General features: G+C 38.7%; 5 protein-coding genes and 1 pseudogene across 9 annotated transcripts; 3 read left to right on the forward strand and 3 right to left on the reverse strand.

Annotated features, from left to right (window-relative positions):
- Nucleotides 1–51910: 51910 nt before the first annotated feature.
- On the reverse strand, nt 51911–62538 carry LOC121757802 (annotated as a pseudogene).
- Nucleotides 62539–65011: 2473 nt separating this feature from the next.
- On the forward strand, nt 65012–69242 carry LOC121759526 (RNA pseudouridine synthase 1-like). Of its 4 annotated transcripts, none has more exons than XM_042155138.1 (4): nt 65012–65366; nt 65733–66338; nt 66941–67104; nt 69032–69242. In XM_042155138.1, exons 1-4 carry the CDS (start codon nt 65012–65014, stop codon nt 69047–69049), a joined length of 1143 nt encoding a protein of 380 aa, XP_042011072.1. In that variant the 3' UTR covers nt 69050–69242. The 4 variants fall into 4 exon arrangements, with proteins under 4 accessions (XP_042011072.1, XP_042011073.1, XP_042011075.1 ...); XM_042155139.1 differs by lacking the exon at nt 69032–69242 and adding an exon at nt 67546–67864; XM_042155141.1 differs by lacking the exon at nt 69032–69242 and adding an exon at nt 67546–67863 and having other exon boundaries at nt 66941–66996.
- A 15947-nt stretch (nt 69243–85189) lies between these two features.
- On the forward strand, nt 85190–89039 carry LOC121759534 (calreticulin-like). Its single transcript, XM_042155152.1, has 14 exons — nt 85190–85321; nt 86516–86623; nt 86703–86895; nt 86975–87233; nt 87324–87380; nt 87494–87541; nt 87629–87715; nt 87795–87852; nt 87942–88009; nt 88115–88210; nt 88329–88376; nt 88506–88538; nt 88621–88728; nt 88814–89039. Exons 1-14 carry the CDS (start codon nt 85207–85209, stop codon nt 88823–88825), a joined length of 1290 nt encoding a protein of 429 aa, XP_042011086.1. The 5' UTR covers nt 85190–85206; the 3' UTR covers nt 88826–89039.
- A 584-nt stretch (nt 89040–89623) lies between these two features.
- On the reverse strand, nt 89624–91827 carry LOC121757803 (histidine kinase CKI1-like). Its single transcript, XM_042153285.1, has 4 exons — nt 91806–91827; nt 90607–90837; nt 90221–90519; nt 89624–90136 (listed from the first exon to the last, which is right to left on the reverse strand). The coding sequence occupies exons 1-4, from the start codon at nt 91825–91827 to the stop codon at nt 90059–90061; spliced, it is 630 nt and encodes a 209-aa protein (XP_042009219.1). The 3' UTR covers nt 89624–90058.
- A 7083-nt stretch (nt 91828–98910) lies between these two features.
- On the forward strand, nt 98911–100138 carry LOC121758965 (nicotianamine synthase-like). The gene has a single exon (XM_042154432.1). It carries the CDS (start codon nt 99018–99020, stop codon nt 99951–99953), a length of 936 nt encoding a protein of 311 aa, XP_042010366.1. The 5' UTR covers nt 98911–99017; the 3' UTR covers nt 99954–100138.
- Nucleotides 100139–103182: 3044 nt separating this feature from the next.
- LOC121758966 lies at nt 103183–108599 on the reverse strand. 2 transcript variants are annotated; one of them, XM_042154434.1, is made up of 3 exons: nt 108286–108599; nt 104944–105771; nt 103183–103525 (listed from the first exon to the last, which is right to left on the reverse strand). In XM_042154434.1, exons 1-2 carry the CDS (start codon nt 108356–108358, stop codon nt 104948–104950), a joined length of 897 nt encoding a protein of 298 aa, XP_042010368.1. In that variant the 5' UTR covers nt 108359–108599; the 3' UTR covers nt 103183–103525; nt 104944–104947. The 2 variants fall into 2 exon arrangements, with proteins under 2 accessions (XP_042010368.1, XP_042010367.1); XM_042154433.1 differs by lacking the exon at nt 103183–103525 and having other exon boundaries at nt 104796–105771.
- Nucleotides 108600–110000: the final 1401 nt, after the last annotated feature.

Here is a 110000-nt window from a genome sequence, read left to right on the forward strand (position 1 = left end):
TTCCTGTTCCCGATACCCTCTTTCCCAATTGTTTCCATCTGGGCTTGTTTTTCCACAGGAGCCTCCTGCGGAAAATGACATCTTCCACCAACCAAGAAAATGGCATAATTATAATTGGATTCGAACTCCTTTCATACAATTTGTTTATTAATAATTTTTCTTTGGCAACGATATTTGCATACCATAGTTTACCATTCAAGAAATGAGAATCAAATCAACCATCTCTTTCACAATCATATAAAAGTAATGATTGGTCATTCTCTCATTACAATCATCAGTCATAGTCAAAGAATGTGACTCTTTCTCTTAATTTCTTTCTTTGGATAAAACTACTATAATTCAACACTACAATTATCACTTTCAATTCCTATTGCGCATGCAATTGGAAACTCTTTCTAACAAAGTCTGCACGTGCTTCATTTTTATATTATGATTTATTTATTCCCACAATCCAATTAAAATTACGTTATGTTCTTATATTTCCTACCTAATCAGTGAAGATCTTTGTTCTTAATTCTATTTGATATATATAATATTAGTGCACAAAATATAACTCTTTATTAGCCACAAAATATTAGCCACCTTAACTTTATGAACTTGTTAGTAACTGGCGGTTGGGCGAATTTTTGATAGTAGTAAATGTAGGTAATGAATATAGATCACGACACAAGGAATTACGTGGTTCGATTTACTGAGGTAAATCTACGTCCACGGGAAGAAAGGAGGGCAAGATTGTATTGCTTGATCTGGTTTTCCAGCTTACAAATACAGACTTGCTATATGATATTTGATGTCTCGACCCCTCCTCTATCTGATCTAAGTTCTATTTATACATTGAACTAAGATCGTGGCTTGCATCACCACTAACTAGGTCGTGGCTTGCATCACCACTAACTAGGTAGTGGATGTCGTGGAGGTCATGAGATCCTGCATGGGTCCACTATCTCTTTGTTTGGTCCGCTATCCTGCATGAGTTGACACCACTAAATAGATCGTGTAGTGGAGGTCGTGGAGGTTCTGCATGAGTCCACTATCTCCCAGTTCGGTCGAATACTGAGACCGAACTTCTGAACTATTGCCGAGCAGCTTTTGCCGATCTGAGAGTAGAGCTTGATTGGTTGGCTTTTACCGAGCTGTAGGCTGGGGCCGAACTCTTTGGTAATGCCGAACTGATTGGTTGGCTTTTACCGAGCTGCAGGCTGGGGCCGAACTCTTTGGTAATGCCGAACTGATACTCTTCCTTGGGCTTTGGGCTGATGGGCCGTCACTGCTATTGGGCTTGTTTAGTACGTACCCCATCACTACCCCCCCCGAAAAGCGAAGTGAATCACTTCGGCGAAGCGAGTCACTTCGGCATTCTGGATAAAGGTACGGGGGAGGCTGACGTCAGGGGACGTGCCTTGCGCGTGACTGCATTAAATGCGACAGTAAAATCCGGCCGTTGAATCCTGAAAAGGTGGGATTCGAAACGGTGCGATGATTTTGAAATCTTCTCCGAATCTGATAAATACGTCCTTTCTTCATCAGTTGAACACTTTTGCTATTGCTTCTTCTGCATTCTCTCTCTTTCGCGTAAAAAATTTCCTTCCGCTTTCAAGAATTTCTTCAGAATTTCTTCAGACTTTCAAAGAGTAAGAACTATGTCTTCTTCTTCTTCTTCTGAGTCAGGTAGCGGTAGGAAAGGGGATAAGGGGTCTTCTAGCCGGAAAGAATCCGGGGAGAAGACCGTAGAGTATTTTCACAGCATCTTGAGTAAGGATACTGTGATATCCCTACACGAAAAATATTTTTTTCCTGGGGGGAAGGTTGCGATTCCCGACGACCTTCATAGGGCTGACTCGCCGCCGGAGGGTTACGCCACCGTTTATGAAGCCGGCTTGGAATGCGGGCTTCGTTTCCCTCTTCCCCCTGCCTTTGTAGAGCTGCTTGATTTTTTTCAACTCCCTTTAGGTCAGGTGACTCCGAACTCTTGGAGGCACTTATCGGCCTTTGCTGCCGAACTGCGTAGGTTAGATAAGGATCTGTCTCTGAGGGCAATCCTTAATTTCTTCCAGTTTAAGAGAAAAGGATCTTGGTTTTACTTGATCCCTTTACAGCCTTTTAGGGCCTTCTGCAAAACCAAGTGGCCAAAGTGGCAACATCGCTTCTTTTTTTATAATAGGACAGCGGCTCCGGGCTTTCCCTGGAGAGGGCCGAAGTCCGTGATTCCTCATCCTCGGTTAGAACCGTTGGACGAGCTCGAGGGCGAGCTCAATAAGATTCCTATGATTAGGAAGCAGTACCTGGAGTCTGAGCTCGTCAAGGGCGACTTCGTGTTCGACTCCTCGTCTTCGGACGAAGAGGCTGAGGGTGAGGATTTCTTTTTTATGCATTACTGCCTTGACGACGAAAACTAACCTTGTTTTCTTGCTTTTTGGCAGTGAACTTGCTAAACAAGTTCGGTCGCAAATCCTCCGAATCTAAGGAACCGGAGAGGCCGAAAACCAGCAGCTCGGCGTCTGATGCCGAGAAGAATCCGAAGAGGCAAAAGACCTCTTCGGATCCAAAGAAGCCGGAGTCGACTTCGGCAAGTAGGAAAGGGAAGACCCAGAAGCCCCCAAGAGCGCCGGAGAAAGACGTGGTCTTGGCGCCTCCTTCGGAACATATCTGTGAGCCCTTTTTATGGCCCACGGACTTCGCCGAGGTGAATTCTCTTCTTGATTTTCTGGCCTTGCTTTTTTCCTGTATTTTTTGTGGCCCCTCGGTTGACTTTTTCCTTTTTCCATTTTCAGAGGAACGATATGCTCTCCAAGCTCGTCGCCGTTGAACTCTCCAAAGCGTCCAACGATTATGCTGAGATGCAGAGGAAGTTGGCGGCTGCTCGTCACCAGGCCGAACAGGCTAAGGCAGACTTTGAGAAGGCCAGAGCTGCTAGGATCTCGGCCCAGGATGAAGCCCAGTTTGCCAAAAACCAGCTCGTCATCCAGCGAGAGCAGACGAAACGGAGGGATGCTGCCGCCGTGGTTGCCCAAGGGGAGGTTCTCCGTGCTTTCGCGGAGAAACTCTTTCTGAGCAATCAATTTTCGGCCTTTGTCGGTGATCTGCTGAAACTGATGACCGATAATGCCGAGCAGGGGCCCGAAGTCATCCTGCCGCTGTACGGTCGAGAGATAGCAGCTCGTCTCCAGAGTCTGCCGCTCCTTGAGGAGCTTGCTTCGTCCTCGGTCTTGCTTTCTGCTGACCGAGTTCGTAGTTGCCGAGCTGACTGGGACGAGAATATGGAGGCTATCTTTGCCTCCTTAGGGCCAGTTTCACCCGCTCCAATTTTCCACGGAGAGGGTGAGACCGAGCAGCTTGATCAGCAGACCGGAGACAGGCAGGCCGAGCAAGAGGTGCTGCTGATCGGTGATGGGGGCACCGAGCAGGCTGGGGGGAGCAGGGAGGCCGAGGCTGAAGCTGAGGCAGACAGGGAGAAGGAAGCTGATCCTAACCGAGGAGCCGGAGACGAAGCTGGCGGAGTATGATTTCGTCTCCCTTTTCTTAGTTTAGTTTCTTCCTTGTTGTAAAATGGCCTTGAGGCCCTCCTTGTGTAAAAATTTTTTTCTTATGAATGAAAAAATTCTTCTTTCTGCACTTGTGTCTTCGTATAGCTTTTCGTACTCTCTTTTACTCCTGTTGTGGTTTACTACCTGCTCAGTAAACTGAAATGCCGAACTGACATAGCTGCTTTGTATTCTTAACTCTTAAGGAGCTGGAGGTACTTCACTGGAAGCGGCTGTACTCTTCCGCTTTAGACGAAGCTGAGAAAAAAGCCATGGCTGACCAGATGAAGAATGACGAACTCTTGGCTTGTTTAGTAAAGCTGGAGGCCGACAATAAGGACTTAGAGTCCGAAAAGAAAGATCTGGAGGCCGAGCTGAACACTGCCGTCGCTGAGAGGACTGCGTATGAGGATTTCATCTGCAGGCGCGGGGGAATGACCATCTCTGAAGTTCAGGAACGAGTTGACGAACTGTGGGAGGAATATCATGTACTCCGGAGGAACAATGCGCTGGAGAGCTCGGCTTGCCAACAAGTTGTGAAATCATTGCGGCGCTGGGCTTCTCGGTACGACATCGTTCTTTCCCGGCGTCCTTCAATCGAGAGATTCCTTAGGCATTTCCCGCCAACAGATGCTCATACTCCAGCTCAAACCTCTGATCCACTTGCTCAAAATCCTACTCCAAATCAGCAACGAACTCAGGAGCAACCGGAAACGTCAAGACGAGAACGGACTCAGGAGCAACCGGAAACGTCAAGACAAGGACGGACTGAAGTTCGTAGAGGAGCTGTGATTATGAGTGAGGAAGATCAACAAATGCTTCGTGAAGAGACTCTTCGCCGCCGAGGTGCCAGAACTTCCCGGACTCAAGGAAGAGGCGGTAGGTCGATCAGAGCATCTCGTCGACCTGCTTATTCTTCAGCTGCCCGGAACGCCCGAACTCGGCTTCACGAGGATTTTGTGAATAGATGGCTCAACTTTAGCAACCAAGGACAGTAGATTAGTCCTTTGTAATGGCGTAACGCCTTCTCGTAGGGCAGCGGAGTTGTATGCCGAACAAGTTTTAATAAATGAAATCTTCATTTCGCTTCTATCACTGCGTATTTACAGCTCAGCGAAAAAATTTCATCGTGCTCGTCCTCGGTCTTATGAAGTAAACTTCTTTGACCGGACTCGTCCTCGGTCTTATGAAGTAAGCTTCTTTGACCGGACTCGTCTTTGGTCTTATGAAGTAAACTTCTTTGACTGGACTTGGTCCTCGGTCTTATGAAATAAACTTCTTTGACCGGACTCGTCTTTGGTCTTATGAAGGAAACTTCTTTGACCGGACTCGTCTTTGGTCTTATGAAGTAAATTTCTTTGACCGGACTAAGCTTGTGTCCTAATTTGGCGAGTTTTATCGCTCGGATCGGACTTTCCCTTGTCCTAATTTGGGGATCGGACTTTCCCTTGTCCTAATTCGGCGAGTTTTATCGCGTGGATCGGACTTTCCCTTTGTTGCAGTTCGTTTCAGACGGACTGCTTGTTTCTTAAGCTGAATTGTGGTCTTGTATCCTCCTTAGAAGCTTGGACTCACAATCGTTGGCTTATATATGTTCTAAAAAGGGGATCAGCCTTCGAAGAACAAGATACCTCAGTAACATTTGTAAGAGACGACACGCACATAGACAAAACGCACATAGACAAACATGAAAAACAAGTAAAAAACAAAGAAAGCACATACCCCTAGGACCGAACTAGACACAAGACTGACTGACCGGACTGTCTCTTACAAATGGAACTTCTTGAGGTTGGAAATGTACCATGTTCGGGGTGCTTGTTCTCCTGACATGTGAGTCAATTTATAAGACCCTTTGCCGAGGACTTCTGACACCCGATATGGACCTTCCCATGTGGGTTCGAGTTTGCCCAGCTTTTCTGCTCGGCTTACTTCGTTGTTTCTCAAGACGAGATCTCCCACTTGAAATTGCAGCTTTTTCACCCTTTGGTTATAATACCTGGCTACTTGCTCCTTGTACTTGGCTGCTTTTATGCAGGCCAATTCTCTTCTTTCTTCGGCCAGATCTAGTTCGGCTCTCAGTCCGTCCTCATTCAGTTCTGCTGAGAAATTAAGAGTTCGGGGACTGGGTATGCCGATCTCAACCGGAATCACGGCTTCAGTGCCGTACACCATCGAGTTCGGCTCCGGTGTGACTTCGGTCATTTCGCCTGCCTCTGACTCCGGCTGCTGTGATTGCTATGCTTGATGGTGCCGATCTGATTGCTCGGCACTTTTAAGCGCAATCTGCACACTCTTGCTCTTTTTTGACCACCTCGGATGACCGCTATCCCTCCTTTAGTGGGGAAGGAGTTCGGCGAGGAAGCCTCTGATCGCTATGATCGGACTTCTTTTTGTCTTCTCTAGATGAGCTGTCTAAAGACCGTTTGCGACGGTCTGCCTCATCGGCACGGGAGAACTGGTCCGCAATGTCCCACATCTCTTGAGCTGTTTGCGGACTGCATTCCACGAGCTTTCTGTAGAGAGCTCCGGGCAGGATTCCATTTTGGAATGCCGAAATGACAAGTAGATCATTGAGATCATCTACTTGTAGGCATTCCTTGTGGAACCTCGTCATAAAGTCGCTGATCTTTTCGTCGCGACCTTGACGTGTAGAAAGCAGCTGAGCCGAAGTGATTCGGGCTTCCGCTTTCTGAAAGAACCTCCTGTGGAAAGCATCCATTAGATCTCGGTAAGATCTAATGCTGCCTTGGGGGAGGCTATCGAACCACCTTCTTGCGTTCCCGATAAGCAGCTCGGGAAACAGCTTGCACATATGGACCTCATTGAGACCCTGGTTCACCATGTTATACTGATAGCGTCCCAGGAAGTCATGAGGATTCACTAACCCGTCATAAGTCATTGACGGAGTTCGGTAGTTCTGTGGTAAGGGAGTTCGGGTGATATCGTCCGAGAACGGAGTCTTCAATGCTCCGTACATGGCGAACCCGACATCTCTTCGGTATGGAGGAGATGGAGTTCTCCTGTGATTCCGGTACCGAGGAGGAACAGGAACATGTCGGGGTTGAGGATTCTTCTTCCTGGAAGACACGGCACTACTGCGGTAGTGACTTTCATGTCTGGATGAGGAGGGAGAATCCACCGTTTTCGTCTCCGGCTTTTGGCCCTTTTGCAGGAAAATTAAGAACTCTTCCTGCTTCTCGGCCAAAAACAACTTGACAGCCTCGTTCAAATCGGGCTGCTGGGAAGACTCGGTGCGATGAGTCTTTGAGCGGCTTGTTCCTTCTCCGTGAGAACTGGAAGTAGATTTCTCCCGAGGCTGTTTTCCAGACCTGCGGGCTGGACTAGCTTCCTCATGGTTATCACGAACGGTATTATGGGTGTTACGTGATCTGGTATGCATTTTTTTGGTGGAAGAGGATCAAAAACTCGCTTTATCACAAATTTGGTTCTCTGTTTCCCACAGACGGCGCCAGTGGCGGTTGGGCGAATTTTTGATAGTAGTAAATGTAGGTAATGAATATAGATCACGACACAAGGAATTACGTGGTTCGATTTACTGAGGTAAATCTACGTCCACGGGAAGAAAGGAGGGCAAGATTGTATTGCTTGATCTGGTTTTCCAGCTTACAAATACAGACTTGCTATATGATATTTGATGTCTCGACCCCTCCTCTATCTGATCTAAGTTCTATTTATACATTGAACTAAGATCGTGGCTTGCATCACCACTAACTAGGTCGTGGCTTGCATCACCACTAACTAGGTAGTGGATGTCGTGGAGGTCATGAGATCCTGCATGGGTCCACTATCTCTTTGTTTGGTCCGCTATCCTGCATGAGTTGACACCACTAAATAGATCGTGTAGTGGAGGTCGTGGAGGTTCTGCATGAGTCCACTATCTCCCAGTTCGGTCGAATACTGAGACCGAACTTCTGAACTATTGCCGAGCAGCTTTTGCCGATCTGAGAGTAGAGCTTGATTGGTTGGCTTTTACCGAGCTGTAGGCTGGGGCCGAACTCTTTGGTAATGCCGAACTGATTGGTTGGCTTTTACCGAGCTGCAGGCTGGGGCCGAACTCTTTGGTAATGCCGAACTGATACTCTTCCTTGGGCTTTGGGCTGATGGGCCGTCACTGCTATTGGGCTTGTTTAGTACGTACCCCATCACTACCCCCCCCGAAAAGCGAAGTGAATCACTTCGGCGAAGCGAGTCACTTCGGCATTCTGGATAAAGGTACGGGGGAGGCTGACGTCAGGGGACGTGCCTTGCGCGTGACTGCATTAAATGCGACAGTAAAATCCGGCCGTTGAATCCTGAAAAGGTGGGATTCGAAACGGTGCGATGATTTTGAAATATAGCATAATCACAAATTAAACGATACAAACATACATCTACGTGAACTTGTTTTCATTTTCACTTACTAGAAATTAAAGAGTTAATATGGTTTGCAGTATTTTGATCGATTATTTTATACTCCCTCCGTTCCATAGTAATGGAGGAATTTCTTTTCGGCACGGAAATTAAGAAAAGTTGTGTTAGATGAGTTAAGTAAATGGAGAGTAAAGTGGAAAATGAAAAAGGTAGAGAGATGAAGAGAGAATAAAGTAAGAGATAGTAAAGTATGTGTGGAAAAATGTGTTGAGTTTTACTAAAAAGGGAAATGACTCTATTACTATGGAACGTTCCAAAATGACAAAATGACTCTATTAGTATGGAATGAATTTATTGAGTAGTACTATGAATTTTTCTTACTACATTTTTTAGTATATATGTTCTCAGAATACATTAAAATTATTTTAATAATAGAGGGCAACTTTTGGAAAAATGAACTTTTAGGTCTCTTAACTTAAGAAATATCACCTGATGTTATTTTTTTTTTCTTTTTAACCCCTAGACCTTAAAAATGCATAAATATGAGTGAGAATGAATTAGTGGAATGTGAGATTCAACACTTAAAAGTAAGTGTGACAAGTATTGGTAGATGAAAAGAAAACTAATGACAAGTAATGGAGAATGGAGGGAGTAATTAAAAATAATGCAATATTAAGTGTAATCATAAAAAATAACACTAGTAACAAACAATGTCGTATGGATCCAAAAGTCTTAATCACTGAAAAAAAACTGTTAAAGACATTTTTAATACAATTAATGATATTAATTTGTGTTTCTAAATATACCATCAACGCTTCAAAAGCGTCTTTATTGTTTGTGTACCAACTAAAATTAAACGACGAAAATGGAAGCGTCATAAGAAGCAAAAGAATAAGTTAATTTGTCTTTAATTTAGTAACATTTTCATTTGCATCCTAAACACAATTAATTACGTCTCGATTTTTGCATCAGTAGAAAGTAAATTTTTTGTATTGATTACAAAATTTTAATAATTAATATTACATAAAATGTAACAAACTGATACCCAATAAAAAATACTTGTCTAAATTGAAAACATATCACAGTGAAACAGAAAAAATTAAGTGAGAGAAGGGAGATGAGAGAGATAAAATAAAAGAAGATGGAGAAAAAATAAAAGTTAAATTCGACATTTGTGCCTTTTTTAAGGTTCGTGAATAAAAAGAAAATTAAATAATATTTTGCACTCCCTCCATCCCACAAGAATATGCACTTCTTTTTAGTCCGTCCCACAAGAATATGCACTTTCTAATTTTGGAAAGTCTTCACTCTCTAATATGGTGGGTGGGACCCATTCTCCACTGACTATATTTTAATTACTCCCTCCGTCCCGGCTAAGATGACACATTTCTTGCCAGCACGAGATTTTAGGAGTTATGGGTTAATGAGTTTAATTGGAGAGAGAAAATGAGGATGTAAGTATTAAAATAGAGACTGAAGGAAAGATGCATATTTTAATATAAGTGAGAAAAAGTGGTTGAGTGTATTAATTGAAAAGAGAAAGTTTCTAAAAAATGAAATGTGTCATCTTATTTGGGATAAACTAAAAAGGAAAATGTGTCATCTTAAATGAGACGAAGGGAGTACTGTGAAGATGAATAGCAATATATTTTGAATTCAATAATCTAAAATATGCAAAGTACTTTTTATCAGGGACCAAATTGAATGTTCGCTTTAAATAAGATACTTTATTAAGGATATGTTTTTCTCAAAAGGTTTATAGTGACACCAACTACTGATTAGCCATTTACTCAGAAATTGAAATTAGTATAATATTTGTCCAATATGTCGAACAACCCATGTGTTCAGTAAATATTGGATAATTTATATAATATTTACTGAGTATATATCTACTTGGACAGTCAATGTTACCATAGAGTTTGTTACTTTTTTACACATCAACAGTATGTTTTAATAATTTTAAATCTTATTTTCTACTGTATTACATAATTTAATTAGAATGTTTGGAATTTTATTTTAAATTTAATTAATTTAAATAATTGTAATACAGTAGAATTTATGAATAAATTAATTTAATAATAAAATTTTAATAAAATATTGGAGGTAATGTAGAAATTACTTACCAAGAAAGAAGTTGTGCTTCGTTAGCACGAGTCAAATCCGACAATGATCCAATTTTAATTGCTAAAATGTAAGCTTCAATGCGCACATGTTTGCACAAATCAAATCCGACATGATACAATTTACTTAACGAAAAAGGGGCAGCAATGCGCGTATGGTTAGAGCATCGTTAACGGGGGAGGCCGGGCCGCAAAACGCGAGTCCCGGCCAGTCCCACACGTTGGATGGAGGAGAGTCACGGCCCAGGCCGGTCCCGGGGCCGCATTTGCTGCTCGGTGACGGTCCCGCGGCCCGGCCTGGCCGGCGTTAATCGGGCACGGGCCGCATCCAGCAAGTCCCGACCCAGCGTTACATGCTCTTTGGGCCGGGCCGCAAGTCCCCAAAAATTATTTTTTTTTTCGATTTTGTGTCTATAAATACGAGACTATTGTGCATCATTCTTACGTGCATTATCCATTTCAATCCTCTATTATACCCTTTGTTTCGGCGTCAATGGATTGGTTCAACAGCGATGAACGTCAGATGGACGAGTTCGTCAACTCGAACAATTGGTACATACCGGCATCGCCACCATCGCAGCCGACGCCTAGTCCGGGAGTCGATAGCAACGTCGACGTAACATCGCCGGTCAACACCGAAGAGTTCGAGATCAGTGAGATGGAGCCCGCTCAAGGGCGGGGCAAGGGCAAGGTCGGCGAGGAGGATGGGCCGAAGAAGTACAGTCCGCAAGAGACAATGTGGCTTGCGAGGAACTACGTCGATGTCGCCGAGGATCCTATCATCGGCAACCAGCAGTCCGGCAAGGTTTTCTGGGAGCGGATTGCTGAGAAGTATAACACTGGGCGTCCTAAAGGGTCGATCGAGCGTAGCTACGTGAAGTTGCGCAAGCATTGGGGTCGCGTCCAAGCGGATATGAGCAAGTGGAATGGAAAGTGGGCCAACGTAGTCCGGATGTGGCCGAGCGGGAACATCGAGGCGAACCTTGTCGAGAAGGCGAAGTAGGTGTTCTTCGCTGACGGGAAGAAGGCCTTCAAGTACTTCGACGTTTGGAAGCTCGTCGAGAAGAGCCCGAAGTACACCAGCGGTGCCGAGCCGACGACAACTGGGGCGGCGAAGAGAACCAAAGTTTCCGCCTCCGGAAACTACTCTTCGAGCGAAGGAGGTCCAGCGATCGACCTCAACATGACGGACGACGACGTCTTCGGCTCCTCTCCTAGCATACAGAGCCGCCCGATGGGAACAAAGGCGGCAAAGAGGAAAGCAAAGGGGAAGGCAACTGCAAGCAACTTCGCTATGGTGCCACCGTCGATCAATCCGTCTCTGGATAAGATGTCCGACTCTTTTTCGGAGATGAGTATTACATGGCGGATGAGCCAGCTGACGGAGTTGACATCGAGGGATACCTCGACGATGTCGGAGTTCGATCTCGAGTTGCACCGTGAGATGATCGCCTACCTTCGCGCCCAAATGAAGAAGTAGTAGTTGTGGCCCGAGTTTCTATGACTTGTATTTTTAATTTGCTTTCTCTAGGATTTGTAATGTTAATTTCTACTAAACAATGCAATTTCTCGGTTTTTATTGTTCAACGTATTGCATTTACGAGTCAAATATGTTGAAGTTGTGAATAGTGTCATTTATTAGTTGCGGCCCGGGTTGTGGCCTGCAGGGTTAGAGCAGTTGGGGCCTGGGCCGCAACTGTAGAGGAATGATGACGTGGAGGGGACTTGGGACCTGAAACCGTGGCCGGGGTTAATGATGCCTCAAATCCGACATAATCCGACAAAGTTATTCATTCAATCAAAAACCTTGTAATAAATACTGTCACTTTAATCACTTTTTAATCGTACAAAATGTAATCTTCAGTTCTCATTCTGTCCAAAACAAAAATAGTCTCAATTTTTTATTTTTTTTAGTTTATCAATCAAAATCAATCCATATGAAACTTTTTACTCATTTTTTTTTCTTTATATTTGTACTTTATCCATTTTTACTCTTTCTTTCCGTCACTTTACATATTTTGTATTAAAATTGGTATCGTCTATAAACGAGACTACATTTTGTGGACGGAGGGAGTATATTATATTCTCTGATCCTTCTGCAGTAAAATGTCTCATTTTGCCTTTTGGAATATTCACAATTAAAAGTTCTATTTATTTACTTTTTTTCTATTTTGGGTAACTGAATGTTACACACCATTAAATCATTATACCAATATTATACTCCCTCCGTCTCAGAATAGAAGCACTTTTTAGTTATGACACAGGTTTTAATAAATGTAAAAAAAATGAGTTGAATAAGTTAGTGGAATATGAGTCTTACTTATATATATTAATTTTATAATATAATGTGAGTGGAATAAGTTGGTGAAATGTGGGGCTTCCTTGCTATTAATTTATGGTAAAAGTAAAATAGGACTATTATGTGACAGATCGAAATGACAAAACAAGACTCTTATTGTGGGACGCAGGGAGTATCTAAAATTTTTATATATAAAATTTGGATTCACACTCCACTAACTTTTTTCATCCGCTTTCCTTCACATTGTTAAAACCCAAAAAACGAGACTTTATATCGCAGATGGATGAAGTACTTTCATGTACAAAAATAATACTTCATTTGTCCGTAAATATATGTCTCATTTACCTTTTATTGATTTTGGTAATGAATTTTGTATTCTACTAATTAATTTCACCTTACACTATAAATTTTAGTACTATATAAAAGTATGAATTAGATTCACTAATTAATTTCAATTTCTACTATAAAATTAATTTATAAAAATATAAGTCAAATTCCACTAATTTTCTTCATTTATATTTATTTATATTTCTTAAAATTTCAACCGAATCAAAATAAGTCAATTATAAGGGAGAGTGACTAGGGGTGGGTAGGTACGGTATACCTTACCGAAACCACCATACCGTATACCTTACCGTAAATTCGGTATGCAAAAAAATCATACCTTTATCTTACCAAAATTTTCGGTATACCGAACTTCGGTATACCTTATTTTCAGTATGGAGAATTTTCATACCGATACCGTACCTCATTTTCGGTATGCCGTACCAAAATTCGGTATACCATACTTTTGCGGTATACCTTACTTTCAATATCAATGAAAATTAAATATTTGAGTTTTTAGAATACTATTTATATTTTATAGTAATTTAAATAATATACGGGGTATTAAATACTAGTATATTTTATTCATATTATATTATATTTCACAATAAATTTTATAATTTAAAAATATATAAAATACTTTATATATTATTAAATTCATATTTTACGGTATATACCTTAAATTACGGTATATACCGAATTTCGGTATGCCGCGGTATACCGCGGTATATAAAAATTCATACATTTACCTTACCGAAATATTTCAGTAAGGTATCATACCGTACCGAAAATCACGGTATACCTAAAATTCGGTATTTTCGGTATTTTTTCGGTACGATAAGGGCGGTATTTCGGCATTTCGGTATTTTTCCCCAGCCCTAAGAGTGACTTTTTCTTGAATGAGGTCATACAATTTTTTTGTTCTTTTATACTTTTTCTTAAAGAAAATTAATATGTGTTATCATCATTTACTCCACATTGCTATTTTATAAAAGCAAAAGCAAAATTTAATATGTAATGAATAAATTCAATAAATAAATATTGTTGTCTTTAACTTAAAAATTTCTCACATTCTAACTAGCATCTAGAAGAGAAGTCCACAAGGATCTGTCATTAAATATAAAGTAAGTTCTGAAGAATATAATATACATTAAAGTATCATTATGACAACAAAAAATTACGAGGCAAATATCGAAAAGAATAGAGTTCCTTGGGTCAAATGAACCCCAATCAAACAAAAATGAGATTTAACAAAGAAAAATATATAAAAGAAATAAGTGTTACCTATCAGCGTAATTTCAATGAATTAAAATCAATTTTGATAAGAAAAGTTTATTGTTCTTATTTTACCTATCAACTTAATTTTGAAAATATTATAATCAATTTTGATAAGAATAAATTTATTGTTCTTATTTTTATTTGGTACACGTAATATGAAACGGTAACTCGTACGAGTCGCGACACGCAACATAAATGTACACTTTATATGATTTAAAACCTTTCGTACCATGACGCAATACACGACAATTCCATTCCGTACCATGACGTTATACACGACAACTGATTCAAATAATCCTTCAATCACATGATCAAATTGACCGCATTTAATCTTAAGATAATTTTATTAAAATTTATGAAAATTAACTACAATTCATATAAATTCACTTAATTTTCACTAGCTACTATAATATATTTATCTCAAATTAGCGTAATAAAAAATCAGCCGATAGCAATAATTAAAGAGAGCAATAGTTTTTATGTTTTCATTACCACCACAAAAATGACGTTGGCTCATGAGTCATGATCTTAGGTCAGACAGTGAGCCCATTGCTTTCTTCTCTCAACTCTTACTGTTTCTCACTCCCTTAGTCGCCCTCTGCCTATATATACCATACCAATACCAACATATGTGTATTCATCACACAATAAAATCAACAACAAGCTAGCTAATTTGAAATTAAATATGGGTGATAGTGATGAGAGTGTTTTTTGGAATGATAGTGAAGCCTATTTTCAATCTCATGATTTTCAAACTGCAAATCATGATGGCTTCTCTGGTGATGATTCCGGTGGCTTGAAGAGGATTTCACTCTCTTCAGGGTCTGAGAACAACCACCAGGTTCCCTCTTCTTCATCTTCTTCTTTCTTGGGTCCTTTCATTTTTAGTTGAAAAAAAACTCATTTTTTTTTACTTTTTTATGGCATTTGTTTTAGCTCGCGCCGCCATCTTTGGCTCGCACGCGCAATATTGTGCATTACTTGCAAACCACATTTGAAAAATAAAAAATAACATATGAGATTATGTCTTTTCCAAACCATACATTCCTTTTTTCCCCTTTCTTTCACTTTATACCTTAACACTTAGTCAATGGTCGCATACGATGCTACACCTGATGAAATTTATCGATCACATGTGTTATAATTTTGTCGGGGTTGTAATAGTACAAAAAATAAAAAACAAGATTGTTAGCCAAAGTGTATAATTTTAATAGCCCTTTTTTGGATTTGTAGGAAGAAAGTGCAGAGAGTTCATCCCAGTCAAGCCCTCTTGGGCTGACCCTCAGTAAGACTCCATCTTTCCTAAATCTGGTGCAGATGAGTTTAAATATAGGGAAGCATTCCGTTTCCTGTAAGGATATGCCGAGAAGAAGAGTGGAGGAATATGCATCTCCGGAGAAATTGAAGGCTTCCAATTTCCCGGCAATGTTCCTCCAGATCGGAACTTGGGAGGTATGTAGAAATTAATTAATGATGATATTAGTTATTACTCGTTCCGTCCAAAAAAAAAAGTCGGTCACATACTAAATTTAGAAAGTTATTTTAGATTTATTACTCACATTTTATATTCATGTGTTTAACTTTATTCATATTTTCTCTTTTTCTCTCGTGCCCTGCAGAAGGTTACTAAGAATGAAGGCGACGTCACCGCCAAATTCTACTACGCGAAGCGCAAAATGGTGTGGGAGGTGCTAGATGGAGCTCTCAAGAGCAAGCTTGAAATGCCGTGGTCTGATATCTCTGCTATAAGGGTTTCCCTACCCGAAGGTCTCTCCAGCATCCTCGAAATCGAGGTTTTCTTCTCTCTCTTTAACTCATTTTTATTATTTCCCTTCTACTTTGTGCAAGAGAATGAGATAAAACTGGTTGTTTTTTTGTGAAGAACTAGCCCCTGATGTTCTTCCACGAAATCAACCCTAGCCAAGAAAGCACACCCTTTGGCAGCAGTCCGATGATTTCACAGTAGGCCAAGCTCCCAATTGGAGGTAAAATACAGACTAATTCTTACAAACCATGAACATTTATGCACTTGTAATGAACATTTTATGTACATGTAATGGACTATCATAATATTCATTAAAAGGGATAGTCCATTACATGTTTATTATAAGTTTATACAACATTTATTACATGTGCATAAATGTTCATTACAAGTGCATAAAATGTTCTAGAATATTCCTCTACTCTAACACCAATGGATATCATACATCGCTCTCGCTTTCTCAGGATACACAGTGTGAGGTTCCTACCAGGTGTGGACTGTTGAGAAAAGGGGAAGTATCAATAAGCATTCAAGAAGAATATAGTTCCAAGAATGGAGTTCCAAGAAGCATTGAAGATGTGCATGCATTGTTCCAATAGTAGTTGATGGGGTACGTACTAAACAAGCCCAATAGCAGTGACGGCCCATCAGCCCAAAGCCCAAGGAAGAGTATCAGTTCGGCATTACCAAAGAGTTCGGCCCCAGCCTACAGCTCGGTAAAAGCCGACCAATCAAGCTCTACTCTCAGATCGGCAAAAGCTGCTCGGCAATAGTTCAGCAGTTCGGTCTCAGTATTCGACCGAACTGGGAGATAGTGGACTCATGCAGAACCTCCACGACCTCCACTACACGATCTATTTAGTGGTGTCAACTCATGCAGGATCTCATGCAGGATAGCGGACCAAACAAAGAGATAGTGGACCCATGCAGGATCTCATGACCTCCACGACATCCACTACCTAGTTAGTGGTGATGCAAGCCACGACCTAGTTAGTGGTGATGCAAGCCACGATCTTAGTTCAATGTATAAATAGAACTTAGATCAGATAGACCAAGGGGGGAAAAAAGCTCTCTAGACATCAAATATCATATAGCAAGTCTGTATTTGTAAGCTGTAAACCAGATCAAGCAATACAATCTTGCCCTCCTTTCTTCCCGTGGACGTAGATTTACCTCAGTAAATCGAACCACGTAATTCCTTGTGTCGTGATCTATATTTATTACCTGCATTTACTACCATCAAAAATTCGCCCAATCATCACTGGCGCCGTCTGTGGGAAACAGAGAACCAAATCTGTGATAAAAGCGAGTTTTTGATCCTCTTCCACTAAAAAAAATGCATACCAGATCACATAATACCCGTGCTTCCGTCCGTGATAACCATGAGGAAGCTAGTCCAGCCCGTCGGTCTGGAAAACAGCCTCGTGAGAAATCTGTCTCCAGTCCTCACGGTGAAGGAACAAGCCACTCCAGAAGTCGTCGCACCAAGTCTTCCCAGCAGCCCGATTTGAACGAGGCTGTCAAGTTGTTTTTGGCCGAGAAGCAGGATGAATTCTTAACATTCCTGCAAACAGGCCAACAGCCGGAGACGAAAACGGCGGATTCTCCCTCTCCATCCAGACATGAAAGTCACTACCGCAGTAGTGCCGTGTCTTCCAGGAAGAAGAATCCTCAACCCCGACATGTTCCTGTTCCTCCTCGGTACCGGAATCACAGGAGAACTCCATCTCCTCCATACCGAAGAGATGTCGGGTTCGCCATGTACGGAGCATTGAAGACTCCGTTCTCGGACGATATCACCCGAACTCCCTTGCCACAGAACTACCGAACTCCGTCGATGACTTATGACGGGTTACTGAATCCTCATGACTTCCTGGGACACTATCAGTATAACATGGCGAACCAGGGTCTCAATGAGGTCCATATGTGCAAGCTGTTTCCCGAGCTGCTTATCGGGAACGCAAGAAGGTGGTTCGATAGCCTCCCCCAAGGCAGCATTAGATCTTACCGAGATCTAATGGATGCTTTCCACAGGAGGTTCTTTCAGAAAGCGGAAGCCCGAATCACTTCGGCTCAGCTGCTTTCTATACGTCAAGGTCGCGACGAAAAGATCAGCGACTTTATGACGAGATTCCACAAGGAATGCCTACAAGTAGATGATCTCAATGATCTACTTGTCATTTCGGCATTCCAAAATGGAATCCTGCCCGGAGCTCTCTACAGAAAGCTCGTGGAATGTAGTCCGCAAACAGCTCAAGAGATGTGGGACATTGCGGACCAGTTTTCTCGTGCCGATGAGGCAGACCGTCGAAAACGGTCTTTAGACAGCTCATCTAGAGAAGACAAAAAGAAGCCCAATCATAGCGATCAGAGGCTTCCTCGCCGAACTCCTTCCCCACTAAAGGAGGGATAGCGGTCATCCGAGGTGATCAAAAGAGAGCAAAAGAGTGTTTGCAGATTGCGCTTAAAAGTGCCGAGCAATCAGATCGGCACCATCAAGCATAGCAATCACAGCAGCCGGAGTCAGAGGCAGGCGAAATGACCGAAGTCACACCGGTTGAGAACTCGATGGTGTACGGCACTGAAGCCGTGATTCCGGTTGAGATCGGCATACCCAGTCCCCGAACTCTTAATTTCTCAGCAGAACTGAATGAGGACGGACTGAGAGCCGAACTAGATCTTGCCGAAGAAAGAAGAGAATTGGCCTGCATAAAAGCAGCCAAGTACAAGGAGCAAGTAGCCCGGTATTATAACCAAAGGGTGAAAAAGCTGCAATTTCAAGTGGGAGATCTCGTCTTGAGAAACAATGAAGTAAGCCGAGCAGAAAAGCTGGGCAAACTCGAACCCACATGGGAAGGTCCATATCGGGTGTCAGAAGTCCTCGGCAAAGGGTCTTATAAATTGACCCACATGTCAGGAGAACAAGTACCCCGAACATGGCACATTTCCAACCTCAAGAAGTTCCATTTGTAAGAGACAGTCCGGTCAGTCAGTCTTGTGTCTAGTTCGGTCCTAGGGGTATGTGCTTTCTTTGTTTTTTACTTGTTTTTCGTCTTTTTTATTTGTCTATGTGCGTTTTGTCTGTCTATGTGCGTGTCGTCTCTTACAAATGTTACTGAGGTATCTTGTTCTTCGAAGGCTGATCCCCTTTTTAGAACATATATAAGCCAACGATTGTGAGTCCAAGCTTCTAAGGAGGATACAAGACCACAATTCAGCTTAAGAAACAAGCAGTACGTCTGAAACGAACTGCAACAAAGGGAAAGTCCGATCCACGCGATAAAACTCGCCGAATTAGGACAAGGGAAAGTCCGATCCCCAAATTAGGACAAGGGAAAGTCCGATCCGAGCGATAAAACTCGCCAAATTAGGACACAAGCTTAGTCCGGTCAAAGAAATTTACTTCATAAGACCAAAGACGAGTCCGGTCAAAGAAGTTTACTTCATAAGACCAAAGACGAGTCCGGTCAAAGAAGTTTACTTCATAAGACCAAAGACGAGTCCGGTCAAAGAAGTTTATTTCATAAGACCGAGGACCAAGTCCGGTCAAAGAAGTTTACTTCATAAGACCAAAGACGAGTCCGGTCAAAGAAGCTTACTTCATAAGACCGAGGACGAGTCCGGTCAAAGAAGTTTACTTCATAAGACCGAGGACGAGCACGATGAAATTTTTTCGCTGAGCTGTAAATACGCAGTGATAGAAGCGAAATGAAAATTTCATTTATTAAATCTTGTTCGGCATATAATTCTGCTGCCCTACGAGAAGGCGTTACGCCATTACAAAGGACTATTCTACTGTCCATGGTTGCTAAAGTTGAGCCATCTATTCACAAAATCCTCGTGAAGCCGAGTTCGGCCATTCCGGGCAGCTGAAGAATAAGCAGGTCGACGAGATGCTCTAATCGACCTACCGCCTCTTCCCTGAGCCCGGGAAGCTCTAGCACCTCGGCGGCGAAGAGTCTCTTCACGAATCATTTGCCGATCTTGCTCACTCATAGTCACCGCTCCTCTGCGAACTTCAGTCCGTCCTCGTCTTGACGTCTCCGGTTGTTCCTGAGTTCGTTGCTGACTTGGAGTAGGGTTTTGAGCAAGTGAATCAGAGGTTTGAGCTGGAGTGCGACCATCTGTTGGCGGGAAATGCCTAAGGAATCTCTCGATTGAGGGACGCCGGGAAAGAATGATGTCGTACCGAGAAGCCCAGCGCCGCAATGATTTCACGACTTGTTGGCAAGCCGAGCTCTCCAGCGCATTGTTCCTCCGGAGTACATGATATTCCTCCCACAGTTCGTCAACTCGTTCCTGAACTTCAGAGATGGTCATTCCCCCGCGCCTGCAGATGAAATCCTCATACGCAGTCCTCTCAGCGACGGCAGTATTCAGCTCGGCCTCCAGATCTTTCTTTTCGGACTCTAAGTCCTTATTGTCGGCCTCCAGCTTCACTAAACAAGCCAAGAGTTCGTCATTCTTCATCTGGTCAGCTATGGCTTTTTTCTCAGCTTCGTCTAAAGCGGAAGAGTACAGCCGCTTCCAGTGAAGTACCTCCAGCTCCTTAAGAGTTAAGAATACAAAGCAGCTATGTCAATTCGGCATTTCATTTTACTGAGCAGGTAGTAAACCACAACAGGAGTAAAAGAGAGTACGAAAAGCTATACGAAGACACAAGTGTAGAAAGAAGAATTTTTTCATTCATAAGAAAAAAAATTTTTACACAAGGAGGGCTTCAAGGCCATTTTACAAGAAGGAAGAAACTAAACTAAGAGAAGGGAGACGAAATCATACTCCGCCAGCTTCGTCTCCGGCTCCTCGGTGAGGTTCAGCTTCCTTCTCCTTGTCTGCCTCAGCTTCAGCCTCGGCCTCCCTGCTCCCCCCAGCCTGCCTGGTGCCCCCATCACCGATCAGCAGCACCTCTTGCTCGGCCTGCCTGTCTCCGGTCTGCTGATCAAGCTGCTCGGTCTCACCCTCTCCGTGGAAAATTGGAGCGGGTGAAACTGGCCCTAAGGAGGCAAAGATAGCCTCCATATTCTCGTCCCGGTCAGCTCGGCAACTACGAACTCGGTCAGCAGAAAGCAGGACCGAGGACGAAGCAAGCTCCTCAAGGAGCGGCAGACTCTGGAGACGAGCTGCTATCTCTCGGCCGTACAGCGGCAGGACGACTTCGGGCCCCTGCTCGGCATTATCGGTCATCAGTTTCAGCAGATCACCGACAAAGGCCGAAAATTGATTGCTCAGAAAGAGTTTCTCCGCGAAAGCACGGAGAACCTCCCCTTGGGCAACCACGGCGGCAGCATCCCTCCGTTTCGTCTGCTCTCGCTGGATGACGAGCTGGTTTTTGGCAAACTGGGCTTCATCCTGGGCCGAGATCCTAGCAGCTCTGGCCTTCTCAAAGTCTGCCTTAGCCTGTTCGGCCTGGTGACGAGCAGCCGCCAACTTCCTCTGCATCTCAGCATAGTCGCTGGACGCTTTAGAGAGTTCGACTGCGACGAGCTTGCTGAGCATGCTATTCCTCTGAAAATGGAAAAAGGAAAGAGTCAACAGAGGGGCCACCAAAAAAACATAGGAAAGAAGCAAAGCCAAAGAATCAAGAAGAGAAGTTACCTCGGCAAAGTCCGTTGGCCATGCAAAAGGCTCACAGACATGCTCCGAAGGGGCGCCAAGACGATGTCTCTCTCCGGCGCTCTTGGGGGCTTCTGGGTCTTCCCCTTCCCCTTTGCCGAAGTGGACTCCGGCTTTTTTGGATCCGAAGAAGAGGTCTTCTGCCTCTTCGGATTCTTCTCGGCATCAGGCGCCGAGCTGGTAGCCTTCTGTTTCTCCGGCTCCTTAAGCTCGGAGGATTTGCGGCTAATCTTATTTAGCAAGTTCACTGCCAAAAAGCAAGAAAGCAAGGTTAGTTTTCGCCACAAAAGCAGTAAGGCACAAAAAAGAAGTCCTCACCCTCAGTCTCTTCGTCCGAAGACGAGGAGTCGAACACGAAGTCGCCCTTGACGAGCTCAGACTCCAGGTACTGCTTCCTAATCATAGGAATCTTATTGAGCTCGCCCTCGAGCTCGTTCAACGGTTCTAACCGAGGATGAGGAATCACGGACTTCGGCCCTCTCCAGGGAAAGCCTGGAGCCGCTGTCCTATTATAAAAAAAGAAGCGATGTTGCCACTTTGGCCACTTGGTTTTGCAGAAGGCCCTAAAAGGCTGTAAAGGGATCAAGTAAAACCAAGATCCTTTTCTCTTAAACTGGAAAAAATTAAGGATTGCCCTCAGAGACAGATCCTTATCTAGCCTACGCAGTTCGGCAGCAAAGGCCGATAAGTGCCTCCAAGAATTCGGAGTCACCTGACCTAAAGGGAGTTGGAAAAAATCAAGCAGCTCTACAAAGGCAGGGGGAAGAGGGAAACGAAGCCCGCATTCCAAGCCGGCTTCATAAACGGTGGCGTAACCCTCCGGCGGCGAGTCAGCCCTATGAAGGTCGTCGGGAATCGCAACCTTCCCCCCAGGAAAAAAATATTTTTCGTGTAGGGATATCACAGTATCCTTACTCAAGATGCTGTGAAAATACTCTACGGTCTTCTCCCCGGATTCTTTCCGGCTAGAAGACCCCTTACCCCCTTTCCTACCGCTACCTGACTCAGAAGAAGAAGAAGAAGACATGGTTCTTACTCTTTGAAAGTCTGAAGAAATTCTGAAGAAATTCTTGAAAGCGGAAGGAAATTTTTACGCAAAAGAGAGAGAATGCAGAAGAAGCAATAGCAAAAGTGTTCAAATGATGAAGAAAGGACGTATTTATCAGATTCGGAGAAGATTTCAAAATCATCGCACCGTTTCGAATCCCACCTTTTCAGGATTCAACGGCCGGATTTTACTGTCGCATTTAATGCAGTCACGCGCAAGGCACGTCCCCTAACGTCAGCCTCCCCCGTACCTTTATCCAGAATGCCGAAGTGACTCGCTTCGCCGAAGTGATTCACTTCGCTTTTCGGGGGGGGTAGTGATGGGGTACGTACTAAACAAGCCCAATAGCAGTGACGGCCCATCAGCCCAAAGCCCAAGGAAGAGTATCAGTTCGGCATTACCAAAGAGTTCGGCCCCAGCCTACAGCTCGGTAAAAGCCGACCAATCAAGCTCTACTCTCAGATCGGCAAAAGCTGCTCGGCAATAGTTCAGCAGTTCGGTCTCAGTATTCGACCGAACTGGGAGATAGTGGACTCATGCAGAACCTCCACGACCTCCACTACACGATCTATTTAGTGGTGTCAACTCATGCAGGATCTCATGCAGGATAGCGGACCAAACAAAGAGATAGTGGACCCATGCAGGATCTCATGACCTCCACGACATCCACTACCTAGTTAGTGGTGATGCAAGCCACGACCTAGTTAGTGGTGATGCAAGCCACGATCTTAGTTCAATGTATAAATAGAACTTAGATCAGATAGACCAAGGGGGGAAAAAAGCTCTCTAGACATCAAATATCATATAGCAAGTCTGTATTTGTAAGCTGTAAACCAGATCAAGCAATACAATCTTGCCCTCCTTTCTTCCCGTGGACGTAGATTTACCTCAGTAAATCGAACCACGTAATTCCTTGTGTCGTGGTCTATATTTATTACCTGCATTTACTACCATCAAAAATTCGCCCAATCATCAGTAGTGTAGTTCCATGAATATACATTTATTGTAGGATCTCAAAAGTCACCAACATCCCTATAAATATATGGGTGTTGAGTACCATTTCATCATTCAATCAAAATACAATAATCTTCTCCCATTGTTTTCTTCTCTAAATATGTTGTCTATACCATTTAACATGGTATCAGAGCGGGTTTGGACTCAGATAAGGTATCATCATCGTCTTTGATACCTTTCTCGGCCCTTTCCCGTTTTTTTGTTTTTCCTTTTTCCGCTGTATCTATAACCATAAGCCAAAATGTCAAATGACAACTATATAGTAACCGAAACCTCAGATTCATCTATGGCAGATGAATTTGCCCGGCAATTTGCCAACTTTATGCGCAATAGTTTTGCGATGAACCAACCAAATCCACCAGAAACAGCTGCCATGCCATTCAGAATTGACACGCAGCCCCTCCACATTGGTGGGAATAAGTTGAATGGAGAAAATTACGCCCTTTGGTCCGTATTGATGAAGACGGCAATAAGCGGTCGGGGAATGGTATCTCACGTCACCGGAGTGCCTCATTCTCCACCGCGAACCGATCCAGCCTTCATACAATGGGAACAAGCCGATCACTGTGTGATCACTTGGTTAATACAAAACATTGAGCCTCGACTGGTCAGTCGAGTTTCACAACATCCGACGGCAAAGCATATATGGGATGCGTTGGCCGTCACATATGGGAGCGGAAGAGATAAAATCCAGGTGTATGATCTTCAGTTCAAAGCAACCACACTGAGGCAAGGAAGCAGTTCATTAGAAGAAATATGGAGCCGGTTGGGAGAGATCTGGATTTCAATCGACCAAAAACAGACGAACCCAATGAAATGTCCAGAGGATATGGAGATTCATAACAAATTCATACAAGATCAGAGAGTATGTCAGTTTCTCTATGCAATTGATAGCAAATATGAAACAACCAAGAGGGAGATACTGAAAATGGACCCACTTCCCTCCGTCGACTATGCGTACAACCTGATTCAGCAGGAGGAGACACGACTCCGAGTGTTACAACAGGCAAACACCGGCGGAGCAGCTGCCATGGATGGAATTGGAACTGGCCTCGCCATCCGAGGGTGGCAGAACCCTACCGGCGGCTCTCGGGGTGGCGGTCGCGGCAGCAACGGTGGTGGTCGCGGCAGCAACAGTGGTGGTCGCGGCAGTGGCAATGATAGAAATCGGCGAAGTGATGAAGAAGACAAGTCAAAATTGGTGTGTTCCTACTGCAAACGGAAAAGACACACAAAAGATTCATGCTTTGAACTAGTTGGATATCCAGATTGGTGGGAAGAGAAGCACGGCAAGCCGCCGCAACCGCAAACACCATGGAACCGTGGCGGGCACGCCGCCGCAGCAGTTGGAGGCGACGGAGGCAACGCCGTGCAGGGGGTCGCGCAAACCGCCGGTGCTGTCCAGCCAGGAGGAAGGACCAGAAATGAAGCTGCTCAGCCGGCGAATACAACCGGGGCAGCAAACTTCGTTGCCAGCGGAAGTGGGAGTGTAATTCACGATTGGAGTGAAGAATTGATGAGGGGAGAGGCGGCGCCCGATTCAGGTAGATTAGGGTTAGGGGGCTCTTTTATTGGAAGCCCCCAAATCTTTGGGAAATTGCAGGTTTTACCCCACCAAAATTCTCAGTCACAATTAGCCCCCAAATCTCCTGAAAATTCCATAATTTCCCAAACCACTTGCCAAAATCGATTTCAGCCTCTCGAGAAGCTTGGAGTTGTGTGTGCAGTATCTAATGGCCATGAGAAAAATGATAAATGGATTTTTGACTGTGGGGCAACCGATACCATAACATATGATGCCTCAGACCTTACCAACCTTCAGAAACCTCTAAAATCTCATATCCAAACTGCCAATGGGGAATTTACGGTGGTTGAGGGGGCTGGAACCGTTAACATTTCCCCAACTTTAGAGTTATCAAATTGTCTATATATTCCTTCGATGTCTCATAAGTTATTATCCATTAGTCATGTCACAAAGGAATTGAATTGTACCTTACTAATGCAGCCACAATTTTGTCTGTTGCAGGATATCCGAACCGGAGAGATAATTGGGCGTGGCACTGAACGTGATGGGCTTTACTATGTGGATGAGATAGCTCAAAAAGGGACTGCCATGTTAACTCACGGATCAGCTGACAGGAAAGCTTGGCTTTGGCATCGGCGCTTGGGTCATCCATCTATCGGTTACTTAAAATTATTATTTCCTAGTATTATTCCTAAGCATGACATGTACTGTGAAACTTGTCTTTTATCCAAAAGTCATCGGAACTCTTACCCATTAAGTAATACTTGTGTTGAAACCCCATTTGCCTTAGTACACTCTGATGTTTGGGGGCCCGCACCAGTTATTGGGGGGCAAGGTTTTCGATATTTCTTAGTTTTTGTGGATGATTGCACTCGCATGACCTGGATATATTTCATGAAACAAAAATCTGAAGTTTTGTCACACTTTACCCATTTCTATAACCTTATCCAAACTCAGTTTCACAAAACCATTCAGGTCCTTCGGTCAGATAATGGGGGGGAGTTCGTTAATTCTACCATGAAACAACTCTTCCAAAACAAAGGCCTTATACACCAAACCACATGTGCTCATACTCCCGAACAAAACGGTGTGGCTGAAAGGAAAAATCGATCTCTCCTCGAAATGACTCGTTCTATGCTTATAGAGTCAAAAGCCCCGAAACACTTCTGGCCAGAAGCCATTGCCACCTCAGCCTATCTCTTAAACCGATTGCCCACAAGTATTCTCAAACATAAAACTCCTCTACAAGTCTTGTCCACCTTCACAAAAATTCCTCCGCCCTTGACTCTTGAACCTCGCGTCTTCGGATGCTCCGTTTTTGTCCACATTCCTAAACATGAAAGAACTAAACTATCCCCTTGCGCTATCAAATGCGTTTTTGTAGGATATGGGGTAAATCAAAAGGGGTATAGGTGTTTCGATCCAAAGTCCAACCGGATGTTTGTTACAATGAACTGCAACTTTCTTGAAACTGAGTACTTCTTTACCCATCTTAGCGGTCAGGGGGAGAGTAATGTTAGGGATAACAATGATACGGACCCGCTAAGTTGGATCTCAATGCCACTGCCAACGCCAAGCAATCCTGATGCGGATCTATCAGAGAAAACAGTAAGCAATTCCGCTGAGCAAGTCTCTGATGTGGTAGAGTCCATCGTAGAAAGTGGCATCGCCTCAAATATTTCTCCGTTAAGGTTATCCACTGTAAGTAATCCTGTGGATACAGATAATTGTTTGGCTAACACTGTAAGTGCAGAAGAAAATTCAATTGAGGCCGAAGAAAGGGAAATTGAGGAAGTCGAGGTCGAAGGAGTTGACCCTGACACTGGGAGGTACATACTTCCACCAAGGTCAAACAGAGGAGTTCCACCCAAAAGGTATACGCCAGAGAGGATTGACAAGAAAAAGCGGTACTCTGTTGTGAACCTAGCCAAAGGCCATTTATCAGAGATGGCTCGGGCTTTCGAGAATGCACTATATGAGGAAGAAGAAATACCACAGACATGGGAAGAAGCTATGAAATACAAGCATTGGAGGGAAGCAATGAAGAAAGAGATTGATGCACTGATTCGAAACCACACATGGGAGAAATGTGCTCTACCAGAAGGGAAACGACCAGTGGGTTGTCGATGGGTCTTCACTATCAAAAGAAGACCTGATGGCTCGATAGAAAGGTACAAGGCACGACTTGTCGCAAAAGGCTATACTCAGACATATGGAGTTGACTATTCTGAGACCTTCTCTCCAGTAGCTAAGATGAACACAATTCGGGTGTTGTTATCCATTGCTGCTAATAGGGACTGGCCATTACACCAGTTTGATGTGACGAATGCCTTCCTACATGGAGAGTTGAAGAAGGAAGAAGAAGTTTACATGGAGGCACCCCCAGGTTTTGCAACAGATTTTAAAGCAGGTGAAGGGTGCCGATTGAGGAAGACCTTGTATGGATTGAAGCAATCTCCAAGAGTATGGTTTGGGAAGTTTGCTGGGGCAATGATTAGCTATGGATATACACAGAGCAATTCAGACCATACGCTATTTTTTAAGAAGCAGGGTGATAAGATCACATGTTTAATCATATATGTTGATGACATGATTATTACAGGTGACGACCTAGAAGAGATTGAGGAATTAAAGAAAAATCTTTTTCAGGAATTTGAGATGAAGGACTTGGGGAATCTCAAGTACTTTCTTGGGATTGAAGTGCTAAGGTCAATCAAAGGAATTTTTCTGCGACAAAGGAAGTATATCTTGGACATCCTAGCAGAGACCGGCCTACTGGAATGTAAACCAGCAGACACTCCTCTGGCAGTTAATCACGGATTACAAATCAGAGAAGGAGCCAAGTTGGCTGACCGTAGTCGATATCAGCGACTAGTCGGAAAACTCATATATCTCTCGCACACTAGGCCAGATATTGCCTATGCAGTTGGGGTCGTAAGTCAGTTCATGCATAAGCCGCAGACAGATCACATGGAGGCAGCACTTAGGATTTGTCGGTATTTGAAGGGAACTCCAGGGCATGGAGTGTTGTTCGCTAAAAATGGGCATCTTGAGATTCATGGTTATACAGATGCTGACTGGGCAGGGAACCCAAACGATAGGAAGTCTACAGCAGGCTACTTTACCTTTGTTGGAGGTAATTTGGTAACATGGAGAAGTAAGAAGCAGAAGGTGGTGGCTCTTTCGAGTGCCGAAGCAGAATTTCGTGGGATTAAAAGTGGGTTGACCGAGATTTTATGGTTAAGGAGATTGATGAAAGAGATTAATCTCCCTCCAAGCAAGTGCCAGTTGTATTGTGATAACAAAGCCGCTATAAGCATCTCACAAAATCCAGTACAACATGATCGAACGAAGCATGTGGAGGTTGACAGACACTTTATCAAAGAAAACATTGAGAATGGGATTGTCGAACTCCCTTTTGTTCGCTCTGAGGATCAACTTGCCGACATCCTAACTAAAGCAGTCAACTCAAGGAGCTTTGAAGATGTGCTTTCCAAATTGAGTTTTGGAGATCCCACCACTCAATTTGAGGGGGAGTGTTGAGAAAATGGGAAGTATCAATAAACATTAAAGAAGAATATAGTTCCAAGAATGGAGTTCCAAGAAGCATTGAAGATGTGCATGCATTGTTCCAATAGTAGTGTAGTTCCATGAATATACATTTATTGTAGGATCTCAAAAGTCACCAACATCCCTATAAATATATGGGTGTTGAGTACCATTTCATCATTCAATCAAAATACAATAATCTTCTCCCATTGCTTTCTTCTCTAAATATGTTGTCTATACCATTTAACATAAGCACTACGAGAAGCTTCTGCAATCTGATCCGCGCCTGTGTGCATTGGTCAATATGCCATTCCCGAGCCATGCCTCTCCTCTTTTCAATCCAGACATGTTCGTGCCTTTCTCGCTCAACTTCAACAGCTATCCGTATCCTCCACTACCAACAATGGACGCGGGGCCACCATCTTGGATTGGTTATCATCCAAATGGAGGGATGATTGATTTTGGGGTGGCTGCAACACCCTCCAACAACACCAACTACCAGCAGGCCTTTGGCTTGGGGTTGGGGTTGGATGCACAGCCTCAGTACAATGTGAATGCACTGGGATTTGATCCTGGTATTAGTGCTCAGTGGATGATGCCCCTTCAACCCCAGCTCTACCCTGTCCCGAGCCTCAACATGCTGGAAGATCAAAACTCTGCTGATGGGGCAGCACCATTTCATTGATAACTCTCTGCCTCCCTTTCCCGATGAGACTTCCGCCTCCCCCAACTTTTACACACCGCCAATGGGAGTGAGAGTGATTCAAATAGCTGCGTTTGGTAGGAAAACTGGCCCAAGGATCCAAGGTATCGACTGACGAACCCAGTGACTCTTCTCTGTGCTGATTTGTAAACACTTTGGAGGGTGGGACAATTGACGCCCCCTAACTATTTGGTTAAGGATGAACGAATCATATGCTACTCGAACACACTCCTTGAATTTGTTTTTGTTTTCTTTGTTAGAATCAAAAACAAATATGTCTAGGATATTGTGAAATTTTTCTCTACACCATAAATAGGATTTAGTGAAATAATAAATATTCTAATAGAAAGGACACATGTTTTAAGGAGGTTGGCCTTTGTGTTGATCTAGCTAGTCGTTAAGATATTACTAGTATTAACACCCGTGCTATGCACGGAACATAAGAGTTTCAAATATTGAATACAAAATATAATAAATATATAGAAAATAAGAATTCAAAGCAATATTGTGAAGATTTAAAAAAACAGAAACGTACTTATCTTGTGTCACTCTAAATGAAGAATTTACTACTCCCTAATGAATGAAACATTTATGCAGCTTTAATTTATAATCTAAGTGGAGTAAGAACAATAAAATTAATGACAAAAAGAAGATGTATGACTAATGATCAAAAAGTATGAGTTATTAGATACAAATATAAAAAATATGTGGAGTAAAGATGTTTATTGACAATGATATGCAAGTCATTAATCCAAATAAAAGGTAAATTAATATATAAATTTAATAGCTTAGTTTTAAAAAAATAATTTGAAAAATATATATATGGAATACTAAACACGTCCACGTTAAATTTATGAATAATTTAAATCATAAAAATTTAAAACTTCTTTGAGAAGTAAAGTTAGAAAATTTGTATTATCCAATAATCACATTTTAATTGACTATTTATTTCTTTGTTTAATTTCAGACCATAGTATAACTTGATATACATGGCCAAAGACTAAATGAATTTTTTATATTGGAAAGAATAAATTTCTTACTTCCTGCCACATATACGTATAAAAAGTAAATTATCACTTAAAATAACGATGATATTTTATGCATCTTGTTTGTTCTAATAATGTGACAATTTACACTACTCTTTATATTAAGAAGTTATACAAACTTTATAAGTTAGATTTAATTTTAAATATATATAATTTCATCTTATTCCGTTGTTTAATCTATAAACTTATTAGCATTGCTTAATTAATTAGAGGAGAATTAAAATATAAGAATTAAAAACTTTAATTGAGTAAATATAGGATGATTATTGTAAACATTACATATTTGTGTTGTCGTTTAGCTTGTGAATTAATTCAGAGAAAAATTATTGCAATAAAGGATTAAATCTCAATTTTAATCAAAATAAATGGAAGGCAAACTAAACTCTCTATAACAATTCCAATTTTAACCCAAATATAAGGCTTGTTAATATATAAATTTAATAACTTAATTATAAAAACAATTAATGGTAGTGCACTTATTAAATGTGTTTTAAAACTTCTTCAAGAAGCTAGCATTTTATTGGATCATTATTTGTCCAATTGTTTTTGTCTTCAAAAATTGTTTTTGGATAGAAGACACTCCATATTTCTATTTTCCTTCCAAAAAGGACATCAAAATCTTTTCACCCAACTTGCACTTTTGATTATGATAGACGGGTCCAATTCCCTTGTCACACTTCCACCAACCATGAAAATGGCATACTTATAATTGGATTTCAGTCGAACTCCTTTCCTACAGTATGTCTATTAATAATTTTATCTCTTTGGCAATGATATTTGCATACTATAAAAATAATAAAGAATTCATGTGCGACATTGGTTTCCAATTTGAATGGTGATCATGACCAATACAAGAAATGAGAATCAAATCAACCATCTCTTTCACAGTCATATAAAAGTAATGATTGGCCATTCTCTCATTACAACAATCAGTCATAGTCAAAGAATGTGACTCTTTCTCTTGGTTTCTTTCTTTGGATAAAACTACAATAAATCAACGCTACTATTATTATACACACACAAGTGCGTGTTTGTGTGTGTGAGTTATCACTGTCACTTTCAATTCCTATATACTGCGCATGCAATTGGAAACCATAGTCTGCACGTGCTTTATTTTTATATGATTTATGATTTATAATTTATGATTTATGATCCCACAATCCAATTAAAATTACGTTATGTGATTATATTTCATACGTAATCAGTGAAGATTTTTGTTCTTAATTCTATTTGATATATATAATTGGTTGGGATGACTTTGTCATTCTCGCGTGAGTGGATCAAGCTATATGGAAGATAACTGAACCGCATGGATCAGTTAGCAAATGTCGTTGCCATTTGATCAAGGTGATCTCGCTCTCGCCAGCCAACCAATGTAATTTATATAACTCCCGATTTGCACTACTTTAACAGTAAAACGACAAGTTCGAGGTCGATCCCACAGAGAAGCGAGTGTATCGAGTGTGTGCGTAGTGAATAGGATTCGGCTGCTGCCACGCTTTAATTTTGGGAGTTTTAACTACTGAGTTTACACTAGGCACAAAGTAAACTATCTACTGGATTAAGTCACTGATTACTACTGGATCAAGTAAACATCAGGCTGAAAATAAGAACTCAACTAACGAAGCATGCTACGGAAAACATGAAAGACCTTGCCATTCAACATGATTAAACTCTTGGTCAAAGATTAAAAAGCTGAATTGAACTTGAAAACAGTAAACACGAGAACGAAAACAAAACAACTTGATTTTATACTAAAAACTCAGAATAGTACAGGGAACATGCGGAATGTAAAAAGATCGAAACTTTAGCTACAATGCGAGATTTAAACTAAGCTAACTCTTCGGAGAACAAAGCAAGTAAAACCGAGAGGTCCTCGGTGGAAAACTTGAGATAACACCGACAGATATCGAGAATTCTGTAGCGCTTCCTTCGGTCGCCCTTTCTAACGAAACATTTCTCTATCTAAATTATCTCTTGAACTGGGAAACTAAACTAAAACGTAAACTAAACTAAAGCGTCAACTAAAACGTAAAGGAGGGTTTTTTTATTATGGTGGCACATCCTCTATTTATAGGCACTTCACACAATCTCCAGCTGGATAACAATCTTAGTAGAGGATATTCGCTCACGCTGTGAGCGAGCGACTCAGCGATTGCTACGTGCCTTCCTTCTAGAATGACGTCGCTTTTCAATAACAGATTCATGACTCAGCTCCGTCCTTGCGTCTCATGTATCAGCACTTGTCCCTCTTCTAGAACGTCGTCCTTGCTAACAAAATGATGCTCACCATCCAGCTCATTAGCCTCACGTGTCCTCCTTCTAGAATCCAGTGGTCCCTTCCTTAACTGCTTGATTACTCCCCTTGATCAACTCCCCAATTTTTGGCCTTTTTCGCCTATTGTACTTGCTTGATCAGTTTGACCTTGTTGCCTTGGTCAAGTGGCATTCCTGCACAATTAACACTTGCTTTTGCGCGTTAAACCGATCAAGTAGCGTACTTTTTACCCCTAAACCGATACAAGAAATAGGCCTTATCAATAATATTAGTGCACGGTCGGTATTAAGATAATGCATGTAATCAATTACATATCAGATCGTTAGATTCCATTGTTTTCTTTTTTTTCATGATATTATTAATAATATATTGTTTTTTGGATATAACTCGTGAAGACACAAAATCTTAGCCACCATGTATCCACTTGTAATTAACAATTATTTTTTTGTAAAAAGAAATGGGTATAGTTTTATTAGGTAATACACGAATTTTGGGTAGTTTTTATTTTGCACGAATTTTAAATTTGATCATCAAATACATGGACTTCTAATTCTCTTCTTTTGAAAATATAGCATAGTCACAATTCACAAACGATACAAACATACATCCACGTGAAATTGTTTTCATTTTCACTTAGGCTATGTTTGGTAAGGCTATGCTTGGTAGACGGAATTGGAATTAGAATTGGAATTGGAATTCAAATTCTATGGAATTTAATTGGACTATTTCAATTTCAAATCCTATGTTTGGTAAAATGAAGTAAATATATGGAATTGAATTTGAAGAATTTGTGGACAAACTATATACAAAATACACTCCCAAACACACTGTACACAAAATACAAATACTATACACAAACACACAAAATACACACTTCACACATTATATACAAAATACACACACTGCACACACTATACACGAAATACACACACTACACACATCATACACTAAATGCACACATTGCACAAAATATACACATACTATACACAAAATACACATTGTGCATGCACTATCCAAAAAAACACACTCCACACATTGCACACACTACACATGATATACACAAAATAAACACTACATACACTATACACAAAATACACATACTGCACACATTGCATACTAATGATACTACACACACTAGACAAAAAAAACACACATAATTCACAAACTGAAATTTCAAATTTGGTCCAGTTTAAACTTTTTGAAAATTTAATTTTTTTGATGTTGTTAAGTTAGATAGAAAAAAGTCTAAAAACCGAAAAAAAATAAAAAAAATCGGATGGTTGAAATGTGTGAAGTGTGTGTGAAGTGTGTGTAAAGTGCGTGTACTGTGTGAATGGTGTGAAGTGTGTGTAGTATATGAAATGTGTGTAGTTTGTGTCAGGGACGGAACTAGAAATTGAAATGAGACGGTGCTGAAATTTAACAAATACGGCATGACGTGTGATGCTCTTAGAATCTCCGATAGCGACTAGCCTTCTCAAATAGTACTAGCGGTAGGTGTATATAGGATTTCCGATTTGAGATTTCGAAGAAAATATTACTAGTATGCATGTAGATATATAATAACATCATATTGAGTCCACAAATTGACTTGTTAAAATATTAATTTCATATAAATATGGTACTACATCCATCGGCAATTACTTCTCCCACTTTGACTCTTTTGAATATTAAAAATGTAAAAGAAAATAAGTTATGAAATGTTCATTGTATACATTAATTTTTAAATAAAATTATGAGTGGAAGTGAGGTCTAATATTAATATGATCAGTAAAAGGTATCTTAAACATGCGAAAAATGAAATATAGATGAATAATCCCGGACAAAAATTAAATAAATTAATTGATTTATACAATATCTTATATACGAATAACAATAATAAAATTTTAAATAGTATCTTAAACATTTGTAAAGATAGAAGAACCGATATTAATATATTATTTCTGTGGTAAGGTCCTGTGTTATCCCAAAATTAGAGCATAGACTTAAACGCACTCAAGTAGGAAAAGTTTTCTTTATTACTCATTTTTCCACCACAGAAATAATGTTTTTGAATTGAAAATATACCAATGTAAAGGTCCTGTGCTATCCCAAAATTAGAGCATAAACTTAAACGCACTCAAGTAGGAAAAGTTTTCTTTATTACTCATTTTTCCACCACAGAAATAATGTTTTTGGATTGAAAAAATACATTGAATTTGATTGAACTAATTAAAAATACAATAAATATATGTGACCAAATTTTGTACAACAAAAAACTGGTTTATTTGAGAAAAAATAGCAGTTTATTTATGCATTTAATTAAAATATATGAGTGCATATATAGTATATGGAACGTTTATAATATTGTGGTCATATATTAATGATTTGTGTATAGATTTTTTATTTTTTTGGAAACATAAAATGTAATTAATACATACTTTAATTCAAATTTGAAAAAGAATAGAGAGGCGATTCAAATATTAAAAAAAATTGAAAATGAGGCTGAAGACTAATCACATCTTTTTAACTTGTCCACTAACTATATTTATTATTTTAATATATAATTAAAAAATCAAATTACTAATAGTATAACCTTTTTTGGTTGTACAAAATTTGGTTGTTTATCATCACTCTTAAAAATATGGTGCTTAAATTTATTGCTGCCTATATTCCTTATCACCAAAGCAAGAAATAGATATAATCATCATCTCTGTTCCCAAGGTCATAATTACTTTTCTTTAAACCATCTTTCCCCTCTTACCCTTTCCGTTCATGTTTTCAAGCATCTTCTCTCCAGCTCCGTCCTCTCCGTAAAAAGAGCATAGAAATAAAATAAACGAATCTAGGAGGATGGCATCGACCAAGCCCCCGCTGAAGCGGTGGCTTGGCTTAGTCTATCTCTGTCCCTGGTTTGTGTTGTGTGTAAGTTGTGTGAAGTGTGTGTAGTGTGTGAAATTCGTGTAGTGTGTGAAATTCGTGTAGTGTGTAAAATGTGTGAAATTTGTTTAGTGCGTGAAATGTGTGTAGTGTGTATAGTGTGTGAAATGTGTAGTATCTGTGGAATGCGTGAAATGTGGGTAAAATGCGTGAAATGTGTGTAGTGTGTGAAGTGTTGTATTGTGTGAAGTGTGTGGAGTGCGTGTAGTGTGTGAAGAGCGTGTAGTGTGTGAAGTGTGTGAAGTGGAAATGTAGTGAAACTATCTAATTTTATAACTGTTTGAAATTTCAATTTTCTACTTTTGATATGGAATTCTAATTGTGGAATTGAAAGATTTGGAATTGCAATTCAATACCAAATTCAAGCATTTTTGTGATATCAAACAATGGAATTGGAATTGGAGTCTTTAATTCCAATTCCATAGCTTCAATTCCATGTTCCCAAACACATCCTTACTAAAAATTAAAGAGTGAATATAGTTTGCTGTATTTTGATTGATTATTTTATGATACTAATTTATTGAGTAGTATGAATTTTTCTTACTACATTTTTTAGTGTATACTTTCTCAGAATGCATGAAGATTATTTAAATAATAAAGTGAACTTCAAATTTTATTTTTGAAAAAATGAAACTTTAGGTTTCTGGACTTAAAGAAATATCGCCTTGTGTTATTTTTTTTCTTTCTAACCCCTAAACCTTAAAAAAGCACAAATATGAGTGAGAATGAATTAGTGGAAGGTGAGTTCCAACACTAAAAATAGTTGAAAGTAAATGTGACAAGTATTGGTGGACGGACTAAAAAAAAATTAATGACAAGTAATGGTGAATGAATGAAGTAATTATAAATGATGCAATATTAAGTGTAATCACAATAATAAAACACTATTAACAACAATGTTGTATGGGTCCAAAAGTCTAATCACTAAAAAAATCGTTAATGAAAATTAATTAGAATTCGTATAAATTAAATTGACGACCACTTAATTTTCAGTATCTATAATATTTATCTCAAATTAGCCTAATCAAAAATCGGCCGATAGCAATAATTAAAGAGATAGAAATATATATCCCTAGTTTTTATGTTTTCATTACCACCAAAAAAATGTTGTCTCATGATCTTAAGTCAAACAATGAGCCCATTGCTTTCTTTGCTCTAAACTCTTGGCTGTTTGTAATCACTCCCTTAGTCGCCCTCTGCCTATATATAGCATATCAACACATGTGTATTCATAATTTGTTTGAAATTACTAGTTTACTAGTTTGAAATTAAATATGGGTGATAGTGATGATCAGAGTGTTTTCTGGAATGATAGCGAAGCCTATTTTCTAACTCATGATTTTCAAACTGCAAATCATGATGGCTTCTCTGGTGACGATTCCAGTGGCTCGAAGAGGATTTTACTCTCTTCAGGCTCTGAGAACAACCACCAGGTTCTCTCTTCTTCATCTTCTTCTTTCTTGGGTCCATTCATTTTTAGTTGAAAATAAACTCATTTTTATACTTGTTTTTATGCATTTGTTTTAGCGCGCGCCGCCATCTTTTGGCTCGCACGCGCAATATTGTGCAATACTTGCAAACCACATTCGAAAAAAAAAATAATATTATGTCTTTTACAAACCATACATGCCTTTTTCCCCTTTTTCACTTTATACCTTAACACTTGCAATCGTCAATGCCCCGTGTTCAATGCTACACCTGATAAAATATATCGATCACGTTTGTTTTAATTTTTGTCGGGCTTATAATAGTACAAGAAATAAAAACAAGATTATTAGCCTAAGTGTATAATTTTAATTGCCTTTTATGATTTGTAGGAAGAAAGTGCAGAGAGTTCATCCCAATCAAGCCCTCTTGGGCTGACCCTGAGTAAAACTCCATCATCTCTAAATCTGGTGCAGATAAGTTTGAAAAAAGGGAAGCGTCCCGTTTCTGGTAAGGATATGCCGAGAAGAAGAGTGGAGGAATATGTATCTCCGGAGAAATTAATGGCTTCCAATTTCCCGGCAATGCACCTCCAGATCGGATGCATTGCCGGCAGTATTAGAAATTGATTAACGATGATATTAGTTAATACTAGTTCCGTCCAAAGAAAAAATACTAAATTTAGAAAGTTACTTTCAATCTAATACTCACTTTTTATATTCATGTGTTTAACTTTATTCATATTCTCTCTTTTTCTCTCGTGCCATGCAGAAGGTGACTAAGAATGAAGGCGACGTCACCGCCAAATTCTACTACGCGAAGCGCCAAATGGCGTGGGAGGTGCTAGATGGAGCTCTCAAGAGCAAGCTCGAAATGCCGTGGTCTCTGCCATAAGGGTTTCCCTACCCGAAGGTCTTCCGGGCATCCTCGAAATCGAGGTTTTCTTCTCTCTCTTTTATTCTTTTTATTATTTCCTTTCTACTTTGTGCAAGAGAAAGAGATAAAACTGGTTGTTTTTTTTGTGTAGCTGAACCAGCCCGTGATGTTATTCCGCGAGATCAACCCTCAGCCAAGAAAGCACACCCTTTGGCAACAGTCCCCTGATTTCACATGAGGCCAAGCTCCCAATTGGAGGTATGTTCGTTACAAGTGCATAAAATGTTCATGGTTAGTAGTTCTGCAATAAGAATTGATTATATCCTTGAGAGAGATGTACATGATTGTATTTATTTGGTCCAGAGAGATGTACTTGATCGTATTTATTTGGTAACCAATTCTTATTGCAGAACTACAAACTATGAACATTTTATGCACTTGCATTCAGAGGCGGACCTATGTGGTGTCTTGGGGGTTCCATTGAACCCCCAACTTTTGTATCTATTTTATTTATATATTAGGTTCACATAAAGCAAGTATACATATGTTAGTGCAAGTGGTGGAGACTTCAGCCTTCTATTATAGATGTCCAAGTTCGAATCGTGGGACGGTCATAATTTTAAAGATTATATGTATCTTTAGTTATTGTCATCACAATTTTATTATTTATTATTCAATATAATCTATATGTGTCGCACTTCCTTACCGCTTATGCCACAACTATTTGCGGTGCAAAAAATATCGAAGAATATTCTGCAACTATTAATAGTAATTTGGATCCCTCAGAGTCGAAATCATGCGTCCGCCACTGCTTGCAATGAACATTTTATATAATGTAAGGAACAGCCCTCTTGTAATGAATATTATGCACATAATGTTCATTATACATGTTTATTACAAGTGCATAATATGTTCATTACAAGTGCATAAAACTTTCATGGTTATTAGTTCTAACACAATACTCTCGCTTTCTAAGGATACATACACTGAGGTTCTCCCAGGTGTGTTGGACAAACACTACGAGAAGCTTCTGCAATTCGATCTGTGTCTGTGTGCATTGGCCAAGATGTCGTTCCCAAGCCACACCTCTCCTTTTTCAATCCAAACATGTTCGTGCCCTTCTCGCTTGACTTCAATAGCTATCTGTATCCTCCACTTCCAACAATGGACGCGGGGACACCATCTTGGGCTTGTTATCATCCAAATGGAGGGATGATTGATTTTGGGGAGGCTGCAGCACCCTCCAACAACACCAACTACCAGCAGGCTTATGGATTGGGGTTGGGATTGGATGCACAACCTCAATACAACGTCAATGCATTGGGATTTCATCCCAGTATGAGTGCTCAGTGGATGATGCCCCCTCAACCTCAGCTGATCTACCCTGACCTGAGCCTCAACATGATGGATGATCAAACTCTCCTGATGGGACAACACCATTTGGCTGATAACTCTCCGCCTCTGCCAACTTTTACATACCGCCATGGGAGTGAGAGTGATTCAAATAGATGCGTTTGGTAGGACAACTGGCCCAAGGATCTAAGGTATCCATTGACAAACCCAGTGATTATTCTCTGTGCTGATTTGTATACACTTTGGAGGATGGGACAACTGGCGCACCCTTGACTATTTGGTTAAGAATGAACGAGTCATATGCTACTCAACCACACTCATTGAATTTGTTTCTTGTTTCTTTGTTATAATCAAAACAAACATGTCTAGGATAATTGTGAAATTTTTCTCTTCACCATATATTGGATTTAGAGTATTACATTTTCTAAATTAGTTGGTGTATAGAAAGGATACATGTTTTAAAGAAGTTGGCCTTTTGCGTTGATCTAGCTAGTCGTTAAGATATTATGGGTCCAATTCTCTTGTCACACTTCCACCAACCATGAAAATGGCATAATTATAATTGGATTTCAAGAAAGTTCAGATTTCGTATTCTTTCATACAATTTGTCCATTAATAATTTTATCTCTTTGGCAATGATATTTGCATACCATGAATAATGGAGTGTTCATGAGCCGACATTGGTTTCCAATTTGAAATTAGGTGATGACCAATACAAGAAATGAGAATCAAATCAACCATCTCTTTCCCAATCATATAAAAGTAATGATTGGCCATTCTCTCATTATAATCATCAGTCACAGTCAAAGAATGTGTGAATCTTTCTCGTGATTTCTTTCTTTGGATAAAACTACAACAAATCTACACTACAATTATTACTCTCTGCGTCCCAAAATAAGCGACTGACATTCCTTTTTGAAACATGATAAGGCTCATTTCATGCATCGGTTTAGGGGTAAAATGTACGCTACTTGATTGGTTTTATCGCGCAAAACAAGTGTTAAATGTGCAGAAATGCCGCTTGACCAAGGTAACAAGGCCAGACTGATCAAGCAAGTACAATATGCGAAAAAAGGCTAGAAAGCGGGGGAGTTGATTAAGGGGAGTAATCAAGCAGTCAAGGAGGGGACCACTGGCTTCCAGAAAAAGGACACATGAGGCTATGAGCTGGATGGTGCGCAACATTCTGTTATCAAGGACAACGTTCTAGAAGGGGACACGTGCTAATATATGAGACGCAAGGACGAAGCTGAGTCACGAATCTGTTACAGAAAAGCATCGTCATTCTAGAAGGAAAGTACGTAGCAATCAATGAGTCGCTCACTCTCAGCATGGGCGAATATTCTCTGCCAAGATCGTTATCCAGCTGGAGGTCGTACCGAGTTTATAAATAGAGGATGCGCCACCACACAAAGGAGATCGAATCATTTACTTTCCGTCTTTAGTTTAGTTCAGCTTAGCTCTCTAGTTTAGTTCATTTCTCTAGATAGCTTAGATAAAATAATGTTTAGTTAGAAATGGCGATCGAAGGAAGCACTACAGAATACTTTATATCTGTTGGTGTATTCTTAAGTTTCCCGCCGAGGATCTCCTCAGTTTTACTTGCTTTCGTATTTTCCGAATTGTTAGCTTAGTTTAAATTTCACGTTGTATTGTTCTGAGTTTAGTTTTAATCAAAGTTGCTTTCTTTTTCATCGTGGTGTTTACTGTTTCACGTAGTTAATTTTCATTCCAGTCTGAAATTCACTTGACCGAGTAGTTAAAATTTTCTTGATCAAGTTAGTAAGTTAAATTATGTCTAGAGTAAAATCAGTAGTTAAAAACTCCCAAAGTTAAAGCGTGGCAGCAAACAACCCCATGTTCACTACTCACACACTCGATACACTAGCTTCTCTGTGGGATCGACCCCGAACTTGCCGCTTTACTGTTAAAGTAGTGCAAAATTGGGAGTTTATAAATTACTTTGGTTGGAAATGAGTGAGAGCGAGATTGCATTGATCAAGTGGCCACGGCATTTGCTAACTGATCCAACCGATTCGGTTATCTTCCATATAACTTGATCCATACTCAATTCGCGCCCCCTCTCGAGGTCCTTCCAAAATGGCGCCGTTGCTGGGGTAGCATGGTGTTATTTTATGTTTGTGTGTAGCGCATAGGTGTATATAATTTTGTTTCTTTCTATTTTCATTTGTTTTTTCTTCTGTTGAAGAGAAGGTACCAACGCGGTGGACACTGGAATCATTCCTTTTTATACAGAGAAACTAACGCGCGTTGGAGAGTCCAAGAAGCCGGCGTAGTTACCACTCATTACAAAGCCGCACTAGCAGCAGCAACAGCCGTTGACCAACTGACTAGCGCAGAAGAATGAGAGCAGAACGCGCAACCTAAACCACCACCACTTGAACAAGCAGAAGCAGAGATGGCTCTCGTCGCCGACGACTCGGGAATTGGCTCTCAGCACGCTCATGATGTGAAGGAGCCCACACATGCCATTGTCGTAACTCCTGGGATGCGGACCATCGCGATCAAGTTAGGAGTACTGGCCGTTTTGTCCCATTTTTACGGCCTTTCAAAAGAGTGTCTGTACTCCTTCCTGGAGGAATTTTGCCGATACTGTGATATCCAGCTTGTACCGGCTGGATCTACGTCTGAGGACTATAGGCTGAAGGTCATTCCCTTCATTTTGAAGGGTGATGCTGGAGTATGGCTGTCGAGACTGCCAGACGGGTCCATCAAAACATGGGCCGAGTTCCAAATGAATTTCCTAGATCGTTTCTTCCCCGCGTCGAAGACAAGTGCCCTCAAGCGGGAGATTACAGAAGCCAGAAAGAAGTACGATGAGCCCCTCGGCTAGTATTGGGATAGATTCCAAGGACTGCTTCAAGCATGCCCCAACCACAAGCTGGGGGAGCGAGAGATCTATTCGATCTTCTATGGTGGACTGACAGTCGATAGCAAGAATGATCTAAACCTCGCAGTCCAAGGGGATTTCTCAAAGACCACATTCAGCCAAGCCAAAAACATTCTGGAAAGGCTTATCGAGGCTAAGCGCTCGTATGAGACGTCCCGAGGGCAGTTTAGAAGAGGGGCAGCGCATGTAGCAGAGGCGCGCAATGATGAAAAGTTGAAGGCTCGATTTGAGCAAATGGAAAAGAAGCTGCTTAAGGCAGTGGAGAAAACCAGACCGCCTCCACCCCCTGCACCAACAAAGACGCAGTATGCGTCGCCACCGCCTCCGCCAGAAGAGCATCACTACTACTATTGCGAATTCCCCCCTGAGGTAGAGCCGCTGCCCCAAGTAAATGTCGTTGGCCACTGGAACGCAAATGGTAAAGCCAGCCACCTCAGCCCTAGACACAGCAGATGCAACCTTCTGAAGGGCAGCCCAACTGGCCTGCTTGGATCTAGGATAGACCAAACACTAGAGGGAACAGAATGCAGGGAAGTCAGTCAGGATGGTCAAATGGACCTCAAGCAAACTGGTTCAGTGGATGACAACCCAACTGGTCAAGCCAACAACAGGAAGGAAATTGGGGGTACCAACACCAAGTCCCTCGGCCAAGCAGCCAGGGAAGACAACCAAATAATCAAGTGGTAAATTATGTCCCACCGTACCAAAGAGGAAACCAGTATTTCCAAGGGAACCAACAGAATCATTTTCCCCAGAACCAGCCAGAACAGTATGGACCTTCCGGCTACTATCAACAAGGCCATGGAAGAGGTCGTTTTAATCAGAGGTTTAACAAACTGCAAAATGAAGGTCCAGGGGATATGATGATCCCACATCAGCCCCATGATGCAATGCGAGAAATACAAGAAGCCCAGAGAGAACAAAGGGTTGCACTAGATATGCTTACAAAGCAGTTATCTCAGGTCGCCATGTCACTGGGCGAGCTGAGGGAAATGAAGGAAAAATTTCGGCTACAGTGCAGCCACCACCTGGGCGAGAGAATGTCAATGCAGTATCTCTAAAATCAGAAAAAATTTATTAAAGCCCACCTGTGAGTTCTCCAGCACCCACAGACGGACACAATCATGAAGACCTGAGTCCAGGGCCTTTGATAAAGTCACAAAGGAAGAAGAGTCTAGTTCCCTTGAACAAGTCACTGAGAAAGGAAGGATGGTCGAAGCAGAAAATGTAGCCGTGGTGATCCAACCTAGTGATTTTCCACCAAAGAAGACCGACCCAGAGGTGTTCACACTCCCAATTTCCATCAGAGACGTTCAAAGGAGCACACAATGTGCGACCTAGAGGCTTTCATCAATATTATTCCGTATTCTATATACGAGAAGCTGGGAGAAGCTAAGCTCGTCAAAATCGGTATGATGATACAGCTAGCAGACGGGTCTTGCATTCACCCAGAGGGAATTCTGGAAGATGAAATCATCAAAGTCAACAAATTCAAGTACCTCGCCGACTTCTTCGTCATGAAGATGACAGAGCCAGGAGCGGAGGAGTCTACCGGAGTCCTTTTGGGAAGGCCATTCTATCTACAGCCAGCACAGTCATCGACATCTGCCATGGGACGATGAATCTGAGTTTTAACAGAGAACAACTTACATTCGACATTGATAAAGCTGTGAGAAAGCCACAGGACAGTGAGAGCATACAATCGGTAGATACTATCAGACCTTGGGAGCAAAAGTATCTAGGAAAGGAACTCTTCAAAAAATCATCCACTGACTCCATTAAAGACGAACAGCTTAAGAAGGAAGCAACTGAATGGTTCGATGCAACGATGACTGGGGAAATGGATGGTCAAGCCATCGAAAGTGCAATTATGGGATTCTGTAAGCCGCCACGACTAGCTGAGCTAAAAGAGATCACTCAACCGGCAAAGGTCGAAAAACCACCTCACCAAGCCGCCACATTGAGAAAAATGCTGAAGGAGGGTCCCTCGCCTACAAGGCAACTATTGCCATTACCTGCATCGTAAGAGGCCGGCTTCATCGTGAGGTACCCCACTCCGTACGTTGGGGGCGGCCACGCCGTGGCTTGGACCGGCTTCATTATCGTCGTTGACCCAATTGGTCAGTTCGCCACCTTCATCTTCGATAATCATGTTGTGCATGATAATACATGCGTACATGATATCAGCAATGCATTGGACTTCCCACAAACGCCTCGGCCATTCGACGTTCGTACTCCTCAGCATCCCCTCCGCTACCACCACTACTACCACCAGCATTACTCATTTTGCGTTGTTGATCTTGAACAGAAATTAAGATAGAGAGAGTACTCGTTAAAACAAGTGGTGCGAATGAAAATGACGAACAAAGCGCGTATATATAGTGTTTCGAAAAAAAAATTTATTTTTTCGCGCTAGGCGGTGCGCTGGGCGATCTGGGCGCTGCAATAGCGCCGAACGGACCGTTCAGCGCACCGCCCAGCGCCACGCGACCGCCCAGCGCTGCGCGGTTTCTCTCTCCAATCGCCCGCTGGGCGGCTGCAATAGATCGCCCAGCGAATCGCCCAGCGCCGGCGCTCGGCTGGGCGGTCGCTGGGCGCCTATTGTGGATGGCCTTACTGAAAAAGGGGCCGCAATGCGTGTACAGTTAGCACAAGTCAAATCCGACATTGTCATTCATTAAATCAATAGCGTTTTATTAAAAAGACTTCACTTTAATCTCACTTTCCACTATAAAATTATAGTATAAAAGTATGAATTAGATTCCACTAATTAATTTCATTTTTTACTATAAAATTAATAGAGTGGACTATAAAAATGGTCTCTGGACTATGAGTTTATCTAGCTCATAGTCCCTGGACTTTAAAAATATTACCAGATATCCCTGGACTAAGGGTTTATCTCAAATTTGGTCATTTTGCCATTTTTTATACGAAAATACCCTTTTGAGCATTTGGGCAATTTGGTCTTTTTACACTTTTAACATTTTAAATATGATATTATTTCAGTGATGTACTAAATATGATATTATTTCAAAATTACCATTCTCTTCCCTTTTGTCATCCTTCACTTTGTTTCTTTATTTCAATATTAGATTTAATTTTATAAAATTAAATTTTAAATTTTGATTTTTAAATATCAATAATTTTTTATTAATTATTAAAATTATTGAATAAAAAACTAGTAGTTTTAATCAATATTTGATAGTGTCTAATATTTAATCAATAAGGTATGCCAACGACAACTTAGTTTTAATCAAGATTTAATAGATTTAATCATAAATAGATCATATAACACGATTTATTCTGAAATAAATATGCATCTAATGTAAGACTAATATAATTTCCGTTTGTTTATTTGAAAACAATCAAAACTAACTAGAAAATTTCAACAAAAATGCTCCTATATAAAAATTTTAGTAGTATCAAATTTTTGGTCAACTTCATAATATTTAATCACAAGAAATTATAACAACCAATGAAGGCTAAGTAGAATAGCTCTTATTTTTTCATCATGATTAATATTATTTTTCTGTACTTCTTCAATTCAGCTGAATATTATATTAAATAATAAAACTAATAGTTTTAATCAATATTTATAGTGTCCATGAATTAATAGTTTTAATTAAAAAAATTATTGATATTTAAAATCTAAATTTAAAATTTAATTTTATGAAATTAAATCTAATATTGAAATAAAGAAACAAAGTGAAGGATGGCAAAAGGGAAGAAGAATGATAATTTTGAAATAATATTAGATTTAGTACATCACTGAAATAATATCAAATTTAAAAATGTTAAAAGAATAAAAAGACCAAATTGTCCAAATGCTCAAAAGAGTATTTTCGTATCAAAAATGGCAAAAGGTACCAAATTTGAGATAAACCCTTAGTCCATGGATGTCTGGCGATATTTTTAAAGTCCATGGACTATGGACGAGATAAATCCATATAAAATATGAGTCAAATTCCACTAATTTCTTCACTTACATGTTTTTTTTTATATTTCTTAAAATTTGAACGGAAACAAAGTAAGTCAAAGGGAGAGTAACTTTTTCTTGAACGAGATCACACGAATTTTCGTTCTTTTATACTTTTTCTGTAAAGAAAATTAATACGCCTTATCATTCATTTACTCCACATTGCTATTTTATAAAAGCAAAAGCAAAATGTATTATCTAATGTACAAATTCAATAAATAAATATTGCTGTCTTTAACTTATAAATCTCTCACATGCAATCTAGAAGATAAATCCATAAGGATCTGTCATTAAATATAAAGTAAGTTCTGAAGAAAATAATAGGAGTATCATTAAAGTAAAATTATGACAACAAAAATTTACGAGGCAAATCTCGAAAAGAATAGAGTTTCTTGGGTCAAACTCAAATGAACCCCAACTAACAAAAATGAGATTTAATAAGGAAAAATATATAAAAGAAATAAGTGTTACCTGTCAACATAATTTCAATGAATTTAAGAAAAATTTATTGTTCTTATTTTACCTATCAACTTAATTTGAAAAAATTATAATCAATTTTGATGAGAACAAATTTATTGTTCTTATTTTTATTTGTTACACATAATATGAAAAGGTAACTCATATGAGTCGCGACAGTATGAGTCACGACACAGCAACATAAATGTACACTTCATATGATTTAAAACCATCCGTACCATGACGCAATACACGAAAACTCCATTATGTACCATGACGTTATACACGACAACTTATTTGTATTTCGATTACATGATCAAATTGACCGCATTTAATCTAAAGAGAATTTTATTACTACTATAATTTATGAAAATTAACTGTACTACAATTTATATAAATTAATTTGACGTCCACTTAATTTTCACTATCTATAATATTTATTTCAAATTAGCCTAATTAAAAATCGGCCGATAGCAATAATTAAAGAGATAAAAATATGACTAAAAGTCCCAAAATGGTCCTTAACATATTGCGTTTTTTTTTTTATTTTGGTCCAAAACATTATCTTTTGAATTATTCGGCCCCTCACATTTGAAATCAGATCACATTTGGTCCATTTTGGACGGTTCCGTCAAATTTTTGATGGTTTTAATTATCGGGTCACAAATCCGTCACTAACTGGGAGAAACTGATCTGTGACTAATCCGTGACTAATCCGTCACTAAATAAAAACATTAAAATCAATTATATTTAAATTTAAAGCAGAATCCTCCATCTCCATCGCCGATTCCCACCTCGCCTCAACCCCCAATCCCATCAAACTCCAAGAATTCAACTACAAGATCTCGAATTGTCCACCGACAACTTCTCCGCCGCCAATCTCCTCGGCCGGGGCAGCCACGGCCTCGTCTACAAAGGCGTCCTCCGCGGCGGCCGCCTTGTCGCCGTCAAAAAACCCTCCAGAGCCCCTCACAGACTGCCCGAGAATTCCACCGAATTCGAGAACGAATTCGACATCTTGTCCAAGCTGTAGAGCCCTAGATTGGTCAATCTCGTCGGATTCACCAAGAATTCCTCCCAAGATCGCCTTTTGGTGGTCGAATTCATGAGCAACTGTACACTTTTTGATGTTTTGCATTCCACCTCACGGCCCCCGAATTGGGGGAGGAGGATCAAATAGGCTTTGCAGATTGCCAAAGCTGTGATTCATAGAGATATTAAATCTGCTAATGTTTTGATCGATAGAAATTTCAATGCCAGATTGTATGTATTTCAAATGTATATATTTCATTCACAGAGTCTTTTTTTTAAATTTAAATTTAAATATTATTGATTTTAGTGTTTTTATTTAGTGACGGATTAATGACACATTAGTTTATCCCAATTAGTGACGGATTTGTGATCCGATAATTAAATCCGTCAAAAATTTGACGGTTCCATCCAAAATGGACCAAATGTGACCCATTTTTTTTTGTGAGGGACCGAATAATTCAAAAGATAATGTTATGGACCAAAATCAAAAAATCGCTATATGTTAAGGACCAAAAAGGGACTTTAGTATAGAAATATGTATATCCCTAGTTTTTATGTTTGCATTACCACCAAAAAATTGTTGTTGGCTCATGATCTTCAAACAATGAGCCCATGCTTTCTTTTCTCTCAACTCGTAAGTTAAACAGTGAGCCCTCTGCCTATATATACCATACCAACACATGTGTATTCATCACACAAGAAAATCAACAAGAAGCTTACTAGTTATAAATTAAATATGGGTGATAGTGATGAGAGTGTTTTTTGGAATAATAGTGAAGCCATTTTCAAACTCATGATTTTCAATCTGCAAATCATGATGGCTTCTCAGGTGAAGATTCCAGTGGCTCGAAGAGGATTTCACTCTCTTCAGGCTCTGAGAACCACCACCAGGTTCTCTCTTCATCATCATCATCTTCATTTTTGGTTCTACTCATTTTTAGATGAAAAAAGATATCACAAAAAAAAAACTCATTTTTTTACTTGTTTTTGTGCATTTGTTTTAGCGCGCGCCGCCATCTTTGGCTCGCACGCGCAATATTGTGCATTACTTGCAAACCATATTCGAAAAATTAAAAAAAATAAGATTATGTCTTTTCCCAACCCTACATTCCTTTTTTTTCCTTTTTTTTACTATATACCTTAACACTTGCAATAGTCAACGGTGGCGTCGATGCTACACCTGATGAAATATATCGATCACGTGTGTTTTAAGTTTGTCATGCTTATAACAGTACAAAAAACAAAAACAAGATTGTTAGACAAAGTGTATAATATTAATAGCCTTTTTGGATTTGTAGGGAGGAAGTGCAGAGAGTTCATCCCAGTCAAGCCCTCTTGGGCTGACCCTCAGTAAGACTCCATCTTTCCTAAATCTGGTGCAGATGAGTTTAAATATAGGGAAGCATTCCGTTTCCGGTAAGGATATGCCGAGAAGAAGAGTGGAGGAATATGTATCTCCGGAGAAATTGAAGGCTTCCAATTTCCCGGCAATGTTCCTCCAGATAGGAACTTGGGAGGTATGTAGAAATTAATTTTGATGAGATTAGTTAATACTCCTTCCTTGCACATACTAAACATGGAAAGCTACTTTCAATTTATTACTCACTTTTTTTTTATCTTTATCTCTTTTATTTTATTCATATTTCTCTTCCTTTCGTGCCATGCAGAAGGTGACTAAGAATGAAGGCGACGTCACCGCCAAATTCTACTACGCGAAGCGTAAAATGGTGTGGGAGGTGCTAGATGGTGCTTTCAAGTGCAAGCTCGAATTGTCGTGGTCTGACATCTCTGCCATAAGGGTTTCCCTACCCGACGGTTTCCCCGGCACCCTCGAAATCGAGGTTTTCTTCTCCCTCTTTAACTCTTTTTATTACTATTTCCTTTCTACTTTGTGCAAGAGAAAGAGATGAAACTGGGTTTTTTTTTTGTGAAGCTGAACCAGCCCCCAACGTTCTTCCGCGAGATCAACCCTCAGCCAAGAAAGCACACCCTTTGGCAGCAGTCCCCTGATTTCACAGGAGGCCAAGCTCCCAATTGGAGGTATATAAAATACAAACAATTCTTATTGTAGAATTACAAACCATGGACATTTTATGCACTTGTATTATATACACGTAATGAACTGCCCTCTTGTAATGAATATTATGCATTTAATATTCGTTATAAAGGATAGTCTATTACATGTTTAATACAAGTTCATACAATGTGCATTACAAGTGCATAAAATGTTCGCGAATGATTCCTCTACTCTAACACTAATGGATATCATACATCGCTCTCGCTTTCTCAGGATACACTCTCTGAGGTTTCCACCAGGTATGCTGGACAAGCACTACGAGAAGCTTCTGCAATTCGATGCGCGCATGTGTACATTGGCCAAGATGCCATTCCCGAGCCGCGCCTCTCCTTTTTTCAATCCAGAAATGTTTGTGCCCTTCTCGCTCGACTTCAACAGCTATCCGTATCCTCCACTGCCAACAATGGACGCGGGGACGCCATCTTGGGCTGGTTATCATCCAAATGGAGGGATGATTGATTTTGGGGTGGCTACAGCACCTTCCAACAACACTAACTACCAGCAGGCTTATGGAATGGGGTTGGGGTGCACAGCCTCAATACAATGTCAATGCACTGGGATTTGATCCCAGTATGAGTGCTCTGTGGATGATGCCACCTCAACCTCCGCTCTTCCCCGACCTGAGCCTCAACATGATGGATGATCAGGCTCTCCTGATGGGGGCAGCACCATTTTGCTGATAACTCTCTGCCTCCCTTTCCCGGTGAAACTTCCGCCTCGGCCAACTTTTACATGCCGCCATGGGAGTGATTCAAATAGCTGCGTCGAGTAGGGTATTTTGAGGGATGAGTGTGAATGTATATCCGTATACCAATCCGGTGTCTCCCAATCGGAATAATTTCTTTATTTGTTTCAAACTACAGTGAACTTCATCAATAATAATCTCGGATATACACCTATTCATGTTCCTGTTTTCATCTCGAATTGCACATGAATTATTATGTTTTTTTTAATCTTGTGCAAAAGAAGTGCAACTGCATAATCAATTTTACTCCACAACAAATTAACCGCTAAAAAATACTGTAAGAGGAAAAAACGAATAAATGCAATAATTAATTAATAGAGAAACCATGTCTGCCGTTAAGATTTGTTGCTGAATATAAGAAAGAATATTCTTGGAAGTCAACTAGTAATCATGTTTAAATGATGAAGTTTTACTTGTCCCTTCACTTTATTCATTACTCCTTTTCAAACACGTGCTTCAACTGCAATCTGTGTCCAATTTAAGAAACGAGGCACATAAATTTCTATATCAAATATTACCTCATCCACTCCGCCCATTAATAGTCACAGATTGGCTCGGTTCAAAATTTAAGAAATACAGTGGAAAATTGGTGGAAAAAATTCGTGCAATATAAGTGCATCTTTTATTTATTGCTATCTTCGTCAGCTATTAAATGGAGTATCTCATTTTTCTTTTTTCGTCTATCCATCAAGCAATGTTTCATTTCACTTTTAATATTTTGGCAAGTGAATCACACATTCTACTATCATACTCCACTTACATTTTATTATAAAATCTAAAAGTAAAAGTAGGACTCACATTCTATTATTTTTTTCTAATATTATAGTTTTTAACAAAGTTAAACAATTTCTTAAAATCCAAGCAAAAAAAAGGGACATTTATGTGTGAGCGGAGAGAGTAACTTCATACTCCATCTGTCTTACAATAAGAGTCATGTTTTGCCATTTCAGTTCGTCCCACAATAAGAGTCATTTTCACGTTTACCATAAACGGTAAGTAGACCTTACATTCCACTAACTTATTCAATTCACTTTTCTTTAAATTTCTTAAAATCCGTGTCATTACTAAATAGGACTCATATTTCGGGACGGAAGGAGTAATAAAATGTAATGTAGGATCTATTACTAAAAAAAGTAGAAAAAAATAAGTGTGACAAATATTAGCGAACACATTGAAAAGAAAACAAGTGAAAAATAATGGCAGAGAATATTTATTAAGCATGTTTGGACAAAATCCGACAATTAATGTAGTTTGATGACAGTACGGAAAAAATACTTCCATAATCTCATCGGTTTTTTACTTCGCAATAACTCGGGATTTAATTCCCTAGAGATGATAAATTGTACACTATTATGTCAAAGCTTGATACAGTATTACAATAGAAAAGAAAATTAGTTATAAATAATGTCAAAGAATATTTATTAAGTATGTTTTGACCAAATTTAGCAGTTAATGTTATTTTATGACAATACGGAAAAATTAGTTGTTAAAACTATTGGTTATATTTTGTAAAGCGTGATAATACAATAGAAATGGATGAATAAAGAAAAAGAAAAGGAGAGAGGCGCAATTCAGAAAGTAGGCTCATCAGGCTTAAAGGGCTTAGGTATTGGCGAAGTGGACTCTCCAGCAAGAATTTTAAGCTTCCTAAAAGTGGATGTCCCTCTCTTTGCTTTCTTGGCAAACCTCTTAGCCAAGAGCGCCGCAGTGCACTGCTCCCGCGCCGGGAGGGGTCATCGTACCGTAGTCTACATCCTGCAAACTCAGCATTCTCTCCTGCCTGGAGAGCTCAGCAGCTAGCTTCCTCCTCCGGAAGTGCCTCCACGCTGCCTGCAGGATGCACCCGCCCCATGTCCGCCACTGGTGGGAGTAGTAGCGGAACGAGAGCTGCAGCCTCTTGAACTGCTGTGGAGGCGCTTGAACTGCGCAGCGAAGAACTTGAGGTCGTCCGCGCGGAGGGCGAATGATAGGGACCTCCCAGCAATATCGACTGAACCAGCCAAGGAGAAGCAGCCCGACGACCACCACCGATGGAAACAACAACGGGATGCCACCACCACCGCCCCATCCATCCGCAGATGAACTCGCGCGAATGGTACTGGCACACAATCAGAAAATTCTCGCCCAGAAATTCGAATTGGAATCGTTTATGAGGCGTCAGGACGCCACGACCAACGACATCAAGGAGAGTTTAGCCTTGTTGGTCGCCGCTAGCCGTGCCAACGAGAATGATCCGCCTGATCGCCGTCGAACCACGACAGCTTCACGCGGCTGGAAAGTGCCTCCGTCCCACGTTCAAGCACCTACGGGCGTCGTCCCGGAACCTCTGCCGCGGGTTCGTCCAGAGCCGCCTCGTTTCAATGGCGAGCATGTTACCGATTGGATTCGGAATATCCAGAAGTATTACAACCACTATTATACTCCACTCGAGGATCGCCTTTACCTGACATCGTATCTCTTTGACTACCCGGCATCCAAGTGGCTGACCTATTGGGAAGACAACTGCACAGATAAATCCTGGGATGAATTCTTGTTGGCTGTAAAGTATCGATTTGACCCAGATCTTTATGTTGATTATGTCGGACTACTGGCTACACTCCGTCAGACTTCTACCCTCGTGGCCTATCAATCTGAATTTGAGGAAATCATGCAGAAGGCGCCTCAGGTTGGGGATGAAACTTTGACGTCTTTATTTATTACAGGTCTCCAGGACCCCTTTAAGCAGGAATTGTTGACTAGACGACCAGTCTCGTTGAATGAGGCGTTCGCTTTAGCCCAGCAATTGGCTGCGAGCCGCAATCTCTCCACGACAACTACAGCAACACCGAAAACCAATTGGGAGACTCGTGATAACCGGCATGCCCGACAGTTCCCAGCCCTCACAACAGCGCCTCTGCACAACCCACACCCACGTGTAACCGAAGGCCAACCCAACCAGCAACGGTGAAATGGTATCCCGGTCAAGCGGATTTCTGCAGCAGAACGTCGGGAACGCACTCGACTGGGCCTTTGTTGGTATTGTCCTGAGAAGTACACCATGGAGCATATGTGCAGTGAAGTTTTTTATGCCTTGATGGGGGCAATGGATGAGGATGACATCCTAACCGATGAATTAGCCCACCAACACGTCGAATCTAAGCAGCTAGATGATGACGGGGAGAATATGGTGATCACTGGCGACGTTTCGAGTATCCACGTGATCAGCCCAAAAATTAAGCCGAGAGCGATCCGCTTGAAAGGTCGTATCAACGACAGCGAGGTCTCCGTTTTGATTGATGGTGGGAGCACGCATAACTTTATTCAGCCTGCAGTTGCAGAAAGGCTAAGTCTATGTGTCCACCCTATTATTCCGTTCCGTGTTTTTGTTGGCAACGGCGAGTCTCTCCGCTGCTCTCATGCATGCCTGAGAACACCTATTACTATGCAAGGCTATTCATTTGAAATTGACCTATTTATATTGCAAGTGAAGGGACCAGATGTGATATTGGGAGTGCAATGGTTACAAGAGTTGGGGGACGTCACCAAAAACTACCAACATCTGACTATGAAGTTTAATCTAAGCGATAGACCGATATTCCTATAGGGTGAGGGTGCTTCCCCAAGGCAAATACCATATAATAATTTGTTCTCCTTGATAGGTCAGGAACCGAAATGTGACATGTTCGAATTAGTCTCGGTGCCCCCAGAAACCGACGCTGATGTGCCGCCAACTGAGAGTCAGCAGCCACCAATTGATCCTACACTGGCCGAAGTCCTCCAGTCCTTTAACATGGTGTTTTCCGTGCCCTCGGGGCTGCCTCCATCCCGTCGTTGGGACCACCGGATTCACTTGGCACCTAACTCCAAACCGATCAGCGTTCGTCCCTATCGTTATCCGTACTTTCAGAAGACAGAAATAGAGCGCCAAGTCAAGGAGATGTTGTCACAAGGTGTAATTCAGCATAGTACGAGTCCATTTTCTTCTCCGGTGTTGCTAATCCGTAAGAAAGACGGTTCCTTCCGTTTTTGTGTCGATTATAGAGCATTAAACGCAGCCACTACACCGGATCACTTCCCTATACCCACTGCAGATGAGCTTTTTGATGAATTGAACAAAGCTAGAGTTTTTTCTAAATTGGACTTGCGATCGGGCTATCATCAAATCCGTATGCATACTGATGATGTCCACAAGACAACTTTTCGGACACATGATGGGCATTTTGAGTTCTTGGTGATGCCTTTCGGGCTGACCAATGCACCATCTACTTTCCAAGCAGCAATGAACTCTATTTTCCAGCCATACTTGCGCCATTTTGTGATTGTGTTTTTTGATGATATTTTGGTTTATAGCAGTTCAGTCTCGGAGCATGCAGGACATCTTGCGAAGGTTCTACAAACATTATCTGATTGTTGTTTTTATGTGAAGCTATCGACTATTTGGGCCACATAATCTCGGCGGGCGAGCTCAGGGCCGATCCGGCTAAGATAAGCGCCATGACGGCTTGGCCTACTCCGACGACGGTCAAGCAGTTGAGGGGAGGTTATTATCGGCGTTTTGTACAGAATTATTCTATTATAGCTGGCCCTCTTACAGATTTGCTCAAGAAAGATGCTTTTGTGTGGTCTGAAGCGGCGGAGGACAGTTTTGTCACCTTAAAATCGGCCAAGGTTGATGCACCGGTGCTACACCTCCCAGATTTTGATCTCCCTTTTGTGATCGAGACTGATGCGTCGGATTTTGGGATTGGAGCAGTTCTAATTCAAAATGGACATCCACTCGCTTATTTCAGCAAGAAATTAGGTCCACGTCGTCGTTTGTCTTCTACTTTTTTTTCATACATAGGAGTTCGAGATACAATTGGCAAGCGAACTAGCTCTACACAGCCCCTCGTGGCTCGAATACTAGCCCCCCCAGCCGAGCACTAGCCTGTGAACTAGCCTTTTCAAGCCCGTTCTCTAGCCCCCTGGTCAGCCGGGTCCGGGCCCGTAGACTACCCACCACCCTCAGACGTGCCCAGGCTCAAAAGCTTGCCAAGCCCCAAGGAAACAACCTTGATCAGGCCCACAGGGGAAATTAATCCCAAGTTGCACCATCTAGGATTCGAACTCAAGACCTCCTGGATGGTGCCATATCCTTGCCATCCTTCTCAACCACTTGAGCTAGGAGGCTTGGATGCGATTGTTGAGGCGGTCCAGAAGTGGCGCCAGTACTTACTTGGGAGGGAGTTTGTGATTCGTAGCGATCAGCGTAGTTTGAAGGATTTGTTATCACAAGTCGTACAGACACCCGATCAGCAATTTTATCTGCGGAAATTGATGGGATTTAAGTTTTCCATCGAATACAAGTCTGGGGCTTCCAATAAAGTAGCGGATGCCTTGTCGCGTAGAAACCCAGATCTGGAGGCAGAGGATTCAGCAATCATGGCGATGTTTATGAGAGCCACGCCGACTATTATGGATACAATTCGTCGGGAAAATTCGGTTTTACCATATTTAATCAAGTTGCACAAAGCAGTCGCGGATAATGCAGGACCAATACATGTGCATGTCGCTGATGGGTTGTTGTTTTTCAAAACTAGAATATATTTGAGTCGGGATTCGACTGTGCGTGGGGCCGTTTTGGAGGAGACGCATGGAGCGAAGACAGCAGGACACCCTGGGGAGAAACGGACCCTTGCTCATGTCGCAGCTGTATTTTTCTGGCCGGGAATGCGCGAAGACGTGCGCAAATTCGTCGCTGCTTGTCAGATTTGTCAAGCCACAAAATATGTTACGGATAAGCCTTCGGGCCTCATTCAGCCGCTCCCGATTCCGGATATGGTTTGGGCAGCAGCATCCATGGATTTCATAGTCGGTCTTCCGAATTCACATGGGTTTACAGCAAGTATGGTGGTAGTGGATCGATTATCCAAATATGCTCATTTTGGCGCTTTAAAGTCAGGATTTGATGCCCCTACGGTGGCGTGGTTGTTTGTCAATACAGTGGTAAAGTTACATGGGTTTCCTGACAAATTACTTTCTGACAGGGATGCTATTTTTATGAGTGATTTCTGGATACAATTGTTGACTATGAGCGGATCAAAACTTCAGTTCACTACCGCATATCATCCCCAAACTGATGGACAATCTGAGGTGACTAATCGGAGTTTGGAGCAGTATCTAAGGGCATTCACTTTCGAGCAACCAAAAAAGTGGTTTGAATTTCTGCCGTGGGCGGAGTTAGCCATGAACTGTAGTGAGAATGTGAGTATTGGGATGTCTCCGTTTAAGGCGCTTTATGGCAGGGATCCGCCTAATATATTTGCAACGCCAGCTATGCCTTCGCGGAACGCAGCCGTCTCAAAAAATTTGGGAGAAAGGACTGCGTTATTGGGGAAGCTAAGGAGTAATTTGGCCGAGGCCCAACGTCGAATGATAATTTCAGCGAATAAACATCGGCGGGACGTTGAATTTCAGGTGGGGGACAATGTTTGGCTGCGTTTGCAACCGTACAGACAAGTATCTGTGGGGAAACCTCTCTCGGCAAAGCTGAATAGGCGGTTTTATGGACCTTTTTCGGTCGTGGAGAGCGTGGGCAAGGTCGCGTACAGGCTTCAATTACCACTCGAGAGTCGTATTCACGATGTGTTTCATGTATCGTTACTGAAACCATTTGTCGAGCCAATTACAGATTCTACACATTTGCCACACTTGCCTGCATCATTTAAGCATGGTAGGCCGTTTGACACACCCATTCATGCTTCGGAGGAACGTGTGGTGCTGGTTGATGGATTGCCACAATCACAGTGGTTGGTGCACTGGTCTGAGGACTTGGCTAATCCAACATGTGAGCCGAAACTCGAGTTACTACAACACTTTCTGAATCTCGACCTCGTGGACAAGGATTTGCCTATGTGGGGGAGTTGATAGGGACCTCCCAGCAATATCGACTGAACCAGCCAAGGAGAAGCAGCTTGACGACCAGGCGTCGGTTCAGGAAGATAGAGGCGTGATCGATAGAGGAATGAAGAAGACACGTGAGGTTGGCACGAAGATGGATAGGCCGAGAAGAAAGGTTTTAAGGCCAGTGAAGTATCGCGATCATACGTCGCACTAGTCATACTGATTTTCTACGTTAATTATTTTTGTTTCCATATGTTTTATTTATATTTTTGTTAAGACATTATTATTAAATCTTTTCGGGTTTTCTTCTTGATTCTTTCCCGAATCGTAGAGTCGAATCAAGCAGGGTCCGAATTCTATATAAAGAATCCAATAGAGAGTCAAAAATTCATTCAAGATCAAAGAAACAAAATTCTCTTTCTTGAAATGCAAGCTTCAAAACCTTAGGAACTAGGGATTTGTTATCTTCGTGTTTCTTGATTATTTGTGCTCTAACCACTGGTAGGGATCAAGTCCTATCACCGAAGGCCTCCACCTCGGTGACAAGCTTCAAAACCTTAGGAACTAGGGATTTGTTATCTTCGTGTTTCTTGATTATTTGTGCTCTAACCACTGGTAGGGATCAAGTCCTATCAGCGAAGGCCTCCACCTCGGTGATGCACTTCACCGTCCGCGTGGAGGTCGGGAGGTTGAGGTGGGATGTGGCCATCTGGGCCCAGTTCAGAAGCTCCTCGCCCACCTTGAGGGTTATGGAGTTGAAGAACCCCGAGCGGCCGCCGTATGTGGTGGAGCTCTCCAGCTGCCTCCGGTTTATGAAGAGCATCTCGTTCACCCGAACGCCCTCGTGCACGATGAAAGTGCCTTTGGTGTTTAGGGATGAGACCAGGCGTTGGCATATCGCGTCCAAGAGTTGGTTGTCCATCTTTGAAAAGAAAGGGACCTAAACTATCCACGTCAGGTAATTAGAAAATGTGCAAACAATATATAAGTGCTATTACCCCTATTTTAAAAAGTCTCAAGTTCAAAACTGTAAGGACTTAGTTTAAAGCGTACAATGCCATACTAATGTGGAGTTCTGATGTGATGTTTCCTTAGGTGTATGAAATACTTACTCGACGAACGAGATCTAGACAGAGATGCTTCTGGACTTCGCGGCGGATGTCAAGAGGCAATTCATGTAGAATCTCTTCTTCCTTGACGCCTCTGGTGGAGAGCCAGTTGTACTGGATGAACCGCCTGACGCGCTTCTGCAGATTGGGCGGGAGCTGCCGGTGTCACATCCATTCCTCGGTGTCTGTCTTTTCACTCTCCATTCTTCAAGTCTTGCTGTTGTACATTGCAGATACGTCTATGAAATCCACACAAACCCAATGTATATGTATATATATGATCAAAATGGGAGATATTTAGATGGTGAAGAGTGTTGATTGATGTTTTACCTGGACATTGCCTATGAGCAGCGAGAAGAAGAGTAGGCCCATTATGCAAACAAGAATCCCAAATATTGTCTTAGTTACCTTAGCACTCGCCTCCATACTCTGCCCGTACGAACTACCAACACGAATGCAAAGATGCAATTAAATCCCAACAAAGAAACTTAGTTAAATGGATAAAATAAGTAATGAGACTGATTACCTCAAACTTTTCAACCCAAACCACAGACAATAAAAGTACTTCTCGAAGAAATTGACAGAGGCGATGTGATCATGCAAAGCAATCTCGAACATTCCAAAATTGTAAACGCCAGTCTGGCCATCGCATCTCTAGAAGACGAGGGTGGAGTTATGCCTAGCGACATGCCCAGGGAGCGTCGACAAGCAATTGAAATAGCCAGTGTTGCAAACGGATCTCCCTTCCAGTGTGCAGTAATCTCTCCAGCAAGAATAGATTCTCTCCACGGACATCAAGTACCATATTGCTCCCAGAGCCTACACCTCGTCTGATTACCGACCAACAACAATAACAACATAATCATATAGTCTGCTTACATGGCTTGCTAGCAAGTAGAGAATGAGATTGTAGGCCGCTCCGGTCCTAGCAGTCTTGGCGATGACGCCAGTGTTCTTGATGATCCTCCAGTTGAGAGGGAAGATGATGATGAGGCGGGGGATGTACTGAAGGATGATCAGCAAAGTGATAGTGTGGTTGGCATGGTTGCTGTTCCGAGCAACTGTCATCGGCATGATGCCCCAGACAACACATGATCATATAGTTTCAAGATAGATGAGTTATCTACCCTAATAAAAAAATTAATTAAAACTGAAATTGGGGAAGGGAACCTGGGGGTGGGGGAGGGGGAGGGCGGCGGCGAGGTCGATGGCGAAGTTGCGTTTGAGGTAGCAGGAGGCGATGTGGTTGGTGTCGGTGACGAGGTCGCCATGGCCGAAGACGGTGGAGTTGGGGGCGATGTAGGCGGTGCGGAACTTGATGAGGATGTGGATGGCGGAGAAGAGGTCGACGAGTGTAACGTCCCACTTTCTGAACCCTAATTTTCGAACCATGAAATTTTTGCATTTAATGATTTTAATGCCGTGAAGTATGCAAATTAAATGATGAGTGAATTAATTGCTTGATTTCTATGTGACCTAATTTTGTTTTGGAGTTGAGATGTGGGTGGTAGTCAATCGTGTTGAATTGTGACGTGGCTGTTTTAATAATTGATGCGGGGTGAAATATATTGTGGTGAATTATTTTTTCTAAGGGTGAGTGAGATTAAATAGGATCATCAATAATTACCTTGCCCATTTTATTTGAAATTTTCGACCACTCCTATTTATTGGAGAGGGATTCTATTTTCCTTGGATTTAATTATTTGTTGGGGATAATTATTCAAATTAAATCCAAAGCTAATTATTCTTTATTTTCTTCATGAGGAAAGTCGGCCCCCATGCTTGCCCCATGGAGATTTCGAAAATCTCCTAATTGTGGAGATGAGGAATTATTCATTATACTAATTGATCTCCTATTTATTCCCTCCCATGAATAAATTCAAATATCATAGCAAATATTACCTTATCTTGTTCAATTAAAGATTTGAAATTTATTCCTTGTGGAAGAAGTATAATTCACGCCACTTCCCTATTTTTTTATTGAGAGAATTATTATTTTATATGCTCCGTAATATTTTATTCTACTCCGTGAAATACCAAATAAAATCATTGGCTAATTAAATAGCCAAGATTTCAAAATCTCTCCACCAAATTCATGTCAATTCCCACTCCCTCATATCTTCCCCAAATATTTATTTAATTGTGGGATATTTTATTCCTAACTTTATAAATAAGAGATTAAACCAAACCCTAACCCTAGCCCCCACAATTTCACACGCCTACTCCCTCTCTCACATGCCCATTCTCTCTTCCCCACTCCTCCCACAATTGTTCTTCTACTCTACTCAAGATCCTTTCGATTCGCCAAGAGTTTGTTGAAGAATCAAGAGTTATATTCGTTTCTACCGATTGTTTCGTTCAAGAAAGGTACAATCAAACCTCTATTCTTCATTCCTCTCCATCTAAACATTGTTTTGACTCTCTCATGCATATAGTGAGTGTAGGGATTTCAAATCTAAGGATTTAATCGGTGGGAATTTGTATTTGTATGTGTGTATGCGTTTTGAATGAAATTGTATGAAGATTTAATGAATCATTGGTGAATGATGTATGATTATATGAAAACATGAGTGTGAGGACTCTTTTAAGCATGTTTGTGTGTTAAAACCATGAAATGGTTGTGTTTGAATGAATGGGGATGAAACCCTAATTCGAATTTTTAAGCATTGAAAACTGTGGATTCGGACAGTAGATTCCGACACGTTTTTCACCAATCAAATGAACTACTTTTTATTCGATTCTTTTTTATGAGTAAACTTCATGATGTCTTATGTGTTGTGTGTGAATTTCAACTCATTTGGACAAAAGATGATTTTTTGGTGAATTTTTGAAGTTGACTGCGCAATTCTGCCGGAAAATGTTTTCTCGACCAGTAGGTTACGTTTTCGATTTGACCGACCTAAAAAGGTTATTTTGACATGAATTTTTAACTGGAAGTTATTTGATGAGTCTACTGCATTGTGGTAAAATTTTAGCCCCAACGGAAGTTGGGTGAGTTTTTAATAATTTTTATAAAATGGTTGCGCAGTGCTGCCAGATTTCTATCTTTACAAAAACAACTATGATGTTATAAGTGATATACATGATTTATATATGTGATGACGTGATGTGTTATTCAAAGATGGGGAAAAAGGGAAACGTTAGGGACATGCATAATATTAAGTCGATGTTTGTGACTGATTGATAATATATATTATCAAAAGGTGATAACTCGTGCGCGAAGCGTGATAACAAAGGGAAAGCAGTACTTGAAATCTAAACGGTCGAGGTGGGCTCTCTTTTAAATAAGGACGATGTCCTAAATGCTTTATTGATGAAAATTTCTATGATTATCATGCCGTGATTTGTTTTAACGTACCTATCTGATGTGGCTTTTGCCACTGTTATATAAATCAAATTCGGGTCCTCGTAGGGCCGCAAACCCTACGTGGATTAGTGTACACCTATGGTAGACTGTATGCTAGCGTACGGGCTGGCCGGTCTAGTGGCTTGATTTGTGGCCACATTCCAAGTCATGTATTGGCAGATATGGTTGACGTCTATGGGAAAATGACTGCGCAGTCGCTATTTTGAACAATGGAAAATATTTTGGGTGCCTCGGGCCTTTCTAAAGCTCAAACCCCGATGGTTACTTACGTATGACATGATAACATATACTCTTATTTAAAATGTTTTCGGCATGAGCCACTGGGTATTTTTATAGTACTCAGCCCTGCATGTGTTTTCCCTATGTGCAGGTTGAGCGGCGACGAGCGGTTGGTGGTGTTGAGCAGAATTAATAATATACTATTGTTGTTTTGAAACTCCGAGTGTCGTTGTGTCTTCACACATGGCTTCACTCTTCTCTTGGATGCTTCCGCTGTGATATTTTCTTTACTTATTCTTATTTAACTATGAAACTGTTTGTTGGGATGTTTGAAAACTTATTATCTTTTGAATAAATGCTAAACCTTTAGTCTTTTTATTTATTAAACTTAAATTCTTGGTCAGACTTTTATTGAAACCCTAGTCTTCTATGTCTGTTCATTAAGTCCTTTTAATCACGATCGCCCGCTTTTATTAACCCTAAAGGGCGGTCGTGACAACGAGGGTGCGGGTGGGGACGAGGAAGCCGGCGAGGGCGTATTCCATGCTGAGGCAGTTGTGATGGTGCTCGAGGCGGATCAGGTAGAAGAAGAGGGGATCGATGTAGAGGGCGATCATGCAGATGGCGAAGAAGATGCGGTTCCATCGGTTCACGATTTCGCCGCCGGGATCGAGGACCTGACGCCACCATTCTTGCTGCTGCTGGTGCTCGTGGAGGATCGAGCTGCCCGCCGGGATTGGAACCACCCGGAGATTGTTCATCCTTGTTCGTTAAGTTCGTTATTGGATTTACCAGAAATTTACATTTTTGTATTTTTTCTTTTTTTAGTAAGTTTTATGCACGAATACAGGGGAAATTTAGGAGGGTTTACATTGTTTTCTATACACGTTCCTAGACTCCTAGTTAAAGAAATAATTAAAAAAGTATTACTAATATTTTATGTTCATTAAATAAATAAGTGTAATCCGAATTGTTATTTCGTGAGATGGTTGTTGTTTGGTAGAAAGCGGTGACAATGCTCTAATATCCATCTATTAAAAATGCTCTAAATGAAAAATTATCATTGTAAATGTGAGCGATTATTCATCCACTTATTTAGTCATTTTATTTCGTTTGCAACTCAACATTAATTATCTTAAGAATAAATATTTTAAAGAAAAACAAAAAGAGATGAATGAAATACTAAAAATTAAGATATAAGTAGTATACTTCTTATTTAAGTTTTGGGATGCCGATTCAATTTGTATTTTATAAGTTCATTGAGCCCAATAATTAGATGCTACTACTTCTAGACAATAACTTATAAATCAGTTAATTAAATTATAACTTTTATATATTTCTTAATTGCTCCATACAATTAAAATTGTGATAAATTTTGTTGTGATTTTTATACTTTTTTGTGATCATATCTTCACCAGTTACTCCATGTGTCCACCATTTAAAGAGTCATTTTGCCATTTTAGGTTGTCTATAATTTATAAAACCATTTATTTTATTCCATTTTTAATATGCGACCACATATTCTACTAACTATTTACACTCACAAACTAATGTATAACATTCCTCTCAATTTCTCAATTTACTTTTCTTCACAAAGTCAAATAATTTCTTAGAACCTGCGCCAAGTCAAAAGGGTTCTTTAAATGGTGGACGGAGGGAGTACATAATAATCATTTAAAAATATATCACCATAATGTAGAACAATGCTAAATTACCCAGAGTTGACCAAAAATTGTGATTTAAATGACACATTTCATCAAAATTTTAATTGCATTGGATAATTGAGAAATATAAAAAAACTATGCTTTAATCGATTAGTTTTACTCCTTTCGTCCCTAGGTAGTTGGGACATTTATTTTGGGCACATGATTTAAGAAATCGATTTATTCAAAGTAAAAGTGAATAGAGTAAAAGTAAGAGAGAGAATAAAATACTTTGAGAGATGAAGAGAGAGTAGGTAAAGAAGGAATAAAGTTTTTACCAAAAATGAAAATAACTCAACTATCTTAAGATAAACTAAAAAGGAATATGACTCAACTATTTTGAGACAGAGGGAATAAGTCAACAATAAAGAATTACTGTATTTATGAAAAATTCATTTACCAGTGGTACTATTTTATAACCGAGAAATTTCGGAATATGGGTTTAAATTCGCTGACCTTTCGAGATAAGGGATTCAATTCGCTTACCTTTTGAAATATGGGTCCGATACATGCGAATTTTTCGGAATAAGGGTTTTACACCTTTTTATATTGATTCTCTTCATTTTTCTTATTATTTCTCTTCTAATAATTATAGATTTACTAAACTATCCTTTAACACATCTCTCAAAAATTTCATTTTACCTTCCTCCAAACTATTTGCGCACTCCGCCTCCACCCTCCACTTCGCCGCCGCCTCAAGAACATACATGTTGCAACTCTGAAGCACTACACCACAAAATTAATAAAGTGGGGGACAACTTGTTGATGAAGACCTTGAGTAATTATGATTCCTAGACGCTCCCTCAATCTCAGTTATTATTATAATTTCCAAATACAAGAAAATAATTAAATGAATGAAAGTAATAAATAAACCTGAGTATCAAGATCAGAAGAGAAATCGTCGGAGGAGATTGAGGAAGAGGTAAGCAAAGTGTTGAAGGAGAGAGAGGCATTGAGATCACGGTTCCTCAACTCTCACGTTCAGCGGCTGCATCCCCAGCGGCCACCCTTCTTCCTGCTCAACACACACACACGCTCATAATTAAATTATCTATAATGCGAAAATACACACACACTCACACACAGAGAATGAGTATAAAACCTATTGTTGAGGTTGAGCCATTGGTGGATTGGAGTGTAGAAGAGTTAGGGTTTTAATTTAAGGAGGAAGAGAGAGACGACGCATTTGAGATGCGGAGCAGAAGCTGCTGTTGGGAATTATGAAGAGGAGGGTCGAGCCGGAGGCGGAGGCGGCTTGCGCTAATCGTTTGGAGGGAGGTAAAATGAAATTTTTGAGAGATGAGTTAAAGGATAGTTTAGTAAATCTATAATTACTGGAAGGGAAATAATAAAAAAAATGAAGAGAATAAATATAAAAAGGTGTAAAACCCTTATTCCGAAAAATTCGCATGTCTTGGACCCATATTTCGAAAGGTAAGTGAATTGAATCCCTTATCTCGAAAGGTCAGCGAATTTAAACCCATATTCCGAAATTTCTCTTTATAACCCAACATTTTGGCCAATACCTGCAATGACAAGAATGCCCTTTGGTTACCCCGCTCATCCCCTCCTCCAAATTAACAGACCTCTCCGATTGTCGTCGATGGCGGCGGAAGCCCACGCGAATTCTTCCCAACTTCAGCCGGAAAACTCCCCCCAAACACTTGCCGATTACCCTGTCCCACTCTCCCCTCCGCCACCGCTTCTATCGAAGAACGTCGAGCTGAATAGGGCTTTAACCGCATCTTCCAAATCTTCCATCTTTTCCCTCTCTAGAAATGATGTACTCTTCGAAGATGAGTGGCTCATTGCTGTCAATAAGCCTCAAGGGATTTATTGCGAATCCATTTTGTCTTCAGTTCGGAGTCTTCTCATCCCTCATCAAGGTTCATTATTTCCAGATATGTTTTTTGCTTTAATCTATTACTAGGACATTATTTCTTCTTTTAAACTGAATCATGAAGAGCTTAGAAATTGTTTGTATGTTAGTCTATATGATTAAAATGAATTCAATAACTTGCTGGATTACAATTTGATGCTTCGATTGGCTATTGACTAACTTGCTTCAAAATTAATTTGCTATTGTTAATCATGGGTGAAAAGAATCATTTTTTGAATGAGGTAATGTTCTTCATTAGCAAAGATTATATATTTCTGGAAATTTCGTTCAGTTTCAACCAATATCACTCTGATTGTTGGGGAAATGTTGTTGTAAAGGCTTATCTTATGTAATTGCATCTTTTCTTTTCCAGAGGAGATAGGGAAGTTGCAAGAATTCCATCTATCTAATCGGCTAGACCGTGATACGAGTGGTGTGACGGTCGTAACAAAGTCTCATAAAGTGGCGGCCAAGCTTGTGAAAGCGTTTACAGATCACATGGTCAAGAAGACTTACCTTGCGCTGTGTGTTGGTTCAGTTCCAAAATGGAATAAGAACGTTGTAAAATCTGGCCATGGTCGATCAAAGCATGGAGCCTGGCGCATCTATGCTGTTTCTGATGTTGGTCGGACACTTCCTGGCGGATCATACGTTCGAGATATGGAAACGCTTATTGAAGTTTTATCAGTAGATGGGAAAGGCAGGTCACAAGAGCCTCTTGGATCGGGAAAACACGAAGAAAATACCATTGTTGTTAAGGAAAAACCAGAAGTTACATCTTGTACTGAGAAATCAGAGGTTCTAGTGAAAGCGTACCCTAGAAGTGGAAGAACGCACCAGATTCGTCTGCATTGCCAGTATCTTGGAATTCCAATTAGAGGGGATGTGAAGTACGAAGGTGTCTATGAATGGAAGGATAGAATCTACGAAGGACATGAACTTCATGCAGAAAGCTTGTCTTTTGAACATCCTGTTACAGGTCATTCAGTTTTGATTCAGGCACCTTTGCCCTTGTGGGCTAGCGAAGCACTATCAAAAGTATATTCATAGTAGCATTAAGTTTGGTTATATAACGAAATCAAGTTCTTGTTTTCATCTTAGTTTACCTCCTTGCATTTACCTGCCCTTGTCTCCGGGTGAGGGCAATTAGAAGAAATTGTTTAGATGAATTCTGTTAGTATCTCCAACTTATTTCAGTTTCTTCCTGGCTTTCTTCTACGCAATTTTATGCTTAATTCATGGAACATTTTATCCTTACCAGCACCTGACTTACTACACTGGTGATGTATCTTCTATTCTAGTGACACATGTGTAAGCGAGCGTTAAGTTATATACTGATGTGAACTGTTTGGGAGCGTTTATTTTTGGTGTTAAATTGGATTTACAGTCGCTGGATTAATATATATGGCACTGCATCTGGTAATGCATTGACAGCAAGCTCATCACAGATTCTGATGGATTCAGTTTGTCACAAGACCATGCGAAATTTATTACACCTTATTAGTAACTAATTAGATACACAACTTCCCTCTGCAAATTTTATTGGATCGTTATCAAACTTGTATCGATTTTATTTTACAGAAATGGCACAATCAGCTCATCCCTCTGAGAGTGTACCCGTTGACAGTCGCATCAAGGTGAGATTCTACTCATGCATCATGCAGTTTCCATCCTACTTGTCCTATCGATTCAGACCCCTCATGTGCCACAGGATCGTTGACAGCAGCAAAACCCCTTTCGCAATGGTATTTACTTGTTTCTCTATATTACTGTTTGTCTGCTACAAAGGTTTCGTATTACCAGTGAAAATATGTGAATTTGGTATCATATAAATAGTTTATGACATAATTTATTTAATTTCCAAATTTTCTGATAACTGACAGAAGAGTGTGCTATGATCATTTGCTTAACTTGATACATAATCTGTTGTTCAAATACTTGTTCCATTTCAAGGAGGTTGTTTGATACTTACTCAATCAGCTTATGCCTTGGTTAATTACAGACATCAATGATTATTGCTGTCCTTACATCTTTGTATAACCAAGTTAGATAATCATCTTCAAATCTTGAAACTCACTTGTGATATACATTTTCTCTGTGCCACCATATATGGGTGTAGACTTCTAGTTAACATGTTGTGAAGTTTACTTCTCTCCCTTTCCCTCTGAAAATTCTTTACTTTTTAGGCACTTTGAGATGGAAATGGAATGTGTGGAGACCTGAAAGAGAAGGATCAAATATTGTTTGACACTGATTGAGTATGTATGAAGTGAGAAAAGTGGATAATGTCAATAATGAAGCTCATCAGTTGCTTCAAATAAAAGGATCCAATCAAATAAAATAGTAGGGCAGCAATCATCTTGTGCTTTTGACCCATGGCCATCACCCTCTCTTTCACCAATTTTAATTCTTCCTAAAGCTTTAAACAATGAAAGAAATTATGTAGGGGCCCAATTATATTCATAGCTCCAATAGATGTACTACTTTACCTTATAATCCCCAATTTAATTTTTAATAAATGATTTATCATCAAGTCAAGCAATTGTTATAATATAAAAATAAGACTTTGAACAAGAGCAAATAATTTTTTTATATATTCTGTAGTTGATATATTATTGAGGTGTAGTCGTGATATATTGCTCATATGATATATTTCTTTGTTTAACATATGCCTATACCAAAATAAAATAATTATAGTATATCATATAAAGAAATTAATTATAAAATTTATATTATTAAATTTTATGATTGAGAAGATGAAGAGCTGCTGTGAGCGCCTTATTTCCTAAGCACAACAACAGCGCTGTAATTATCATAATCTATCAGGCGAGTTTTAGACTTAATATTGAATATTTATTAGTTTTTGGGTATAAATTTAAATATTTAGAACTTTTGGGTAAATCTAGATATTTGTAGTAACTATAATGAATATAATGTGTAATGAATGTCATGAAATCATTTAGGCATAGCAGTTACAAATATTTAATTTTTACTTTAAATATTAGGAGTATGAATTTTGGGTCACTAATTAAATCATAATGTAATACTTTTTCTAGCCGTTTCTTCTATAAACTATTTACGCATTTTTAAAAAACTATAGCCAATTTCACTAAATAATGATTAATGATTTAGGCTTTTTTTTCAAAACCACTTAGGCGTTTCCTAGGTTTCTAATTAAATTATAAATTGGTACTATTTGTATTAATTGTTATTGATTAACTATACAAATGAGGGATTTTTTTTGTTATGTATGATAAAAATTTGAAAGGTTTAAGATATGGATGTTGTCTTTAGTTGTATCTATAATTACATGTTCTTTAGTTGTGAAATTATCTTTTCAGTGTGGTTTTGTGGTTTTTTTTGTTTGCATTTCTCGGCGGCAAATTGTATTAGAGAATGGGGTAGAGGGGTCGTAGACGACGGTTGATGATGTGGTGGCCTTTATGTGTAGCATCATTTTTCTGCCGGCAGACGCATGCCCAATTTGCAATTTTTGGTTTAATCTTTTTCGATATTTTTATTATTATTAGTTTGGTTAATTGTATATTAGATTTATTCTATGTTTGAGATTAAATGTGTAATATGTAAATAGTTGTAAACTACAAATGTTAATCTTATCTGCTAGAAGAATATTGATATTGACAACATTTACATGTATTGTTTTCTCTGCAGGTGTTCAGTCGAAAATAATACCAAGAGCAACACATTAGCAGAACCCCATAATAATTTGCATATTTCCCAAGCAATAGCATTGTTCCTAGTTTTCCAAGCAACATTTACATGCTTATTTTTTTCCTTTTAATTATGTTTTCGTTCCATTTCATTTTATTGATAATATTTTTCGTTTCTTAATTTTATTTTTCGTTTTTTCCCATTCATATATCAATTTTGATACAACGTCGTATTTGTTTTTAATATTATATGAACTTATTGGTATTTTTTCTTTTTAGTTATATTTTTTGTTTCTTTCCGTCCATTTTTATTCATTACTATGTTTTTTTTAGATTGATGTTACCATCATTTTCTTTGTTTTTGTATTTTAATAATTATAGTTTAGTAATGATTAAATTTTTGTTTATCTATGTTACTTTATAGTTGATCCATGTTAAAAAATTTATGTTGAAATTATAATTGGCTAATTGTTTTTATACATATCTATAAGTGGGTAGAGTCATTTGAAAGTATTATTCCTATTGGTAAATAGAATGTATAATTTAATTTTTCTTTAATTTTATTGAAAACTATACAAATTATTAGACGAAACTAGCTATATATTGATTATTGATTTTGTGTATTGCAAATTGATTTTGTTCCTTTTTAAAGTTATGGTATTTTATGGTAGTTTTAGGTGAGGTGGGCGGCTTAGGAGATGGCAAACGAGTTAATTTACCTATGTGTTCTGTTGGAGAGTGATGAGTTGTAAAGAAGTTTTTTAAAAATTAATATTTTAAGAATATATTAAGCTGTGCGTAGCATAGGTGTGATACTAGTTAAGTATAATCATCGACAGTTAGGGATGTCAATTTAGCCCGCAACCCGTGGGCTGGCTCGAATAGCCGGCCAAATTTATAGGGTTATGGCTGAAAATGTCCAGCCCGATTAGCCCGCAACCGATTAACCCGCAACCCGTTAGGGCCAGACCCGAAAACCCGATGGGCTGGCCCGGAAACCCGATAAAATTTCTATTGTTTTATTTGTTTGACAGTAATTCGACACTTCATAGTTTTTTTTATAATATAGATTACTAAAAAAATAACTTTCCATTTTATATATTAAATATATAAATTATATATTATGTTTTTATTAATATAATAATAGATAAATGAATTAGAAACTTCAAATTCACTAAAAAATATATTTAAATTTCTAAACATGCTTTAAAATTTCTTGATGCTTATGTTTTATTAGGGATGTCAATTTAGCCCGCAACCCGTGGGCTGACCCGAATAGCCCGCCAAATTTATAGGGTTAGGGCTAAAAATTTCCAGCCCGATTAGCCCGCACCCGATTAACCCGCAACCTGTTAGGGCCAGACCCGAAAACCCGATAAAATTTCTATTGTTTTATTTGTTTGAATTTAATTCGACACTTCATTGATTATTTTATAATAGAGATTACTGAAAAGATAACTTTCCATTTTATATATTAAATATATAAATTATATATTTAGTTTTTATTAATATAAAAATAGATAAATGAATTAGAAACTTCAATTTCACTAAAATATATATTTAAATTTCTAAACATGCTTTAAAATTTCTTGATGTTTATGTTTTATTTTGCATAAAACTCAAATATTAGTATTTGATCATATTTATGTTTGAGTTTAAGCATATATCTCAAATTTATCATATTTAAATATTTTACATTTTATAAATATAAATAATTTTCACCATTATTTATTGGATTGATCGCATCTTAATTTTATCGGTAGCAACCCGATTAACCCGATGGGCTAGCCCGAAACCCGAGCTTTTAGGGTTAGGGTTGAACTTTCATAACCCAAAAAAATCACAACCCGATTAGCCCGTACCCGATTGACCCGCAACCCGAATAGGGTTGGCCCGAAACCCGGTGGGCTGGCCCGATTGACATCCCTATGTTTTATTTTGCATAAATCTCAAATATTAGTATTTGATCATATTTATGCTTGAGTTTAAGCATATATCTCAAATTTATCATAATTAAATATTTTACATTTTATAAATATAACTAATTTTCACCATTATTTATTGGATTGATCGCATCTTAATTTTATCGGTAGCAACCCGATTAACCCGATGGGCTAGCCCGAAACCCGAGCTTTTAGGGTTAGGGTTGAACTTTTATAACCCGAAAAAATCACAACCCGATTAGGCCGCATCCGATTGACCCGCAACCCGAATAGGGTTGGCCCAAAACCCGGTGGGCTGGCCCGATTGACATCCCTATGTTTTATTTTGCATAAATCTCAAATATTAGTATTTGATCATATTTATGTTTGAGTTTAAACATATATCTCAAAGTTATCATAATTAAATATTTTACATTTTATAAATATAACTAATTTTCACCATTATTTATTGGATTGATCGCATGTTAATTTTATCCGTAGCAACCCGATTAACCCGATGGGCTAGCCCGAAACCTGAGCTTTTAGGGTTAGGGTTGAACTTTTATAACCCGGAAAAATCATAACCCAATTAGCTCGCACCCGATTGACCCGCAACATGAATAGGGTTGGCCCGAAACCCGGTGGGCTGGCCCGATTGACATCCCTATGTTTTATTTTGCATAAATCTCAAATATTAGTATTTGATCATATTTATGCTTGAGTTTAAGCATATATCTCAAATTTATCATAATTAAATATTTTACATTTTATAAATATAACTAATTTTCACCATTATTTATTGGATTGATCGCATCTTAATTTTATCGGTAGCAACCCGATTAACCCGATGGGCTAGCCCGAAACCCGAGCTTTTAGGGTTAGGGTTGAACTTTTATAACCCGAAAAAATCACAACCCGATTAGGCCGCATCCGATTGACCCGCAACCCGAATAGGGTTGGCCCGAAACCCGGTGGGCTGGCCCGATTGACATCCCTATGTTTTATTTTGCATAAATCTCAAATATTAGTATTTGATCATATTTATGTTTGAGTTTAAACATATATCTCAAAGTTATCATAATTAAATATTTTACATTTTATAAATATAACTAATTTTCACCATTATTTATTGGATTGATCGCATGTTAATTTTATCCATAGCAACCCGATTAACCCGATGGGCTAGCCCGAAACCTGAGCTTTTAGGGTTAGGGTTGAACTTTTATAACCCAGAAAAATCATAACCCGATTAGCTCGCACCCGATTGACCCGCAACCCGAATAGGGTTGGCCGTGGGCTGGCCCGATTGACATCCCTATAGACAGTTTTAGCATTTTAAGTACGTACATAGTGAGTAAAATAGAATTATAAATATAATTTTTGTTATAATAAGGAGAATATGTGTGGGTGAAGGAAACAATCAATGTTAATTATAGTTTATTCAATAAAGAAAGAATTAATTCAAATTAATAAAAATTAATTGAGTTAAAAGTTGCTTATATACTTTCATTGTTAATGTATTATTGAACTCTAGATAAAGAGTTGGATTTAATAGAGTTGATGAACTTACAAGTCTTCCAGCTTTTTTTTCATTTTTTCATTAGTCTTTTTTAGTTTCTCCATTTTATTTTCTATCATTGTATTAGAACAGCTAACAATCCATAAATGATCGTTAGTTCGTTCATTCTAATACCTAAATTATAATCGTATACATTACTAATTGAAGGGGCTCATTATTATGAGCAAAACTGTCTGATTAACTCTTTGACACGAGCCAAAACCGACAATAATGAAAAATTGAAAATTGAAGCAATCCCTGATATGAGTTAAAATTAAAACTGTCATCCAAAAATCAATGAGCTCCTTGATATTAGCTTAAACTAACAACGAATTTGCAGATTTTTATTGAAAAGAGTCTAAACTTTCAATATAGAATAAAGAAGACATGATACGAGCATAAATTATCAATGAAAATTGAAGAATTCCTAAACATGAGTATAAACTATTTATCAAACTGAAGATTGTTGCAAATTAAATATCGAAACAATTGGTACTCAACTTGAGGGGAAGTGTTGAAATAATATATATATATATATATATATATATATATATATATATATATATATATATATATATATAGGGTCCTGTTAGGTTGAGATTATTTAGCTAAATTGAGAAATGAGATGCAATATCAGCCACTAATCCACAAGATTAACTAAATGTCAACAGCTATCACATTATGTCAACACGGGGGTATAAGTGTCATTTCGTGTTTTAATGTGTCGGATTGTTGACATGGCTTGTATGTCTAGTTGACATGACTTATAATTGTTGTTGACATGGTTTCTATGTGCAGTTGACATGGTTGTACGTGTAATTGACATAGCTTGTAACACAGTTGACATGGCTTGTATGTGTAGTTGACACGATATGTACCGTAGTTGACATGACATGTATGTGCCGTTGATACGATATGCACCATAGTTGTCGTAGTGTCACCGGCTTATATATCAAATGTCAACAACTTATAGTAAAATGTATCAGTTTGTATATCAAATGTCAACAGCTTGTCAAAAGCTTGTATATATTGTCAACAACTCAAAAACAATTATTGTAATTAAAAAATAACAACTATTTGACTTAATCTTCTCTAAGCATCATAGTATACAACTATGCAATAGCTTAATTGATAATTCCATAACAGAAACGGAGACGGAGTCGGAAGAGATTGACTCGCCGGAGGTGGAGCGGCTGAGGGAGGATCTGTTGGACGGAATCGACGAGGATTCCGATCTCTGCACTTCCATCCACGACCTCGACTCGTTCATGAAGAGTTTCGAGGAGGAAATCACTACATCTCCCACTTCCAATCACGGATCCGGAGCGGTTGAGGAAAGAATCGTCGAATCGGCGTCGGATTGCGGCGAATCCGGAGAGGTTGAGGAAGGAATCGTCGAATTGGTGTCGGATTCCGGCGAATTGCGGCCGGATCTAGGCTATCTGCTCGAGGCGTCGGACGACGAGCTAGGGATTCCACCTCCAGCGGCGTCTCCGGCGAGGAAGGAGCTGGTGACGGGGTGAGGAGGAGCGCTGCCGTGATTTGAGGCGGAGCATCAGCGTGAAGGGTCGGAAAAGAGTGGGGGAGGAGATGAGCAGAAGGTGGAGGCGTAAGGGAAGAAGAATGGGAGGGGAGAAGTTAGTTTTCATTTGTTTTCAACTAAATTTACCATTATACCCTTTCATAATAAATTAATCTAAAAATATTTTTTTGTGGCAAAATCTGGACCACTTATGTAATAAAAATGAGTGGCTGATGTTGCATCTCATTTCTCAATTAGCCTAAAAAATCTCAATTGATCATGGACCTATATATATATATATATAGGATATATATATATATATATATATATATAGAGTCGTGATCATATGATAACCCCTAAATATCGTAATAACCCTATAACCAAATTTGGACCACACATATTTCTAATCATGCGGTTGAGATTCAAACTTAGATTTACTTCATAAAAAAAAGCGCGGGGGTAAAACTGTCATTTCTCTCATTTAATTTCTGAATTTTGCCAAATATCACGTAAAATGATAAAATGATAGGTTTATTGCATAGAATGATAGTTTTGAGATTCAAACTTAGATTTACTTCATAAAAAAAAAGCGGGGGTAAAACTGTCATTTCCCTCATTTAATTTCTGAATTTCGCCAAATATCACGTAAAATGATAAAATGATAGGTTTATTGCATAGAATGATAGTTTTGCCGGATAGAATGATAGTTTTGCCGGATAGAATGATACTCTGAGTTTGATAAAATGATACTTTTGACTGATAAAATGATAAAATGATAGGTTTATTGCATAGAATGATAGTTTTGCCGGATAGAATGATACTCTGAGTTGATAAAATGATACTTTTGACTGACTGATAAAATGATAGGTTTATTGCATAGAATGATAGTTTTGCCGGATAGAATGATACTCTGAGTTGATAAAATGATACTTTTGACTGACCGATAAAATGATAAAATGATAGGTTTATTGCATAGAATGATAGTTTTGCCGGATAGAATGATACTCTGAGTTGATAAAATGATACTTTTGACTGACTGATAAAATGATAAAATGATAGGTTTATTGCATAGAATGATAGTTTTGCCAGATAGAATGATACTCTGAGTTGATAAAATGATACTTTTGATTGACTAATAAAATGATAAAATGATAGGTTTATTGCATAGAATGATAGTTTTGCCGGATAGAATGATACTCTGAGTTGATAAAATGATACTTTTAGCTTATAAATGTTAGGTTTACTGTATAAAATGATAGTTTTGCCGGATAGAATGATACTTTCAGCCGATAGAATGATAGGTATTTTTGGTGTATAAAATGACATTTTTGTTTAATAAAATGATACTTTTACCTGATAAAATGATAATCTAAGCGGATAAAATGACAGTAACCTTATAAAAATGATAGTTTAGCTGAAGAAATTGCATATAAGCTGATAAAATGATACTTTAACGTGACAAAATGACATAAAACTGATAAAATGATAGTTTTGCCGGATAGAATGATACTTTCAGCCGATAGAATGATAGTTTTGTCGGGTAGAATGATACTTTCAGCCGATAGAATGATAGGTATTTTTGGTGTATAAAATGACATTTTTGTTTAATAAAATGATACTTTTACCTGATAAAATGATAATCTAAGCGGATAAAATGATAGTAACCTTATAAAAATGATACTCTGAGTTGATAAAATGATATGTTTACTGCTTTGTGATAAAATTATAGGTTTATTTCTGTCACACCTCAACCCCTCTAACGTATACTCTTTTAATAAATAAATCACTTATCATAAACACAATCAATACATTTATCTAATTCATAGAACACACATATTATATAAGTTCAAACCAACACTTATCCGCTACATATTTCAAAATATCCTGTAAATAGTGGAACCCTCTCACCACTCTATATACTATACATTTACCTACATGCAAAAAGATGAGGATGAGAAGGTTGCCAATATGCGTCAGCCACCGAACCTGATAACACGTGGAGTTCCTATGACCCATGTCAGTCAAAACTTTACTGCTATCTTATTCCTAAAAAATTTAGTGGTTTATATGAGCCACAACTCAGTATATATAAATTTCCACCTTTAATTTCACATGATACAAACATCAAGCATATTCTTTTATCAATACATATAATCAGAAACGAATATATAACATAATTTAAAAACAAACCAAAAACAAACCATTTCATATTCATATGCATATGCCACTCTTTTCAATTTATTATTCTGTAACAGTCAAGCCTGGTGTCTGTCCGGGATTCCTCTATGACCCGAAGGTCCCTCTGTAATTGGACTCATAGGTCCCTCTGTATTTGACCCGAAGGTCCCTCTCTGTATCGGGACTCATAGGTCCCTCTATATTTCAGATCCAGTACAAGGCTGTCACATATCCTCTTTAATCCAATGATTCACATAATCGGTATCATAAACATATCCTTTGCACCAATAACATATCCATATCATATTCCTTCAAATTATCCAATATATCTAAACAAACATGTCCATTTCAGCAATCAAATATTCATATCATATTCGACCATCAAAATCAAATAATTCATAATCATATCAATTTCACACCATATAATCCAATAATTCACTCCAATTCAACATATAACAATCAACCACATAACACATGTAAAACTAAAAGTGTGATTTATACACACCTGAGCACGATAGATAACCTGGTCGAACACTAGCTCTTGATTCCCGATCTACGTTCCTTGATCTTGATCACGATATAATCAATTCAAAAACTCAAATCTCTTCTTTCTGTTTACCACCCTCAGATTGTATATACTATATGGTTGTTGCTTCTAAATCCTAAATAATCTTCTCCTTATTGTTTTGTTCTTCTACTGTTCATATTTTATTTTAATAGCTTTCGTTCCTTCTAAATTATATGTATACCGTAGCTTACTCCCCTCCCCCTACCTAATTCTCATCCTTTAAAATAAAGAACAAAAATATTCTATAGTCATGTACATTGACGGCATAATTAGGTGACTCACCTTATATTTTATTTTGTATTTTATAAGAAAAACACGTATAAATGAAAACTAAAAGGTGTAACCTTTATAAAAATTTAGGCAACACAATAATATGTTAAAATGCTCATTTTCTATGCCACTTACAACATATATTTATTTAATGTATATCAACCTTAGGTTACCCAAAAACATGCACATATATTAAACTTATATATAAGTGTATATAAGTACGTACATAATAGTAGTACTATATTATCTCATGCACATATACACACGTTACACATTTATTTTAGCTATCTAAAATTCACGTACACATACACACTTATATATATAACATACAATTATACAAATAATATTATAACTATGCAAATTGATGCATGTTTTGGGTTAGGGATGTCACAACTTCATAGAATGATAGTTTTGCCGGATAGAATGATACTCTGAGTTGATAAAATGATACTTTTGACTGACTGATAAAATGATAAAATGATATATGTTAGGTTTATTGCATAGAATGATAGTTTTGCCGGATAGAATGATACTCTGAGCTGATAAAATGATACATTTGGCTGACTGATAAAATGATAAAATGAGCGAAATTCAGAAATTAAATGAACGAAATTTGGATACGTAAATTTTATCATGAGCGAAATGACATATTTACCCCGCGCTTTTTTTTATGAAGTAAATCTAAGTTTGAATGTAGACCACGTGATTTTAAAAATGTGTGGTCCAGATTTAATTATAGGGTTATTACGGAAATTGGGGTTATCATTATAATGCACCCCTATATATATATGATTAAAAGAAATAACCAATGCTACAATTAGAGCATATTCAAAAATGAAAGAAGTCAATTTAGATCAGTCAAAGATAATCAAGTCATAAATAAATTATTTACTTCATTGTTGGATATAATAGAGTTGAAAAACAAGTAGTAGTACATAATATAATACTATAAACTTTACGTTTTTTCTAGTCTTTTATTTTGTGCATTAGTTTTTTTAATTTCCTTATTTTATTTTCTATTTATCAACATATATATCTCTAAGGCTGAGATTTTTATTTTGATTTTTCCAACTATTATCAAAAGCTACATTATTTTTACTGTCGATGGTTCATGGAATCTCGGCCGGCCATATGAGCTTATGTTTGTCGAACAAAAATTGAGGCGGTTAAATAACTTATAAACTAAAATTTGTGGCATTATTACAGATTTAACATTTGCATAATTTTGGTGCGCCTGCTATTTTGTCTCATTTATCGGCTTAACTCTACAATTTGCACTTTAAATCTCTTTCATTAATAGTAGGACTATTTTATTATTAACCTTATAAAAAAATATTACTACTATTTCATTTATTTATCGAAATCTTCTTCCGCCTGTAATGTCGTAAACACTTGTTGCACTGGGTTAATAATAACCAAGGCCTCATTTAGTAGCTAGGTTTATATTAGTTAGTTTGATTATTCAAAAATATGAAAGAAATATGAAAAAAGTGGGTGGAAAAAGATAATGGAATATGAGACCCATTTTTATATATTGACTTTATAATAAAATGTGAGTGGAATGAGTCAATGCAATCTGAGATTTACCCACTATTTATAATAAAAGTGAACCGGAACTCCTAATAGCTGACGGAATAAAATGGTAAATCGGGACTTCTAGTGGCAGATGGAGGGAGAAATATTAAATTATTTAGTTTTGGATGGTTAAAATAATATTGATGGATACTAGGTAAGTTAGATAAGTAAATAATTTAATCTTGTGTTTGGTACATAATTTAATTGTGTTAAAGTCAAATTTAATTGTGTTTATATCCTTATCAGATTATCAGATTAATCCGAACACAATAATTCAAGATTAGATTTAGAAGGCCTGTTAATAATTAATATTTTTATTTCAATCATTTATTTATTGTTTTGTTAAAGTTAAAATTACACTATCATTTTTTATTATTCATAGTTGGCTTAGGTTATTATGTCGGGTGTGTCATGTCAAATTCTGTGTGTTAACAAGAATCAGATTTTGCCTCTGGAAAATTCATATAGTATCCGGGTCATGTCCGGGTTTGACTAGGTTGGCTTCTTATCACATTGATCCGATAACAACTCAACTCGCACAATTTGTCATTTCTAGATTTTGCTATGATTTTATTAGGCTATGTGATTTGGAAAATTTAATTTAATTTTCTATGGTTAAAAAATGATCATATATTTGTTATTTGATTATGGATAGTTGCACTGAATTACTTTCATTTTTTTGTAGAAATTTTTTTATTAATCTTTTTATTTATTCGGTTTGAGCTGAGCTACTATGATATTTCTGTGGCAACTCGTTCAATTTCGAATTATTTGATTATGGATAGTTGTACTGATTTACTTTAATTTTTTCGCTTCAAATTTCTGATTATGGAGTATTATTTTTCCCGATTGTCTTTCCTGCCAAGTAATTAAATAAATTAATTAAAATGTACTATAAGTCATTATTGCATAAGTAGCGAGCAATAAACCATAGAACTTTATAGAGTTTTTATGAATTGGTTGGCAATTACTTGATTTGTATTAGTTGGTGGAGCTAACTCACTACTAACCTCAACTATATTATCACCGATATAGGATATAAACTCAAATTACTCCAAAAACTGGGCAACGTTTGCTTTTCGTCACGTTTAAGATTTTAATGGTCAATGGAGTATTTGCATGGTGAAAATTTAAATTCATAAATATTGTTGAAAGTTATAGAATAGATAAATTTCACAACTATATTAAGTTTCATTTATGCTATTATAAATAACAACATTTCTTGATATATAGTACTATTACATGATGCGAACGAAAATTGTATTTCATCTGTTTCTCTGTAGTAGAGTTATATTTCTTTCTGGATTGTTTCACTATAGTTTTGAAAAAAAAATATACATCTCACTCATCTCTATTATTTTATACCCCTTTCATCTCTCAAGTTTATTATCTTTTCCACTTTATTCTCTATCCACTTAACTTATTTAACACAATTTTCTTAAATCTCAAGTCTAAAAGAAATGTCTCTGTTGGGATTTACGCACACAAGGCTTTCACACACTCAAACAGATCACACACACACTCACTGTTGTATGAGATCACACAATGCAGGAAACACACACACTCACACTTTGAGTATTGAAGATGATAATCTTGGAGAGAAAACTGGAAAACTCTTTATTGATTAAACTCTACTCTAAACTACATACACGGTGAGCTATTTAAAGCTCCATAATCACGTAGCAACTGCTACTAACTAACTACAAGAAGAATCAAGAAAGCAAGAAGAATAACCGCTACATCTCAGCTAACTAACTGCTGCTCCAACGGCTAGTTCGGCTAGGTTGCTTCTACCTTCTCGGTTCAAGACCGAACTCCTTCTTCGGCTCAATACCGAACTCCTTCTCGGCTTACAACCGAACTCTTCCTTCTCGGCTCATTCCAGCTCAACGCCGAGCTTCCTTACCGAGCTTCCATACCGAGCTTCCATACCGAGCTTCTTTACCGCTGAGCTTACCGACTTCTGCCTTCTTCTTCTTCTCGGCTAGTTCCAGGCTAGTTCCAGCTCGGTAAGCCGAGCTTACCGAACTCCTTTCTAGCCGAGCTTCTTCCAACTGAAATGAGCACTCCATTATTACAATTCTCCACCTGAGGGCTCATCTCAGTTCTTGCACAAACATTGATCCATTTCTTGCAATGATCAAACTTGTCTCTACCTAGAGACTTTGTTAGCATGTCAGCCGGATTGTGCAAGGTGTTAATCTTAACCACCTTCACTCTCCCCTTTTCAATCTCATTCAGCTTGGATTTGTCCACCAAAATCCATGTTTTGTTCTTGAGTAAAGACTCTATTTCCTCATTCATGGCTTCAATCCATCTTTCTCTATCTTTACTCTGCATAGCTTCTTTATATGTGAGTGGATCTGCACCATCAATACCTTCAGCTGCACACAGAGCATAATACACAACATCAGAGAACTTTGTTGGTGGCCTTGTTTCTCTTCTAACTCTGTCCCTTGCAAGCTGATAGTCCCTGATAGAGTCTGATATAGACTCACCAGCCTGGTTGCCCTGAGTTGGAGCCTCTTCTTTATCCGAATCAGACTCACTCCCTGAGTCAATGACTCCACCTGCTCCTAGGCCAACCCCCACAGGCTCCACCTTGAAGAAATCACCCTCATCTTCATTGGAGTCCGGCTTATCTTTCAGGAATGGCGTCTGATCCTCCAAGAACACCACATCCCTACTCACCAAGACCTTCTGCTTACCGGGCTCAATACACCAGAGCCTATACCCCTTAACACCTCTCTGATACCCCAGCAAGATACATTTCAGAGCCCTAGCTTCAAGCTTACTTTGCCTAGCAAGAGCATAGGCTGCACACCCAAACACCTTGTATTTTGAGTAGTCACTGTGAGCTCCATACCACATGTAATCAGGAGTTTCAGATTTCAGGGCAGTAGATGGGCATTTATTGATGAGATAGGCTGCTGTATACACAGCCTCACCCCAGAATCTACTGCTCAAACCAGACCCAAGAAGTAGGCACCTCACCCTCTCTAGGATTGTCCTATTCATCCTCTCCACAACACCATTTTGCTGAGGATTACCAGGAACAGTCCGGTGCCTCTTCATACCCTTCTCTTTACAAAACAGATCAAACTCAGCAGACAAGAACTCTAGGCCATTGTCTGTCCTTAAGCATTTAACACTTCTACCCTTCTCTAGCTCAACCTCCTTACACCATATCTTGAACTTTGTGAGTGTTTCAGATTTTTCTTTAAGAATATATACCCACAACTTCCTTGTATAGTCATCAATGATAGCTAGATAATACTTTCTCCACCAATTGAACACACCGGTGAAGGCCCCCAAAGATCACTATGTATGTAGTCTAAAGGGGCTGTAGAAGAGTGAATACCTGTAGGATAGGGTGCCTTCTTAGCCTTTCCAAGTATACATTGCTCACAGGGGTCCATCTTGTTGAAATCTCCAGAGATCAGACCCTTCTTGATGAGTTCTTTCAAGCTTCCTTCGGCTGGGTGGCCCAATCTCTTGTGCCATAGCATTATGGAATCATCTGACACTGCATTGCTTTCTCCATCAACAGCCTTAGCCTTCAGATAATAGAGAATATGCTCTCTGTCAGCCTCCATCATCACTGCATCTCCAGATTTCACAAACAATTTTCCTTGACTCATCAATATGGTGAACCCTTTCTGTTCCAGCATTCCCAATGAGATGAGGTTCCTCTTTACTTCTGGAATATACCTCACCCCAGTTAGGATCTTTATAGAGCCATCTTGTAGGCTTAGCTTTACCTTCCCTATTCCTTTGATCTGACAAATGTGGTTATTACCAAGAACAACCGTACCCGATGCTTCTTGAAGATCATGAAACCAGCTTCTATTGGGGCACATATGGAAGCTGCACCCCGAGTCCATAATCCACCTATGACTGACCCCACTATCACTGATATTCATGAGTTGAGCCGGGGGATCAGCACTCTCCACACAATCAGATTGATTGTGTCCCTCTGAGGCCATCTTTCTCTTCCATGCATGACAATCTTTCTTCAAATGTCCAGGTTTCTTGCACCAATAGCAAGCTCTGGTTTCCTTCTGAGCATCTGAGCTTGAGGGTTTAGGGCCCTCAAACTTCTTCTTGAAGTTCTGCTTCTTGAACTTCTTCACATTCAAGGCCTCTGCAGCTTGAACATTGGAGCTTGCAGAGCCTCTGTTGGCTGTCTTCTGGAGTTCTTTGGCCATCAAGGCTGAATAGACTTCTGCATAGGTGATAGGTTTATCTCTTCCATAGATAATTGCATCACTTAGCTGGTCATACGAGCTAGGTAAGGCATTCAATGTGAGAATGGCCTTATCCTCATCTGAGATCTTGACATCAACAGATCCCAGGTCATCAATGATCTTGTTGAACTCCTCTAGCTGCTCAATGATGGACCTATCTCCAGAAAAACTATAGGCATACAGCCTCTTCTTGAGATACAGCCGGTTAGCCAAGGATTTGGCCAAGTAAACTTCATCTAACTTGTCCAAGATCTCCACCGCAGTCTTGGCTTCTTGAACTTCCCTCAAGACCTTATCTCCAAGGCACAGAATCACTGCAGAATGTGCCTTGAGCTGCATCTCCTCCATCTTTGCCTGAGCTTTTTCATCAAGCACTGGAGCCTTTCCTTTCTCATCTGGTTTTGCAAGAACTGCCGCCAAGCCTTGTTGAATTAAGATCGCCTTCATCTTCATCTTCCACAGGCCATAATCATTCTTGCCTGTGAACTTCTCTGCATCAAGCCTTGCTGCCATCTCTGAAACCGTTTGATCCTCTGCAAATCAGCTTCAATATCCCTTTCCCACAGACGGCGCCACTTGTTGGGATTTACGCACACAAGGCTTTCACACACTCAAACAGATCACACACACACTCACTGTTGTATGAGATCACACAATGCAGGAAACACACACACTCACACTTTGAGTATTGAAGATGATAATCTTGGAGAGAAAACTGGAAAACTCTTTATTGATTAAACTCTACTCTAAACTACATACACGGTGAGCTATTTAAAGCTCCATAATCACGTAGCAACTGCTACTAACTAACTACAAGAAGAATCAAGAAAGCAAGAAGAATAACCGCTACATCTCAGCTAACTAACTGCTGCTCCAACGGCTAGTTCGGCTAGGTTGCTTCTACCTTCTCGGTTCAAGACCGAACTCCTTCTTCGGCTCAATACCGAACTCCTTCTCGGCTTACAACCGAACTCTTCCTTCTCGGCTCATTCCAGCTCAACGCCGAGCTTCCTTACCGAGCTTCCATACCGAGCTTCCATACCGAGCTTCTTTACCGCTGAGCTTACCGACTTCTGCCTTCTTCTTCTTCTCGGCTAGTTCCAGGCTAGTTCCAGCTCGGTAAGCCGAGCTTACCGAACTCCTTTCTAGCCGAGCTTCTTCCAACTGAAATGAGCACTCCATTATTACAGTCTCTACTACAAGAAATAAAGGGAGTACATTTACCTTATGCTCAAGGTTTATTGGAGAACCAAATTATATCTTCAGAATTTATGTATATTTAAGGTTCAACCGTCCATATTAATTACTGGGATATTTATCATTACATCATATTAATTATATATAAGACTAATATATGTACTTATTTCATTTTCCTTTTGCTTCTTGCTCATGAATCACTTTTGTGTCATTAATATGTTCTTATTTCATTTTCCTTTTGCTTCTTGATCATGAATCACTTTTGTACTTATTCTGAAAAATTGAATACCAAAGAATTTGAATTGTGATAATGATCCCCTTGATTTGCATTTGACTGTGTACTTATATATAATGGAAAATGGATAAATATGTAAAAAATAAAGGGTCAATAGTCATTTAATTTATAAAGTTTGGTCAATAAAGTTTGGTCAAATTTTGGTGTGTTCCATGAATTTTGAAATTGAAATATTAAATTATGAAGTTTCAATTTTTCTCAATTGTCTCATTCATGCACAAAATGTCATCTTTTAACGAATTCAAAACGATGTATTTCATTAAGATAAGTATTTTTCTATTAAATTCCTTTATTATTTTTATTACTCTTCTTATTTTATTGAAATATTATCGCCTTTACCATCACCAAATGGCGTCGATTTAAGCATCAACGTGACAATTGAGAAAAATTAAAATTTCATAATTTAATATTATAATTTCAAAGTTAATAGGATAGACCAAAATTTAATCACACTTTATGATTTAAATGACAATTATCTAAAAAATAAAAAGACAAAAGGTAATCCACACACCATCTGTATGTTAATCACAAAAATATCACGAGAAATGCCATACTGAAATTGGTTATTTTAGAAATTGATGATAACAATGCAACTTCCGTTTATCGAAGGTCAAATACGTCTTTGCAGAAGACAAACTACTTGTGTTGGCCCACCTACGGCTATGTTTCCAATAGTAACCGGCCACGTTGAAATCAGTGACAGCAAACTCCGACGTGGCGTCATTCTATTGGATCTTCCTTTCAAAAGTGTCCACGTCAGGCATTTAGCTGACTCGCTATTATGACGAAAATCTTACCTACATAAACCCTTCATCTCATTCATTTGTTCTTCACTATAGTAGCCATGGCGATATCAAGGGGAAGATCTCTGATCGCAGCTCCTCTCTCTCTGTCTATCACTATTTCTCTCCTCCTAGCCGTCGCCTCCGCCGCCGTATTCTTCGAGGAGCGCTTCGATGGTATTATCGACGCCATATTTCTCTCCATCTGACTATATTTTGCAATCATTTCAGTTCACTCTACTAGCATTTTAGTTTTGATATGAATAGTCGTCTTTCCTTATATGATTGTGCGAATCTCATTGTTTTGATCTAGGGATGCAGTGTAGCATATGTTTAGTCTGCATCCAATTGAGATCCATTTATTGTAGATCTGATGAAAATGTCATTTCTCGCAGTCTTATTAGGGTAATTTGACGCTCGTACATGTTTATTCTGTTCGTTGCAGTTTAGATTGAATCCGCATCTAATTGAGCTTATTCTACTTTGGATCTGATTCGATAATCAATTTTATTCAGTTTTTTCTAATGTGTTTGTAAATTCTGGTTTTTGAGTTGAAAATGCACTTCAGTGTAAACCGAAATGTCGGTAAGAATATGCTACCTATTCGATGAATTTTCGATGTGACTTTTTATGTAGTGGGAAGTTGTTTGTCTATGCACGTGTATGCTAATGGAAGACTGTAGGACGATTGTATAAGTTTGAAAATTGTGCTGTGATTTGGTGGCAGCTAGTGCCATGACAATTATAGGAAAAACCACTACAATCGGATGTCTGTATGTAATGCTGTATGCACATGGAGTTGGACGATGTCAATGGGAATTTGTTGCTATTGGATGCTAAAAATATCAACCACAACGAGTCTGATAGAAAATTCATTTTAGTGATAAACCTTCTCTTCGTGTTGCTTTATTTGTTTGCGATAGGAACAATTGACAATTGTCTTGTTTATTAGACTTGACCTACACCTAACATTTTAATGATTTTCCATGCCAAAAATAATACTACTACATTTTAATACATTAATACAATACTATTATTTTAAATGACATTAGTTTCAATATCTTAGTGGGAAATTAATTTGTAAACTTGTGCAGAATAGACTGAAGTTCAGTTGGGTTTGGCGGCCAAACATGTCCTGGTGTCTTCTATTGTTATCCATGTTAATAAATCGTGTGTGAATGTGTGGGATGATACATCTATATTTTTTCATTTTCACTGAAAGAACTACACATTCCTATACTGAAAGTGCCTTCTATTTTCTCAACAGAAAATCATTTGGCTCTAGAAACGAAAAGCAAAAAATAGATTGTTAAGTTATTTCTGCCTACATTGGTAGTCTGTCCTAATGTATTTGTTTGCTACACATTATAGATGGATGGGAGAGTCGGTGGGTCAAATCTGAGTGGAAGAAAGATGAGAACATGGCCGGTGAGTGGAATTACACCTCTGGAAAATGGAGCGGAGATGCCAATGACAAAGGTAATTAGTCTGTTTGTCTCCTCTGCAATTTGTGTGTAATGGAGTACAAACTTAAAGTCTCAACTTTTTTTTTTTGCAGGTATCCAGACCAGTGAAGACTATAGGTTTTATGCTATCTCTGCCGAATTCCCTGAATTTAGCAACAAGGATAAAACCTTGGTTTTTCAATTTTCTGTCAAGCACGAACAAAAACTTGACTGTGGGGGTGGATATATGAAATTGCTCAGTGGTGACGTTGACCAGAAGAAATTTGGTGGTGACACTCCATACAGGTTTACACATCTCCCAACCTTCTTGATCGTTACTTTACTAAGTTTGTGTATTGAATGGTATTTGGTTTGGTTGATGCAGCATCATGTTTGGGCCAGATATCTGTGGTTACACCACCAAAAAGGTTCATGCTATTCTCACATACAATGACAAAAACAACTTGATCAAGAAGGATGTTCCATGTGAGACTGATCAACTCTCTCATGTATATACTTTCATCCTCCGACCTGATGCTACCTACAGCATCCTCATCGACAATGTGGAGAAGCAAACAGGGAGCTTGTATTCTGACTGGGATCTATTGCCTCCAAAGCAAATCAAGGACCCTGAAGCCAAGAAGGTGGTGTTTGTACTTTTTTGTTAGATTGGTTTCCCATTTGAGTATCCTGTTATTCATGTATTAAATTGACTTTGTTGATACCAATATCAGCCTGAAGATTGGGATGAAAAGGAATTCATTGCTGATCCTGAAGACAAAAAGCCAGAGGTAAATATACCTGTGATGTCTTTAATGATTTTGTCTTTTACTAGAAAGGGAGTAATTTAGAACTCATGGTGTTGAATTAATGATATGCTAAGAGTAGTTGTCTTTGTTGACAGGGTTATGATGACATCCCCAAGGAGGTTGCTGACCCTGATGCCAAAAAGGTATTTTAATGACATATTTATGGTACCTTCAGCATACCAGAAACTAATATTTGAAATTTTGCTAATAAAAACATTTTGCATTTGCAGCCTGAGGACTGGGATGATGAGGAAGATGGTGAGTGGACTGCACCTACCATTCCCAACCCCGAGTACAAGGGACCATGGAAGGCAAAGGTTTGTTAAATATTCAGTTTGACTTACTTATATGGCTTACGAAGCGGACTATAATCTAAATAGCCCTTTTCTGTACCAGAAAATTAAGAACCCCAACTACAAGGGCAAGTGGAAGGCACCACTGATTGATAACCCAGGTTTTTATTGAACTTGACACATTATTTCTGAGCAGCTATTGCATTCTGTTAAGTTGGTTCTGGCTAATTTGGTTTTGGAATAATTGCAGAGTTCAAGGATGACCCAGAACTATATGTTTTCCCGAAGCTGAAGTATGTAGGCATTGAGTTGTGGCAGGTACATTTTCTTTTTTCTTTTAGTTGCTTGTATAGTTTTAATTTTCCCCCATTTGTGCTCAATGGATGATACGGATGGTACTCAGCCACTATAACTATTTCGCAGGTGAAGTCTGGAACCTTGTTTGACAATGTTCTTGTATCTGATGACCCTGAATATGCCAAGAAGGTAGCAGAAGAAACATGGGGAACACAAAAGGATGTATGTGTCATTTGTTTCAATTATTTTTTTCTTTCATCTTTTCTATACTCAATTATATTTTTAAAAGTGGATTACACCTGCTATCTGTTTATTATTGCCAATGCTGCTGATAATGCAGGCTGAGAAGGCTGCTTTCGACGAGGCAGAAAAGAAGAGAGAAGAGGAGGTACAAAAAGATCCTTTCATTTTATCCATTTATTACTTTTGATCCTTTCATTTTATCCATTTATTACTTTGTGTTTCTGTAGTTGCTCTTTAAGTAAGCACATTCTGAAAACTGTGTTTCTATTCTCAGGAATCAAAGAATGAGCCATCTGTTGATTCTGATGTAAGACTCGTTTGCTTTTGAAAATAATACTCCTCTATTTGCCTTACATATGGTTTAAAGGAAGCTTGAATTCTCTTCACAGGCTGATGATGGAGCAGATGATTCCGACGCTGAAGGTGAGGATGCTGAGGATGATTCCAAAGTAGACCCCAACGAAGACCCTGTAACTTCGGTTGATGATGATGTGCATGTAAGATTTTTGTTCTATACAATGTCGGTAGTCGCTAATTTTCTCAAGTCACCTAATTCTTATTTTTGTGCTCGTCTCTCTGCAGGATGAACTGTAGGGTGTGAAGTGATGGAAAAAGCTGAATATCTCTTACTGACATTGTGCCATCCGGATTGGGTGTAGTGCCCCAAATTTTTCTTATTAGTTGTAGCGCTTTCGGTAGGAAAACTAAATGACAGTTGGACGCTGCAAGAGAACGTATTTGTGGCTTGATTGCTTTGATTGAGTTTGCTGTCTGGACTCAAGATATAATCTGATTTTTTGTTTATCAACTTGTCTCAGAATCACTGTTATTCTGTTAAATCTAGAGGTTGCAGCTTTCTGATTTGAACCTATGAAAGAGTCTATTTAGGAGACAGCTTATTCATCTGAACCAGATGTTTCAAAAAAAAATTAGAAAACAGAATAAATTCAATCATGACGAGGATGCTGCCTAAAACAGAGAGTAATAGTAATAGTAAAAGTAGTCAGTGCCTAAATTTTTCACCATGTCAAGATATTTTGGGTGTGGTATAAATTTGAGAGTTTTAGTATAGTGAATGAGGTCCAAGATATTTTGTATGGTCAATTGAGCAAATGGAAATCCACCCCTGCATCCATGGCCCGATTAACTTCATCAGGAGTTGAATACGCAGTCACAGCTATAATAGTATTGCGGATTCCATAGGCTTTTTCTTTTATGATGAGTCTCGTAGATCAAATCATTCCATTAACGGCATCTAATCACGAATCCACAACGTAATATGCATCAATATACAGATATAGCAACCCGGAAGTTATATCTCCACGTTACTCTGGAATGTAAACAAAGTACCTTACAGTCCATAATATGTAATCAAAGGGAAGAGAGGCCTTGTTCTTCAAAGTTGTCTCGACTAGATCAAGTGCTTCTTTTCCATTTTCGCAAACATGGAGAGTTGCTCCGAGTTTCTGAAGTATCGTCGTTGCCAGCATGCACAACGTCCTACCATCTTCCACCAGCAGCACATTCTTCCCATTCAATGCCTTATTGTCTCCCACTTGATCATTTTCACTAACTACCACCACCTCAATTTCATTCGCCACACTTGTTGCTTCATGCTCGACTAGACTATCTTCATGCGAAGAATGAATCTCTTTATTTCTGGATGGCCTGAATTCATGAAGCAGTTGTAGAATGCGGTATAGATGTGATCCATGCAAAGGTCTTGACAGAATGTGATGGCTAGCAGGTATTCTATTCTCCTCATCTATATCTTCTGACTCCTTTGATTTCATAGGATTTTCTACCCAAACAATTTCACACTGCAACTTATGAACGCCTTGTCCCAAAACACAAGATATTTCTGAGATTGAGGCTGCATTTGCATTCAACCCCCATGAGATGCACCTACAACATAGAGGTTCAAAGACATTAATAAATTCGTAACCATAAACATAAAAGAAATAACTGCGTATTAGTAGTTTAACTCACCAAGGATCGGATGATTCCCAAACCCAAACCAGTTCCTTGTGCGATGGCCGTCTCCTTAGCATTTCTCAACAAGTTGCATAAAATCTGTTTGAGCTTCGCCCTATCCCTTTTAACGACTATATGCTCGAAGATTGAGCAGTCAGTGGGATCGAGCACAATATCCACGCCTTTCTTCATGCTGAGGGGATAGAACAAATCCACAACATCTTCAACAAGCTTTGCTACATTGAATTCCTCCTCTTCCAGTTGCATTTTCCTAGCTTCAATTTTGCTTGTGTCAATAATAGAGTTCAGTATGACTAAACCACATAACAGAAAAAAATAGTATTACTACAAGAGAGCCATTTTAGTGCAATAAAAATGGAATTTGAGCATCTAAAAGAGACCTAAGAGATCCATTGCACAACTACTCATCTGGTGTAAGTTGGATGTCAATTCAGGTTCTGGTTTTGCAGTTGCACGACAAAGATTTATGAGGCTGGATATGGCAACCAGAGCAGTACGTATGTCGTGGCAACCACTGACAAATGCAACACTCTTGTTCATACTCTTGCGATCCGCTTTCATTTGGTTTGCAAGAGCAGTACTGAAAACAAGTTCTTGTTGGACTTGTTTTTCTTGTTAATATGAAACAATATCTTGCATGGTTCTATGATTCTATCACATACCAAAATTCTCTCCCTCTCACCCTCCTTAATTCACACTCTAATTTGTAATACGTTTACCTAATTACCTTCACTAATTCCTATAAATTTATTATATTCTCTCCTCTCCCTAATGAAAACTATAAATTTATTAGATTTTCTTCTCCCTCATGGTAATTTATTACTTTTATGTCCCGTATGGTAACTATATACTCCATCCGTTCATGAAATATTGTCCAATTTTTTCATTTTGGTCCGTCCGCTAAATATTATCATCTTTACTCTTTTTCCATTTTTTGTAAATGGATCTCACTTTCCACTAACTTATTACACTCACATTTTATTATAAAACTAATATATAAATGTGAGACCTCTATTCTACTAACTTTTTTAACTCACTTTTCTTAAAACATATACCAAGTCAAACTTGGACAATATTTTGCGGACGGGGAAGTATTCAATAGATTTATGAAGCAAAATTTAAAACTGATGTTATTTATGCCATGGCTAATGGGCCTTTTGGATGCCCAGCCCAAAGATATGCGTTACTAAGTAAGTGGATTTGTATTGTATCTTTATGTATATACGTATTGTGATTTGTCAATACACATCTTTATTTACTGTGATTTGTAGCCTTTATGTATGGTGATTTGTCAACCTATAATTTTTGGACCCTTTTTTTTTCACTTGAACACGTGCATTGAAATAATTTTAATCACATAAAAAAACATACAAGTCATATAGGTGGCCCATAACCGAATCACTTGACCCAATTGATTTTACTCTATATAAATGCCAATAATATTATAGTGCTTAGCATTGTATAAAACGATAGCTTTCGTAATGGGGTAGTAATTTTCAACCATAATACTAGCCAACTCCTTAAAAAAAATAAAGAAAAGGTTTATTGAATTTCAGGTATAACATTAGACGAAAAATACGAGCCGTCTTATTGAGGCCCATCTAAAGTTAAAATTAATAGTCCATAAGATTTTCATTAGAGCCATACAAGTCATCTTATTCTCAAGTCCCATGCCAAACTGAACTTATTTATAAAATTCCAAAAAAAGGAAAAGAAGAAGATAGTTTACGAGTAAAAAATTGGTTCGGACAGATTAACATGTGCATCCAGTCAATTACAATAACAAAAGATAAAGAAAGAGAGAGAAGAAAAAGACAACGATGGAATATTTATGCAATTATGATTGGCTTGACATACCAAGAATATACTCGGACTATACGACAAAATACTCAGACTACAAATTTTTATTCGAATTTCACCCATAGGGATGAGACAACAAATAGAAGGATAGTAACTTCTATGCTCATCCTCATACTCGGTTAAAACACGACATCAATATTGCATAAAAATGAACTGTATTAGTATGAAAAATCATTGATTCTTAATATCATTCAACATCACCAAATTTTGAAACTTTCAACATCTCAACCAGTACTCTCCCAAAATAATTAAAAAAATACTAATGCAATTTCTGAATTATTTTCACCTGCGAGGTAATTAAAATCTCCATGAAATATTAATTAGGCAGATGAGAAAGCTTCTATTATTTGGGAAGCAATTTAGCTCAAATAAATAGATTTATACTCAGGGACGGAGATAGCATAGGCCAAGCCACCGCTCCAGCGGGGGCTTGGCCGTTGTTTTCCTCCCAGAGTCCCCGCTTGGCCGTTGCTTTCCTCCCAGAGTCACCTACAGTGTATTTGGGTTTTTTACAGAGACGTGTATGGAGGAAGAAGATGGGAAAGAGAGGCCGGGGCAGAGGAGAGAGGAATAGAAATGACTTGTAAATTTGTAATTACTCGATGCATAGGGGAGAGAGCCAACTTTTATTTCCCTTTATTGATTTATGTGATTAAGAGTAGTAGGTAATTTCATTTCTTTATTAGGGTGATTATTAATTTAAGAATATATTACTACTCCTATCTCTAAAATTGTTTAAAGAATCAATTACTACTAATAAAAATAATTATTTGTCTCATGTTTATTTTCGATTTTTATGCCCATACATATTGATTTACTGATAAACCAATAAACCTATAATACACTCATACTTTATTATAAAATTAATATATAAAACGATGCATTATCTACTACTTTTTTCTATTCCTTCCGTTACTTATTTATATTAAAAGTGAACTAAGACTCCTAATAACGGCCGAACTAAAATAGTAAACCGAGACTTCTAATGACGGACGAAGGAAGTACCATTATGAATTTACATTTTTAATATTTGAAACGAGTCAAAGTAGGATAAGTAATCGCAGATGGTTGGAGTGCCATATTTAGGTCAAATTAATATTTTAACAACTCAATTTGCGAACTCTTAGGATATCAAGATATACTACTCCCTCCGTTCCATAGTAGTGGGGGCATTTCTTTTCGGCACGGAGATTAAGAAAGTAGAGAGATGAAGAGAGAATAAAGTAAGAGAGAGTAAAGTAAGTGAGAAGAAATGTGTTAACTTTTACTAAAAAGTGAAATGACTCTACTACTATGGAACGTACCAAAATGGCAAAATGACTCTACTACTATGGAACGGAGGGAGTATAATATATGAAGATATTAGTATACTTGTGTATACTAATATTTTCTTAGAATTTGCAAATAAAAAATCCTAGATACACCACTAAAGACCACTAGAAAAGGCAACCGAGCCGCTATTGGAGATTCTAGGAGCATCGCGCGTCCTACCGTATTTATCGTTACATTTCAGCACCGGCTTATTTCAAGTTCTGGTTCCGTCCCTGTTTATACTAGTGAGTTTAACATATTTACTTTGTCTTATGAGTTGTCATTATACATGAGTTAGGGCATCCGCAATGGGGCGGACAATAGGCCTCCCGATGCCTTGGGCGCGTCATCGTCGGCCACTGTGGGTGTGCGGAAGATGCCCGATGCAACGTCCGCGCCCTATAGATCGTCCGCGGACGATACGCGGACGATAGGGCATCGTCCGCGCCATCGTCCGCCCACTGTGGGGGACGCGGACGATGGCGCGGACGATGCAACGAGTTTTTGTTTTTTTTTTTAAATTCAAAAATTATTTTTATATAAATACCCCCTACCCCACATTCACATTTTTAATATTTCCATTCACATTTCCACTCTCAAATTACACTATAAAATGGATTCCGGTGAATACTCAAGTCTGAATAATCCGATGTTTGGGGGTGGTGCATGTTGGCAGGGTACAGACCCTGACGAATATCGGCCCTTCGACTCCAACACGCAGTACGATCCCCGAATTCAGTACGGATTCGTATGGTCTGTCCGACATGGAGCCTTCTCCAACCCTCCCCGCCGCCCGTTCCCGCCGCACCGCCGCCGCCCCCGCCCCCGCCAGAAAGAAGCGGAACCGACACCGGGCGTACAAGTTGCCACCTCTGGAAACGAATGAAGAGTACTCCCCCGGGAGGACGAACTACCAACCGGATGAAACCCTCGTCTTGGCGAGGTGTTGGATGGATATTTTGGAGGACCCGGTATTTGCGAACAACCAAAAGCAGGTTGTGTACTGGGACCGCATCGTCGAGCGCTACAATGAGGCGAAGCCGCCGAGCATGTACAAGCGCCATAGGGAACAGCTCCGCAAGCACTGGGATCAAGTGAAGAAGCAAGTCAACTTGTTCTCGGCAGAGTACGAGAAGTGCTTGAGGGAGCAGGGAAGCAGCGAGAGTTTGAGCGATGTGCGCGATAGAGCGTTGTTGTCGTACCAGTCATTGTACGACGACTTCAAGTATTTCAACATCTGGGTGCTCTTGAAGGACAAGCAAAAGTTCCAAGGCGGGATTCTGCCATCGGCTGCGCCAAAGAGGACGAGGACCACCGAAGTCGGTGTTACACGAGCAGCGAAAGCGGCGCATATCCGGTGGACCTCAACCGGACGATGTATGAGGAGGAAGAGAGTTCTGGCACACCGGTGTCCTCCCGGCGTCCCGTTGGCGTCAAGGCTGCGAAGAACAAGGGGAAGGCGAAGGCGACATCCTCCTCACAAGCCGCGACCGCCCCCCATCGCCGATCCCGACCCCGACGTCACTTGCCTACGCAGAGTTGGCAGCGGCCGCCAACCGGAGGACGTTGTTGGACACACACAACGCCCTCATGCAGTGTCAGGACCTGGCCAAAGCCGAATACCTCCAGGGGATGATCGATGAGCTGCGCAACAAGTTGGGATTTTTGTAGAGTAGTCAACTTTTTTTCATTTCTAACTCGTGTAACTTTTTTTAATCAATGTAGGATTTTCCGTTTGTTAATTAATCGTAGCACTTTTAATTATTTTGCATTGACATATTTGAAAACATTTAAATTAATTAACAAAACAATAGTGAAACCTATAAGGCGCCTCACTGCAGGTGGAAGGGTAGGAGGATAAAATGATGATATGGCGGTGCATAGGGCGCCCCATTGCTAATGCCCTTACAACTTACACGTGGAATAACAAACGGAGAAGATGATTAGATATCAAATAATAAAATAAAAAAATAACTAAAAACAAAATAACTATTCAAAAACTTGTTCGTAACGTAACAACTAATATAAATAACAAGAATGACGTCGACACACACAATCACCATTGTATAGGAAAGCAAGAAAAATAGGAATAATATTTGGATGAGGAAAATCGTTTAGTTAACATATATAATTACTAATTAAATAACAAGTGTGAATTCACTGATTCCGAAATAACTTGAAGTAATATCTTTCTTGCACGTATTATTTTGTAATTTATAAGTATGAAAGCATATAGATTCGGGTATCATATCAAATAAATATAATTTCAATTGGTTTTAATAAATGATTTCATGTTTAATTAATGTTTATTACTTTGACCGTGTGAAATCGTTCCAAACATGACCATGGTTTGATAGATTCTTGTTGCATGCTTCAGGCCTCCCTTGGTAATTCATTGTACTATATGTTTGTCACAAGCACAGATTTAAATACTCTTTATTAATATTGTAATAAATATGTTTGTGGACAACCACAACCTTAAATAATGTGCATGAGCATAGACTAATGTCTTGTATATGTTTGTCACAAGCACAAATTTTAATTAATATTGTGTATGAGAATATATACATTAATAAAAAAAATACTATATGGTATCTATTGTCTACTAAAGTGAATTATTATTAATCTACTAAGATGAATAAAAACTTGATAGTATATCCTAATGTTATTACTAATTTTTTCTACATATTATTAATATTAAATGACCCCATATCGATTAAATTTGCCGTATTTGTTAATATGTAGAAGTGAAATACTAAAAAATTTTGGTTTTTTTTTTATTATATAATGAGTTTGAAGTAAATTTCACATGAGAGGTGGATATGGGATTAGTGTTGCCCACGGTTCGAAAACCGGCGGTTCCGGTTCGGAACTGCCGGTTCCGGTTTTGGCGGAGGCGGAACCGGAACCGGACCGTGAGGCTATTTCACGGTTCCGGTTCCGGTTCCGGTTCGAAAACCGGCGGTTCCGGTTCCGGTTCGGAACCGCCGGTTTTCCGGCGGTTTTGGCGGTTCCGATTTTCGAACCGGCGGTTTCGCGGTTCAATTATTATTATTATTTTTTAAATTTGAAATTTGGCTTTATACAACAAATCGGAACAAGACAATGCATAATTCAAGCACAAATAAGACGAATAAGGAGAAAATGAAATAAATTTTATTGATTTTGAGTTGTAACGGACAACGATACATTACAATTTACAATACATAAGTATACAATACAACAACATACAACAATGTAATATAGTTTACAAGTGTTGTCGCCTCGTCGGACTCGGAAGGTAAATAAAAAAAACATGAAATGGGGGGGAAAAAGGAAAAATTGAAAAGGGTTTGGGATCAACTTAAACTTTCAAAGTTAAACTTTTCAAATTTAAGTTGAGTTGCCTACGTATCCACAACACGACCTTCTCGGGATGAAGACATCTTGATATATAGTAGAAATGTAGAAATATGGAATAAATTTTTTTTTTAGCAATTGAGAACGAAAGACAACTTATAGAACTACGGGAACAAATATAAAGCATATAACAATGCTTAATAAGAGTAGCACTTGAGTAATTAAATGGAAGCACAATAGCACAAATGAGAAATTGGAGACAAAAAGAGAGAATTTGAAGATTGAAGAGAGAAACTCTTATTAACACAAGAGTGGGGTAAATGTAAATGAGGATAGAGGGGGGTATTTATAGATAAAAATGAGGGGGAAAATGGAAGAATTCGAATTTGAAATTTGAAAAAAAAATTTAAAATTTCACAAAACCGGCGGTTTTGGCGGAAAACCGCCGGAACCGTCGGAACCGTCGGAACCGCCGGTTCGGTCAACGAACCGTCTGCAAAAGCTGCGCCATTGTCGCCTCGTGTTCCGCGCCGCCTCGAAAGCCACTGAACCGGCGGTTAACCGCCGGTTTTCACGGTTAACCGCCGAAAAACCGGCGGTTCCGTCCGGTTTTGCTGCTGAAAAGCTGCCGCCGCCGGCCCCATCCCCCATGCCTCGATATACGCACCCGAACCGGCGATTCCGCGGTTAACCGCCGGTTCCGAACCATCCCGAACCGCCGGTTCGGTGACGGTTCCGGTTCGAAATATCTTGAACCTGAACCGGACCGCGACCCGAATTGCGACAGTTCCGGTTCGGGAATATTGCCACGGTTCCGGTTCGACGGTTAACCGCCGGAACCGGACCGGTGGGCATCTCTATATGGGATATAGAGAAAAGTACAAGTTTCCAAAAATCGAAAATGAACCTTTCTTCTCTCTCATTTATTGTGACAAACAAAATTAGTAAAGCATGAGGACCAAATAATTTGTTATTATAAATGCGTGGGTCAGTGCGTGACTTGATATTTATATATTTAAATCAATGTATAGTTAGGCCTGTATATGCTCCTCATGGTTTTTGATCCCATTCATATAGTACTATAATTACATATATATTCCTAATTTCATGTGAATTACATATATGCTCAGAATTTTATGTGAATCATATTAATATGCCTCTTTTCTGTTAACCATAAACATACAAATTATGATAAACGATTCAGATTCAACTTTAGTTATAAGAGATTTTTTAAAATAAACATATCTAATATCCCTGGTATTATAAAATTAATTTTAAGGTTCAATAATTGAAAATAGTGGCAATAAAAGAGCTACGTTAGCGTGGTGCAAAGTCATATATACATCATCCTCTTATTTTATACACATACTATAAGTCAATTAAGACAAATTCACTTAATTGAATCATGCTACTTTATTTGTTTGTTATGCAAATTTGTTTTGCTATTTGCGTGTTTATATACCTTTTAGTTAGATTTTTTCTTGCTTTTTTAGAATAACTGATCTTATACTTTTTATAGTAATTGAATATTTGATTTAGCTTTTCAGAGTAGTTGATCTCTATTGTCTTTTAGTGTATCAGGTGATTGATTAGATTTTAATCTTGTTTAGATATTCCTACTCGTTCTCTGTGGATTGGAGCTTTTTCAATTTTATCGAAACATATAACAATCGATAGGTGAAATGACGCATAAAATTGGCATATACACAATAGAGAAGTTACAAAAAATAAAATAAATAAATTATTAAGGGAATCATAAATAGAAGTGGAATATATCACGATGGAAGGAGGAGTAACTCATCTAAACTCATATCTTCATCGCAATCGCAATCGCAATCACAATCTCAATTGCTTTTCGACTGAAAATAATAGTGATGCAAAACAAATGTTTTACTCAAAAATCTCATAACCACCAAATGTAATTTGTATTTAACTTAGCACAAACAAACAGTTACACACCAATGGAATAATAAGAAATTCCTATAACAATGTCGAACAAGTTATACACATCAACAATGCTATATAATAATAATAATAATAATAATAATAATAATAATATACAAATATTAATTTTATAACTATTTTATTATTATATATCAGCTCTCAGTAATGGTGCTGCAATATCCACCCCAACCCCCTACCCATGGCCCCACAATTGCCATTAAATAGCCCCCTTGGAGGCATGAAATCTCCACAAACACAAACTCAATAGTAAAGAGTAAGAGATATTAGCAAGAGAGCAATTGCCATAAACACCAAAGCAAATACCTAAATTACAAAGATGGTTTGCCTAAGAGACCCTCTTGTTCTCAAAGTCCAGCAGCTCTACGAGAGCATCTCGAAGCTCGAGGACCTGAGCCCCTCGAAAGAGGTGGACGCGCTCTTCACAGAGCTCGTCCACGTCTGCATTCCCCCGCATCCCATCGACCCCACAAAGCTCTGCCCTGAGATCCAAGAGATGCGGGGGAAGCTCATCGCCCTCTGCGGCCACGCGGAGGGCCTCATGGAGAAGCACTTTTGCACCCTCCTCACCTCCTTCGACCGCCCCCTCGACCACCTCTCCCTCTTCCCCTACCACTCCAACTACCTCAAGCTCAGCCGCCTCGAGTTTGACCTCCTCTCCCACCACTCCCCTGCCCCGGCCCGCGTCGCCTTCGTGGGCTCCGGCCCCCTCCCCTTGACCACCATCGTCCTTGCGGCCAACCACCTCAGATCCACTATCTTCCACAATTTCGACATTGATGCCTCCGCCAACGCGATGGCGGCCAAGCTGGTGGCCCCGCACCCAGAGCTGGCCGGGCGGATGGCGTTCCACACAGCCGACATCATGGACGTGCCCGGGGCCGCCCTCAGGGAGTACGACGTGGTGTTCCTGGCCGCCCTGGTGGGGATGGACATCGAGGAGAAGATGCATGTGGTTCAACATTTGGCGAAGAGTATGGCCCCTGGGGCCATACTGATGCTCAGGAGCGCCCACGGGGCAAGGGCCTTCCTCTACCCCGTGATCGACCCTCGCCAACTCAGGGGATTTGAGCTTCTCTCTGTCTACCACCCCACTGATGACGTCATCAATTCAGTCGTGGTGGCTAGGAGATGCCCAAGCCCCCTCCCCACCCCGACTGGGCCCCACGTGCTCTGCAGCAAGTGCTCTGAGGTGCAGCCTTTCAACCCTCTCTGCCAGATGAATGAGTTGGCGGTTGAAGAGCATCACTGCTAAGCGAATCGAATCGCTTCTGAATCCTTCTATCTGTCTATCTCTCTAGCAAATCGAATGTGTGGGTCAATCCTGTGTTGTTTTGGGATGAAATAACATTGAACAACTTCAAATTCAATCTTAATTTTGATGATGTAATAACATCTTTTAATTAATAATGAATTCCTATATTTTCTAGAGTTGTTCAATGCAAGTAGCATTGGATTGCGGCAAACCACTACTTTTTTTATTGCTAGGGCAATCAAGATCAACCTTAATTTTGTCAATATGTGGGATGACACCACTAATTAAATACTATTATATGTATCTTTGAATTATTGTTAAAAACAATGACTGAAACAAACCAAATAGAATTTCATTGGCGCCATATTTATGGCCACACATGTTGAAGCAATGCTGCTGTCCTCGTCAAATCATTACCTTCGATTCATTTCTTTGCAGATGGTTACAGTGAGCTTAGATTCACCGGAAAAAAACCAATTAAAAGGATTAGTTAAGGATAAATTAGATGATGTTAACTTAAACTAGAAAATGACTACTAATTTGTCAACTCCAACATATTATTATTATATACTCCTATAATCTAATTTAACACTGACTATGAGCTAAATCAATCTATTCACGGACGACCAAGAAATTAAGGGAACCGAAGTTGATCAGAATGAAGATGGAAAATTTTATGTTGGCTGTTCCCTTCATTAGGGTTAGCAATTGGACCATTTATTTTATGTAATGTAAAATGCTAGGGTCTCGCAACAATTAATTTAGGTTAATTATTAGTAACAAAAATTCATCAGTAATTAGTCCTGCTTTCCCTCTACTTCTATGTCCAAACACACTTAAACATGATACGCGCTCATACGTAATTAGTTCGTTAATTAAAATAATTATTTAATTTTATTAACAGTAATCTCCTATGACCCGCGTGCACAAGAGTAACATGAAATTATTTAAGTTATGCTAGTGCGGAAATTTTGATGGTTGTAAAATCAAATCAAATCAAATCAAATAAATAATTTGATATTTATAAAAGGGTTTAAAAGCTGATATACAAAATCAGAATTTGACAAAATATTAGAAATTTACATGAAAATTACCCTATAGTATTGTATACTAAGTAAGACCGAAGCATGTAAAGCATAGCTAGGTCTCAACACAGTAGTTAACTTTTGGCAGCCAATTTTAGTGAATAATTATTGAAACTAATAGTAACAGCGTCAAGTCAATATTTATATATCATTTTGTAATTAAAAGGCTAACCGACGTAAATTAATTAGAAGATATGCAAAACCTATATATGTGTTTGTTAACCAAGACACTACTGCAATTAGTATTTAATATATCTGTGTAATCTTCTTCAATTTTTTTACTTAAAATTTGGTGGCAAACTAAAGTGGATGATAGCATTAGCATGTTGACATCTTATGACATTTCCAACAAACTTTATAATTATGGGTGAGCAGTGCAGTGCAACACATTGGATTCGTAAATGGTATGGTGGCAAGAGGATCAAAGATCCCAAATATATTCTTTTATATTTATCTTTGCTGAATGAAGAAGCAATTAATAGATATACTAATATTGTAACGCATAAACACACAAGGGTTTTTACATGGTTCACATTGTCAAATTCTGCATGAATTGTTTTACACTCTCCAGAGTGTTTAAGCATTATCTAATCAGAGCTTGCATCTGACCTGATTTTCATTTATTTTTTATTAATTTAAATCAAATTTTTAAAAACAAAGAATATTATTGACTTTATAAACATGTCCTTTATGTGTTTTTTATTTCAACTATGTAAACTTTTATTTCTAATTATGTATACTATTATTTTTTGTCTATTACAATTGTAGAATTTTCTTACATAATAAATTTCAGTATTTTTGTTCATTCATAAATCAAATTTTGAATTATATAAATAAAAAAAAAGAAATTAAAAATTAAGTGCGATTCATAAATAGTGTAAAAGCTCAATCTTTTAGTGCTCAAGTATTGTAGTTATGTTCAAAAGCACTAGTGTAAGTGTAAGTGTTTCAACATCTTAACATTCAACAACTAACATTGTGAATGACCTTTGAAGAGGACAAGATTTTAATTTTTTTTACTGTTGTTTTTATTGGATCCCTGTTATAGTGAATTAAAAAATAATATAAAAAGGCAAGTCAAATAATCCCAATTGAGACCCTTATTAAAGATTTATATGCATACATATATAGCAATAGGGCTATATTAACACATCAAAAAATGTTGGACCTTTTTAACAGTGATAGAAACATGCATATATAATGGTGCAATGGCCTTTCTTTAGTGTTTTGGTATATTATAATTAAGATATGTTGGCCTTGTGTAATTTGAATGGCCATTATCATAGTTAGTTACATATGTTGACATCTCACATCATGAACAGAATGTTCATCTTTTATTTTTTTCAACTTGTTCGATGCTTTCTGACCCTTTCTCTTTTCTTTCCTTCAACAATTTCAATGGCTCTTATCACAGTCATCCTCCCCTTTTACCCTTTTCTATGCTAGTGCTCATCATTGATTAGATCATAGCATCTTTCTCAAATTTTATTTCTGATTAATTATTTCACTTATGTGTATCAAATATTTGGTTCAAAAATAGTGCCCAATAATAACCAGAATCAACACAACACCAACTTAGAAGACAACAAAGCATGTAGAGTTTAGTCTTAGAAGCCAGAGAGTTCGAGTGATATGCTAAAGATGATAAGCATAAATAGTTATATGTGATTTAATCAACACATCATGTATGATTAAATTAAAGGAGCCAATTTAAAATCTACATGACCAGTAAGTAATCTGCCTCAGTCTCAACTAAATCTCCCACCCTTTGCATGGACCTTTTTTATAATAGAGAAGCAAAAGTAATGCGACTACTCGACGAGGATGAAAAAGCATATAATCGCATAAACACACACTTTATAATGAAGACAAGCATGAGTGGGGTTACCTATAACGACATCACATTTGTTTTGCTAACTTTATCTAAGCACTGGTTTATCCTTTTCCAATAGCCTTCTCTAAAGCAATCCTTAATTTGGTTAAGCTTAGGATTAATCTTGTTAAACATGGTACTGCGTCACTTAGCTTCAGCCTTCAAACTTATTTCAGAACTTAACCATAAACGGTAAGTCAGCGCACAAGTACATCAACTAAGTTTTTTTACCTGTATGTTCTGCTCGTGTTGGGAACTTCTAGCACACGTATTACACCAACTCATTGATTTTGCAACACGAACAGTTGAACCCACCATTTTCCACAATACAATAGATATACAACAGATTTAAGCAAGATTTTTTATGCTATGAGGAAATTGCAATAACACTGTTTCTGTGATGTATTATTATGAGAAATCTATAAGAGACCATCATCTTGGGGCCTATCTGTCTGTCCCATTTTGGCTGGCCATGGATTAAGTCAAGCCCATGGCCGGCTCACGATAAATGGGTGCTAACCACAAGAAAAGACATGACCATACCTGATATGTCCACCCTGATTAAGACCTTTTTTTTCTGTAGTCTTTATCTTCTATCAACATTGCTACCACATCTGCAACTTGACATATGGTAACAAAAGCTCATATCAATTAAAAGTTTGCGTTTTCTTTCATCTTTCCTATTTCAAAAATTGATCTCATTCAGGACAATAAATGCTCGCATCATTGCCTCTCATAACAGAAATTGCACAGCTCATAAATAACAAAGACAAAAGGCCTTTTCATCTATTCAGAATGTCAAGTGAGCTTCAAAAGTATGCTTAAAATGGCACTGCCTGTTTTCGGCTACATGGCAAAATATTACCATTAACAATGCAACTATAACATTAGCAAGAAGCATTAATTTTGAGGCAGCACCAAACATAATTTAACCAACTAAAATCTGCTGGGAGGGCCAGCAAGTTTTTGAAGAGGAAACAAAGTGATCAGAAATAAGAATTCAGAATAAGAAATTATGGAAGTCTTGTCAGGATAGAAATCCAATTCACATATATATCATCTTAACTCTGACTTTGATCTGGAAGTAGCTACACTGTAATCAAGTTCATTTCCTGTTCGAACCTAGAATAGTGTCAATTTTGTGGCTCAATGTCATGGATCATCTATTCATCTATGTTTGTCGCACATAAAGTGCACAAACTGTACTGAAACTTTTAACCAGGATTTGTTTCAATGTTCTTGAAGTTCAGTTGGTTTCGGTTTTTTACAGTGTAAAACCCAAACCTACAAGTATAATTATATGTGTACATACATTAGTTTTATGTTTGATAATTTTGATGCTGCTCACCGAGTGAGAAGTGTTGAAAATTTGAATATTAGCTTTTTCTTATTCTTTACCTAAATCAAGCCTAGGAGAAAACAGGGGGGAAATTGTAAAAAAAAAAACTGGATATAACGTAATACCAAACTGACCAAATCAAAAAACAATGGTTGGATTTTATTCAAATTTAGGTGAGAATCATGGTTCAGTTTGGTTTTCATTTTCCTAACAAGTTTGGTTTTTTGTTTAAAACCAAACACACATGAACATCATAATAAAATCAAAACATTGCTAGATTAAGATTTACACAATTTTTTTTTCCATGATTTAATACTAAGTAATTGCTAAACATAAATAAATACCTTAGCTAATTTTTTTTGCTACATTAACATGAGCATGTTGGGAGTTTTATGATTTCAATGGACATCACTTTGAATGAAGAGAATATCACAAAAGTCTATTATAATTATCTTCAGATGGAAATTCAGACAAAGATGAGCTCAAAGACTATTGAAACTCTTTAGTTTCTTATGAATATGTGTTCCTAAAAAGCCTCAAGGAAATTAACTACATATAAGATAATTTCATAATCTAAACTCAAAGAAACAAGAATGAAAGTACTAGTACAGAATAAGCTGCCATAATAAATTTACAACATCTATCTCATGATTTATATTTCATAAAGCATTCAAGTAAATGACTTTATTTGACCTGATTATAATTCTTCATGGGCATCAAAGCTCATATCTTCAGGGGTCACAGAGTTGCTGTACTCCTCGGAACTAGAACTCTGTGTTGAATCAAAGTTCTCATCCACAGGGGACTCATTGTTACTGGGCTCATCAGCTGGAGTCTCAATATTATTAGGCTCATCAGAGACACCACCGAATGTTGATCCTTGCAGATAGGAATCTTCGGCCTCAATGGATTTTTCATCATCAGGCTGAAAAAAATTATCATATGTAGAATCTTCATAACCTTGGGTATCTGCCTGTTGGAACTGCATCATGTAATGAATTCCATTGACCACATCATACACCATCAGCCCAATCCTTCCACCCACCCAACTGCCCAGATGACTTCCAACTAAGTAACCGAACTTCCCAAACCTTTCCTCTCCAATAAAACCAAAATAATATGTGCCAAACAAGGTACCTGTGCCTCGAAGGAAACCCTCTGTTACTGTACCCCCATAGTACACTGCTTCAAAAAAATCCCATCCAGAAGATATTATTGGGCCAATAATACGCTTAGCTTTTCTTGTTGCCAGTTTTGCTGCCTTTGCTCCTTCTTTCTGGGCTACTTTAGCTGCATCTTTTGCAGCCATGCCTTGTGCAACTGCATCAGCCAGAGCAGCCTCGATTGCTTCATTCCTTCTATTTTCCACATGATGAGACCGGATATTATAGAAATAAAGTTTTACACCTTCTTTAACTGCACATGCTAGGGATCCAGAACTTCCATCAAAACAATTTAAGAAAGTAAACTGCCCACTTTTTGATGCAGCTGCTTCACCAACCCACTGCCTACATTTTTCAGCTGTGTAACAAGAGATTATAAAGTAAGATGTAGTAATATATTCATGTAGAAAGATGCACAGAAGCAAAATGAGTTTAAGAAAGTAGTGATCAGTTTGATTGCAATATGAAAAGTGGATTAATTTAATCATAGTTTATAAATCATATAATTAAGATAGATCTGATCCTCACATTGATGCAAGGCAATCGAGAGAGTGATTAGGAGTATTTTAATTAATTGTTATTTTAGTTGTTATGGCTTTTACTTATTTATCCCTTTTGCTTTAGTTTACGGGCTTGGTTAGTCTATATATAGGAGATTTTTTAATGTATTCTCAAGTTGGATTTTGATTAATATAAAGCTAGGTTTATTTACCTTTCCCTGTTCATCCGGTATTCCAGAGAGAATCGACAGAATTTCACTCTATTTGCGTTCTTTTCCTGTATTTCGTTAATCTTAATCAACTTTAGACGCTTCCAAGCATCACAAGCTGTGCGACAATCATACTAGTACAGGAGCTGCTGTTTATTGGGATGTCTAGCCATGTATGATCATTTCAGGCAAGTTACATGAAAAGTCTACAGAGATACGAAACATGAGCAACTGACAAGAAAGGCTAACCTATGTTTACACAAAGGCAAGAACTCTAAGTTGCTTAGATCTTAATCGTTCTAAAACTCTTTATAATTTAACACATAAGCAAACCTTAATCTAGAAATTCAGAAAATTAGGGAAGGAGGAGGGAGAACCTTAATAGCATCTTAGATGGATGAAGAGGGATTCTCAATAGAATGACTAGTAATATTAACCTATCAATAGGTTATTAAAATGCACATGCTCATAATTGCGTTATGAATAAATAAAACCAAGCATGATCCAAGGTTTGACGACAAATCCAGCTCAATGATCATGAAACGATTAAGTATGAGGAATCTTGATCAGTGGCTAACAGGATGCTGTAGGTCAATGGAGGATATACCAAAATAACCAAGGATTAAATCATTACAGCATTCTCTTTAACAGAAATTAAGAAGAAAATAAATTGGTAAAAAAAGATTTATACGGCTACCAGGGAAACATGAAACCAAAAAGTGCAAAGTGAAGCGGGGAGAGGTGGAATGAAAGGGAGACTACAGAAATTCAAATTTCTGATAAAAAAAGGTAATACTCCATATATGCTTTGATTTTCAGGCAAATACAAAAGGACTCAAAGGAGTAGGTGTAGAATTTTGGTGGTTAGCAGTGAGATGGAGAAACAAACTGAACAAAGAAGTGGCTGAATGAAACTTGTAACTTGGCATACATAACAACAGTCAAAAAGGCTTAAAAAATTTAATTTGTAGGACAATGCATAACTTTGCTGGGATATATTGAAGGAAACGAAAAGTCAAAACTTTAAGCCAACCTATAGGAAGAAAGGCCCTGAAAACTGAGACCTACAAAGGTATTTAGACAGAACACCTTGAAGTGGTTAGAGAGTATTAACTGGTAGCTGACTTTTGCTCTCAATAAGATGTTATGACTTATGAGCTCCTCAAATAGCGTCTATGAAACAGAAGTTAAGTTCATTGTCTGAGGCGTTATCTTTTTATGAACCCTATGCCACATCTTTAGCAATTAATTCTGGTTAAATAGACTTAGCATAACACAACAAACATGAAATACTTTAGTAAACAAACTGCGGCTGCAGCAGTTTAAGAAGTTTTCCAACTATTCATGCTTGGGACAGAATTTGTATTAAAGGACGATTTTTTATCAATGAACTGAATATCAATAAATACGGATTAATGGCTTTAAGAATGAGAAGCACCGATTTATTGTCCAAAGATTACATATGCTTTTTGATACTACTGTACACATACAAAGCTACTTGAATGATTGAATCTAAGCATGATAGGACATTTATGATTCAATCTTCAAAACACTATTTCTCATGCTTACTGTTGTTAATAAATAGAGTCCCTTGTGCTATTAGTGTGATAAATGGTTGCATCTCATGAAATCTCCAGGCAAGCAAAACTTAGAGGATGTTTGTGTTGAGATTTTGGTGTATATGGAATTCCAGAATCATGACAATTTACCATTGTTTGTTTAAAACGTGGGAAACAATTTTCGCTGTAAATGTCAAACTAATCATGGCAGAATTATTTTCCAAATTCTCTAATCAAAGAGATCACAGAACATAAAAGTGCAAGCGCTCAAAATTTCCAATCTTAGACTAGATTTATAATGGTCGATGAGCTCCAGAAATATCAACTCTCTTGCCTACTAATGGCCCCAAAAGAGAGTGTATCAACATTAATTTGGAATCCTAAATAAGATCGTAACTTCCACAATGCGTAGACATCAACTTCCAATCAGCACTCAAATTGAGCAATTAAAGCATGAAAGCAACTACTATAGCATAAGTATCCACCAAATCGAACAGTAGAAATAAATCCCTCAAACAAATATAATCTCGAAATCACAAAATAGACCAAAAGAATAGGAGGCGACGGAATAAAAATCACAGAAATAAGTTAAGAAATAGATTACCAGTGATGCTGAGAGCAATGACGCCAATAACAAACAGCAGGAAGTGAACTCTCTTCTTCAGCAGAATCGTCATAATTGCAGAGATGATCCAACAGTAATTGTGGAGAACCTAACCCCTAAATTCTAATAGTTCATCGCGATTGTTTGACTAGTTCATCGCGATTGTTTGACTGGAAAAGTAGAAAATGAGAAATTAGCGAAGAAGAAAAGGATCCGCAATTTTGATAATGAGAATTGAAATTTGGGGGCGTGTAGGTGTAGGAGTAGCAGTTAACTGCCATTGTTGAATAACGATGAGTAGTTATCCTCACTTGCCTAATTTCTAAAGGATTTAACTACGCACAAATTTATTGTAGTACAAGTAGTATGTTTTTAAAATCGATATGGTCTCTTAATATCATGAGATTTTTAAAAAAATATTTTTTTCTCATGAACTTTTAACTTGACAAATAATATCACAAATTTTATATATGATTGTTATTCCCACCGCGACGGATTCCGGCTATATTAAAATGATATGGATGCTGAGTTGAGTTTGCGATTCAGTATTCAAAATTTCGTTATTATAGATGTACACGAACTCAACATTCATGTCATGTAGCTGGAATCCGTTGTTGGTGGAAATAACAACCACGAATAAAGTTCGTGATAGAGATGTGATCAAATGCAAACCATATATCTAATACAAACTCAAAACTTTAATCCTAGCCATTAATTATAACAGATCTGTGGTAAATATTGCGTAGAATTTCCATCTCAACAAGAGCATGTATTTTGTCAACAAAGGGTATTTTAGTAAGTTAAATTTCTGAACGGTTCTTGCGTTCCTAATTTCTCTCTCACCTTCCAAAACCGAAAATATTCACATCTTCAAAAGGATCTTAACACCACTGTAATTGATGTCAGAACTTTATTTTGAAGACTTAAATTGATTTCTTTCCTGCTGTATTCAAGAATTTATTTTATGACTGTACCGTCACCGGCGTAATATTGTCCGGCTGAATCTCATATTTCATAAAATCAATTCCGGCGTATTCTGTGTCATAATGGTTTTTTATTATATGGAGGGTTCTAACGCTGATAAAGATAATTTCATGGTAATGAGAATTATAGGTTAATCTTTAATGCCGCAAAAGATTTTTGATTTTTCATTTCCAGATTCGTGTTTTCCATATGTAGAAGATTGACACATTCGTGATTCATAATTTCCATACATTGAAGACTGACACATTCGTGATTCATGATTTCCATATTTTAAAGATTTTTCATTTCCAGATTTGTGATTTTCCGATTCTTAGGATGTAGATGTCCGTATGTTGAGTCGATTGCGAATACAATTTGTTATTCAGATTGTGTTTGTTTTTCCGTTGAACCTGTGTTGAAATTATTGGAATTTTTGTTGATATGTCGTATCACATGGCTGATCCTATGTTGACATTTGTAAGCTACGATTGATTCTACGTTGCAATTCTATTGACATTTTTGTTATTTTATATTGATATATATAGCGGTTGTGCGAGTCCATATTTTTAATTCTTTGTTGACATTTGGTTGTTTGTGTATCAGTCTCAATCATTCCAGAAATGATTCAGCACGACTAAACCAATAGACACAAATTCAACAAAAAATCTACAAAAAAATCAACACAGATTTTAGAATCAACATAGAATCAATACGATTTCAACAAAATATTCAACATCAGCAGAACAGAAGAA

This window comes from Salvia splendens, chromosome 12 (genome assembly GCF_004379255.2).
Source record: "Salvia splendens isolate huo1 chromosome 12, SspV2, whole genome shotgun sequence".
NCBI lineage: Eukaryota > Viridiplantae > Streptophyta > Magnoliopsida > Lamiales > Lamiaceae > Salvia > Salvia splendens.

Bases quoted from the DNA above. Each gene is read 5' to 3' on its own strand.
- LOC121757803 (XM_042153285.1), bottom strand. From the start codon at position 91,827: ATGGGCCTCAATAAGACGGCTC. The intron at 90,520-90,606 runs GTCTCTTTTAGA...TATGTGGTTTAG, and splicing joins TTGTGCAATGGATCTCTTAG to TCATACTGAACTCTATTATT. The intron at 90,137-90,220 runs GTGAGTTAAACT...TCTATGTTGTAG, and splicing joins TGGGAATCATCCGATCCTTG to GTGCATCTCATGGGGGTTGA.
- LOC121758966 (XM_042154434.1), bottom strand. From the start codon at position 108,358: ATGACGATTCTGCTGAAGAAGAGAGTTCACTTCCTGCTGTTTGTTATT. The intron at 105,772-108,285 runs GTAATCTATTTC...CTTGTTACACAG, and splicing joins CATTGCTCTCAGCATCACTG to CTGAAAAATGTAGGCAGTGG.
- LOC121759534 (XM_042155152.1), top strand. From the start codon at position 85,207: ATGGCGATATCAAGGGGAAGATCTCTGATCGCAGCTCCTCTCTCTCTG. The intron at 88,377-88,505 runs GTACAAAAAGAT...TTCTATTCTCAG, and splicing joins AAAAGAAGAGAGAAGAGGAG to GAATCAAAGAATGAGCCATC. The intron at 88,539-88,620 runs GTAAGACTCGTT...TTCTCTTCACAG, and splicing joins AGCCATCTGTTGATTCTGAT to GCTGATGATGGAGCAGATGA.
- LOC121758965 (XM_042154432.1), top strand. From the start codon at position 99,018: ATGGTTTGCCTAAGAGACCCTCTTGTTCTCAAAGTCCAGCAGCTCTAC.
- LOC121759526 (XM_042155138.1), top strand. From the start codon at position 65,012: ATGACAAGAATGCCCTTTGGTTACCCCGCTCATCCCCTCCTCCAAATT. The intron at 65,367-65,732 runs GTTCATTATTTC...TTTCTTTTCCAG, and splicing joins TCTTCTCATCCCTCATCAAG to AGGAGATAGGGAAGTTGCAA. The intron at 66,339-66,940 runs GTCATTCAGTTT...TTTATTTTACAG, and splicing joins TTTTGAACATCCTGTTACAG to AAATGGCACAATCAGCTCAT.